The 121,262-nt window shown below is 43.1% G+C and overlaps 6 protein-coding genes across 13 annotated transcripts in view; 1 reads left to right on the top strand and 5 right to left on the bottom strand.

The window, feature by feature from the left end:
- The window catches only part of LOC109868531 (armadillo repeat protein deleted in velo-cardio-facial syndrome), a 17,506-nt gene extending 15,893 nt beyond the window's left edge, over positions 1-1,613 (bottom strand). Inside the window, exons 1-2 of one of the 3 annotated variants that reach the window (XM_020458156.2) lie at positions 1,290-1,613; positions 869-1,010 (exon numbers count right to left, since the gene is read on the bottom strand). In XM_020458156.2, coding sequence (XP_020313745.1) covers positions 869-889 — 21 coding nt within the window. In that variant the 5' untranslated portion in view covers positions 890-1,010; positions 1,290-1,613. The other 2 variants (XR_004205075.1, XM_031803308.1) reach the window with 2 other exon arrangements.
- Positions 1,614-5,680: 4,067 nt separating this feature from the next.
- On the bottom strand, positions 5,681-24,073 carry LOC109868516 (probable palmitoyltransferase ZDHHC8). The gene is made up of 10 exons (XM_020458131.2): positions 23,740-24,073; positions 10,949-11,070; positions 10,315-10,472; positions 9,515-9,687; positions 9,274-9,376; positions 9,060-9,151; positions 8,836-8,968; positions 8,593-8,707; positions 7,736-7,848; positions 5,681-7,318 (listed from the first exon to the last, which is right to left on the bottom strand). Exons 1-10 carry the CDS (start codon positions 23,841-23,843, stop codon positions 6,239-6,241), a joined length of 2,193 nt encoding a protein of 730 aa, XP_020313720.1. The 5' UTR covers positions 23,844-24,073; the 3' UTR covers positions 5,681-6,238.
- A 752-nt stretch (positions 24,074-24,825) lies between these two features.
- ora5 (olfactory receptor class A related 5) lies at positions 24,826-25,869 on the top strand. The gene has a single exon (XM_020457626.2). The coding sequence runs from the start codon at positions 24,826-24,828 to the stop codon at positions 25,846-25,848; it is 1,023 nt and encodes a 340-aa protein (XP_020313215.1). The 3' UTR covers positions 25,849-25,869.
- Positions 25,870-29,045: 3,176 nt separating this feature from the next.
- On the bottom strand, positions 29,046-48,209 carry nup155 (nucleoporin 155). 2 transcript variants are annotated; one of them, XM_020457414.2, is made up of 34 exons: positions 48,077-48,209; positions 47,361-47,518; positions 47,054-47,191; positions 46,709-46,805; positions 46,529-46,599; positions 42,654-42,746; positions 40,165-40,428; positions 39,994-40,067; positions 38,967-39,058; positions 38,740-38,837; positions 38,461-38,628; positions 38,150-38,250; positions 37,775-37,945; positions 37,538-37,648; positions 37,267-37,447; positions 37,039-37,104; positions 36,755-36,899; positions 36,512-36,578; positions 36,314-36,429; positions 36,059-36,165; positions 35,763-35,896; positions 34,240-34,431; positions 33,900-34,038; positions 33,656-33,791; positions 33,375-33,528; positions 33,090-33,194; positions 32,795-32,949; positions 32,484-32,613; positions 32,255-32,368; positions 32,018-32,138; positions 31,275-31,385; positions 30,874-31,010; positions 30,552-30,658; positions 29,046-30,363 (listed from the first exon to the last, which is right to left on the bottom strand). In XM_020457414.2, exons 2-34 carry the CDS (start codon positions 47,500-47,502, stop codon positions 30,225-30,227), a joined length of 4,176 nt encoding a protein of 1,391 aa, XP_020313003.1. In that variant the 5' UTR covers positions 47,503-47,518; positions 48,077-48,209; the 3' UTR covers positions 29,046-30,224. The 2 variants fall into 2 exon arrangements, with proteins under 2 accessions (XP_020313003.1, XP_020313005.1); XM_020457416.2 differs by lacking the exon at positions 37,039-37,104.
- A 1,167-nt stretch (positions 48,210-49,376) lies between these two features.
- Positions 49,377-98,204, bottom strand: LOC109867928 (nipped-B-like protein). 5 transcript variants are annotated; one of them, XM_031802610.1, is made up of 47 exons: positions 97,819-98,204; positions 85,375-85,525; positions 75,054-75,219; positions 74,785-74,885; positions 73,333-73,444; positions 73,038-73,192; positions 72,036-72,170; positions 71,490-71,635; positions 71,211-71,298; positions 70,358-70,882; positions 68,923-70,227; positions 68,390-68,569; positions 68,042-68,233; positions 67,539-67,607; positions 67,361-67,450; positions 67,035-67,135; positions 66,844-66,930; positions 66,510-66,741; positions 66,046-66,197; positions 65,873-65,953; positions 65,146-65,246; positions 64,858-64,990; positions 64,680-64,762; positions 64,122-64,254; positions 63,112-63,255; positions 62,917-63,003; positions 62,597-62,820; positions 62,271-62,373; positions 62,061-62,159; positions 58,044-58,190; positions 57,338-57,472; positions 57,101-57,199; positions 56,930-56,983; positions 56,551-56,659; positions 56,287-56,423; positions 55,917-56,057; positions 55,552-55,800; positions 55,357-55,447; positions 55,023-55,196; positions 54,534-54,724; positions 54,259-54,366; positions 53,934-54,134; positions 53,649-53,795; positions 53,137-53,474; positions 52,797-52,971; positions 52,016-52,210; positions 49,377-50,460 (listed from the first exon to the last, which is right to left on the bottom strand). In XM_031802610.1, the coding sequence occupies exons 2-47, from the start codon at positions 85,436-85,438 to the stop codon at positions 50,098-50,100; spliced, it is 8,142 nt and encodes a 2,713-aa protein (XP_031658470.1). In that variant the 5' UTR covers positions 85,439-85,525; positions 97,819-98,204; the 3' UTR covers positions 49,377-50,097. The 5 variants fall into 5 exon arrangements, with proteins under 5 accessions (XP_031658470.1, XP_031658469.1, XP_031658471.1 ...); XM_031802609.1 differs by having other exon boundaries at positions 71,211-71,301; positions 97,819-98,203; XM_031802611.1 differs by having other exon boundaries at positions 68,390-68,512; positions 71,211-71,301; positions 97,819-98,203.
- A 2,464-nt stretch (positions 98,205-100,668) lies between these two features.
- Positions 100,669-113,338, bottom strand: LOC109868501 (excitatory amino acid transporter 1-like). Its single transcript, XM_020458108.2, has 10 exons — positions 112,990-113,338; positions 111,882-112,034; positions 110,821-110,958; positions 107,325-107,529; positions 107,151-107,193; positions 106,105-106,376; positions 105,184-105,417; positions 104,707-104,901; positions 104,442-104,576; positions 100,669-103,227 (listed from the first exon to the last, which is right to left on the bottom strand). Exons 2-10 carry the CDS (start codon positions 112,018-112,020, stop codon positions 103,023-103,025), a joined length of 1,566 nt encoding a protein of 521 aa, XP_020313697.1. The 5' UTR covers positions 112,021-112,034; positions 112,990-113,338; the 3' UTR covers positions 100,669-103,022.
- Between the last annotated feature and the right edge of the window lie 7,924 nt (positions 113,339-121,262).

Below are 121,262 nucleotides of genomic sequence, written 5' to 3'. Positions count from 1 at the left end.
ACATTAATGTAGCTCAGAGGAGAAGCTGCGACCCTGTTGGAATTACCACTGACAATGCAGTCAATTTGTCTTCATCAGATAGAGGAGAGAGAAATGGGTATCGCTCCAGTACTTGATGTGAAATGACTGTGTGCACAATATTGTGGTAAACACTGAGCAATAACTTGTCACAATTAGACCCCCTCCCAGGGTTCCGAATTAGAGGGGCAAGAAGTTGGCTTGTTTTTGTTTTGTTGTCAAGACGTGGGAGGAAAACATTCTCTGTCCACATTACCCAAACACAGCATTACCCAGTCACAGCAGCCTCAGAGAGCCACTGCAGCTAGGCATTACAGCATGATGACATCAGGATATCCCATCTCATTCACCGCTGTGCCAAGACTAATTTCCATTGAGAATGAGGACACCGCTCATCCCTTGTCTTTGTCTATGCAGGATGCAGGAGCCAGGAAGCCCCCTGGACAACGAGCAGTTCAATACTTGCATGGATATATTTCATGTAATTCTAACTTCCAGTGGCTTGCTGGCGGTGTGCTGGGTGATAAAAGCGTATGCAGCAGAAGCACATTCCCCTGTGGGCGGTTATCACTCAGTCTCCTGCTCATAATGTTACCATGATTGACAGCCTCTCCATATGTCCTGCAGCATACACACTGAACAGAGGTGTGAAGAGCATGTCCCTGAGCACACACAAGTAGACTGAGGGGAGAAAAGAACGCTTTCCCCTTCATACTACGAGAGAAGCCTATAGCTTACCAAATAGAATAGAATACAGAACAGCTGTGGACTGGGCTCCTGTAGGAAAAGCGTCAGCGGGAAAAGAGGGAGGGTAGTGGAGAGAAAACAAATACTAAATCAAAACACTTACCTCTTTCACCTCTGCAGGCATTGCCAAATCCCTTTGATTAGCTTTCCTACCAAACGATGGACAGAATCCTTCCCCAGTGAGAAGAGAGCACCGCGTCTGTTCCCCGCCTCCTGCTGTTTTCTCCCCTGACTTTTCCCTTTCCCTGCGAGCATGGAGGCAGTTCAGACATGAGCAGCCATCCTTCCTCCCGGGCTCTCACTAACGCACGTACGTGCACGCAGGCACATCCACACACACTCTCTCTCTCTCTCTCTCTCTCTCTCTCTCTCACACACGCAGACACGCACACACACACACACACACACACACACACACACACTCTCACATGTTCACACAGTGATCTCAGATTGATTCTGCACTCTCCCCCATGAAAGAGATGCTGAATCAACAACAAAAAACAGGCAGTCTCATCATTACACACCCCTCTCTGTCGTCATACAAACAGCCGTATCCAAGGTTAGTAGCAAGACGTTGGTTAAATCAAAACTAAAAGAAATACTGCTGAACCCTATAAGAAAAGGGGGTGAGTATATCCAGTTAGCGGAAAGCAATCTGCGTGCTTTCTCCCCAGTAGCCTGCTTCTCTCACTCACACACACACACACACACACAGTTCCCTCTGGGCTGGCAAACAGATGCAGGTGGAGCAGGAAAGAAGGCTGCTCCAGCCCAGCCCCGTCACCCATGTGCAGGACAGAGGGAGGGACAGATGGGAAAAGGGGATGGAGGGAGAGAAGGATGGAGGGATGGAGGAGAGGAGAGGAAGGCAAAGGGTGCAGCAGACAAAGAGAGGCTACCCTGCACACGGCGATAACAGCCTCGAGTGAAACTAGATATTTGCATGCAATTCAATTAGACAACATTACATTTTAATATTAAACCCAGTCATCTAAAGAGGCACGTATATCTAATTATTACCCTATAATGATCTGTGAAAACACCCTTGGGTGATGTAAGCTCCTACTCATGCTCTGTGAATTGCAAATCCAAAACAGAAAGCTAGACATAGTGAAAAAAGAGACAAATATTAGACTAAATGGTGATAGTCTAATTAGCACTTGCTCAAATGCATGGACATGCTGTGTATTGCTAGCTGTCCCACTCAATGACTTGAATCTTACAGTAATAGGATGGCTTATGAACGACAGTTTCAAAACCTACAGATGAAAATACAAGGGGGACAGCTAGCAATACACAGCATGTCCATGCATCCCACACAGATACACAGCATGTCCATGCATCCCACACAGAAGCACTGCATGTATGGTACGTACAGTACATTGTACAGTACAGTAGGGGGATCACGCGCTCCGCTCAAATGGACACGCATTCTGTCATGCTCAGCGTTACATTCCTCCACATCCATTCATTCCCACTTTCTCTCTATCACACAGACACATTCCCTTTCATCCGTTCTACCCCCCCCCCCCCCCCACACACACACACACACTGCCCCCCAGCCACCTCTATGAAAGTCTGATGTGACCGAGGCTAATTCATTAGCAGAATTAACACGGAGGACCCGCGGGCTTCACAACCCAGCTAGTTTAATGAGCAGAGCAGTTAACATCTAAGGACAGCTAAAATACACTATTATAAGATGTGCTTGTAACCAATGAGATCCAAGTGAAGTGGTATATTGCTGTTGACACAGCAGCAGCGTAGTCCAACTAAATTGAGTTGGAAATACCAATAAAAGGTCAACAGTGAGCCGTAACATGGGACAGTGATCTATACTCAGTCACTGGTGTTGGTTACCAATCTTTTTTGGTTATTGTACCACCAACTGAAGATTGCTCTGCCCGGAGTACCTCTGAAGTATCCCCTCATGTGTATTTTACCAGTAAACCTATGGTCTCATGAGTCTACTCATGTACCCCATAGTACCCTAGGTTGGGAAACATTGATGTAGGCTATGGCAGGACCAGGCAACTAAAATAAGAAAGGGTCATATATCTGGGACTTGAGAGAACCCATTGGGCACAGACGTCAATTCAATGTCTATTCAGCGTTGGTTCAATGCAATTTCATTTAAAACGACGTGGATACAATGTCGATTCAATCAGTGTGTGCCCAGTGGGAAGGAGGTTTTCCAAGAGTGGAGCCAGTAAGCTTGAGAGCCTCTCCGCTCCGACTACTAATAATACTGTGCCCGACGTGCTGTCTTCCAGTTAGCAGTACCTGCAAATCAGAATAATCCACAGAAAAACAGGAAAAGGAACTTCAGGAAAGGAAATTCCCCCGACGCAGACAGTCCAACAAAGGGCAGAGTGAATGTTGAAGTTCTATAGATAATATATGAGATACAAGTCTCTTTGAATTGTGATAAATAATTAATGTAAACCAGGGCGCCCCAGAGAGCTGAACTACACAAGGTGTTATGATTTATACTGGGCCTTCCTGTCAAGTGTCACCACAGGAAACGCTTAATCATAAACAGCCCAGGGAGGAAATGAAACGCTTCAATGGCACGGGAAATCTGAACCTGGCAATCAACAAGGCACTGATGACCCTGATGGATGGGGCATATCAATTAGGAGGAGAGTGTGTGTGTGTGTGTGTGCGTGCGTGCGTCTGATGTGAGTGTGCATGCATGCGTGCATCTGATATAACTTTATCACCATTGGTGAGCCAAACATAACCACAACATGGTGTAAGATAGCACTATTCTGACACCAGAATCTGCTGCACTTCACATATTCAACGAACCACAAACCCTCCTCTTCACAGCGGCCCTCCTCATTAACATTTTACCCCAGGCTACAGAAACAGTGAGGAGAGAGAGGGAGGGAGAGATGGGGGGTAAGAGAGAGAGAGAGCGCGTGAGAGAGAGCGAGGGGGGGGGGGGTAGAGGGAGTGGGTGAGAGACGGAGAAAGAGAGGGAGAGAGTGGGAGAGAGGGAAACGGAGTATTAAAACTACATCAAAACCAGCATCTCAGAGGTCTGCAACTGGGCCAAAGTTAAAAACACACATGAACAGAACACCAAGATGAATATTTGATCAATGGCCTTTAAAGCGGTCCCATCACTAGACTTCAGACGGTTGGAAGTGTCATGATTCCTACAAGCTGGGTGAAGATCAAAAGAGCTCGTTCAGACTGAATAGACACAGTGGGGTCACGGTTGTAGAGGGCACCGTTTCATAAAGAATTGGGGGGGGGGGGGGGGGGGGTCAATCCAGGAGGAGAGAGAGAAGAAAAGGAAGATGAAAGGATGCACAGAGTCTGAAGAACGGTAGAATTTTACATTTCAAAAATGGATACGTCAAATGAAGGGTGGAAAGACTTCAGTCATTAGTGAGACAATAAGCTATTTGTTATGTGATCTAACCTGAAGAGATGAATGGTCATGAATAGTGCATTGTTTGGGACTCAATACATGTTCTGTGATGTCATAAATGGAATGAGAGAAAAGGCCGGTGCCAACTGCAGAACCATAGAAACTGGAACGTGACAGCAGGGAGGGGCTGCTGTTAACCACGGCTGTTCCTTCTTTTCGTGTTTTCTGAGTACCTAACCTCTGTGTAAACGGTTGTTGATGTTCTCTGTACTTCTCACTACAGCCCTGCAGTTCTGGAATGATGTCTCAATCTCTCTGTGTCTATGGCAACGATCACTGGCAGTCTGAGAAATATCACCGCATCAGAATGCTGGTGCAGCACACAATCTCAGTGGAATTACCTCAATAGCGAAGGCTTCATTTATGTAAGATATCCATCACATACTTCTCTGAAACCCATAGCTGAGCGCAGCGAGCCTCCCATCAAAAAGTAGGCCTAGAGGATTACCTACCCACTCATTTGGGTAGGTTGAATCCCCGAGCTGACAAGGTAACAAAGTCTGTCGTTCTGCCCCTGAACAAGGCAGTTAACCCACTGTTCTCAGGCCGTCATTGAAAACAAGAATTTGTTCTTAACTGACTTGCCTAGTTAAACAAAGGTCTTATTAAATATACTTCTTGAATGGAATTTTCTTTATTCTACTCACAGCACCTCACACAAGTCCACTAGGGGGTACCATTTCCTCATACTATTCTGAACGAAAGCTGACCTGAGCTCAGTTCCTGCACCTTGTGTCAAAGCGGGACCCAGGTGGAGCCAAGCTTCAGTACCTTGTAGGTCAGAAGAGAAATCTTGGATAAAAGTAAGCTAAACCAAGGTTATGGGTTAGGGTTGTGTTTAAGGCTAGAGTTAGAGTTGAACTAGGATGTGGACTGGAAGCTAGTGTTATTAGGATAAGGCGCCCCATACTAGGCTCGGCTTGCTCCTAGCAGAACCCGGCTATGCGAAGGGAACCTCTTTGCCTCACATACTTTTTCGATTGAAAAACGATAAAAGTAGCAACATTACTGTTTGTCCTCTTATCCTTAAAATATTAAGAATGAATCTAAGATAAATCAAGAAATATGTAATTCATTTGGATGTTTTCGACGAGGATGTCTTAGTCGCACAGTTTACCATCTAACTAAGATATTTTGGTATTTCTCAAGTCGTCTCAAAATTGAATGACAACAAACAATCCCGCCCATAGTTCCCACTCTTACTAGGAGTAGTACTGTTGACCAATCACCGATGAAGGGGCGTAAGACTTCGGCTGCCGGACTTCGACTTGCCTTAAGAAAAACATTTGTGCGCGAACAGCCGGGGGAAAAAAACAGCTGAACACCCAAACGAACTAAAACGTTACCAAATGTAATCATCATAAATGCGCAAACTGCTTCGCTTGGGAAGAATGCGACAGGCTTTATGGTTGTGGATGAGCCAAGGGTTAGATTTGAAACGGGATGTGGACATGACAACAGCTTATAACAGAAAAAGGAACAAAACAGTGACTTTTTTTATTTGTCAAAACAACCACAAAATATGACTAAAGCATGATTTCTACAGACTCATCATCACATAACATTCTTTCTCAAAAGCATTATCAAAACACAAACCAACAATAAAAGATCTGTCCTCTGTACACTAGTCTGCTGTTCTAGTTGAGTTCATTGATTCCTCCGACTGCATAAAGAGGCACAACTGTCTGCTAATTGGCCACTGTCCTGAGATCTCTGCATATGCTGTTGGTTATCACTCACTTTATATTCAACACACACCCTTGTCTACCGAGAGGTCCAAGTGCAAATATCTGTACAAAACGATTCCCATGACTGCATGTTGATGTCCTCTCAACTCCCACGCCCTCCCACACACTGACAACCCACACAGACACACTTACACAGTGCTGGGAAGTTGTAGATATACAGGCTAACACTGCAGAGTAGTGTGGTTGGCTGCACACACCCTCCAGGAAGACTCAATAGTTCCTATTTAGGGGCACCCAAGGGTGCTGAGTGCTTTCCCTCCATTGCATTGGTGAGTAAGGGGCGTTATGGGGGGGCATCTGGGGGAGAGGCAGAGGAAAGGGTGCTGGGCAGTGTGGAGGAGGAGGAGGATGAGGGCTGGGCCTGCCTGTTTGGGGGGAAGTAGGCTGGGGAGGGGGAACGACCCTTACTCTGCAGGCTGCTGCTGCTCTGCAGGGGGGAGCTGGAAGTCCTGGGTGCTCGGGTCAGAGAGGACGACGAGGCGCTGGAGAGGGGCGACCTCGTACTCCCGTACCCCAAAATGCCAGTGCTCATCAGGAACTCCCTGGAGCCGTATGCGGGCGGGGTGGGGCCGCGTGACCCTGGGAGGCGCATGCTGTCTGCAGGGAGGCTGCATCTGCTGGGGATGTCGTACAACCCCATGTCTGGGCAGCCGTACAGGGCCTGGGACCTGGCCTGCATCCGCAGCATCCTGTCCCTCTCCTCCATCTCCCGCCGCTCCTGAATGGAAACCATGATGGTCTTGGAGAGGTTGTCATAGCGGACTGGAGAGGCCTCCCGGTGGATCAAGGCTTGCTGGGAGAGGTCCCTGTGCATCAGGGCCTGAGGGGAGAGGTCCCGGGAGGTTAGGGCCTGAGGGGTGAGGTCCCGTAGAGAGGGATCCCTGGGTGAGGTGTCCCTGGGCTGGGGAGATTGCCTGGTGACCCCCATGAACACAGGGCTGTAGGTGTGTGGAGGGGGCCGCTGCAGCACACTGCCTTCATGTCCCAGGGTCATGAAGTGCGGGTGGTAATGAAGTGGGGGTCCCCCTCGCTGGGCCAGGTAGTGGGCGTCACTTGAGTTCACCAGGCTGTCATAGGAGAGGCTGTTGCGGTTGGACAGGGGGTTGTGAGGGGGGAACAAGCCCGGAGATACCTGATGGGAGATCAAACCCTCTGGGTACAAGACCGGCAGCTTGTTGTGGTGGCGATAGGCGTGTTTGAGGGTGAGGGAGCGGGAGTTGAGGGTGAGAGAGTTGAGCTGGAGTGGAGCGGACATGGGACCGGATGGGACGGCTAGCTGCTGGTCCAATGTGCCCAGGATGAGTTCTGATGACAGGTCATGACGTCTACTGCTGCCCCCTTGCTGCTCTGGTGCCACAGCCACCTAGACACAACCACAACACATAACCGACTGTCAGAGAGCTCTCAGAACACAACACAGACACAACAGTCTGTTAGAGGGTCGACAGAACACAGAATCACATAGCCAGTCTGTTAGAAAGCTCTCAAAACACAGCACACAACCATGATCTGTGGAAACGGCTCAAAACACAGCACACAACCATGATCTGTGGAAACGGCTCAAAACACAGCACACAACCATGATCTGTGAAAACGGCTCAAAACACAGTACACAACCATGATCTGTGAAAACGGCTCAAAACACAGTACACAACCATGATCTGTGGAAACGGCTCAAAACACAGCACACAACCATGATCTGTGGAAACGGCTCAAAACACAGCACGATAAATCCACAGTGTATCTGAATGGTGTCAATGCTGTGAATGATATGACTGACCTGATGGACAGGTGAGGGGGGTGGTGCCTTAGATGTGGACTGCGGTAATTGCCTGAGCTGCTGCAGGGTCTGTCCAGGGGAAGGGGTCACTGGTTTGGGATGCAAACCCCTCTCTGGAATCCAAGCACAGATGGAGAAGGAAATCAATATTTAACTAAATGTGAAATATATTACCATAATGTCTATTGGGATTTGTGACTGAACTAATCCAGAGAGAGGCAGTGACGTGTGCAAGTCTGTCCTCAGAATCACCTTAATTAGCCGAAACATTTGCATAAACAGGAATTTGACTTGGTTAAATGGTGCTGCCACAATTAACAGAATATACAGACAGACGATAAACAGGATATACAGACAGACGATAAACAGGATATACAGACAGACGATAAACAGGATATACAGACAGACGATAAACAGGATATACAGACAGACGATAAACAGGATATACAGACAACAGACGTAGAAGCATAGTTTACACAAATCCATACGCGGTAAGTATTCTACGTACACTGTAAACTAAGAACTGCGAACTTCACTACAAACACTAAACTACATTCTAAATCAGGCTGGCTCGAATATTCAGTAGCTCATCACGAGTGAAACTTGGTTGGAAATCCACAAGTAAACAAACAAAGAAAAAACCAACGAAAGACACAAGCAGCAACAAAAACCATGGCTGCCTCTCTGTTGTATAATGTGGCCACCAGGGTGCAGTAGGAGAGCAGTGAGTGACAGCTTGTGGGGTTTCTGGACCGTTTCGAGTTTCTTCATGATCATTTGCTCATGTTCTCTATAATATGAGGTGCATAAATACAGGCACTGTCTCCCTGGTTGTCAGATTACTAATGTGACCCTACCTTCAAGTGTTGCTAGGTGTCTCCTCAGCACGTTGGGGTCTGGTTTGGGGGGCAGAGGTGGTGGGGTGTCCAGACGTCGGATGTCTGGCTCTTCCATACCGTCAGTGGACGGGCGCTGAGAGTGGAAGAGAAGGCACTACTGTTAAACATATCTGATCTGCTGATGAAGTTAGTTAAATACGGAGGCTTTATGTGAATCTGGGATGTTCCCTTCTGAGGGTATTTTGGGGTGGACAGACTTACTTTATTTTGGTTATCATGACACTGGATGCCGTTATCCTCAACCTTGATAATTGGTATCTGTCTGTCAGTCTCTGGTCTCAGGAATGGAGGAATGATGCGAACTGTTGATTTCTTAATGGGCCTCGCTGTATACCTGGTATGGTCCAAGCAAATAGATAAGCTAATGATCTCCAATACGTTATATTAAACATGATGTTTACAAAAAAACGTCAAATGCTTCTTACTTTGGAGAAATGGGACTGCATATGAGATACTCCAAGTTGCCACAGCAACCTTGTGTAAAAGGGTTGACCCCTCCTTGAAACTTCCCAGTGACCTGTGGAAAAGAGGGCAACAATTTCCTCATTAAAGTGAGGACTCGACCTAGGGCGGCCTCATGTATTCCAGAATCCTTTTATCTAGTCGTTTAAAAACATGAGCTACACAGAGGCGTCTGACCTGTTCATTGGTGGTTCGGCCCCTAGACACCAGGTAGAGGTGGAACCCTGTGAGGCCCAGGACAGGAATGAAGAACAGACCTGATACACTCATCACCACCAGGCTAGACACAGCAGTCAAGGAGACTCACGGACTCTCTGTAGGGACCTTTAGAAATGAATGACCATGACCACACTGCACATACTGTATGAACACACACGCACACGCACACAGTACACAGAGTTTGTGCAAGGAAGGATACGTGACAGTACAGTGCAGCTTCCATAGGTCTTCCAGATGGTGTAGGATGTAGAGCAGGCCACCGGAGAGCACGCCCACCATGTGCAGCGTGAGTGACAGGAGAAACAGGAAGAAGTAGCGGTAGTTCCGCCTCCCGATACAGTTGTTCACCCAGGGACAGTGGTGGTCAAAGTCCTGCATGCGGTTATGACACGATGAGACACAGCATTAGATACAACATTCAATCCCTCTGAGAATTATGACAACACACTGTAGTAGCCTACTTTACATGACTCTGTCCCAACATTGTGCATCCCATGCTACAAACAGTATTCTGGAGTGGTCTAGCTAGCCCCATCCACATGGGATTGATCAATCTTGGACAGTGGAGAGACATTATCAAAAGAAGTCAAATATCATCCAAGTGTTGATAGGCACTGAGCTGTCTATATATACCTCAGTTTACACACAGAGATTGTCCCAACCATTTTCAAATCTCATCTCTCTCCCCACTGCGGGGACATTAAGGATCGGGGGAAAGGGATTAACCTGATTAATGTGATCTCTCCCTTCCTCCCCCTCTATCCCTCCATCATCTTCTCCCACCCACCATTACCCTACAGCCACACACACTATTGATCCCTCCTCAGGCCCTTCCTCCTCCCTCCACCATCAACCACTCCCCCCCCCCCCCCCCAAAGCCTGTCTCACATCCACAACTTCCCCCTATCCACCCCTCCCTCCCGCTCTCCGCCAGCCCTGGCTTGTTCTCCCTTTCCCTCTATCTCCCTCACTCCCTCTCTCTCCCTCCATCCCTCCCACCTCTACACAGTGGTCACAGACACTGCAGTGGGAGCATCTTGGAGGTCTGTAGAAGTGGCAGGAGGCACACCACTTCATCCGGACCTGGACACCCTTCACGTCCACGTTCTTGTAGAGCGGGGCGCGGAAGTCATCGTCCTTGTCCTCGTCCTCATTAGCTGAAACCCAAACGCACAGCTCGACATGAACTATAGGTCACCGGCACAACACTGGGCATTGGGTAACACAGGATATTGTTGTTTTTATGTCCATGTTTCCTCTTCAAATTCCTTCTCAGGCAGAAAGTTAACATTACTAACATAAACCTGACCTAGTTTATCAATATATTGTCATGGTAATGAAATGGACTAGTATGTTATAACTAGTAGATAATAATTCAATAGAATTGAACAACTGCCTGCCAACCTCCTGTAATGTTTGTCCTGTTTAGTTATACTATAGTGTACAGTAGTGAATAGACCAGTGCAGGTTTTCTGTTCTACCTGATAATTAACTGCACCCACCTGGTGTCCAAGGTCTAAATCAGTCCCTGGTTAGAAGGGAACAATTAACAAATGCAGTGGAACTGGCTTTGAGGTGCAGAGTTGACTTTGATGGAAATAGTGTATAATATAGTAGTTATAGTGTAACTAACCCATGGGGAGAACACCCGCATCCATAAAGGTTGCCATGGTGAAGTTGGCCAAGACAAAGAAGAAGAGGATGCCACTGCATGGTGGCACGTAGATTGACACAGTCACTGCCAGCCACGGGCACCTGGGACAGAGACAAGAGACCTGAAGCACAGTGGACTCACAATACACACACACACACAGTAGTTTTGCAATACACACACATTACACTCATAGTATAGACGTAGAACATGCACCGTAATATGTCTAGGTTGAATTGGTTGAAAGGGGTATAAATCTCCCTCAGGCTCAAGTGTAGGAATCAATCAAAAGGAATCGTCAAAATGATTTGGTAAATCGGCAGGGAAATGTAACTACACTCGGCGACGCTAAATTCAGATTGATGCCCAACTTCATGGCTTTTTCTGGATATGTCCACAGGGCTTATAGAAACCATCACAACCATCACTGTCATTATGCAAATGTGGTTAAAACTGGAGAAATTGATTTGGTGAGAGGATGCTATGATTATATCTCCACAGTGTGAGATGAAATAAAGGCTCTGTAATCAGGTTTACTGACGGGGACACAGGGGAAGGCACGGTGGATTATAATGATTAAAGGTTGGCATGAGGAGCCTATACAATATCCAATCATTGTTTTTTCTCTGTATAGAATTGAGTCCAAAGCCATGCTGCTGTGGCGATTTTATCTTCACTTGAAAAGTTTTACAGCAGAACGGGTTTCAGCATTGGACCTCTTATATTATCACAACTGGCATCAATGTCATAATGGCATAATGCTCCTACTTCCTGTCGGTATTTGATGTTTAGGGGCAACAACAGCAGAAGTGTGGTTTACCATTGAAGTGCAGACTGTGTATTAGTGACCATGGCCGTAACAGTGACTGTAACAAGACCGTGGTCAGTGTGAAACAGATACTGTGTGGATCCCACCCCCCCCCCCCCCCACAGTTGCAAAGGTGAAGGGTCAGGAGGTGACGAAGGCAGAACATATATGTGTGAACCCCAATAGACTGACCGTGACTGTGAACACCGTGAAATTGACAACATTTTGAGTCAAGAGTCTCCTTTCCCCAACTCCAGCCCAACCTGGCGCAAGCCCCCCAACCCCCACAGAACAGCCCCAGTAAGGATGAGCACATGGGGGAGAGTGGGATAGAGTGGGGGAAGGGTGGTTACCCCCAAAGGAATGCCTGGTAATGCCATGCCAGCTGCAATCTCAATAATCCCAGGATTAGGGACTCTGGATTACAGCCCACTCTGCCAGCCCGCGATGGTGGAATCCTCCCATCAGACGACAAGCACACAGACCCTACAGCCTACAGCACACAGCACAACAGAACCTATTCCATACCTTTAGGATAAAGGAAACCATACATATTCCATTACCTATACAGCTACAACAGACACGCCTGCCTTTACAGACAAACAGCCTTCCTAGGCAAATACAATACAGTTCTGTACAGTTCTGATCTGTCAGAATAATGCTCCTCTTGAAGGATTTACTTAATTGAAACATTAACACTAAATTGTACTACTGAGTAAATCAGATTAATGAGGGGAACAGAACAGTGGTTCCCCCACAGCTGGAGGAGGGGATTTATATCTTAAGTCCTCTCTGAAGCAAAGTTTCACTAAATGTGTTCATGTTTGAGATGTACTTAAATTGTCATAAGAGAGCTAGATTACATGGATAAGTGCATTATACTGCACCCCTGCACTACCCAGAGTTCACACTGTACTCGTCCCAGTATACTGAATACTGTACTCGTCCCAGTATACTGAATACTGTACTCGACCCAGTATACTGAATACTGTACTCGTCCCAGTATACTGAATACTGTACTCGTCCCAGTATACTGAATACTGTACTCGTCCCAGTATACTGAATACTGTACTCGTCCCAGTATACTGAATACTGTACTCGTCCCAGTATACTGAATACTGTACTCGTCCCAGTATACTGAATACTGTACTCGTCCCAGTATACTGTACTTGTCCCAGTACACTGAATACTGTACTTGTCCCAGTACACTGAATACTGTACTAGTCCCGGTACACTGAATACTGTACTTGTCCCGGTACACTGAATACGGTACTAGTCCCGGTACACTGAATACTGTACTTGTCCCAGTACACTGAATACTGTACCTGCACGTCTAGCCACTCTACAGTATAAATAGGGGATGTGGATGAAGTTGGTTGATTCAGGGGTAACTGCCAGCGGGGCAGCACTAAATATGAGGGACCAAGCCCAGTCAGTCTGCATGGTCTGGAGTAGTATTCATGTATATGCACAACACTTTCACCATCCTCCTCTACCAGCAAGGCCAATGGGTGGTGGGGAAAACAAGGAGACAAAAAGGCAATTAGGAATAGGTATACTGTCACTGATTATCTTTTCAAAACTCATTATTTAGATGGTCAAATCCTCTTCCCCCTCACCCATCTGTCAAATAATGGATCTATCACAAGAAAAAAATGTGTTAAAATGAGCACAATATAGAAGATAATGATATTGTGTTCAAAATAAGCAGAAATCAGTCTCATTTGGGCTGAGTGTGGAGCGTAGAGGACACACCAGATAAGGTGGAGCGCTCTAGAAGAGGGTCGATCCGCGACTGCCTGATTTCTTATCAACGGGATTATTTCTGTGGATGCCATTGCATGAGCGGCCTTGCCGTCCGGCCCATCATTGGTTTGTGACCATCTGGAGCACAGCACAGGGAGAGTTCATTATGCTGCAGTGTGGCGGTGCAGGCAGACAAGCCCCTGCCTTGCGCCTAATGAAACAGACAGCAGAGCCGTATTAAATCATCCAGAAGGGTAAGCTGCTGTTGAGGCTGTCCAATCTGCACACTGCCCTGCCTGAGTAAAGCACAGTAGTGGGGCAGGCTAGTCATCACTACCAGTGTCTATCGCATCGGCAGCAAGCAACAAGCACAGAAGAGCATTAGAGAGGCTCACAACTACACTCGCAGGACAAAAAAAAGGGTTCCAAAAGGGTTATTCGGCAGTCCCCATAGGAGAACCCTTTGAAGAACCTTCTGTGGGAAGGCTTCTTCATGGAACCCTAAAGGGTTCTACCTGGAACCCGAAAAAGGGTTCGTCAAAGGGTTCTCCTATGGGGGACAGCCGAAGGGCCATCTTAGGTTCCAGTGTATGGCTCCTAGAAACATCTCATGGATAGAAAATATGAGTGTTAGAAATGCTGAATGAAATGCGATCATAAGCCCTTAGGGAATGTATGACTTGTCTTCAGCTTCAGCAAACACATAACACTGTTATAACAGGGTTCGGAGAGAGTGCTTCCTTGAACTATTAAAACTACGGGCTTGAATATCAGCTATGTATGTCTACTTAAAGGAGACATATGTGTACATATTACATCATTGTATCCAGGGATCGATGCGTATGCGGGCATAAAATTAACCGTTTGTTTGAGGAGGAGTGTTATTCTATAAATATCTGACCAACTATGGGTGTGTATTACATCTGACATCCTCCCCTCTGCACATGGTTGCAAAATTAACTCAGGAAGGAAGCAAAAGGTCAAGAAGGCTTCTCCTTTACAGAATTGTGTAGCATCTCAGCTACATCAAATCTTGACATTAGCGGGAGGAAATAGTTACGAGGAAACACCCTTGAAAGAATCTTTGCTTGTAATGGTTCAATTTCGTAGTGTTTCCAGTGCTGGTGTTTGCATGTCTTTTGTGAATTGTCCACAGTAACAGTACTTAGAGAGAACAACGTAACACAAACACAATCTGAAGGCTGAGATGACCGTTTCCGTTTTAGCTCAGCAACGCGGCTGTTTATCAGGCGAAGGATGACCAAAGGTTCCTACTTTCAGTGGTCCCCCCCCCCCTTGCCAACTTCACAGGAGGGGTTTTTGTCTTGGTATTGAAATGTGTCCTAAATCTTGCAGAGACCAGTTTGTCATTTTGTCTGTGAGTCGTGGACTTTGATACATAACTGCTGGAGCTTTACTCTCCATACTAACAGACTGGGGCTGCATTTGGGCACTTTATTTTGACAAGCACATACTCTAAGTAACAACCTGAGAGACCACGAGGTCTGACTGACATTCACTTTGGACTCCCTGCAGCAGCATATAGCACCAAGGACGAATCAAGGTCCCTTTCCCTCAGAAGGACCCAGGTGGGGTTGCATTTGGTCGAGATAACGACAGAATCTGGCATCTGTCCATCACTGCTTTTAAAGAAACACAGACATCGTCCCTGCTGACAGAGCAGACAGGCAGACAGACACAGACAGACAGTCCTTCTCTGAGTAAAAGGCTGTCTAACAGTGATGTAGGCCTACATATGATGTAACAGCAAAATATTGTCCCTACAGATTCCATTTCTTCTGCTACTGCCAACGTGAAAGGGCAAACAAATGAGCATGTGTGATTGGGCTGGAACGCTCTGTTTCAACATGACCTTATCTTTGAAGAATGGCTGTCCATGGAATAGAAACTTCCGACATAGTCTATTTTATCATCGTGAAACATCTCTCAGTGGGAACGTTTTCGGGAATGTTCTTTATGTCTCTTGTTGGCGATCTTCAGACAAACCTGCAATAACAGCCACTTGTCCTGGAGCAGTAGAGCTCTAGGGGTTTGTTCTACTGAAGTGTGGAAGTTCTCTTTACAAATGCAGATACGAGTCTATTGATCATTGATGGAAACGGACCACTCACTCTCATTATATAATACCAGGGATAGACTGCTGGCTCTGCCTGGCCGCCAACATCATGCTACCCACATACAGCAGCATCCATCATCTGATGGCAAAAACCAACACAGAATCTCAGGGATTATCGGAAGTTGTGAAAAATATATATATATATTTGGGGAAAAATTATTTTGTTACATTATTTAAGCAAAACAAAATACTGTTTGTTTTTGGAATTTTCTAAATATTTATAATATTATTCATTTGCATGTCAGCTCTGTGCCAGGAAATGCCCTTGTCCAGAACAAAGGATCTCAATTTCAAACTCCCCCCAAAAGTGTTTACAACTTTTAAAATGGGCTAAAATGAATATTCACTGGAAAAGGATCTCATGTAGTTTCTTGCAATAGCCCTCTCTGACTTTAAGGAATATATGTTTCTCAAAACTGTGATTCCTAAAAAAAATTGTCCAGAGCATTGGTCAACTCTGTCAGATTTGTTCAAAATCGTAAATAAATGTTAAAAAAATGTGTTGGGTCAGCTATAGGAAGCCCTTCCTCATCTTTTAAAAATACATTGTAGATATCAAATGCTCACAACCATAACCTGTCAACTTCATCTACTTTATAGATTAACTACTAACTACTATCACTTCGCCACTATGACCTATTTATTGCCTTAACTCCCTTATCTTACCTCTCATTTACACTCACTGTATATAGACTTTTTGTTTTCTTTTGTTCTACTGTATTATTGACTATGTTTTGTTTATTCCATGTGTAACTCTGTGTTGTTGTATGTGCCGAATTGCTATGCTTTATCTTGGCCAGGTCGCAGTTGCAAATGAAAATTTGTTCTCAACTAGCTTACCTCATTAAATAAAGGTGTTCTCAACTAGCTTACCTCATTAAATAAAGGTGAAATAAAATCAAATAAATAAAAAATGAACATAGAATATGACTTTTGGTTCAAATATGTTCATTTTAATTAGGTTATAGCAACTGAAGAAAAACAACATTGCTATGTAGTATAGCACTTGAATAAAGAAGAAAAAGAAGCAACTCCGTAAAACATCAACTCAGTCAGATTTTGGTCTAACGTCTGATAGAAGGGTTGGGCCAATTGCAAACTGATGGATTATCACCAATTGACGCATCGATTTACCGCTCCATAACACGGATGTCGGGGGGGTTCTTTTAGTTCTGATCGCAACCAACACTTTTCAAGATGATTTCAGCCTCTTATCATCAGAACATTTTAATCTAGCTATTTGAGCAAAGTAAGGGCGATTTATCTATTTGACAATCATTCAGTACGACTGAAATAAAGTATGTCCTTGTTTAGCACGGCAAATTGACTGTGATGAAATATAGGCCTTCTAATACTACTACTTCTATACTGAACAAACATGTAAACGCAGCATATAACAATTTCAAAGATTTTACAGAGTTACAGTTCATATAAGGAAATCAGTCAATTCAAATAAATAAATGGGGCTTAATCTATGGACTTCACATGACTGGGAATACAGATATGCATCTGTTCATCACAGATACCTTTTTTTTAAAGTAGGGACGTGGGTCAGAAAACCAGTCAGTATCTGGTGTGACCACCATTTTCCTCATGCAGCGCGACACATCTCCTTCTCATAGAGTTGATCAGACTGCTGATTGTGGCCTGTGGAAAATTGTCCCACTTCTCTTCAATGGCTGTGCAAATTTGCTAGATATTGGCGGGAACTGGAACACGCTGTCGTACAAGTCGATCCAAACATGCTCAATGGGTGACATGTCTGGTGAGTATGCAGGCCATGGAAGAACTGGGGCATTTTCAGCTTCCAGGAATTGTGTACAGATCCTTGCGACATGGGGCCGTGGAAGAACTAGGACATTTACAGATTCCAGGAATTGTGTACAGATCCTTGCGACATGGGACCGTGCATTATCATGCTGAAACATGAGGTGATGCCGGTGGATGAATGGCACGAACATTGGCCTCAGGATCTCGTCACGGTACCTCTGTGCATTCAAATTGCCATCGATAAAATGCAATTGTGTTTGTTGTCCATAGCTTATGCCTGCCCATACCATAACCCCACCGCCACCATGGGACACTCTGTTCACAACGTTGACATCAGCAAACCGCTAGCTCACAGAATGCCATACGGTTGTGAGGCCGGTTGGATGTCCTGCCAAATTCTCTAAAACGATGTTGGAGGTGGTATATGACAGATCAATGAAGATTACAATCTCTGGCAACAGCTCTGGTGGACATTCCTGCAGTCAGCATGCCAACTTTATGCTGCCTCAAGTCTTGAGACATGTCTGGCATTGTGTTGTGTGACATTTTTGCACATTTTAGAGTGACCTTTTATTCTCCCCAGCACAAGGTGCACCTTTGTCATGATCATGCTTTTTAATCAGCTTCTAGATATGCCACACCTGTCAAGTGGATGGATTATCTTGGAAAAGGAGAAATGCTCACTAACAGGGATGTAAACAAATTTGTGCACAACATTTGAGAGAAATCAAGTTTTTGTGCCTATGAATAATTTCTGGGATCTTTTATTTCAGCTCATGAAACATGGGGCTAACACTTTACATGTTGCGTTTATATATACATTCTGCCTGTTGGTTGCAATCAAGCCTTTGTGTTTTTGTTGGGGATTGTCAAATGTATCATCCATATTTTAAGTAATGTTTGTATTTACATACTCTGTTTTGAGTATCTGTTGTCACCTTGGGCAGTTGCTTGTCAACTCCTCACTGATTGCTAATCATTGTCCTGAAATATATGCTGAAACTATTGAACATTTTGCTGTGCTAGAAAAAAAAAGCATAATGTTTGCTTTATAAACATTGTTTGTAAAGTTCTTAATCTACAAAAACATGCCAAAATGCTAACGAAATTAGCCCTGTAGCATTATACAGTGTTCTAAAACAAAATAAAATATTTGAATAAGTTAATGTTAGAATGAAACAATCAAGGCCTTTAAACACTTGAGGTACAATACATATAAAAATGAAATGCCTTTTATGGTGTCTGAATGAATTGACATAAATCTAGTTAGGTGCACTTTATGAAAACATGTTTTCATTAGGAGGTTGTTCCTTTACATGGTATGATAGCTGATACTTTGGTTTAAAATATACGTATTTCAAATGTTGTTATTATGAAGAAAAATATATTTGTGACAAATGTTTATTGTCTCATCTTTTAAGAATTCCTGATTTACAATCCCAATTAAAAAACATCCCCAGAATCAGTCAACAACAGCGGGGCCGCCAAGATAATAACGCAATAAACAAGCGTACGTGAAGAGATGCAATTAAACTTCAACAGTAGCAGCTACATCAGCAGCCAAGAGTTGCAGTAAAATGGAATGAGTTCACTTTTTTTTTTACGCATTCACTTATCAGATGATTCATTGTATTGTATTTCCCATAAAGAATTCTAGAATTCCTCATTCCAAACAGCATGTGAATTGGGGGTATGCAGTAGGCATGGCCATGTCAGTTCTTATATTCAGTTGTTATATTCACTGTTGACACTTTCAGATACAATATACATACAACAGTTCAATGACATGAAAATGACTGAAAACTGTGACTCTTCCATGCTAAAGATTCAGATCCTATCCTACAGAGCCATAGAGGATTACACATCTCTCTTAAGCCCAGTGTCCATAAGCTCCTTGTCTTTGAACAGCAGGGAGTAAAAGAATAGGGAGGATGTCAGTATGAAATCACTCTTTCCAGACTCTCTCACAAATCATTGGATAACCCCCAGCCAAGTCAGTGGCTTTAGTCCAAATCAACCCAGTCAGTACAGTATAGTACATTTACAACTCAATCCACTGTGGCCCACTTTCTCTTTCCTCACATCAATGCATAATCACGTCACTTGAGGATATATCGTTCTAAAATATTTCAGTTAATCAGAAGTGCATGAACTCTAGTACACTTATGCCAAGTTCCCACCTGAGAATTACCCCAGTGTTTTACTCAGAAGGCTCAGACTTTTCTGTTTCCATCTCCACAGACCGGCACCGGTATCACACTGGACCATGGCCTCAGGGAACATGCTTTGATTTTAGGGCCAAGGCCAGGCACTTTTCAGCTGCCATTTACATAACAGTAAGTGTGAGCATAAGTTAACATCTTTCTATAGATAACACCTCCTCATCAAGGGACTGTCTTGATGATGCAGAGGTTGTTGATTCTGCCCTTAACAAGTCATCGATAGTTTACTCTGCTCGCCCCGAGTCTCCAGTCAGCCCTTGTTCCACAGACGTGTGAATCAAGAGGCATCGATCAGAAGATCGGGATACTAATCGGAAACTTCTCATCTGCTAGAGGATCCACTTGAAAAATTGCTGGTAAACCAACAGATGTGGAAACTGGGACATATTTGTCTACAGGTGTCAGTATAGAAGTACTGTTCAAATCAAATCAAACTTTATTAGTCACATGCGCCGAACACAACACGTGTAGACCTTACAGTGAAATGCTTACTTAGGAGCCCTTAACCAATAATGCAGTTAAGAAAAATACCTACAAAAAATAAGATATAAATGTAACAAATAATTAAAGAGCAGTAAAATAACAATAGCGAGGCTATATACAGGAGGGTACCGGTACAGAGTCAATGTGCGGGGGCACCGGTTAGTCGAGGTAACTGAGGTAGAGTTATTAAAGTGATAATAACAGAGTAGCAGCAGCGTAAAAAGGGGGGGATGCAAATACTCTGGGAAGCCATTTGATTAGATGTTCAGGAGTCTTATGGCTTGGGGGTAAAAGCTGTTTAGAAGCCTCTTGGACCTAAACTTAGCGCTCCGGTACCACTTTCCATGTGGTAGCAGAGAGAATAGTCTATGACTAGGGTGGCTGGAGTCACTGACAATTTTTAAGGCCTTCCTCTGACACCGCCTGGTATAGAGGTCCTGGACGGAAGGAAGCTTGTCCCCAGTGATGTACTGGGCCATACGCACTACCCTCTGTAGTGCCTTGCTGTCAGAGGCTGAGCAGTTGCCATACCAGGCAGTGATGCAACCTGTCAGGATGCTCTCGATGGTGCAGCTGTAGAACCTTTTGAGGATCTGAGGACCCATGCCAAATCTTTTCAGTCTCCTGAGGGGGAATAGGTTTTGTCGTGCCCTTTTCACGACTGTCTTGGTGTGCTTGGACAATGTTAGTTTGTTGGTGATGTGGACGCCAAGGAACTTGACGCTCTCAACCTATTCCACTACAGCTCAGTCGATGACAATGGGGGCGTGCTCAATCCTCCTTTTCCTGTGGTACACAATCATCTCCTTTGTCTTGATCACGTTGGGGGAGAGGTTGTTGTCCTTGCACGAGTGAACAGGGAGTACAGGAGGGGACTGAGCATGCGCCCCTGAGGGGCCCCCGTGTTGAGGATCAGCATGGCGCATGTGTTGTTACCTACCCTTACCACCTGGGAGCGGCCTGTCAGGAAGTCCAGGATCCAGTTGCACACCATAGTGCCCTCAAAGCTTAGTGATGAGTTTTGAGGGCACTATGGTGTTCAACGTTGAGCTGTAGTCAATGAATAGCATTTTCACATAGGTGTTCCTTTTGTCCAGGTGTGAAAGGGCAGTGTGGAGTGCAATAGAGATTGCCTCATCTGTGGATCTATTGGGGCGGGATGCAAATTGGAGTGGGTCTAAGGTTTCTGGGATAATTGTGTTGATGTGAGCCATGACCAGCCTTTCAAAGCATTTCATGGCTACAGACGTGAGTGCTACAGGTCAGTAGTCATTTAGGCAGGTTACCTTAGTGTTCTTGGGCACAGGGACTATGGTGGTCTGCTTGAAATATGTTGGTTTTACAGACTCAGACAGGGACTGGCAAGTGAAGACACTTCAGCGCATGCTCGGAGTACACATCCTGGTCACACAGTCGTCCGGAACAGCTGATGCTCTCATGCATGTTTCATTGTTACTTGCCTCGAAGCGAGCATAGAAGTTACTTAGCTCGTCTGGTAGGCTCGTGTCACTGGGCAGCTCACGGCTGTGCTTCCCTTTGTAGTGGTATGGTAGTACAGTGGGACTATTCACCCAGGCGCTATTAGCAATCTAGGGGATAATGTTGAAAATGTTGTTGTTGGTATCCCAACAATACGGTAGTGATTCTCACATGACTAAAATGTCGTTTTGAGAACACAAGTACGATTCGGGAACCTGTGTTGCTTTAGCCGACTCAGTCTGATTTCTAACTGACTCCTGACTCTAAGCTCTAAGCATCATTGCCCTCTGGAAGAAGATAAAGGGATTTAGGAACACATGTTCACATACACTCAAGAGGTGTGGTTGTGTTCATTATATTTTGAGTCACAATCAAATATAATATAATGACGTTTCCGGATTAGGACACAGTTATATCAACCACTGAACCACATTAATCATCCGAACATTTGAGTTTAGCCTAACAAGAAAATCAGCCTTAGACATAGGCCTAATAGTTAAATAGCCTCTTAACTCACATAGTCCCCATACCAAATTCATATAGCCTACAGTAGCTTATATTAAGAGGATCAACATGATATTAGGCAATGACATGTAAATACTAATAGAGAGCTTTGGGTACAGTATTGTTGAACTGTTTAATGAATAGTATAGCATATTGATATGTAATTAAAACTACACCAGAATTTCACAAAAGGGACTTTTTTCAACAAAAAATATGTGTCATATTTCACTTCTGTCAGATTGAACGGCAAAAAAACACTGTTCTAAATTCCGAATGTGAAGTTTGCCTTAAAATGTTTATGGGTCGTTCTTTAATTACAGTGGAACTTGGACATGGCATTTTGGACAAAATATACTTAATTTTTCTTTATTTGATTTGGGTACATCTTCCCATTCTAATTCAACTAATATGGAAGCTTAATGATCTTAAAAAGTTTGTACCTTTATGACAATGTTGTGACATCTGTAGGAGTAGTAACACCAATGATGGTAACACCAATGAGACATTTGAGGTAAATTAAGATTTTCTGAAATGGAGGCCACAATGCTCAAATCTATGTTCATCAATCCTGTACTAAAGTGATATGATTAATCATTTTTCTCACAATGATATTTCCCTTCATTTAAATGGACTAACCCCAAGTTGGGGCGGGCAGGTAGCCTAGTAGTAAGAACGTTAGGCCAAATAACCGAAAGGTTGCTAGATTGAATCCCGAGCTGACGAGGTAAAAAATCTGTCGTTCTGCCCCTGAACAAGGCAGTTAACCCACTGTTCCTAGGCCCGTCGTTTGTTCTTAACTGCCTAGTTAAATTAAAAAGTGACACTTTGGATTTTTGACACCGAATGAATTAACGGAATCCTCAAATGTATGACATATTTAAAGGGTGTGATTAGCTAATAATTTACTTTAATATAGACCACTCCATGAAAAAGAGTTTGCCACTGGAGAGAATGCTCAAGGCTCTTGTAGATCTTTGTAATGAGTTATTTTCAAGGTGGTAACCCCAGTGACATAAAACAGAGGCTCACACATTATACCGGTAAAAGAATAGGTATTTTAATAGCCTTCTTTGTTTTGATTCATCTATACAATATATGACATACTTTTGTTCACTTTCTAGCATTCAAATTCCAAAAAAACATGTCACTAGAACTCCACTACTGTGACAAGCCTGCTCCTAAGTACTTTAAACAATGCATCAACATAGAGGGTTGCAGTATGAAGGATTTTAATTATGTTTTATCATTTATAAACAGTTCAATATAAACCAAAACGTGTATTATTTGTGTTTATTTGTCCTTTTCAAGTGTGTTTCATGGTTGCAAAGACAAGGGACTCAAATGCCAAATCAATTAAAAAACGACCCTTATTCTACACAGTGTGTGAGCGACAGGACCTATTTTATCGTAACCTTTCCCTAGAGACAACTTTACCGTTTGGAGCAATTGTGCATGCCCATTGGATCTGATACTTCATAGGCCTATATACAGTATATGCAATTCAAATATGTGGACTTGGCCTAGGCCTACTTTAGATATGGAATATAATAGTTTCGAAAAGGTAGGCTACTTTCGTGTCTGGTGTCAAACTACATTTTCAAAAGGAGGCATATCGTCAACTTACGTAAAGACAAAGAATAAAGTGGTGGACCCGACGAGGAGGACTGCAGCGGTGGACACTGGAATAAACGCGCTGGCTTTAATTCTTTCACTGCCGCTGGTGGGCATTCTGTACTTTCCACAAACATCAGCAGTTTATTCCAGCGAAACGATTACACCGAGATACAATACATGATCCATGATACGACGTATTCCCACTATGTTCTGTCCTGGGTCTCCATGGATCAAATGCAACAAATCCATGGTCAAAAAGTCCAACGAGCTGTGCCCGTCTTGGAAATCCCACCGTACAGACTGGGCCCGACCAACCACCAACTCAGCGAAGCGGCTCTTGATTTGATAGGTGGGGCTATCGCCGGGGAAAGGTAGCTTTGGGACACAACATCGGGAGTCTGTCTATTGGTTGGACTCCGTTTAAAGGAGGACTTACGTGAACTACACTATAGCAGAATAGACTCAAATGTGGTGTATGTTTTCAGTGCTAAATATTATTTTTACAATAAAAAAAAAACGTATTTCATGTCATAGTCATACTCTTGATTACAAATGTTATTTGCTTCAACATGGAAATGGATCTGTCATTAGAAATGGACAATAATGTTGCTCTATAGTGACAGATAAAAGTATATAATGTATAAATGTTGAATATTCTAACGACATAAACATAGGCTATTCAAACTCTGCTCCTTTACAGTGATCCAAGTTCAGTTTGGTTTTTCGCTTCTGTATTGGGATACTACAAGTCTCTGGCAGGGGCGAACTGGCCATCTGTCATTTTGGGCAAATGCCAGAGGGTCTGGTCCATTTTTAGCCCAGTGGGCCTGTCTAACTTGTTTATTTTTAATTATCTGGCTGTTGATGGGGGCCTCAACAATTAAAAATGGTCCGGTGTGTTTGAAATGCCAGGGCCGGTTTCTGGTCCCAGTCTCTGGTGCTGACCAAGAACTGAAGACTAGATATGTATGGCAAATGTGAGGTTAAGTCTCTAAGGATTTGTTGAGGGGTTGGGCCTGGCTGTAGCATGATATTAACATCCCTTATAAATGTTGAGCCAGATAAGGCTCAGACATAGATAGATGCCCCAGGCGTGATGGATGCAACGGAGTGGATCGAAGCCTTCATCCGAGGGCTGATGTGTCTTCTCGGGATCCTGGGGAACAACTGGCTTTGTCTCCGTTCTCTCCCCGGACCCAAGTCCAGTCTCCGCACCAATGAGGTCCTCTTCATCAACCTGGCCGTCTCCAACCTCATCACCAACTACCTGGTGGACCTGCCCGATACCATGGCTGACTTTGTTGGCTACTGGTTCCTGGGGGAAGCCTACTGCTGTGTGGTCCAGTTCTGCTCTGACCTGTCAGAGACCAGCAGTGTCTTCTCCACCTTGTTTATTAGTGTGTTCTGGCACCAGAAGCTGGTGGGCTCTCTGAAACGCGGAGGAGCTCCGATCCAGCTGGATAGCCTCCGTCTCGTAGCCTGTCTCCTGGCTGGCAGCTGGACAGTGGCTGTGGTATTCAGTGTTCCACAATTATTCTTTGTCCGGTTGGAGAGTGGTAATGAGAGCCACGATGACTGTATAGAACTCTTTCCCTCCCAAACTGCAAGGCAGACCTATGAGCCGTTGTATCTGACCTTCGCTAACGCCCTCCCCATCACTGGTATAGCGTTTGCTAGCATCCAGATTGTGATCACTCTGCTAAGGCACCAGGCACGTATCCAGGGCCTGACTTCGGACCCTCACAAGGGGACAGCTAATTCTTTACCTAACAATGGACCTTCAGTTGTACACAGCTCGATCAGTTCCCCCCTCTACCAGGTCGAGATCGGGGACAGCATAGTCAGAGCTCCACCCGATCTGAAGAGGTCCTCTCAGCCTCCAGCTAAGCCCAGCCCAGGCTCAGGTACTCAGGTGAGGGCAGCCAAGAGCGTGGTGGCTGTGGCCACTGTGTTTGTGGTGTGCTGGGTGACCCACCTGCTGCTGATGATGGCCAGCAACATCCACACGTCCTCCTTGGTGTTGGAGCTGGCCAGCTACATCGGATCCTCTTACACCTGCATCATCCCCTACATCTTCCTCTATGGAGTAAAAAAACTGTCTTTCTCCTGCAGAGGGTAGCTAGATATAGTCATACACTCATTTTCTATTTAGTGGTATCAAGTGCTTTGTATAATTGTTGCTCTTTTTAAAATTGTATTTAACTAGGCAAGTTAGTTAAGAACAAATTCTTATTTTCAATGACAGCCTAGGAACAGTGGGTTAACTGCCTTGTTCAGGGGCAGAATGACATATTTTTAACCTTGTCAGCTCAGGGAGTTGATCTTGCAACCTTTCGGTTACTAGTCCAACACTCTAACCACTAGGATACCTGCCGCCCCAGATGTCTTTAGGACATCTGTGTTGCCTGAAAATAAATGAAATTAGATTGGCATATCATCATGATTTCATTAGTGTAGTTATACTAGTGTAGACACAAATTCAGTATATACACCATCACGTCTGGGTGAATATCAGTGAACTCCAACGACTCTCTGACAGATCGAGCTAGTGATGGTGACTGACAATTAGAAGTGTGTTTATGATGGAAATGCTGTCAACCCTGTAGAATGTTAAGTTACATAAAATACACTATAGATATATACTCACACATTACTTTGATGTTAATGATTTGCTATAATATCTTACATAAAGTTTGTGTTAACAAGCATTTCAACTTAAGAGTTTGATTTAAGTGCTTCATGAACTTGGGAAATCAATGCTGCATCTCTGGATTCAAGTCTACTTTAATTGTTTTGTTTCCAGCACATTAAAATCAAAGGCCCATGCCTGAGTAATTGGATAAAAGCATCTCAGCAATTATTGCTAAGTTGCAGAGACAACAACCAGCCCTGGGGCACAATTATCCTCTATTAGGGGTAATTATGCCAACAAAAACAACAGGCACACAACAAAGTATGAACAACCCTCTACAATGGGGTGTCTGTTAATTGTCAACAGTACTATGAGGCTGTGTGCTGTGGGGCCTTCTGAAATTATTCATACCCCTTTGACTTTTTCCAAATTGATCAACCCCCCCCCCCCCCCATCTACACACAATACCCTATCTACACACAATACCCCATTATGACAGAGCAGAATACTTACGTAAATATCACATTTACATAGGTATTCAGACCATTTACTCAGTGCTTTGTTGAAGAACATTTGGCAGCGATTACAGCCTCGAGTCTTCTTGGGTATGACGGTACAAGCTTGGTACACCTGTATTTGGGGAGTTTCTCCCATTCTTCTCTGCAATTCCTCTCAAGCTCTGTCAGGTTGGATGGGGAGTGTTGCTGCACAGCTATTTTCAGTTCTCTCCAGAGATGTTCGATCTGGTTCAAGTCCGGGCTCTGGCTGGGCCACTCAAGGACATTCAGAGACTTGTCTTGAAGCCTCTCCTGTGTTGTCTTGGTTGTGTGCTTAGGCTCGTTGTCCTGTTGGAAGGTAAACCATCTGAGGTCCTGAGCACTCTGGAGCAGGTTTTCATTAAGGATCTCTGTACTTTGCTCCGCTCATCTTTGCCTCGATCCCCACAGCATGATGCTGCCACCAGCATGCGTCTCCGTAGGGATGGTGCTAAGTTTCCCACAGACGTTATGCTTGGTATTCAGGCCAAAGAGCTCAATCTTGGTTTCAGCAGACCAGAGAATCTTGTTTTTCATGGTCTGAGAGTCTTTATGTGCCTTTTGGAAAACTCTAAGCAGGCTGTTATGTGCCTTTTACTGAGGAGTGGCTTCCGTCTAGCCACTCTACCATTAAGGCCTGATTGGTGGAGTGCTGCAGGGATGGTTGTCCTTCTGGAAGGTTCTCCCATCTCCACAGAGGTACTCTGGCACTCTTTCAGAGTAACCATCGGGATCTTGGTCACCTCCCTGACCAAGGCCCTTCTCCCCCGATTGCTCAGTTTGGCCGGGCATCCAGCTCTAGGAAGAGTCTTGGTAGTTACAAACTTCTTCCATTTAAGAATGATGGAGGCCACTGTGTTTTTGGGGACCTTCAATGCTGCAGACATTTTTTGGTACCCTTCCCCAGATCTGTGCCTCGACCCAATCCTGTCTCGGAGCTCTACGGACAATTCCTTCAAATTGGTTTTTGCTCTGACATGGGACCTTATATAGACAGGTGTGTGCCTTTACATATTATGTCCAATCAATTGCGTTTACCACAGGGGGACTCCAATAAAGTTGTAGAAACAGCTCAATGATGATCAATGGAAACAGGATGCTTAATTTCGGGTCTCATAGCAAAGGGTCTGAATGCTTAAGTAAATAAGGTATGTTTAAAAAAAAAAAATTATAACTTAGCAAAAGTCTTAACCTGTTCTCGCTTTGTCATTATAGGGTATTGTGTGTAGATTTGAGGATTCTTATTTATTTAATCCATTTTAGAATAAGGCTGTAACAAAATGTCGAAGGTCAAGGGGTTTGAATACTTTCCGAAGGCACTGTATACACTCAGTGGTCAATTAAGTACACCACTCCCTTAACCAAAACGGTTCACTCCTACCGACAGTGAGTCAAAGCAGGCAGACAGGCATCCAGTTACTGTTCGATTTAACATTAGAAAGGGCAAAACGAGTGACCCAATCAACTTTTAGAATGGTATGATTGGTGCCAGGCGCACTGGTCCAGTATTTCAGGAACGGCTGTCCTCCTGGGCTTTTAACGCATGACAATGTCTAGTGTGTCCTGAGAATGGTGCCACAAACAAAAAACATCCAGTCAGCGGCAGTCCTGTGGGCGAAAACAGCTCGTTGATGAGAGAGGTCGAACGAGAATGGCAAGAATCGTGCAAGCTAACAGGCAAATAACAGTACAAGTGGTGCGCAGAACGGACAACTCGTCGGTCCTTGTCAAGAATGGGCTATTGCAGCAGACGACCACACCGGGTTCCACTCCTATCAACTAAGAACAACAAGCGGTTCCATTGGGCACACGATCACTAACACTGGACAAAACATGACCTGGTTTGACAATTCCCGGTTCCTGTTGCATCATGCTGATGGCAGTCAGGATTTGGCGTAAGCAGCACCATTCCAAGGCCCCATCCGGCCTGGTATCAACACTACAGGCTGGGGCCGGTATTGTAATGTTTCTGGCAGACATTAGGTCCCTTGATACCAATTGAGCGACATGTCCATGCCCTGAATAATTCAGGCTGTTGTGGAGGCGTCTCACCCAGTACTAGATGGATGAACTAGATACACTGTGGACAGTTTATATCACAACAGGACCCATACATGGATATCTGTGAACATTCACTTGTGCAAAGAGTTCAAATCAAAGTGTTTATTTTTTATACTGAACAGGTTGAAAATTGTATCATACATTTTTTTCCAAAACAATCTTAAACAAAGAAACAATGACAAATTGAAATTATTCTATGCATGTAAAATTGGCTTATTTGATAAAATTGTTCACTGCAGGCCTGAGTTCTCAGAGTAAAACTGTTTGAACAGCGCCCTTATACAAGGCATGGATCGAGGATTTCAGTCTCATCCCTGAAATCTCAGTTGAGTACAACACTCATACAGTCAAATAAATGCCATTTAACTAGTCAGCCAAAAGCAGACACACTGATTAAGGTGTTAAGTCATTCAGAAAAATAAGAAATACTAACAAAACATGTAAAAGTAAGGTTAAGTTATTACAAACCTTTGGCAGAGAAGGCATTCTTAGCATAATGTAAGGAGTACCAATATTTTACTCTGTATTACGGAGAGGTTGAGTGGTACAGACAAAGCCAAATACTGTCAGCTTAACAGTCTTCTTGACATCTAAACAGTGGGGGGGGAGATTAATCTGGGTTTAAATGAGTGGAGTGATTAAGACAGCGTCCTCAGCTCGCATCAGAGGCTAATGTCCATGGAACAAATACTTAGGCCTGAATCATGGCAGGCATGTAGAAGGAAAGACACTCATGAATGATATCAGCACGATATCCAGCAATCATGTAAGTGCATTTCTCCTCTACATACATACATTCTATATATTTTACCCACATAAGTACAGTAACTCCATATGTAAATGACAATCCCATCCCTGTAAAGTATTGTCCCCTAATTCTGTGTGTGACAACAGTTCATGTTTGCCTAACATTCATTTGTGAAGCTAATGCAATTCCCTCAGACAGACACCAATAAGTTCACTTCTAGGCTTATGTCACAAAACAAATGCATACTGTACTTATAAAATAAGTTAAAAATAGGATGTAAAAAGTCTGAAGACAGGGGTGTAGTGAGCTGGTCAATAACCCCTTCATGAGAAATGTGGGGGTGTAGTCCTTTGCGACGCAACTGCAGTCTGAGAGACCAAACTGTATTCTCAATATCACTCCACTATCAAAAACCAGCCAGAACAAGAGGTATACAGAAGAGTTGTTATTCAGAACTGTAAACCGGTTTCATTCTGTCTCTTTACTTGCTGATCTTCCTGTGACCCCTGGGAACCTCCTCAGTGAACTTTCTCCAGCTTGGCCTGCAGGGCCTTGAAGTTGCCGATGGTGAGCCGCAGGGTAGAGTTAGGACTCAGGGACTGCAGCTCCACCAGGTAACCACAGATGTTATCCAGACACACATTAGTGAACCGCCGTCTGACAAGATGGGGAAGGAGGAATAGGAGTTAGACGGAGTGTATTAGAGATACATTTTAAACATGTTTACAAACAATAATTGTCATGACTACGTACATATACATACGGGTTGATATGTTTTCAAATGAGAAGCACGGCCTAATGAAGAGAGCAGCGACGGTTAGCACACGTGGTGATTGGTTAGTTACCGGTCATATGTTGGTACTCTGCTGGGGTCCTCTACGTATCCTGACAGCAGCACATGTATACACTCTACCAGGTGGAGAGGTTTCTTCAGACGCTGCCAACACGGATCCTGGGTGACACAGCCACAGTTCGAGACATTCAGTCTTTTAATTAAGGTCGACAGAACCTTATCAAATAATGCTCAAGTTGAACAGGTGTAAAATACCATTTTATAATAACCCTTTATTATGTAGAGTATCTTTATCTATTTGTATCCCAAAACTGTCAGCAATAATTGCCCCTCCGGGATGAATAATGGTCATTGCATTTAATTGAGAGACATACCCGTGTCTTGAAGAGTTGGTCGTAGACCTCCAGCAGACGGGGGAGCTGTACTCCTATCTCCTGCATGGTGAAGGTGACAAAGCCCACGTCCCAATTCAGATGACACACCTCCTGCTCCAAAAACTTCACCAGGAATTCTGGAGACAAGACAGTGGAAAAGGACTGTACATTAAACAATTTGCGCATCTCTGTAGTTCAATGGTAGGAGACAACCTAGGACAGGTGTTGGTGGATAATGAAGCGATTACAGATGAAACGTCCAGACCCTATAGACATAACACCTTAGAGACATACATGTTGACATAATGAACTGCTTATGTAATTACACTCAGTATGGATGTCTTACATAGAGGACAATCAGAGAATTGGCTGAATAAATTAAAGTAGGCATGTGGTTTTACCTAGTGGAAAGTATCTGGGTGTTCCTGCGTAGATTTTCCCCAGAGACACCAGTTTGAGACTCAGAGCTCTCATCCTGTCAGCTGGACTCATGGCCACACTGTCACCCAGCTCTGGAATAAAGGACAAATAACAGAATTCAAGATTTAGGTTGTTTATCTACTTACCCAGAGCCAGATGAACTCATGGATACCATTTGTATGTCCGAGTGCAGTTTGGAGATGATTGAAGCTAGCATAATGTTAGCGTGGCGCAATTCCGTGAAGTCTCCCGATACAGTATCCAGCTCCTCTCAAAAGCAGGGGAATAGACCTAACTACTCCAAAAATGCGTGGTAGGCCATTTATAGTCTTACAAAGCTATACATCGTTATCAATATTTTACCAATATGTTAATTTCTCTGATAATCATAAAAACTAGATTCTATCCACTTCCTTTTGTCACATAGAGATGTATGGAGATCTGTCCCATTATGGCCTCTTGAGCACACGGGCAGCACAATTGAGAGATTATTTGCAATCTCCATACATCTCTATGCGACAAAAGGGAAATAATAAGGAAGTGGATAGAATCTAGTTTTTATGATCATCAGAGAAATTAACATAGTTCTTAATATTTTACCTATGTATAGCTTTGTAAAACTACCCGTAACCAACCACCCAGTTTCAGAGTAGTTAGGTCTATTCCTTAACTACTCAAGAGACAAACACGTTGGATAGCGTCAGGAGCACTTGTCTGTACACACCTTTCTCCATGATCTCCTGCCACAGAGAGTGCACCAGGATGGGGTCAGAGTGACCAGCACAGTGGATGATGGCCAGTTTGCATTCAGACAACCGGAAGTGATCTGCAAACTCCCCATACAACTAGATAGGAGGACAAAGGACAGGGGTATTAAAACATTTACTGTATGGGAGGAAAATGTATTACCAAACAGAACTATTGGAGTGAGGGGCAATGTTAGATATCCATGCACCGTTACCTTGGTGATGTCCATAAGCTCGGAATCCAGTTGTGACATGGCTCCCTGTACAGAGGGATGCTGGGAGTAACGTCTGCTCAGAGTCTCCTGGATCTGGACCTGAATACGCACCACCTGGGAGGCAGGACCAACAATATCAGCTTGAGTTGACAGAGCCCAAATCTAAACCTTATCAAAAAGGGGCCAAAACCAAAAAATTCAGCAAGGAGTTATTTCCCCTCCCCCGTACCTCCATCTTCTCCTCCAGCTCATGCAGGAACTCCCCTTCAGCTCCTTGAGCAGAGATGCAGGAGGAGCTCTTGGCTGACAGGATGGCCCTGGAGATGTATTCCAGCCTCTGCTTCAGGGAGATCTCAGTACTGCACACAGAGAGACACACGTATAATATGTTCGCACTCCTTTTTAACGTTGCTCAGAATCTACATGAATGAGGCCATTTTCACATGTCAGTGGTAGCGCCGGGCTCTATCACTGAGCCACACAGTGTGTGGAAATGGCCCATCAAGACTCGGGGGTGGCGGGGCGCCTGTAAGATCGTACCTGTGCATGTCAGCGAGCCTGGCCAGGACGTGAGCTGCCTTGCCAAAGCTACGGCTCTTCTCATAGTACCGCCACAGCAGGTCCATGTTCCGCACCTTACTCTGGTCCTGCTTGATCATGTGCATCAGGTGTTCCTCCAGGTATGGAGAGTTCACCTGGATAGAGGACAGAGAGAGACAGAGACAATAATAAACCACAATGAAAGATCAGTTTAATGCAATATTCTCATCCACTATAAAGAACAGAACCAGGCATCTCAGGCCGTGACTGTGGGACAATGCCAGAAGGTTCTTACCTCCAGAAGCTTGTCGGTGAGGTCAGCCTGTATCAGCCAGTTGTAGAGGGCTATGTGGAAGAGTTCATCCTGTGACCTCTGGGCCAGACCAATGACCTGCTCAAACTGCCGGGGAGAACGAGAAGATCACGAGACAGTTCATCCATAGCATGAATGAATTGAGGGCCAAATCTTTGGACCTAAACATTTCCAGCCTTATACTAAACAATAATGAAATTATTATTTTCGTAAACAAATTCCTATTATTGTTATTGGGGGTAACAGTCTCCTCCACGCAGCACTTACGTGGGCGGTGGCATCCTCATTACTCAGCATGTTGGGGTCAGAGGTCATAACAGGCGGTCCTGGCTGCTTAGGGACACTGGGAGACTGAGGAGCCGCTTTACTCTGGTTCACCAGCTCCTGCATGGTGTCTGTGATGCACTTATAACATGACAACCTACAGAAGGAGACAAGGGGGTGGTCAGTCTGTCAGCACAAGGGAGAAAATAAAAGGGCCAGGACATCCCTTAGCAGATATCTATTACCACAGTCTCATGATCAACGTGTACAGGTGGTTAAGTTACCTCTCCTGGAAGGCCAGTGCTCCAGCCTGGTCCTCCTCTGGTTCTCCGTTCTTATAGAAGTGAGGTCCCAGCCTCTGAGGATCCTTCTTATCCGCTGCAGTCAGGCACAGCTCAAGCACCCCCTCATAAAAACGCACTGAGAGAGAGAGAAACACACTTAGCGTCCCATCCACACTAAGCATGAAGAGTCAAGGACATTTCAAATAGTATTAGTGTGATGGCCAAGGTGTGTGTGGAGCCTTACCCTGTCTGTACTGGGAGCAGACCAGTGGCAGGTCTGTGTGTTGGCTGATCAGCTGGTAGAGTTGTAGTGACTCTCTAAGTGTTCTCTCCTTATCGATCTTAGTCTGGATCTGTCTGGAGCCCTGCAGCAACTCATTAGCCTGGGAGGGACAGAGGGAGGGGGAGATGTAGTTCTGAGATACATTTGTAAAGGGAAAAAGAGGACTGAGGAGGCAACAGTGGATGCTATCAAACTTTTCCCAGGGACTGCAGATGGGAATTAACCTTGTAGTCAAAATCAGATGGACATCTTCCCTGTCATATAGACAAATAAAAACACAGCACGTGTGTTTGTAGACTACCTTTGAGCAGACGCTGTCGTCGCTGCTGTACAGCAAAGGACAGATGTCTCTAAGGTGGTTGCTGATGGCATCGACAGAGGCGGAGTCTTTGATGTAGACGTTGATGAGGGCTGTGATCAGAGCTCCGGTCAGCTCTCGACCCCGGATCACCACGTCCTTAAAACTCGCCCCCTTCATCTGGTCCTGGAACTCCTATTTCAAGTCACACACGGGTTACAAACAGGAGACAAGGGAGACATCTTTACAAAAGACTTCAGAAATACACCTTCCTCCATATTTATTTGGACAGTGAAGCTAAAATGTAGAAATTTGTCTCTATACTCCAACATTTTGGATTTGAGATCAAATGTTTCATATGCTGTGACAATACAAAAAGTCACCTTTTATTTGAGGGAATGTTCATACATAGCAACAGCTCTGGTGAACATTCCAGCAGTCAGCATGCAAATTGCCCGCTCCCTCAAAACATCTGTGGCATTGTGTTGTGTGACAAAACTGCACATTTTAGTGGCCTTTTATTGTCCCCAGCACAAGGTGCACCCGTGTAATGATCATGCTGTTTAATCAGCTTCTTGATATGCCACACCTGTCAGGTGGATGGATTATCTTGGCAAAGGAGAAATGCTCACATTAACAGGGATGTAAAGAAATTTGTACACAACATTTGAGAGAAATAAGCTTTTTGTTCATATGGAACATTTCTGGGAACTTTTATTTCAGCTCATGAAACATGGGACCAACACTTTGCATGTTGCATTTATATTTTTGTTCAGTATAGTTAAAAGTGTAGTATTTTGTCCCATATTCCTATCATTCCTTAATTGCATCAACCTTGTGACTCCACAAACGTCTTGGATGCGTTTGCAGTTCGTTTTGGTTGCATTTCGGATTATGTTGTGCCCAATACAAATTAACGGTAAATAATGTATTGTCATTTTGGAGTCACTTCTTCCGTAAATAATAATAGATGTTTCTGAACACGTCTACATTAAATGTGGATGCTGCCATGGTTAAGGGTAATCATGACTAATGATACGTGATAAAGTTAGAGGAACAAAGACCATACCCCACCAAAACGCTAACCTCTCGCCATTACCAATAATAGGGGAGGATACCAATTTTGGGGGGAGACTGGATACATAAAGTGCTTACATTTGTAAACGGTTAAACAGATATCTATTAAAATACCCTCTAATGAACGGTGGTGACATGTACTGTCACCTCATTTGAAACATTTGATCTCAAATCAAAAAATGCTGGAGTATAGACACAAATTTACACATTTTAGCTTCACTGTTCAAATAAATACGGAGGGGAGTGTGTGTTGATGATTAACCAATTAGATGAATTAGTCTGACTGACAGCACAATGTAATCCTGCACATTCTGAATATCCAGCGCTGGTTTCCCGGACAGATTAAGCCTAGTCCTGGATTAAAAATCTATCCCAACGGAGAATGGACTAGGCTTAATCTGTGTCCGGGAAACCAGTCCCCAGTGAGGTCATTGGTGCTGGAAGCTTACCATGGGTAGTTCAGAGATGATGAGGCTAAACTGGTGGTCACACAGCAGCTTCCACAGTGCCAGGGTCTGACAGGAGCGATGCACCAGCTGCTGGATACCCTGCAGGGACATCTTCTCATAGGCCTGAGCCTCGGCTGTGGACGGGGAAGAGAGAGAAACCGTAGTCACAAAATACAGAGACCACAAAATATAAGTATAGTGTTTTTTCATTGGTGTTAGGATTCTACTCCAACAATGCGGTCATTCTAGTTGCTCCTGGATTTGGAATGGCAGTTTAACATCCACACATTACTTACTGTGGTACTTCCTCTGGAGTTCCTGCTGGACCTGCTGAGAACTGGCTCCTCCATCAGGCCGCATGAAGCCCAGCAGACGCTGCTGCAGATTAGCTGGAGAGCTGAAACTGCAGATGCGTGGAGTTCAACATGCAAATCAAATACTATTTATTTCACAAGATGACCATAGAAGTGTGGATATATAGTACCTCCCATAAAGCAGCCAGCCCAGGTCTTTGGCCATGGGGAGAGGCAGGGTCCAAGGCTCTGTCTTACCTGGCTGCCCCCAGAGACGAGGGGCTGAACTGGGAGTTCTTATCCAGGAAGTCCTTCAGACCACGGAGCTCCAGAAGAACTGACTCCAGATCAGATGAGCTGGCTGTGCTCTCCAACTGGGGCAGAGAGAGAGAGATTGATCATCCTCAAATTAACTTGCAAAGGAGGACTATAATATGCTGTTAATGCAATACTCACAATACTGACAGCCTGATTTCCTTTACTGATGGTCTTCTCAACAGCAAGACTCCCGTCCCAGATATTACTGTGAATCAATAACATTCACAAGTTAGTGAAGCCACTCAAGTCATGCTATAAGTGAAACATGAGTAATGTCTCTCAGTCCAGTACAAAGTAAAATATATATTTTTTTAAAATGCATTTCTCAGAGTATGGAAGTGAGGCCTGAGTACAGTACGCTATCCAGGTGAAGGGACTGACCCCATTATGCGTGCGAAGTAGACACTGATGCCATTGTGTTTCCCTGAGAAGACCACCTCTGGCCCAGAAGACATGCCAGTGATGGGGGCGGAGGGCATGGGCGTGGCTGGTATATAGGGCGTAGACACACTCTGGGGCATCATACCTGAGAGATTGTTGTCAGGGCACACACACACACACACAAACATTAAACACTTGAATGTTGTTAATATTCAGTGGGTGAATGTGTTGAGTACTGTCGATGGGCAAGGCACTCTGCAAAAAAAAGAAAAAGGGCCGTGTACCTGGAACAGGCGTTGCTAAGAAACTAGGGTTAGGCATTGGACTGCTACCAACCGGCATAGGGGACCCTAAAACAACAGGCAGGCAGGGAGTAAGACAAGTGATGAGCAGTCTAATTGCAATGCACTGTGTAAAACCTATACAGGGGATTTTGACTAGGGCATTATTACCATGCTCCAACGAATGGGAATTTGGCCTAAAGCAGAAATCCTGCCTCAGATGTGCCTCACCTGGTACAGGAGAGCCGAACAGAGCGCCGACGTTGCTAGGAGCAGAATGAGCCGAGGGGAACCTCATCTGAGCCTCTCCTCCATACCTAAAGAAGGCTCTGGTGGCCCACTGAGACACCTCTCTGTCGCAGGCAGCACTGGAACAGGCTACTATCAGAGCAGTGGCACACGCCTGCTCCTCCTGAGGTGAAGAGGGTTAGATCAACACAGAAATAAAGAGTGTGTGTAGCAGTGCTTGCAGTAACAAGACAATGAGTAATGAGATTCATACCCTGTGCAGTTTGAAGAAGCGTTCGACTTCTTCACTCTCTCCACCAGTACCGCTCACCAGTAGGTGGCGCAGCTGGTCCACCGGCCGCAACTTGTGGAAGATATGACTTCCCTGGAAAACCATGAATAACAACCCGTGTATAGACGTTTGTTCACAAAATGACAGACAGGACTGCACAGGTTTCATTGACCGTGTGAATTTACAGTGCCATACTAAGCCATAAAATCTTGACCGTACCTTGGCAGAGAGAAGGACAAATTTCTGTGGAGGGACATTGTGTTGCTGCACCACGACAGGAGAGTCAGTGAGGGGAACCTGATCCTTATTCAGGGGGGTAGAGATTTTAGGTGCCTTCTCCTCCTTGATGGCACAAAGCGCCCAGGAGTGGCCATCTACATTGGACATCATCTGCAATGATATACACAGACAATAGAACTATAATGCTCTGAAGCGAAACAAATACTACATTTAAAAAGGAAACTAAATCATAGCATATGCATTGCAAAGTAAGCCGGGGTTGACTACACATAGTAGTGTGTCTAATTTCAACTCCAAAGCAGATGGGTTTTTACATCTCTAATTAACTATGACCCTCACTCCCTCAGCTCCCACCTGAGCCTCCATCAGGGGTTTCTTAAAGGGGAAGGAGTCGTGGTTGATGCACCACAGGATGTCACTGTCCTCAGTCTCAGACGCTGCCATCAGGAGAACTCCTGTAGGGATTAACACCAGAGACACATGAGTAAACGTGCTTCTACACCTGCATTGCTTGCTGTTTGGGGTTTTAGGCTGGGTTTCTGTACAGCACTTTGAGATATCAGCTGATGTACGAAGGGCTATATAAATAAATTTGATTTGATTTGATTTGAGTAAACCTTTAGGTTTATTACAGGATAGCGTATAGACTGCAGAGTGGCTTTTACCTTTGCTGTGCAGAGCCTTGTGGACCTTGGCAGGCTTCTGCAGGGTGGAGGACGCAGAGAAGCCTGGAGGCAGGCGGACATGGACCAGAGCAAGCAGGCAAGGGCGTACCCCTGGCTGCTTGGCATGTGGTGGGGCAAAGGGAGCGGTGCTGAAGTAGAGACGCACTCCTACAAGCAGAGATAGAGACCTACATAAGGTCTTTGTAGATACTTATTCCGCAATGAAAATAATGTCAGTACGGCCTCTATTTCCTCTCCCATGTCAGTCAGTCTCCTTACCTGCATGAGTGACAGCCAGCAGGTGGCAGTCGGACGACTCCGATCTGTCTATCACAGAGATCTGAATGATGGGTTTAAACACAGAGCGATCTATGGTCCTATAGGGAGCGATTTAAAAGAACAAAGAGATTAATTTTGATTTGTTCTTAAGCAGTGATGAGCGTTGACCATCTGAACCATTCACTAGCACTCTGGATTTAACCAGAGGTGAGAAGTAGCTGACAAACCTGGCAACGTTTCCTGCTGCAGCCACGATGGAACTCTGTGACATGGCCGCCACACGGCTCATACCCTGCCCATCTACACCCAGATCATACACCTGAAACAGACATCATCAGCTTTTAACTCAAGGTCCTAATTCAGCGTTTCCCAAACTAGGGGCCGCAACCCCACGTGGAGTCGTCTGATATGAAAATGGGGTCGTGGGAGAATGTCCAAAATCCAGATTTTTTTTTGCGCATTCAAATGACCTATCGTCATTGGATCTCAAAATCACTGTAACGTGGTTAAACTTAAAAATCTAAATGAAAACTATTAAAATCTTAAACTCAACCAGAGTACCCTTAGATCGTGGGGAAATGCACACAGTCAAGTGCGGCATTTCGAGCGGTCATGTGGACATATGTTGCAGACAAAGCATTGACAGGTCCATCACGGAGGAGTTTTGGTTCCTGACTCAGAAGGGAATACCCTGCAGTCTCTCTCAGAGCGTTAAAACTCATGGTACCCTTTGCCAGCTCATATCTGTGTGAAGCTGGATTAATTGCTCTCGTCTGCATTAAAATCAAATATCGATCCAGGTTGGATGTGACAGCAGAGATGAGGTGCGCACTGTTGACCACGCCCCCTGACTTTCAGCAGCTCCAATGCGACATGAAATCAAGCACACCGATCTCATCAGTGGTGATGATAGGATACATGTCAGTTCAATTAGCAATTGGCTGTTATAGGACCAAATTAAAAGTATGTGTTCGTGAGTTGACAAGACAATTAAAAATACTGTTACAATGTTTTGCAATTGACTGCAATAGTCCCAGATAAAAGAGTCAACACTGGCTGTTAATCACATCATTTTGAGAATTTTCAGATATCAAAATGGGGTCGTAGATTAAATACATTTGGGAACCCCTGTTCTAAATAGTACAACCTTTTGAAATGTCTGACAAAGTTCTTACCCAAAACATCATCCTATTCAACAAATACACATATTGATATTTACTACAGTGCTACCATTCAAATAGTTGGGTTGTGTACCTGTAGAACCCCCTTCTCTGAGCGGGTGAAGAGTGTGTTACGGGAGTTGTCAATGGCAATCTGCACTACCGGGTCTGTGGGGCACCAAGATAGAAAAATAGTCAAATTCAATTCAAGAACTAGAGCACAAGAAAGTTCCAATTCCACAAGGAGCCTCTGAACTATCCTTACCGTCCTCAGAGAAGGAGAACTGGAGCAGAGAGGGGACTAGGAAGGACAGGCTGCTTTTGGAGTGGTTAATCTTCTTACAGCGTTGGCTGAACCAGCCTGCCTCGGCCTGGTAGGCTACCTCATACAGGCAGCCATCTTTCCCTGCCAGGAAGATGCGGCCCAGGTCGGTGGAGGTGATGGCCAGGAGGTAGGTGTTGTCTGTGGGGATGGAGTACAGCGGGTCTGGTAGTAACTGCATCCCTCCAGACATGCTGTCATTCAACCCTGATAAAGAGAGGGAAAGAGAAGTTGAGAGAGTAAATCAATTTCTGAAGTAGTCCATTGTGGGTTAAAGACGTTCCAGTGATTATTATACTTTTCCTGTTGAAAAGCGATATCCCAGGTATAAATACAGTAAACACACAGACACTAAAGGGCAGTGGTGGAAAAAGTACTCAATTGTCATACTTGAGTACAAGTAAAAGATAACTTAGAAATAGAAAATTACTCAAGTAAAAGTCATCCAGTAAAAATACTACTTGAGTAAAAGTATTTGGTTTTAAAGTACAAATAATTTCTAATTCCTTATATTAAGAAAACCAGACGGCACCATTCTCTTTTTTATTTAACCAATAGCCAGTGGCACACTCCAACACAATTTACACACGAAGCATATGTGTTTAGTGAGTCCGCCAGATCAGAGGCAGTAGGGTAGGGCTGGACGATATGGCCAAAATATATCATGGTATTTTTCACATTTTTGATGGTATTTTATGTTTTTTGATTAATAAAAGCTCTAAGTTGGCTTTATGAGTAGAGCGTGACAACACATATATTCTAAATGATTTCAATGGGCCTTTCTCCATTCAGATGGTTTTATTCTGTTCAATTCAACTTAAACCTAAAATTATTTCCTGCATTTCCTGCACTCATTTGAGATCATTTCCACACTGCCACTATATGGGCAAAAATACTAGGCTTTATTTAACCAAATGTCGCAATTGTGATTTAGATCAAACCCCTTGGGTGAACTTTTGGAATCATGAAAATATAATTTTTATTATAATTCTATAGTTAGAATATAAATAATGGTGGGCACTTTGAAGTGTTGTTTGACATGACAACGAATGAAAATGCAATGGACGAGTTACTGTGACATAGGTAGGAACCAAAGTGGTGTTCAGTGTTTCCTAGGGGACCCTATAATCTTTGGCTACATTAAATCTTTATTCATATAGCCAACATATTCATGCTTCACCTATTCCTTTTTGATTTAGAAGATACTGATGGACAAACATGCTGATTTAAGCCTCCACCAGTACTGGTATCAGGCTGTATTAGCTAGCTACGTTTGCTCTGACTCAGTACTTTTGTCAGCTAGTTAGCTAGCCAGCTAACCCGATTTAGCTTAACTTGGTAAGGAAATACTAGCTGTTTGCAGATGTAAGAAACACAAACACATTTAACAAATCAAACATTAAAATACCGTTATAGAAAGTAAAGTAAAAACCCAAACTGGTCCGTGCATAAATACCCGTATATAGTAAAATACAGTGTACCGCCCAGCCCTACAGCAGGGATGACCAGGATGTTCTCTTGTTAAGTGTGTGAATTGGATCATTTTCCTGTCCTGCTAAGCATTCAAAGTGTATTGAGTGCTTTTAGGTGTCAGAGAAAATGTATTGGGTAAAAAGTACCTTATTTTCTTTCAGAATGTAGTAAAAGTTGTCAAAAATATAAATGGTAAAGTAAAGATAACTACAATAGTAAAACATACTTTAAATGACTGCTTAAGTACTTTACACCACTGCTAAAGGGTAAAAATATGTTTTAATAGTGTTCAGGCAACTGCAAAATTCAAGGAGTAGGGCATTCAAGCATTTGGACTGATGGTGACTTTGTGATGTCATCAGCCTCCCCTCTTGCTTGAGGAACAATAGAGAACAAAAAAGGAAAGGAGCACCCTCCACTTGTGCCATGTCATGAGGATACACGGAAGACCTATTGAGATGTGCCATTTGTTAAAGGGATACTTTGGGATTTTGGCAATGAGGCCCCTTTATCTACTTCCCCAGTCAGATGAACACCTGGATACCATTTTTGTCTCTGTCAAGTATGAATGAAGTTAGAGGTAGTTTTGGGAGCCAATGCTAACTAGCATTAGCACAATGATTGGAAGTATATGGGTATCCGCTAGCATGATTAGTTAGCAATTCCACAAGTGCTAGTTAGCAACGACACTAAAACTGCACACAGAGACAACGATGGTGTCCAGGGGTTAATCTGACTTTGGGGGAAGTAGATAAAGGCCTCATTGGCAAAATCCTGAAGTATCCTGTTAAGTAAATCAGGTGTTAAATGAGGTGAAATGGAGACTGAAGTAGGACTTTAATACTAATACCAACAACACAAAGATAAATCTAAACCAAATCAACCAATTTCAAAACTGTATGTCGAATTGATGACACCGGGTTGTGTGCTTCAGGTCTAGGAGGATCATCATTACTCACCTGCCTGAGCTTTAGGGAAGCTGAGCCCCAGGATCACTACATCCACAGGAGTGGCTAGGACCAACAGGAAATGGATGTGTGGCTGGAAAATCCCTGTGGAAAGAATTAAGTAATTTTTTCTCTCCCAATGCAGCCATTTTTTATTTCAATATCAAATGATATTTGGGTAACAATTAAGTACCTTACTCTTAGATTTTTGACCATTTTAAATTGAAAACAAGACACAAAAATAGCTTCTTAGCAAAGAGGAATTTATCAAGCAAGAATTTTTCTAGGACTGTCTGGGAGTGGTCTGAGTGGGGAGGGGAAACATAGCTGTTATTGGCAGAGAGGTTTGGAACACTTTCTTATTGGTCTATTATCGAAATGTACAGCCTGGTGATGTCACCAGGCAGGCAAAAACTCTATTCCTTCAAAACAGGCTGAAATATCAGGCTTCCCCACCCCCCCAAACAGGTCTTACACTAAATGGGCATTATCCTTCTCACAATATTATTCCAGCCTCAGTGTGGGAATAAGTTTATTAGGTACCCCACCCTGTTCACAAAAAAGGCTCGCTCCTACAGGGTCCATGAACCCATCTTGCCTGCTGTCATTGGTACATGCTGGTGGTGGTGGTGTAAGGAATGTTTTCCTGGCACAGGTTCGGTTTCTTGATACCAAATTGGGCAACAAACACATTGTAGAATCCATGCCCCAGAGAATTCAGACTATTCTGGAGGCAAAGGGGGGGGGGGGGGGGGGGGGGTCTGACCCTGTACTAGATAGGTGTACCTAATATCTATGCACAATACAAATCAGGTTTGTAGGTTTGGACACCTACTCATTTCAGGGTTTTCCTGTATTTTTCACTATTTTCTACAGTAGTAGAATAGTAGTGAATACATCAAAATGATTAAATAACACATATGGAATCATGTAGTAACCAAAAAAAAGTGTTAAATAAAAAAATGAGATTCTTCAAAGAAAGTCCCTTTATCTTGATGACAGCTTTGCACACTCTTAGCATTCTCTCAACCAGCTCTCTGGTTACAGCCTCATTCTAAAATTGAATAAATTGTTTTACCCCCCATAATGACAAAGCAAAATTAGGTTTAGAAAACGTTGCACATTTATTACAAATAAAAAAAACGTCAATATCAAATTTACATACGTATTCAGACCCTTTACTCAGTACTTTGTTGAAGAACCTTTGGCAGTGATTACAGCATCGAGGCTTCTTGGGTATGATGCTACAAGCTTGGCAAACCTGCATTTATTTGGGGAGTTTCTCCCATTCTTCTCTGCAGATCCTCTCAAGCTCTGTCTGGTTGGATGGGGAGTGCTGCTGCACAGCTATTTTCAGGTCTCTCCAGAGATGTTCGATCTGGTTCAAGTCCGGGCTCTGGCTGGGCCACTCAAGGACATGCAGAGACTTGTCCCGAAGCCACTCCTGCGTTGTCTTGTCTGTGTGCTGAGGGTCCTTGTCCTTTGTCACAGTCTGAGGTCCTGAGCGCTCTGGAGTGGGTTTTCATCAAGGATCTCTTTTTACTTTGCTCCGTTCATCTTTGCCTTGATCCTGACTAGTCTCAAAGTCTCTGCCACTGAAAAACATCCCCACAGCATGATGCTGCCACCACCATGTTTCACTGTAGGGGTGGTGCCAGATTACCTCCAAACATGACACTTGGCATTCAGGCCAAAGAGTTTAATCTTGGTTTCATCAGACCAGAGAATCTTGTTTCTCATGGTCTGAGAGTCTTTAGTTGTCTTTTGGCAAACTCAAAACAGGTTTTCATGTGCCTTTTACTGAGGAGTGGCTTCCGTCTGGCCACTCTACCATAAAGGCCTGATTGGTGGGGTGCTGCAGAGATGGTTGTCTTTCTGGAAGTTTCTCTATCTCCACAGAGGAACTTTAGACCTCTGTCCGAGTGACATCGGGTTCTTGGTCACCTACTTGACCAAGGCCCTTCTCCCCCGATTGCTCGGTTCGGCCGGGCGGCCAGCTCTAGGAAGAGTCTTGTAGTTCCAAACTTCTTCCATTTAAGAATGATGGAGGCCACTGTGTTCTTGGGGACCCTTCAATGCTGCAGAAATGTCTTGGTACCCTTCCCCAGATCTGTACCTCGACACAGTCCTGTCTTGGATCTTCCAGACAATTCCATCGAACTCATGGCTTGGTTTTTGCTCTGACATGCACTGTCAACTGTGGGACCTTATATAGACAGGTGTGCTTTTCCAAATCATGTCCAATCAAAAGAATTTACCACAGGTGGACTCCAATCAAGTTATAGAAACATCTCAAAGATGATCAATGGAAACAGAATGCACCTGAGCTCAATTTCGAGTCTCATTGCGAAAGGTCTGAATGCTTAAGGTAGTTCTGTTTATTATTTTTAATACATTTGCTAAATTAAAAAAATAAAAAAACAGTTTTTGCTTTGTCATTATGCGGTATTATGTGTAGATTGCAGAGGATGTTTTGTTATTTAATCCATTTTAGAATACGGCTGTAACGTAACAAAATATGAAAAAAGTAATGTGGTCTGAATACTTTCCGAAGGCACTGTATACTAGAGGTCGACCGATTAATCGGAATGGCTGATTTCAAGTTTTCATAATCAGAAATCGGTATTTTTGGCCGCCGATTTTATTTTTACACCTTTATTTAATCTTTATTTAACTAGGCAAGTCAGTTAAGAACACATTCTTATTTTCAATGACGGCCTAGGAACAGTGGGTTAACTGCCTGTTCAGGGGCAGATTGACAGATTTTCACCTCGTCTGCTCGGGTGATCCAATCTTGCAACCTTACAGTTAACTAGTCTAACGCAATAACGACCTGCCTCTCTCTCGTTGCACTCCACAAGGAGACTGCCTGTTACGCGAATGCAGTAAGCCAAGGTAAGTTGCTAGCTAGCATTAAACTTATCTTATAAAAAACAATCATAATCACTAGTTAACTACACATGGTTGATGATATTACTAGATATGATCTAGCGTGCCCTGCGTTGCATATAATCTGACTGAGCATACAAGTATCTGACTGAGCGGTGGTAGGCAGAAGCAGGCGTGTAAACATTTATTCAAACAGCACTTTCGTGCGTTTTGAAGGCAGCTCTTCGTTGTGCGTCAAAGCATTGCGCTGTTTATGACTTCAAGCCTATCAACTCCCGAGATGAGGTTCGTGTAACCGAAGTGAAATGGCTAGCTAGTTAGCACGCGCTAATTGTCGTTGTGTTGCTGGTTCGAGTCCAGGGAGGAGTGAGGAGAGGGACGGAAGCTATACTGTTACACTCGCAATACTAAAGTGCCTATAAGAACATCCAATAGTCAGAAATACAAATGGTATAGAGTGAAATAGTCCTATAATAACTACAACCTAAAACTTCTTACCTGGGAATATTGAAGACTCATGTTAAAAGGAACCACCAGCTTTCATATGTTCTTATGTTCTGAGCAAGGAACTGAAACGTTAGCTTTCTTACATGGCACATATTTTACATGGAACATAATGCACTTTTACTTTCTTGTCCAACACTTTGTTTTTGCATTATTTAAACCAAATTGAACATGTTTCATTATTTACTTGAGGCTAAATTTATTTTATTGATGTATTATATTAAGTTAAAATAAGTGTTCATTCAGTTGTTGTAATTGTCATTATTACAAATAAATACATTTTAAAAAATGGCCGATTAATCGGTATCGGCTTTTATGGTCCTCCAATAATCGGTATCAGCGTTGAAAAATCATAAATCGGTCGACCTCTACTGTATACACATACAAAAATCACATTTTTGACTGCACTGGGCCTTGAATCTAAACACCTACAGAGCTGTTGTAATTTTAAATATAGGAAACACAGCTCAGGTGAAAGTGTGTTGCCATTTTACCTGCTTTAGGTTTGACCAGCCCCACGGACAGGATGGTTTCACTGAGTCCGTCAAAATATGCAACGTCCCCCCTGTGGAACAAAGTGATGACAGTGTCCAATGAAAATGGGTCCATGTTTACTGCTCCTGCAATGTTTTTTTTTAACAAAATAACTTAATTTATGAGTGCTTGGTACTCACCCATCCTCATAATTCCACATGAAGATATCGTTGTCAATGGTGAGCCATGCTCGACAGATTTCAGGAAAAACTCCCATCATACAATTGCACTGCATATCTGTTAGGGGAAGGTTAAGGACTAGGCAGCTTTTCTGAAATGGTGGTTAGTTTTACACAATTCACATAATCCTGCACAGACATTTCTGAGTTATATGGGTGAGACCTGGACAGTTGGACACAGCTCCCTCTGTGTATTCTGATTCAGAGGGGTTGGGTTCAATGCGGAAGACAATTCAGTTGAAGGCATTCAGTTGTACAACTGACTAGGTATCCCCCTTTCCTTCCCCTAGTCTCTGAAAAGGATACGGCTGAATTGCTCCACCAGCTCAGGGGGTAGGGGAACCCTTCGGACTGCACTGAGCTCAGGAAGGTTTGGCACGCTGATCAGCCCAGGTCCCTGAAGAGGGTAGTCCATGTCTGACCCCCCAGACAAAGATGGCATGTCTGCAACACCGAGTGGGGAGTGAACTAAGCCCTGAGATGTGGCTGTAGCCTCCCTACACACAGTAAGCTGGCTACAGCCAAAATATCAGGGCTAAAGTGTCTTGTGAGATGAATTGATAAGACAAACTTGAACAACATATAACCTTGCACGGCCAATTACTTGACTTACTGTGTGAGGGGACATTAAGAAGCTCTGAGAGGTCAGGGAAGCAGCGGTCATCCTGGAGGTGTCTGTCTATGAGCCGGCCAGAGCTCTCCAGCGCTTCCGCAAGGGCAGCAGCAGGACTGCTGGGTCCCAAGGTGGACGGCATGTTTGACACTGTGGGACTGATGAGATTCGCATGAGAAGATGAACATATTTCAGCACCACTGTGACGTCAGTCGTGGTCAAAATCCAACCACAAACAAACCAGACTGTCACCGCAGGTGCAACTTTACGGACAGACATGTCCCCTAACTTGCAAACTATACGACAGATGAAAGGCAGTACGGACATAGACGGTTGATTATATGGCAAACACAGAGAGTAGCCAACTAGCAAGCTCTATTTAGCCTGTCCAACCCCGTCACCACGTTCTGCAATGACTCTGTAGGTAGTTAACGTTGGCGAGCTAACGTTAGCTAGCCAATTAAGTTACACACAACACTTTTGTTTATCAAAATAAGGCTGGTGGAAGTTATAAAAGTACGTGTGAAACTGGATGAGTTAGCTATCTAAACTAGTTATATAGTAGGTTAATAGCACATAATAGCACATCTTGCTAACACTAAAATAGCTAAAAACGCGGGCTAAACCCTGTTTATTCTAAACTGCTAGCTAACGTTCGCTAGGTAACGTTAAGTTAGATTTGTTGAATAACGTTCGCTACTTTTCTTACAGCTTACCGTACAGAAAGCAGTCCGGACGTAATTAATTGTTAACACAAGTTGTGATAAGCAAAATATTCTAGTCTTCGGTGTAAACAAGTGTAGCAGCTAACCCGCCAGCCTCATGACACTTTTGAACAGGGTGAAAGGTTATAGGATGTACTTCCTGTGTAATTTCAAATACGGTTTAGAAGTGAATTTCTACATGCTCTCTACACTAATGGCATTTGCAAAGGTGTTGAACTTTTCATAATATTTCGTTGCCCAGACTAAAACGACTGGCCTTTTCACTTTTTTTTCAGCCGATAGAATCTGTTCTTGCAGCACAACGGACACTGTAATTACAATTTCTGTCCACTAAGAAGCGCCAGCGTATAAACTATAGGTTTGGACATGGTACACACATACCAGTTGAAGTGCTGAACGCATGTGCGAAATATCCAAACGCCTCTCCTTTCGGGCAGAAACAGAGCGCTCTGTTTTTTTGGCGGCAGATAGCATGGCGGGTAAGAGGAGCGTTGGGCCAGTAACCTAAAGGTTGCCAGATCGAATCCCCAAGCTGACAATGTTAAAAGCTGTACTTCTACCCCTGAACAAGGCCGTTAACCCACTGTTCGACGGACGTGGATGTCGATTACTGCAGCACCTCTCTGATTGAGGGGTTAGGTTAAATGTGGAAGATACATTTCAAAGCATTCAGTTGTACAACTAAACTAGGTATCCCCCTTTCTCTAATGAGCTACTCCCATTACTTTTTTAGCCTGAAACAACAAAAAAACAACCTGGCATTCAGCACTTGACAGATTTGTTGGGACAGGCAACAAACTGTTTCTTTACGGCACAAACCCATATTTTTCTGAATATTAATTTTCTTATGCGGATCGTCCATCACTTTCATAGAGTACATGGTTATACTAAATCCAGTTCATTACAAAAACTGTCAGTGGCATACAGAAACAAGATAACAGATGGTTTCACCACTGCTTCTTGCAAGGCCCTATCTGAAACGGAGTTGATGAGCGATGGATTTGAGTTCTCGGGAGTTGCAAACACCTAGGTAATCAAACACCGTGGACTACTAAATTACCACAATAAACCCAAGACAAAATTGACTATATTACAATTCTACTACTAGGGAATCAAAATACTGTAGCCCTTTCAATCATCCTGGACCTTCCACGTATAATATCAAAAACTAAAACAGAAAAGAACCAACAAAAATGACAAACAACAAATGACAAGTTGACAACAGATACTACATGGTGGCGCACCATCACCATGAAAAGAATAAAATAAAGTCAAATGCAAACGAGACAAGTAACAAAGAGAAGTAAAAAAATTTATTGCAGTATTTGCTCCTCCAGAAGTGCTGGGGATGCCTTTTAGTTCTCTTGGGTGACCTAATACATCAAAATCTAAATTTACAAAAAACTCCCCTGCATGTAGGCCACATATACTGCATGCTTCGCTTTCAACCGAATAAATTATATCCAAGAGACTCCATTGTACAGCATGGGTAAACAAAAGGGAATAAAACAAAATAAAAAGGTAAAAGTTTTAAAAGTAGCTTCCCTGGAAACTAAGCTAAATAAATCCATCCGGTGCTAGGTTAAACTCCAAGAACACTTTATTAAGAACATTAACAGACTAATTTTCAACATTCACTTTGTTTATTTTTTTAAACAGAATTTTTGTCAGCGATATAAACATTTTTGTCATTTTTTTTTGTTAAACTATGATACAGTGGGAAAATCAAACAACCGAGTTTGCTGCACAACAGCGAAGGAGCTCCCACACAATGTTTTCCAAACATTTCCTTCTTGTGTTTTTTCTGTTTAACTTAAACATATCCTGGATCCAGATTAAATGTTCATCACAGACCAAAAGTTCACAATACTTGCTCTCTATCTCGTGCTTACATTTCATGTTTTGCGTGTCTGTAGTATTTTTTGTATTTTCTGTATTAGAAAAACGTTGGTTCCTCATAATAGAGTTTGGCTGCAAAGAGTTTATCTGTCTGAGAGTAACCGTAGAGTCGATTAGGAAGTTCCGTCCTTGGCTGAGTACAGTGAACGTAAAGTCTGCACCACTCTGTTCGTCAGCTTGTGTGCACTCGTCAAGGGTATTTTCTTGTAAATAATGTCCGACTCCTTGATAGTGTCCACCCAAGGCACAGTTTTGCGTCCGTCCCGTTTCTTAGCCTCAGCCCAGACTCCAGAGTAGGACCCAGCCATCCAGTGCACCCTGTAGCCCGTGTTGGTCTTCTGGATGACGCGGGCGATCTGTGGCCGGTCCTTGTACTTGGGGCAGCAGAGGGCGATGACGTCCATGGAACCTACCGTCTCGTTCATGTGACCTGATGCCTCCGCAGAGTCGCCGTGCTTCCTGGATCTTCGTGATGACTGGGGAAAGAAACAGCAGTGTTACTACAACACCCAGCTAACTACTGCACCGAGGGCAGTGAGAGCAGATACAGTGCCTTCACAAATTATTCACACTCCTTGACAAGTTGTTGTGTTACAGTCTGAATTTAAAATGTATTAAAAGTTGTTGTCACTGGCCTACACACAATACCGCATAGTGTCAAAGTGAAATTGTGTAATTAGAATTTTTTTTATTCTTTTTTTTACAAATGAATTAAAAATGAAAAGCTGAAATGTCTTCAGTCAGTAAGCATTCAACCCCTTTGTTATGTATAGCCTAAATAAAGTCAGGAGTAAACATTTTCCTACCAAATCACATATTGAATGACTCTCATCTCTGTACCCCACACATACAATTATCTGTAAGGTCCCTCAGTTGAGCAGTGAAATTCAAACACAGATTCAACCAGGGATGTTTTCCAATGCCTCGCAAAGAAGGGTACCTATTGGTAGATGGGTAAAAATGTAAATAAAATAAAAACATTGAATATCCCTTTGACCATGGTGAATCAAGCTTTGGATGGTGTATCAATACACCCAGTCAGGAAGGAAATCGTTCAAGGATTTCCCCATGAGGCCAATGGTGACATTAAAACAGTTACAGAGTTCAATGGCTGTGATAGGAAAAAACTGAGGATGGATCAACAACATTGTAGTTACTCCACAATACTAACCTAATTGACAGAGTGAAAAGAAGGAAGCCTGTACAGAATAAAAATATTCCAAAAGATTAATCCTTTTCGCAACAAGGCACTAAAGTAATACTGCAAAACTTTTGGCCAAGCAATTCACTTTTTGTCCTGAATACAAAGTGTTATGTTTGGGACAAATCCAATACAACACATTACTGAGTGTGTACCACGCTCCATATTTTCAAGCACGGTGGTGGCTGCATCATGTTATGGGTATGCTTGTAATCGTTAAGGACTGGGGAGACTTTCAGGATACTAAAGAAACGGAATGGGTCTAAGCACAGGCAAAATCATAGAGGAAAACCTGGTTCAGTCTGCTTTACACCAGACACTGTCAATAACAAAAAATACAAGGCCAAATCTACACTGGAATTGCTTACCAAGAAGATAGTCTATATTCCTGAGTGGCTGAGTTACAGTTACATCTACTTGAAAATCTATGGCAAGACCTGAAAATGGTTGTCAAGCAATGATCAACAACCAATTTGACAGAGCTTGAATTTTTTAAATAAATATTAATGGGAAAATGTTACACAATCCAGGTGTGGAAAGCTCTTAGAGACTTACCCAGAAAGACTCATAGCTGTAATCGCTTCCAAAAGGTGCTTCTACAAAGTATTGACTCTTATGTAAATTAGATATTTCTGTATTTCATTTTCAACAAACATGTTTCCACTATCTGGGTGAGAAAAAAAACAAAACGTGGAATAAGTCAAGGAGTATGAATACTTTCTGAAGGCACTGTAGGTTTCAGTAGCCAACATGGCAGTCAACAGTCTTCTAAAAAGTTATTAACAGGGACAATAACAGCTGTAAGATGCAATAGGCTGCCTGGGGCTCACCCCTGGGGTTTTCTCGTCTCCGTCGCTCTCGTCGTCGTCCGTCTCTATAGGTGCCTGATGGTGGTTCTTGTGGTCCTGGTGGCTGGACCCTCCCAGCAGTGAAGTGATGGCTTTGTTTCTGGCGTTAGCGCTGGCCGACGCCTCACCTTCCTCATCCTCTTCATCAGGGTCCAAGTGCTCCATCAGTAACTTGAACTGAGAGAGACAAGAATATTAACCAGTCTGCTGCGCTCAGAGACAACACTAGGTCACCTTACTGCAGGGATCATCAACTAGATTCAGCCGTGGGCCAATATTTTCTTGAGCGGATGGTCGGAACATAATTCCATATAATTTGGAGACTGCAAATTGACTGCAAGAAGCCCAAACAGATATCACATTTGACTAAAACAATCATTTCAAACCTTGCTTACATTTTATATGATCACATGTCTATTATGCGTGGGAATACTTGGGAACAGATTTCATAAATTAAAATAACTTGGAGCTGATTTCCTGGTGTTTTTACAGTCTTATGTCCAACAATAAACATGAAAAAAATTGGGAGGGTTTAGAAAACTTTGGGGGCCAAAGTTGCCAGTTGGCAAACCCTGCCTTACTGCCTAATCCTTTTACAAACGACAAAAATAAACTCCATCTTGCTCAATTCCGTTTCAATTGAGGAAATTCAGGAAGTAAACCAATTCCAAACCCAATTTTCCAAAATTCCATTATTTCCTTTATACGACACAAAACAACTAAAGAAACTTTCAGAAAAAAGGAAGAGAGAGTGATCTCTTACATCTAGGTACTGTTTGACGATCCTCCTCTTGATGTCGTAGGTCAGTTCAACGTTGGCCAGGTCAGAGGTTAAAAAGTCCAATGTCTGACGTGGGCTGAAGTGCACGTGACTCTTCCTGTTCACAGCCTTCTCGTACACCTTAGCCGATTCCGTCGGAGAGTACTTCTGGATTTTACTACATGAGCGGATGAAGAGGTTAAGTTTAGGTTATTTCTTCATTAACTGAGAAATTGGCATGGCAACATAAAAAGACAGAATTATTATCAGTATCATACTGTGATCTTCCTAGCTCGGTCTTGTCCAGTGAGACGGTAAGGTGAGATGTTATGTAGTGACGTACCTGTCTGAGAAGCCATAGAGGTTCTTTAGGTGCTGCTTGAGAACCAGCAGCAGAAGGATACCCTGCGAAGCGTTGGCAAAGTCCAACAGGGGGATGGGGTTGTCAGGCAGACGCTGCATCACCTTGTCCAAGTCCTCCATCTCCAGGTCAGAGTCAGAGTCAGACTCCACGTGGGCCTGGGCCCGGTGTTTGGGCTTCTTGGGCCTGTGGACCACCTCATCGTCACTGCTGTTGGAGCGGCTGCTGTGACGCCCCTCTTCCTCAGAGTTATCCTCCTCCGAGTGGTACTTCCTCTCTTTCTGCTTCTTCTCCCGCCGCCTCGGCTCTTTGAGAAGGGACTGCAGAGAGGACAGAGGAGTGAGTCAGTCATTCACAACCAAACAAAAGCTATTGTTGGGGATTATTATAGGGTATAAAACCCACTATAGCTTGTATGTCTTTAAAAGTCACATTATAGGTCGTGTTTTTACAAACCACGTGTGGCTACGTGTGATCTTGTGTGTATGACCTACCTCCTTGAAGGACTGCAGCAGGTTGCTGCCGGACACAGACAGGGTGATGTCTATGTGGTGCATGATGAACAGGGGCTCCTCCTGGCTCTGGTAGGGGAAACAGGCCAGGTTGTCTGCTATGTACAGGAGCATGTTTACCTCCATCTTCTGCAGGGGGGGAAAAGTCACAATAACAACGATTACCTTCACCAAACTCTTACATTTGTCTATCTGTTCATTCTGTCTATGTATACTGCTATAATACTGATTCTTCACAATGTGTATCTAGGGGAAGGAGGGACTCACCGAGCTGTCATCAAACAGGTTGAGCAGTGAGATGAGGAAGGCTCGTCGGTGCTGCCGGTTGGTTCGGACCATAGAGAAGAGGTGGGCGCAGAGGGCCGAGGTGGTCTCGTCCTGCCGGTAGCCACGGATCACCGTACCCTTAGCTGACCAGATAGCTTGCTGTACCTGGTAGGACATCTTCATCCCCGCCACGGCCTTCATCTGGATACACAAACAAACACAATGCGTTATATACATTGATAACATACAGTAGATCAACACACTACCAGCCTGTTGAGAGGCCAGGCCACTCTTTCTACCCTGAGACCGGCCCACAGACACTCACATGGATGAAGCCGGTGTACTTCTTATCAATCTCCACCAGCTGCTGGTCAGCCTTGTTCCTCATGGTGGGCTCTGGGTCCGTTCCCATGGCAATCAGGTAGGGCACACACTGAAAAAGAAGATGGATCAACAGCAGTTACAAAACTGTTGACAACAGTGATGCTTTTCTCCATTATAATCACACATGTATTTTTTACATGGCCAGAGTTTAGGAATGACTTGTCTGAGAAGAGTAGCCCAATGGTATGCTGTATGGGTTTCTGAAGTGTTATGTACCTGCACAGGATGGATGAGGCCCTGGTTGAGCGTCAGGGCGATGACGTTGAGGGCAAAGTGTCGTACGTTGGACTGTGTGTGGAAGAAGGCCTCCAGCACCTGCTTCAGGTACAGCTGCATGATGGAGCTGCTCATGCCTGACGAGATGTCCCCCATCTCCTTCAGGTCCTCCTGCTTCGACAGCTTCTTCCCTGCAGACGCACAAAGGCGAGAACCATTAGGAACCCTGAGCCTGGTTCAGTCGCATGGAAACTAGCCACTAGACATCATGGTGGCATGCACCTAACTAACACACCCAATATCCTGTGCCCCATTCTAACACTTTATTATATTGCTGTGCTTGTGTGTTTTATTTGACCTGTATTGATGTGAATAAATGAACTTTTGCTTGGAACACCAATATGAACATGTATACACTCTATTTTGTAAGTCACTTTGGATAAGGAAATGGAATATATTAGATTGAATAGACGCAAAGGTGAGACTCACACTGTTGGTCGGCCTCCTGCATGCGAGAATCCTCCTCCTGCAGGTATGTCTGCAGGTTCTTCAGCACCTGGATCTTCAGGTTGACGGAGCTCTTCCTGTCCGACAGGATGCCGTTGTACAGAGTCTTCACATCCTGCATGAACATCAGCCCTGGGTACTGGATGAACTGGAAGCCTGGAGAACGGAGAGAGGGGGATGGGGTGTAAGAGAGATGGAAAAAGATATCAGCCCAAGCACCGAGGAACCAGGGGAACAAAAGCCATTGGTGGTGGATGACAGAAGTTTGTTAGAACAACTTGTGGTCTGTGCTAGGGTGAAGTAAGGTTAGCTTTACCTAGACCAATGATGGCCTTGGTCTGAACTTCCTCATCTTCATGTTTGGTGAAGTACAGCAGAAGTTCCATCACTTTGTCCTTTATCACAACCTGAAGGGAAAAAGCAACAGTGACCGACAATGCATCAAGTATTCAGGTCTTTAAAAATCCCCAACAATACAAAAATATATCTCCCTTTTATTTCCTGGCTCTACCTTGCTGGGCCCCTTGAACTCCTCCTGGTCAAAGTCAAAGTGGCGACATAGCGCCCCCACAGTGAACAGCGAGCGCAGCAAGGCCGGTTTGTTAGCAGCCAGAACAGGGTTGTTGCAATCCTCTGAGTGCTGGGTCTTCAGCTTGGTCAGGGCACCATAGTAACGGTTGAAACAAGCCCAAACAAACTTGTAGTTGTGAGTGACCCGGTTCACGACAGCGCCAAGACAGCTCACACAGTGTTGCACAACCTGCGGGGGAAAAAAAAGAACAACTAAAAACCGGTCCTTCACATTTGATTTGGTTTCTTCACGGTTATTTTAGCATTGAACCTGGCTACAAGCTGCAGCCTTTACTAGAGATGTACCGTCATGCCGTATTTGATGGTGAGCTTCATCAGGTCTTCCTCTATGGTGGTGAGGAAGGTCTCAGAGGGGTGCTCCATCAGAGGGATAACCAGCTCCAGGATCTTGGCCACGTTACAGATCACCATGAAGTCACTCTGGGTCTGAAAACAAGATCAAATTCATATTGATACAGTCACAGAGATTTCTAATGTGAGAGAAAGCTTGACCTGTTGGACATGTTGTTGTATAAAACATGTACCGACAATAATAAACCACTAGATGGCCCTAGAGCGCTATGTAAAATCAGGTGGCTAATTTTAGCTTGAACTTTCTTACACCGGTCTCAGTGTTTCAACAAATTGAGGAGAGAAGGTTTGCGTGGGTCCTTACGTTGCACTTGGTGGTGAGGTAAGGCTGCATGGTCATGGCATGTTTGACCATCAGCTGGGCTCGATTCTTACTGAACAGGAAGAGGGTGGTGATGCAAGACACCAGACGATTAGAGTTCACCCCCTTGTTCTCGATATCTGAAACAGAAACACAGATCCTTCCTTCAGTCTCAACTGGACTTTCTATCATAACATAAATCAACAGTACATTGATGTGTCAAGATAAATGGCGATTCGCAATCTAAACTGTGAGTGACCTCCATACCAGCGAGAGACTCTTCGTATTTGAGGATGTGTTCCACTAGATTGTCCACCAGCTGAACGCAGGCCTTTCTGGCTGGTTTATAGGAAGCATCTTCCTCCGTCTTCAGCAGCTAAGTAAGGGGGAGGTTTTGAAGTGAGGCACACAATGTAAATCTTTCGGGAACCTGTTTGTAACAGCTCTCACAAGAGAAAAGTGATATATATGAACAAGTCACAGTAGACCTGGAGTAAACAGCATAACTTCCCCCTGTGCTTAAAACTTTCCACGACCACAAATAAATGGGACAACAATGAATCTGAGCCAATGCGAAAAAAGTTCTGAATGTGACTCGAGGCCAACTACCACCACGTAACACACGACGACAACTGGAAATACTCACGTTTTGAAGTAGCTGCTCAAACCAGTCATAGCCTGTATCTTTGCATGCAGACACCTAGGAAAGATGATGTCATCAGGTCAAGACATGTCGAACAGGCAACCCTCAAATACAGACTGAGATGTACATTGGAAAGTTATTTGACAGTTTGATAGTTTGAGCCCTGGAACTCACCACGTCTGTGATGTTGAGGATCTTACGGGTCATGGCGTCTTTATCGTGATTGGGTGTAGGGGTGAACCAGAGTTTCTGGAAGGTCTCATTCACAAGTTTCTGAAGAAGAAAGTGGAGCAAACTTTGAAATTTGCACACAAATGCGCACACGACGACAGGTAACGTTCTGCAGCCCTGTGAAGTATCCATCTGCAAATGAAACACAGACATTTATTACAGACGCAGACGGATACACACCTTGATGCCCTCCTCGTCGTTGACCCTGCGGATCATCTTGACACACATCTCAGTGATCTTGTTGAAGGTGGGTTGCTCCAGACAGATGTCTCTCAAGATCTTGATCACCCTCTTCCTCACACTGATACCCGTGTCCTAGAAACAAGAGGGGTGCAATGAGGTCCGATGGGAATGCAACATCCACCATATATTTACACACTTTCACTCCAGGGCTATCTCTGCCTTACAAGCGATCATGATATATATTATCGAAAATAAATGAAACATTAAATAAATAATGTCATATCAACAAAACGACAATCTGAGTTACTTTCATTGAGTAGAGGAGAAATGATAGCTGTCAAATGCATTGTGTTTACGTTTGAGAAGCCTGCAGTTCTCCAGCAAAGCCCTGGGTGGCAGTGTGGAGAAAATAATATTACCTTAGGTGAACTTTTACACTTGGAATGAACTCTCAGCTAGAGGTGGGAAGTGTCATCAGCCCAGTTCCATTGCTCACTACTCTGTCTCAGCTGATGCCTTCTCATTCTCCTAGAAAAGGCTCTGAGCCGTGTTATCCTCTTTAACAGCTTGTTTGCGCATTGCTCAAAGAGTTGCACTTCACAGCTGTGTTTAGGGTGTCACGCTGTGACTCTGTATCTGTGCATAAAGATGTGTGATAGTCTGCTTGCTCAGGTGTGTATTAAGGCGCGTGTGTGTTCATTACCAGTATTCTCTCGATCAGCATGTCGTAGTACTGCTCTGTGAGTTGGGGTCTGCTCAGCACAAAGCGTCCCAGCAGCTCCACTGCAGCCTCGCGAACACTGGTAGAGTTGTCCATCAGACGACCATGGACCCCACGCTGCATGTCCAACTGATGAGAGGAGAGGATGAGGACTGAGGAGACACTTATGCACAGACAAACAGGTATATATATATATATATATATATATATATATATATATATATATATATATATATATATATATATATATATATATATATATATATATATATATATATATATAGGTATATAATTCACCCCCCTTGACATTTTTCCTATTTTGTTGCCTTATACCTGGAATTAAAAGTGTTTTTTGGGAGAGTTTGTATCATTTGATTTACACAACATGCCTACGACTTTGATGCAAAATATGTTTTATTGTGAAACAAACAAGAAATATGACACACACAAAAAAAAAACATACATAACTATTCACCCTCCCAAAGTCAATACTTTGTACAGCCACCTTTTGCAGCAATTACAGCTGCAAGTCTCTTGGGGTATGACTCTATAAGCTTGGCACATCTTGCCCATTCTTCAAGGCAAAACTGCTCCAGCTCCTTCAAGTTGGATGGGTTCTGCTGGTGTACAGCAATCTTTAAGTTAAACCACAGATTCTCAATTGGATTTGAGGTCTGGGCTTTGACTAGGCCATTCCAAGACATTTTATAAAAAAATATATATATTTCACCTTTACTTAACCAGGTAGGCTAGTTGAGAACAAGTTCTCATTTACAACTGCGACCTGGCCAAGATAAAGCATAGCAGTGTGAACAGACAACACAGAGTTACACATGGAGTAAACAATTAACAAGTCAATAACATAGTAGAAAAAAAGAAAAAAAAGAGAGTCTATATACATTGTGTGCAAAAGGCATGAGGAGGTAGGTGAATAATTACAATTTAGCAGATTAACACTGGAGTGATAAATGATCAGATGGTCATGTACAGGTAGAGATATTGGTGTGCAAAAGAGCAGAAAAGTAAATAAATATAAACAGTATGGGGATGAGGTAGGTAAATTGGGTGGGCTATTTACCGATAGACTATGTACAGCTGCAGCGATCGGTTAGCTGCTCAGATAGCAGATGTTTGAAGTTGGTGAGGGAAATAAAAGTCTCCAACTTCAGCGATTTTTGCAATTCTTTCCAGTCACAGGCGACAGAGAACTGGAACGAAAGGCGGTCAAATGAGGTGTTGGCTTTAGGGATGATCAGTGAGATACACCTGCTGGAGCGCGTGCTACGGGTGGGTGTTGCCATCGTGACCAGTGAACTGAGATAAGCTTTACCTAGCATGGACTTGTAGATGACCTGGAGCCAGTGGGTCTGGCGACGAATATGTAGCGAGGGCCAGCCGACTAGAGCATACAGGTCGCAGTGGTGGGTGGTATAAGGTGCTTTAGTAACAAAACGGATGGCACTGTGATAAACTGCATCCAGTTTGCTGAGGAGAGTATTGGAAGCTATTTTGTAGATGACGTCGCCGAAGTCGAGGATCGGTAGGATAGTCAGTTTTACTAGGGTAAGTTTGGCGGCGTGAGTGAAGGAGGCTTTGTTGCGGAATAGAAAGCGGACTCTAGATTTGATTTTCGATTGGAGATGTTTGATATGAGTCTGGAAGGAGAGTTTACAGTCTAGCCAGACACCTAGGTACTTATAGATGTCCACATATTCTAGGTCGGAACCATCCAGGGTGGTGATGCTGGTCAGGCGTGCGGGTGCAGGCAGCGAACGGTTGAAAAGCATGCATTTGTTTTTACTAGCGTTTAAGAGCAGTTGGAGGCCACGGAAGGAGTGTTGTATGGCATGAAGCTCGTTTGGAGGTTAGATAGCACAGTGTCCAAGGAAGGGCCGGAAGTATACAGAATGGTGTCGTCTGCGTAGAGGTGGATCAGGGAATCGCCCGCAGCAAGAGCAACATCATTGATATATACAGAGAAAAGAGTCGGCCCGAGAATTTAACCCTGTGGCACCTAAATGTTTCCCCTTAACTTCTTATGGCTGCAGGGGCGGTATTGAGTAGCCTGGATGAAAGGTGCCCAGAGTAAACGGCCTGCTCCTCAGTCCCAGTTGCTAATATATGCATCTTATTATTAGTATTGGATAGAAAACACTCTGACGTTTCTAAAACTGTTTGAATGATGTCTGTGTGTATAACAGAACTCACATGGCAGGCAAAACCTGAGAAGAAATCCAGACATGAAGTGGGAAATCTGAGGTTGGTCGATTTTCAAACCCAGACCCTATTGAATACACAGTGGGATATTGGCTATGTTGCACTTCCTAAGGCTTCCCCTAGATGTCAACCGTCTTTAGAAACTTGAAAGAGGCTTCTACTGTGTTGTGGAGCCGGATGGGAGCTGTTTGAGTCAGTGGTGTGGCAGAGAGCCAGGTCCTGGTCGTGCACATTTCACATGATAGCGACCTGCCATTGCTTCTCTACAGACATAGGAATTCTCCGGTTGGAACGTTATTGAAGATTTATGATAACAACATCCTAAAGATTGACAAGTTTCTTCGACCTGTAATATAACCTTTTGAAGTTGTCGTCCGACGTTTGGCTGTAACTGCACGAGTGTTTGGATTTGTGTACTATACGCGCTAACAAAAGTAGCTACTTGGACATAAATAATGGACATTATCGAACAAATCAAGCATTTATTGTGGAACTAGGATTCCTGCGAGTGCATTCTGATGAAGATCGTCAAAGGTAAGGGATTATTTATAATGTTATTTCTGATTTCTGTTGACTCCAATATGGCGGATAATTTAAAAAAATTCTGAGCGACTTCTCAGATTATTGCATGGTTTGCTTTTTCCGTAAAGTTTTTTGGAAATCTGACACAGCGATTGCATTAAGGAGAGGTATATACAGTGCCTTGCGAAAGTATTCGGCCCCCTAGAACTTTGCGACCTTTTGCCACATTTCAGGCTTCAAACATAAAGATATAAACCTGTATTTTTTTGTGAAGAATCAACAACAAGTGGGACACAATCATGAAGTGGAAGGACATTTATTGGATATTTCAAACTTTTTTAACAAAACAAAAACTGAAAAATTGGGCGTGCAAAATTGCAGATTGCAGCTCTAAGAAGTGTAAACCATTTGAGTGTTGCTTTAACAGAATGCTTAGGGTCATTGTCCTGCTGGAAGGTGAACCTCCATTCCAGTCTCAAATCTCTTAAGACTGGAACACATTTCCCTTAAGAATTTCCCTGTATTTAGCGCCATCCATCATTCCTTAAATTCTGACCAGTTTCCCAGTCCCTGCCAATGAAAAACATCCCCTCAGCATGATGCTGCCACCACCATGCTTCACTGTGACATAGCGTTTTCCTTGATGGCCAAAAAACTCAATTTTAGTCTCATCTGACCAGAGTACCCCTTCTTCCATATGTTTGGGGAGTCTCCCGCGTGCCTTTTGGCAAACACCAAACATGTTTGCTAATTTTTTCTAACCTAACCCTGATCTTTACCTCTCCACAACTTTGTCCCTGACCTGTTTGGAGAGCTTCTTGGTTTTCGTGGTGCCCCTTGCTTAGTGGTGTTGCAGACTCTGGGGCCTTTCAGAACAGGTATATACTGAGATCATGTGACAGGTCATGTGAAACTTAGATTGCACACAGGTGGACTTTATTAAATTAATTATGTGACTTCTGAAGGTAATTGGTTGCACCAGACCTTATTTAGGAGCTTCATAGCAAAGGGGTATGAATACATATGCACGCCCCACTTTTCGTTTTTTAATTTTTTTCAGAATTATTTGAAACAAGTTTTTTTCATTTCACTTCACCAATTTGGACTATTTTGTGTATGTCCATTACATGAAATCCAAATAAAAATCTATTTGGATTACAGGTTGCAATGCAACAAAATAGGGAAAACGCCAAGGGGGATGAATACTTTTGCAAGGCACTGCAGGTAGATCAATTTTCGTGTTGGGTAGAGCAGACTCACCCTGGCTAGAATACTGGGGTCTACAGCCACCACCTCAGACAAACACTTCATGGCTTTAGTTCTGACAGCTATGGCACTCTCCCCCAGCACTCTCAGGATCTGTTTGAGAGGAGAACAGAGATCCATTCTTTACCAACCATACACAAAGTACCAAGTTTACCATATGCTGGTTCACAACACGCAGGAATTAAACAAAATCCACCCTCTTACCTGTGTTAAATAAATATCGAAGCTCTGCGCGAACGGCCTCATAGAGGCCAAATATCTGACAATCAGGCAGGAGTCGTCATAGTCCACAGTGTCAGAGTTCATCCTGTGGGGGAAAAGAGACACAGGCCAACATTGAGGATGAGCCACATTTACACTTGAGTCATTTAGCAGACACTCTTACCCAGAGTGATTTACAGGACAAATTAGGATTAAGTGCCTCAAGTGCTCATCAAGTGCTCATCGACAGGTTTTTCACCTAGTCGGCAAAGGGACGCGACCCAGCAATCTTTCGGTTACTGTGTGGGACAGCGAGGGTTGAGTCCTACCTCAGTGTGCTGAACTGCGAGGGCGCGGTCTTGATGATGTTGCGAAGGTACTTCTTGCGAGCCTCAGCTCTCTGCATGATCTCGCCAGTGCTCTCGATGTCCTTGGCGTGGTGCTGGCCTTCAGAAGAGTCCTCGTCCCCTCGCTGGTTCTGAGACTTCATGGCCTTTTCTGTCTCTGTCAAAGTGTCCCTGAACCACTGAGCTATGTAGAACTTCCTGGCAAACTGAGGAGCAGCAGCGGAAATTAAGAGTTACACCTCCCATCATATATGTAAGTAACGGGCAGTTATTACTACGGTATGTGCATTAAACACACTCACAACTAGAGATGGATCCGTCTCTGCGTTCTCATCCATGTAGGCCAGCAGGGCTTTCTGTAGCTGCTGAGTCTCATCATTGCCTTGGGTCTGGGTTGGAAATACAGCAAGAACATTGAGGATGAGGTTGAGCATTGTCATGGTCAACCTAAAAATGTGTGCGTGTTCAGATTGTTCTGTGTTTGACTGAACGTTTACCTCTTTGAGGATGCGGTCAATGGAGCGCTGGTCCATCTGGCTGGTGACTGCGTCTTTGCGCAGGCGGGCAGCGACCGTGCCCAGGTAGTCAAGCGATGCCACCCTCAGAGCCATCTCCGTCTGCTTATTACTGAACTGGTGCACCTGGAACAGTGGATACGGAGAAGAGTGTGATTCAGGCTGTTCTTTTTTCCCCACAACAGCAAAGAACTCACCAGAGTAAGGACGGGCATTTTAAATAACGTAACTATTTTGGAGGATATCCGGATAGTCGAACTACATGAGTTTTTAAATGTGTTATGTAGCTTCTGCTACAGCAGCGGGCTGGGGAGTGACTGGTGTGTGAGACGGAGAGAGAGACCAGTAAAGTAGCAACGCCATCTCACGCTAGACAAACCTGTAACGGTTGTCATAGCTTATCTATCTGACAGTGTATGTCTAGACTGCATCAAATCAATGTAGAGATGTAGATAGCTAGCTACTTGAGGCTATAATATGCCGCGCTCCCCATCCTAGTCAACAAATAAGAACAACTCCATTCAGATGAAACAACAGCCTACCTGTCGGTTGTAGCCCACGCCTTCTCATTTAGCAAACTTTTTATTCCGTCATTGTTTATAAAATGTTGGAATGCTTAGAGATCTCTCACTTCACTTGCTACACATGGAACCTCTGCTGCTCTGAATGGCCGACAAAAAACAAGCAGCTACACGTGTGAAACGCGTGTTTTTTAAATTTCAAATATCATGGTACTATATATCCTTGTATGGAACAATGTCACATAGACAATTTAACATTTTGACAAAGCCTTTTCATTGTTAAAATAGTCCTATATTATTTTCTTATTTTTAGGATTACTCACAAGTAATCCAATACTAATGTATGTTCGGATATCTGGATAAACGTGCCCATCCCTACACCAGAAGAGTCCTATGTGCTTTTTATCTCTACTGCTTGTCAATAACTGAATGATTTAGCCAAATCTTTGTTTCTATGACGGATGGACTCACCAGTAGACGTCCCAGCAGACTGAGGAGAAGCTCTGAAGCTGGCCACTCTGGTTTGTTCACCGTAGACAGCAGGTCCTGGACAAAGTTCTCAAACAGCGGCCGGTAGTCCTCCTCTCCCTGCTTACTGCCACACCTGAAACACAGACAGAGGGAAGTTTGATCGAAGAGCTTACAGAATCATAACAGATATCTTACGCCATCTTTTTTCCCCCCTTTTTCTCCCCAATTTCATGATATCCAATTGGTAGTTACAGACTTGTCCCATCGCTGCAACTCCCGTACAGACTCGGCAAAGGTCGAGAGCCACGCGTCCCCCGAAACATGACCCCGCCAAGCCGCACTGCTTCTTGACACACTACTCGCTTCACCCGGAAGCCAATCTCACCAATGTGTCGGAGGAAACACTGTACAGCTGGTGGTACAGCTGGTGGCTGTACACTGTACAGCCACTAGCACTGCGATGCAGTGCCTTAGACCGCTGCGCCACTCGGGAGGCCACACCATCTTCTCATAACAGTTAGGATGTATTTTGATTTTGAGAATGAGAGATCAACTTACTTCTTTAGGAAGACAGACAGGAAGTTCTGAGCTGCTCTCATGGCCGTCTCATAAGAGTTAGTGATCAGGACATCTTGATCCACCTGGGAAAATAAAACAAACTAAATACGGAAGTCTTTGGCTGAGAATTCTGTCAAATCATCACTAGCCCAGGTAGTACATGGCATCTCTAACGTACCTTCTTGTTGTACTCATCGTCGTGACTGTCCCTGTTGCTGGGGAGGTGCACCACACACTGGATGAGCTGAAGCACCAGAGCTGTGACCATCTGGATGTACATGGGCTCCCCATCCTTATCACTGCTGTTCAGCCTAGGGACGCACACATAGACAAAGAAACACGGACAATTCATTTCAGCAGATAAACACGCTGAAAAGAACCAGAAAAGCATTTGAAAAATAAGGACTGTTTCTTGAGAACTACGACATGGTCTCTCGTGGCGCATGTTCTCTACAGGTACAGTTACCTGAAGTTCCTGAGGCTGCGTTTGCTGGTGGGTAATCTGGCCAGAGAGGTGAAGATCTCTTCCAAGATGAGCTGCCTGTGCTTCTCATAGCGAGAGAACACCTAAGGGAGATCAGGAGAAAAGGCTCAACATCAGAGTCACACACACACACTCTATACACACACACATTGTAATATTGTAAAGATTATATTGTACATTTGTAATAATAGCGTAATCATGTATTGTATGAGGAATTGTTTTATTTGATGTAATTGTTCTAATCCTGTTTGGACCCCAGGAAGTGTAGCTGCTGCCTTGGCAGCCGCTAATGGGGATCCTAATAAATACAAATAAATGAAAGAGTTACCCTGACATTGCTATACATAATACATACACAATGAAAGGAAATATATTCTAGAACAAATCCAGACTCCATGGGAACCCTGGTTTGAAGCACCACATCAAGAGCAACCCTGGCACTGCTATACAAGGGCTGTATGGATGCACAATAAAGGGAAGTGTATTTATATTGACTCTGTACCGGTACCCCCCTGTATATAGCCCCGCTATTATTTACTGCTGCTCCTAAATTATTTGTTATTCTTATCTCTTACTTTTTGGGGGATTTTCGTAAAACTACATTGTTGGCTAAGGGCTTGTAAGTAAGCATTTCACTGTACTGTCTACCTACACCTGCTGTATTCGGCGCATGTGACAACTCAATGGGAACCCTGTTTTGGATTCTTACCGCGGTTACTAGTTTGATGGCACACAGCTGTAGCTCACTGACACTCTCCACAAAGAATGGAGTGATGCCCATGGAGGAGACCTGAGGTAAGGAGAGAGGGAGAGATGGGTCACAAGGTGAGCAGGGGTCAGAGGGCATGACCCCCAGGGATAGCACTAGGAGCCGAGTCTCACCTGTAGGATGGTGGTGTCCGTCAACAGCTGGATCTCCAGGAGCTCAGAGATGTTGCTGACGATGTCACACACCTTGTTGTAGAGCATGATGATCACCCTCTGCTTGTGTGTGGAGCTTTTAGCTCTCTTAGCCCTGGAGCTCAGATAGCCACCTGGGTGGGAGACGGGAGGAGAGACCATGAGAAAATCACTTAACAGGGAATGTAGAGCAAAAACCCTTTCCACAGTCAGCAGGAATATGCATAACAGTGGCCCCAGTAGTTCAGAGACGGACCACACTGCCTTGAATATACACACTATGCTTATTCTTTACATGAACCGTCTTTCAAACGTTCTGGGTGCTCTGGTCTTGAACAGAGTGTATCAAGACTGTGACTGGACATTTATATGGCCTGTTCTCGCCACATTATGCTATGGCTTTGCTCCAATTGCTTTTGATAGTAAGGTGGGTTTAGGGTGCTGACCTCCATGAGGGTTCACTCTGTAGACAGGGTCATACTGAGGGTAGAGGGTGTTCTGCAGGTGAAACTTGGTGTACTGCAGCACCCTCTCAATCACGTCCTCGATGTACACCGCCTTAGGCATGCGGGACGACGTCATTATGTTGAGGGCCGTCAGACAGGCGTCTGCAGACTTGGTCACGCGCTCCATGATGAGGTCACGCCACAGCCGCTCCTCGTCTTCTGCATCTGCGTCCTGTTGGGACAGAGAGGGAAGACGTTCAGACAAGTGGAACTTGCTTTTTAAGTCAGGAGGAGACAATCTGTGTCCGGGAAACCATATGAGAGGACAACTTACATGGTTCATCAGTGTGGAGAGCTTGGAACCGTCCTGAATGTTCTTCTCCAGGATGTTCAGGACCTTCACCAACTTATCAGATGGAAGCTATGGATGAGACAGATGAGAAAATACATAACAGAATACAGTATCCAATTTAGGATTGACAAAAATACTGACATCTCCCTGCATCCAGTGTTCCCCTTTCTTACCCTGAAGGTGATGCCCATGGCCTTGATCTTAGCAGATTCGCTGCCCAGCTCGCTCAGCTGGTGTTTCCCCAGCAGAAGCTCCTGTGGGATCTCATCATCATCTGTTGACAAGAGTTCTGGAGTTAGAGGAAGCAGTTCTGTCACCGTCATTTGTCATTGAACATTACTACGGCCGAAATCTAATTACATTTGGAAAATAATTCCAACAATCACAAGGTTATCTGTCCCATCCTTGGTAGAAGGTATTAAAAACACTGACTCAAACCGCTGAGGATAAAAAATTAATAAAAAAACACCTGTAAAAGTAGATCATGAATAATGCATACCCATGGCGTTGAAGTCAATGTCCTCCAAGCTCTCCAGAATGTTGTCCACACTGGCTGAGAACCTCTTGAACGTGGAGGAGTCCATCAGTTCTGTTGAGTAAACACAGAGAAAGTGAGTAACCTGCGTTAATGGGACAAAAGTCAAACAAAGACACGGCTGAAGTTAGGACGAAATTACCTTCTGGTGTCAGCTTGGGCTCGTATGACTTCCTCTTCTTCTGTTTCTCCTTCTTCATCTTTCTGGCAACTGGACAGGATAGATGCATGTTCGAAAAATACATTGGACAGCAACACTTACCTAGTGAAATATTACTACAGATCTAAGATCTTAATTTGAACGATATAGTCTAAGCAAAATAATCATGCTGCAACAGGATTTGAATGTTTAGTCCGTAATGTTGCTTGATCGGCGGTTAGGCTATTGGCTGGCCAAAAGTAAGCTGTGTGAAAAGTGCAATACTGTTAATATAACAGTGTGTTCGTGGTGGTTTTCAGTGAATTCGCGTAAACTACAAAGCTCAGCAACAAAAGAGTGATCAAATGATGATCTCATCGTCTGCATTTTTTTACCCTGCATCTAATGCCCAGGTATAGCCTGCTGGTTTAAACTCTTCAGACAGTGGAAAAGATAACCACTGACGCACATGCTGGATGGTCAGTCGAAGACAGTGCCAGACTTACGGTCACTCATGCTGGGTGGTGGGGATTCCTCATCCGATTCCTCTGGGCTGCGTTCTCGGTAGCGCCTGCCAGATCCCTTGCGCCGCTCCTGGGAGCCCCCACTACTCCTCCGGTGCTCTCCTGAGCCTCTCCTCTCCCGCTCATCAGGCGCCCACGTCTTTTCTCGCTCCTTCTTGTGACGCTTCCGTGCAGCTGCAGGGAGACAAAGAAGGAGCAACATGTCGCAGGATGTTGCTTTAATCATCAGGGGTTTGTTATCAACCATTAGCCCGCACTACTGGGATTGGAATGAACACAGTTTTGGATATGGCTGTGGGGGGGGAGACAGCAATGTTGTGTGACACTCACACTCCGTCACAGAGTCGTCGTCTGAGTCGTCGGAGTCGACTTCGGCGTACTTGGGCTTCTCGTTGACGGTGCTGCGCTTGCGTTTGTTCATCTTCACTCTCTCACACAGTGGCATGGTAGACTCTATCTCAGCAATGAGATGAGGAGGCAGTTCTTTCAACACTGATTCATCAAGACCTCCTAAGGAGAGGTCACCCAGTCATCTATTAGCCCTTGTATGAAAGGGCTAAATACACTAACAACGACACATTACGCGCCACAATTAAAACCAGTAGTGTCTTGTATACAAGGATCATTACCAAGGCCTCATGACCAAATCAAATCAACCCCAAAATAAATCAGAATCCCTTCAAGGGGAGTGAAATACAGTACGTGATTCTGTGCTGCTAGTGGATCAATGTGCAAAGTAATTAAAACTCAAAGTTCTCAAATTAAGTAAAAAACGCATGATGTCAAAACCATAGTTAAACCTTAAATTCACCCACACAATAAGCTGACCCAGTCAGTCATGCAGACAGCAGGATGTCTCTTACCTTTCCCAGACTTCTCATGTGAGTGTCTGCTCTTGGAGGACTTGGAGCTGCGTGCGTTCCTGTCCTCCCTTTCCCTGATGATTTTCTGCACCTCGTCGATGCTGAGTTTCTGCAGCACCACAACAGGTTTGGCTCCTGTCTTCATCTCCTCTACCAGTCCCAGTCGCTCCAGCTTGACCCGGGGCTCGCTCCAGCCCTCCATTACAGGCCCCAGACCAGACCCAGGCTTCCTCATCTCAGCTGACAACACATGCCCATCCTTATCCCGCTTCATCTTGGGAATCACAAAGTTCTTAAAGCCTCCAGACTTTACCCCCCCTAGCAGGTAGGCAGGGAACTCCTGTTTGCTTTCAGCAGGCTGCTGTTGCTGCTTGGAGTCCTGTCGGTTCCTGCTGCTGTCCCCACTCCTCTTCTCCTCCCCACTCCTCCTCTCCTCTTTATTAGGGGGTTTGAGGTTGGGGCATGGCCGGTCAGTCCTCTGGCGCCCACTGGGGTCCACCCCCCCTCGGCCCTCCTGCTTAACCCGCGGGCTCTCTGGCCTGGAGCGCTGCTCTGGAGACCGGCGGTCCCGTGGTTCCCCTGCCTCTGTCCTGTGTTTCCTCTCCCTGTCTTTATCCGCCCGCTCCCTGTCTCTGTCCCGTCCATGTTTGGAGTCGTGTTCCCCCCTGCTGGACTTGCTGGGGGTCTCTGGTCTGCGGATACGGGATGGGTCGCTGTCCCGAGACCTCTCTTCCCTGTGACCAGAGTCTGAGCGGCCCTCGTGCCGTTGTCGTGGCGTGTCAGGCGTCCTGCTGTCAGGTCGGGCCTTGCCATTGTCAGGTTTTCCATCGTGTCTGTGTTTGGACGAGTCTCTTCTGTTTTCGTGCTTGTGTTTAGGGGTCTCCGGTCGGCCGTCGGGGCCCAGCTTCTTGGGGGTGTCGGCGCGCTGCTTGATGACCTCTGGCCGGCCGTCTGCAGTCTGTAGTCGCTCTCCATCCGTCTTGGACTTTAGCCGCAGGACTCCGGTAGAGTCGGAGCCTTCCTCTGGACCCAGGCGTTCCTCGGGCCAGCGCCGGGCCTCCACGGCTGGGGTGGGGGTGCCCATGTTCACCTCTGGCTGCCCGTCAGCTCTGCCTGCTTGCTGCAGGTCGATGCTGACCATTAGGGCTGGCCGGCTGGCACCATTACTGGCTGCACTAGCCTCCTGGGGTGCCAACTTGCTGCCAACATTGCCCCCTCCCACACCAGGCTGAGTTGCCCCCGCTGTCCCACCAGCGCCAGGCTCTTGGGGATACGAGTCCTGCTTCCGCTTCTTCAGTGGCTTGTCTACAATGAGGACACCATGGGTAAGGAAATTGACAGACACCCACAACTATCAAGTTCTTGAAAAAAATATTGCCAGTATGTGATAAATCAGTAAGTGTAAAACTAGATGAAGCAAGATGTGCACACTCACCTTTATCCTGAACCTCTTTGGAGCAGCGCTCCCTTTCTATGAGCGTCTCTCGTTCTATCCTCTCGATCTCAGCGAGCGCGTCCATCTCAGCATCGTCGTACACAGCTCCGCTGATCACCCCTATTGCCTGTTTGGTGTTCTGGAGCACAGGGACCTGCTGGTAGCCTGACTGCTCCCCCTGGCCCGGGGCTAACCTGTGGGCAGGGTCCTGCTGCGTCCGGGAGAACTGCAGGCTGTTGTAGGCCAGGTCAGTGTCCTGGTCCTCTACCCCGGATAGGAGCTCTCCGGACTGGTCCAACTCAGAGGACTTCACCCGGGACAGTTTGAGGGTTAGCTTGGTGGAGTCTTTAGAGGGAGAGCTAACAATGTCGTACATGGCAGCTTTTTCCAACTGCTCTTTCTCCTCTTTAGTTAGCTTCTTCTGCTTCTTCTTGTGGTCAGGAGAGTCCAGGAGGAGGTCGGGAGCGGCGTCACGGGGGGGAGCATAAGGTGGAGGGGATTGCAGAATGAGGCCAGGTCGTGACCCTGCCAAAACCAAAAAGGTGAGTTTATTTTTTAACAAGGACTTTTTTCAGCAGTGGTGGCAAAGTCAGCTTGGTGGGGGAGCTCAAACGTTATTTAAAAAAATCTATGGGGGCCCCATAAATTTAAATATATATAGCTCCCTTATCTATTCTACATATTTAGATATCTGGTTTAAGTTTACACTGAAAATGTTTTACCAACTTTTTTGTAATCATTATTTGAAGTGGTGGGCAGCGGCTCCTAAATGAATATAGGGGAAACACTGCTTGGCATAGAATAAGTAGGTTGACTCGTGATTTCCAGCCCACAGCATGATCATGCATAATACCTTTTGGGGTCCCTTCGCTGCCCACAGGGGAAGAAACAGACTGGGGCGATCGGAGCGGGAAGGAGGCATTTCGCATGGAAGGATCACTCTTCTAGGGAAAACACATGTCACATAAGTATCTATATTACAGATCATTAAAGCAGCAATGGTGGATAAAACAAATACATTCAGGCAGTGTACAAGCAATGAGGATCCACGCGAGGAAACTGAATTTCATGTCAAAATAGTCTCTTTGCTAGGTAGAGTTTCATTTTGGTATGAATCGTTTCTTTTGTTTACCTCATTCCCTAGTCTGTGGACTATGTTCATGTAGTCTTCGTTCGAGCCATGTCTGGCATTGTGATTGGCTGAGTTGCTTGAAATTTGCCCGGAGACCGTGTTGTCGTGGATGTTCCGCATGCTAGCAGGAACCACGGGACTGGCAACTGAACAGACACAGACAGACACCCAAATAAATCTCAGATACAATCAATCAATAGTTTAACTGCCTTCCAGCTAAGCCAAAACCCATATTCAACCACTGGTTCACCTGTAAATCTTGTTTAAAAGCTGGAATGAATGCAAATAAAACAAGACATAAAACAACAAAACAAAAGAAAGAAAAGGTGAAATATTATGCCAATGTACAGGAATCTTGCAGCAAGTGTGCATCGCAAACCAACACTGCATCCTGTATTGTTACACACAGAGTTTGCGTCGACAGAGCATGGATATTCGGTGCTGCAAATAATAAGGCACAGACACATGAGCCGATGGGTCACAGCTTGGAGGTGATGGGGCAGGATAGCGGATGTTTGACATGATGTCCCCAGGTGACTCCCGTACCTAAGGTTGGGGTGGAGGGGTTCTGGTGGGGGGAGGCCTGGGGCTGGGTCTGCACCTCTAGGCAGGGCTGCACAGGCCTCTTGGGGCTTCCTGAATAAGAGGGTGCAGCCGGAACGACAGGGGAACCATGCAGCTCTACGACCACAGAACATCAACACAACACACCAGGGTAAACCATGGGTATATATCCATGTTAGTTTGACTCGTTATTGTTATTCATTATGCACTGTGTATCTACTCCCTGTTTCACTATTTCTACTTTAATCTTCAACTCTGCATTGTTGGAAAAGAGCCTGTAAGTAAACATTTCATTGTTGTTTATGAAGCATGTGACAAATACAATTTGGTCTGTTGGTTTAAGGGTGTTGGTTCGACACAGAATCAACATCCTGACATACAGCTCCAGTCAACAGTTTGGACACATCTACACATTCAAGGGTTTATCTTTATTTGGACTATTTCCTACATTGTAGAATAATAGTGAAGACATCAAAACTAGGAAATAACACATATGGAATCATGTAGTGAGCAAAAAAGTGTAAAACAAGTCCCATAGGGCGGCGCACAATTGTCCCAGCGTCGTCCGGGTTAGGGTTTGGCCAGTGTAGGGTGTCATTGTAAATAACAATGACTGCCTTGCCTAGTTAAATTTAAAATTTAAAAAAGCTGGTTGAGAGAATGCCAAGAGTGTGCAAAGCTGTCATCAAGGCAAAGGATGGCTACTTTGAAGAATCTCAAATATAAAATATATTTAGATTTGTTTCCCACTTTTTTGTTCACTACACGATCCCATATGTGTCATTTCATAGTTTTGATGTCTTCACTATTATTCTACAACGTAGAAAATAGCAACAATAAAGAAAAACCCTTGAATGTGTAATTGTCTCCAAACATTTGACTGGTACTGTAACATAAAAGTTAGGTACAGTACGGTTACCTGAAAAACAATTTTGTAGGTTTCATGCATCATTTCCCTATACAAACGCAGAGGTGCAGTCTCACCTTGCTGGATCTGTTGGTGCTGAGAATAGCTGGGGGGGTGAGGGTACTGCTGCATGTAACTTGCAGGGCTTTGGGGGGCGTAAGGGCTAGACACAGGGCTGTTCTGCTGGGGCGTGAACCTAGCGCCAGACCCCATCTGTGGAGATGCAAAGCGACTGTAGAGGCAGAGGATGAGAAGAACATGTCAATTCCAAGGGAACTTGTAACTCTCAAAAGCTGACAGGAGTCTTGAATGAACCATCAGAGCACCCACTGTACCATTACACCAAATTGAATGAGAAATGTATCGTTGTACCTAGAAGGGCTGTGTGAGATAGTGGATTGCTGGTAGTTTGTCGACGCCGGACTCCCATGCATGGAATTCTGGGACATCTTGTACTGCGGCATTATTGGCTGCTGCATTATATCTTTAAGATGAAAAGAAGAAGTGATTAAAGAGGAGTAGAGAAGGCCAGTGCACAGCACCAGTACGGAGGCAACCTCCAGGCCAAAGCAGAGGGGTCCTGTTTATGTCAGTGGGAGATAGAAGACCTCACTCAAAGAACTATTAGGCTACTTCGGGAGCGAGACTGCATGAGATCACTTTCTGATCCTCACTCAGTTATCTGGTGGTTTGACAAAATGCATTTCTTTACAAAACACTAGTATTTAAGAGTTCTGGGGAGTGCAGGAGATTACAGTAACAGAACAGTTTTCACAGAGTGTACGACAAAGTCCAATAAACACATTGCACGATTCACTGTTGAATACAACAGCACAGCTTCAGGCCAGAGGTTTGGGAGACATTTCACTGGAGGACATGCAAATGGTCGGGGTCACTTAGCCAGCAGAGATGACACAGGATACAAGTCTGTGTCATCATCATAACACACTTAGCTTGCCTAATCAAGGTCCTTAACCAAACATTAACACACAAAAAACTGCTTGGGAAAACAGAGCATGACAGGGACAGTGATAAGCTATTTCAATTATCTGGATAATGAATGCAACAGCAGCTAGGGAAGAGGTTAGCAAACTCATTTGCATGTGTACTATGGATAACAAACTGTCTCAGACATGACGAGGTTCCAAGTCTTGCGCTGTATCCCAATCTCAGCACAGCACTACACAGTACCGGGGATCCCTACTGGCACCAGCCTCAACCGTCAGACACCACTTTCCCCCTATAGCACCAGCAACTAGACACCAGTTTGTCACCAGTTTGTCACTGACTGAAATGGCTTCTTGATCTGCCCATAGATCACAGAGCAATTAAATGTTTTATCAACTATACTCAAGGCCATAAGTACCAAATCAAATCTATTTATATAGCCCTTCTTACACCAGCTGATATCTCAAAGTGCTGTACAGAAACCCAGCCTTAAACCCCAAACAGCAAGCAATGCAGGTGTAGAAGCACGGTGGCTAGGAAAAACTCCCTAGAAAGGCCAAAACCTAGGAAGAAACCTGGAGAGGAATCAGGTTATGAGGGGTGGCCAACACATACCACAAGCTCTTTCCAAGCTACAAGTACAGCGCTAACTCTAAAAATCACCCAAGACAACAAAACTTGCCTTGCAATGCCTCAAAACGCTGTTTTGACCCAGAAAACACAATTGACCCAGGAAGTGTTACTCAGGTCAACAAATCAAGGCCATAAGAAGAAGGGACACAGTCAGTGCTGTATTAGGCCATACAATGTGCTCCAGAGCAGCGTCCAAGACACTCTTCTCCGTACCACCCTGAACCCCATGCCAGGCTGACTTACTTTTCTCCCTGAAGATGTTGGGGTTCCTAGAGAGCACTGTCTGCAGCAGCACAGGCACATCACCCTCCGGGTCATCACTGCCCAAGTTGTCCTTCAGCTCTCTGCAATGGGAGGGGAAGGGGGCGGGGCAGAAAGGTTACAGTCAGCACATCAGAATAAATCACACACTTTATACATGAATCAACTATGGCAACTGTGGCTCATAACTTTCTCTGCTCAGCTGTTTTGAAAACTAGCGTAGAAATGTGCAGGGGTGGGGAGGTACTCACATGTGCTCGGTGGAAACCTGGTTGAGGCTGTGAGCCAGCTGGGACACCAGGTTCTCATCCCGGCAGGCCAGCAGACAGTTGACCTCCTCCGCGATCCTCCCATTGTACAGCAGACTCTTAGTGGTGGTGGCAGGGAGAGGGGATGGCAGGGGCAGCTGGTTTAACACTGCAAAGACGAAGAGGAGACTGGTTAGCCTGAGTGAGTGGGAGGTTGGGTGAGCGAGAAGACATCCGCCATAATGAAGAGACACTGAATATCCCTTTGAGCACGGCCAAGTGAATAATCAAGCTGTGGATAGTATATTATACTACCCAGAAAATAAATAAATATCCCATCTTCCTTCCTAACTGAGCTGCCGGGTAGGAAGGAAACTGCCAAGGGATGTCAAGATTTTTTTATTTCACCTTTATTTAACCAGGTAGGCTAGTTGAGAACAAGTCCTCATTTACAACTGCGACCTGGCCAAGATAAAGCAAAGCATTCCAACACAAACAACAACACATAGTTACACATGGAATAAACAAAACATACAGTCAATAATACAATAGAAAAAGTCTATATACAGTGAGTGCAAATGAGGTAAGATAAGGCAAGAAATAAGCCATAGTGGCAAAATAATTACAATAAAGCAATTAACACTGTAGTGATAGATGTCCTGAAGATGAGTGTGCAAGTAGAGATACTGGGGTGCAAAGGGGCAAAATAAATAACAGTATGGGGATGAGGTAGTTGGATGGGCTATTTACAGATGGGCCATGTACAGGTGCAGTGATCTGTGAGCTGCTCTGACAGCAGGTGCTTAAAGTTAGTGAGGGAGATATGAGTCTCCAACTCCAGTGATTTTTGCAGTTCGTTCCAGTCATTGGCAGCAGAGAACTGGAAGGAAAGGCGGCCAAAGAGGAATTGGCTTTGGGGTGACCAGTGAAATATACCTGCTGGACCGCGTGCTACGGGATGAGGCCAATGGTGATAAAACACCTATAGTTCTCTGTTGATGTGGTTTTACGACACCCTTTAACAACACATGCGGTGTATGTGCACTAAAACTAGTTAACTTTGATTTGTGATCATGGTCGTCTATGCTCGCTGTAACCAACAAAGGCTGAGATGGGAAAAATGTGCATGCAGGGTTCAACATTAACGATGGCCAGTGGATCTCATCAGTCACTGGATCGACCTGGCCATGAACTTTTCTGCTCATTTTTTAGTTCAATTTCAACATTTACCTTCTCTGTCACAGTCTACCATTGAAACCCAATGAAGACCACAGGCAGAATACTCAAGCTATTTATATTTGAGCAATATGATTGGCCATTCATTCAAGCACCACCATGCTACTGATGCCTTCACACAGCACACGCAAACTGTCCAGAGCAAAAAGAAACCCACAATAATACATTCGCTGAGCATATTTATTTTACGGAAAGGGATTTACAAAATTAAACACTCTCTGCTTTGGCTGGAACTCGAATTGTTAGGGGGCTGGCCCACATTTTTTTTTTTTTTATACCTTTATTTCACTAGGCAAGAACAAATTATTATTTACAATGACGGCCTACCAGGGAACAGTGGGTTAACTGCCTTGTTCAAGGGGAGAATGCCAGATTTTACCTCGTCAGCTTGGGGATTTGATCTAGCAACCTTTCGGTTACTGGCCCAACGCTCTAACCACTAGGCTACCTGTTGCCCCATGGGAGGAAATGTAGGGAAATTGTTGATTTCAAATGAGGGATTTCGTGGCTAATTGAGGTAAAACAGTAATTCTGCTCAAAGATTATGTATGTATGAACTACATATTGAAACATCCAGCTCAAAGCGGATGTTCAATAATGTCTTAGTCGCCAAAGTACTGGAGAATATCTTTAATAGTTGAATATAGAGAGAAGCATACCAACCTATAGACCAGTGTTTCCCAAAGTTGTTCCTGGGGACCCCAAGGGGTGCACGTTTTGGTTTTTGCCCAAGCCCCTCACAGCTGACTCAAATTATCGAAATTTTGATAATTTGTTGATTTTTTGAATCAGCCTTGTATTGCTAGGGCAAAAAACTAAATGTCCACCCCCAGAGGACCGAGTTTGGGAAACGCTGCTAAAGGCCCTGCATGACCCCAATGCATTAAAAAACTACACCATGTCCGGGCCAGTAGAAATCCTGTTTGGGACAGTACATTTTTGGCCAACTGGCCTGACTAGAAAGAAAATAAGTTAAGATTGGACCCTGGCATGGTTCAACAACATCCCAGCTACTCAACAATATTGGTTTCACTGAATAAGGAAGCCTATATGGAAAAGCTTCCTTCCAAATTACATTTGAAAAGAAAAAATACATTGTACAACCTAAATGCAAAGTTAAGGATAAAATCAATACTTCACATTACTGCATAAAACCATCCACAGTTTTAGGGTGTTTTCACACTTGGTTCCTTAAAATGTTTGTGCTCAGTGCAGTTCACTTAATTTGTTGTGCAGTGTGAACACTCCAAAGGAACTCCGAACCCTCAAAAGAGACCCCGGAGCGAACTGAGACCATCAGGAGAGGTGGTCTGAGTTCGGTTCGCTTGAAATCCACAGTCCGGTTCCATTTCAAGGCAATGTGAACACAAAGCTACCCAGGTTTGCTTGTCATTATTTCCGCACCACACACTAGACTACTGAAACACTGTTTCCCCTGCCATTACCCCTCACATTGGTGCCACAATAGAGAGAAGATAAGCAGGTTCGGAGAGTGATTCGTGATTGTCAAGGAAGCACAGAAGTTTTTAGGTCAAGATTATTTGTTTGCAATATGTGATCTATAGGCTAAGAGAGCTTCATAAGCTGTTTATTCATTGTGGGGTTCGAATAGTGTGAGAAGACAACATATTTGGTAATTATCAAAAAATATCATACAAAATGTATTATAGCTGTAAAAGGGTCCAAAGTCTCAAGTCGTGTCCCAGGTAGAACAGGTCCAATCTCGAGTCATGTCCAAGTCGTGTCCCAGGTAGAACAGGTCGAATCTCGAGTCAAGTCCAAGTCGTGTCCCAGGTAGAACAGGTCGAATCTCGAGTCAAGTCCAAGTCGTGCATTCTAAGAGCGAGTCAAGTCAAGTCACACGTTTTTTCAAATCAAGTAAAATAAAATAAAAATCTATATATGCAACGACTTGTTCAACTAATTCTTTTTCTATTTATTGAGGCTACCAAACATCCATTTTCATAAGTTGGTCTACAACATATTTTGGTTATTTAATAATTACTTTTAACAAATTACAAATGTAATATTCATGAGCAAATAAAAAATGTTAAGCAATTTTGACATAACAAAAGAGCAGTAGGCCTATGCTAGTAATGTTTGATTGATGCCACATTGCTGGTGAGCTTGGAAAGTAAACACTTTCTCCGGCACGTTTGTATACTTTTTAGCCAATAGTTCTGAAAGTAGCGCTCACGAGCCAAAAGGGGTCCCAGGAAATGGCTTACTACATTACATACAGTATGTACAGATACAGTTGAAGTCAGAAGTTTACATACACTTAGGTTGAAGTCATTAAAACTCATTTTTCAACCACTCCACAAATGTCTTGATAACAAACTATAGTTTTGGCAAGTCGTTTAGGACATCTACTTTGTGCATGACAAGTAATTTTTCCAACAATTGTTTACAGACAGATTTTTTCACATATAATTCACTGTGTCATAACTCCAGTGGGTCAGAAGTACATACACTAAGTTGAATGTGCCTTTAAACAGCTTGGAAAATTCCAGAAAAGAATGGCATGGCGTTAGAAGCTTTTGATGGGCTAATTGACATAATTTGATTCAATTGGAGGTGTACCTGTGGATGTATTTCAGGGCCTACTTTCAACCTCAGTGCCTCTCTGCTTGACATCATGGCAAAATCAAAAGAAATCAGCCAAGACCTCAAAATAAATGTTTTTGTAGACCTCTGATTCATCCTTGGGGGCAATTTCCAAACGCCTGAAGGTACCCAGTTCATCTGTACAAACAATAGTACGCAAGTATAAACACCATGGGACCACGCAGCCATCATACCGCTCAGGAAGGAGAGCATTCTGTCTCCTAGAGATGAACATACTTTGGTGCGAAAAGTGCAAATCAATCCCACAACAGCAGGAAAGGACATTGTGAAGATGCTTGAGGAAACAGGTACAAAATATCTAGATCCACAGTAAAACGAGTCCTATATCGACATAACCTGAAAGGCCGCTCAGCAAGGAAGAAGCCACTGCTCCAAAACCGCCATAAAAAAGCCAGACTACAATTTGCAACTGCACATGAAGACGAAGATCGTACTTTTTGGAGAAATGTCCTCTGGTCTGATGAAGCAAAAATACAACTGCTTGGCCATAATGACCATCGTTATGTTAGGTGAAAAAAGGGGGAGGATTGCAAGCCGAAGAACACCATCCCAACCGTGAAGCACGGGGGTGGGAGCATCATGTTGTGGGGGTGCTTTGCTTCAGGGGGGACTGGTGCACTTCACAAAATAGATGGCTTCACGAGAGAAAATTATGTGGATATATTGAAACAACATCTCAAGATATCAGTCAGGAAGTTAAAGCTTGGTCGCAAATGGGTCTTCCAAATGGACAATGGCCCAAAGCATACTTCCAAAGTTGTGGCAAAATGGCTTAAGGACAACAAAGTTAAGGTATTGGAGTGGCCATCACAAAGACCTGACCTCAATCCTATAGAATATTTGTGGGCAGAACTGAAAAAGCGTATGCGAGCAAGGAGGCCTACAAACCTGACTCAGTTGCACCAGCTCTGTCAGGAGGAATGGGCCAAAATTCACCCAACTTATTGTGGGAAACTTGTGGAAGGCCACCCGAAACGTTTGACCCAAGTTGAACAATTTAAAGGCAATGCTACCAAATACTAATTTCCTGTATGTAAACTTGGAATGTGATGAAATAAATAATTCTCTCTACTATTATCCTGACATTTCACATTCTTAAAATAAAGTGATGATCCTAACTGACCTAAAACAGGGAATTCTTACTAGGATTAAATGTCAGGAATTGTGAAAAACAGTTTAAAAGTAGTTGGCTAAGGTATATGTAAACTTCCGACTTCAACTATATCTGCGTCATTGCTCTCTCCCTCTCGCACTCTGCTGTGTGGGCATCTTGCTTGCTGTCACTCAAATACTGAGGGGATGATGCTCATTGGCTGGAACTATAATTGCTAGGGGGCTGGCCCACGTGGGGGAAAATGGCGCAGCACAGCTTTCAGTAAACAGTTGGTTTCAAACTCAAGTGTTTTCCATATACACCGCTCATAGGCTAATCAGCCGATAAGACTCATTTTCAGCCAGCTACTTTTCCACTTCATATCAACTAGGCTACTTTTAACTTAGAAAAGTATATTTCGCTAGTCCGTCAAACCCTCTCCCTCCAGAATGAACGATATGCATCTTCTAGCAATCTATTGATAGGATAGGCGACTGTCAGTCACAAAGTGAGTGAGGACAGGGAGAAAGTGAAACTTTCCTAGGATGTCAGGGCTTGCCATACAGTGACGCTAAAGTGAGTGACTCTGGTCTCGTCAGTCAGTATAGCCTACCGAATTGAATCGGTGAGAGAGCCGTTCATAGGCTATTGGAAGGCCTAGGCTTTTTGGCGAGTATCTGCAGATAACTTATGAAAGCATTCGATGAAGAATCAATACTACAGAAACTATAAGTTGAGGAGAGCCTCATTTTGGTCCAAATATGATAATTAGGGCCCTCGCGGAATCCAGGCATTAAAACGGAATTCAACAATATTTTTTAAATGTATTGACCTTAGTAGGGAATTAACTACAGTGCCTTCAGAAAGTATTCACAGTCCTTTACTTTTTCCCCACATTTTGTTGTGTTACAAAATAGGATTAAAATGGATTGAATTGTAATTTTTGGTCGACGATCTACACAAAATACGAACATTTTATTATTATTTATTTTTAATATGAAAAATATCTTGATTAAATAAGTATTCAACCTCTTGGAGACAATACATGTTAAAAACACCTTTGGCAGCAATTATAGCTGTATGTTTTTTGGGGGTAAGTCTAAGAGCTTTGCACACCTGGATTGTACAATATTTGCCCGTTATTATTTTACTAATTCTTCAGGCTCTGTGAAGTTGGTTGCTGATCGTAGCTATTTTCAAGTCTTGCAATAGATTTTCGAGCTGATTTAAGTCAAAACTTTAACTAGGCCATTCAGGAACATTTCATGTTATCTTGGAAAGCAACTGCAGTGTATATTTGGCCTTGTGTTTTAGGATCTTGTTCTGCTGAAAGGTACATTTTTCTCCCAGTGTCTGTTGGAAAGAAGACTAAAATGATTTTGCCCGTGCTTAGCAGTATTCCATTTCTTATTTTTTATTGTCATTTTTACCCCACTTTTCTAGCCCAAATTCGTGATTACGATCTGGTCTCATCGTTGCAATTCTCCAACGGGCTTGGGAGAGGCGACGGTCGCGTCATGCTCCGAAACGAGACCCGCCAAACCGCGCTTCTTAACACCTGTTCACTTAACCCAGAATCCAACTGCACCAATGTGTCGGAGGAAACACTGTTCAACTGAGGACTGAAGTCAGCCTGCAGGCGCCCGGGCCGCCACAAGGAGTCGCTAGATCACGTAGTGACGCAGCAACACTGCAGTGCCTTAGACTGCTGTGCCACTTGGGAGGCCCTTATTCAGTTTCTTTTAATCCTAAAAAAACTACAAGCATACCTATAATATGATGCAGCCACCACCATACTTGAAAAAATGAAGAGTGGTACTCGATGTGCTGGGTTGGATTTGCCCCAAACATGGCACTTGTATTCAGAACAAAAAGTACATTTCTTTGCCAATTTTTTTGCTGTATTACTTAAAAGGGATACTTTGGCAACGAGGCCCTTTGTCTACTTCCCCAAAGTCAGATGTGTCAGATTATGTCTCTGTGTCAAGTATGAAGGAAGTTAGAGTTAGATTTGCTTACAAGCGTTACCCATATACTCCCAGTCATTGCGCTACTAGCAACGATTATTTTCTACACATGTACCAATCGGTGCCCTTCTTTGCAAGGAACTGAAAAACCTCCTTGGTCGTTGTGCTTGAAATTCATTACTAGATTGAGGTACCTTACAGATAATTGTATGTGTGGGGTACAGAGATGGGGTAGTCATTCAAAAATCATGTTAACCACTATTACTGAACACAAAATGAGTCCATGCAACTTATGTCATTTGTGAAGCACATTTTTACTCCTGAAAGTATTTCTGCTTGCCATAACATAACAGGTTGAATACTTGTTCACTCAATACATTTCAGCTTTTCATTTTTTATTCATCTAAATACCACTTTGACATTATGGGGTATTGTCAAAATTCAGGCTGTAAAACAACAAAATGTGGAAAAAGTAAAGGAGTGTGAACACTTCCTTAAGGCAATGTAAATGTATTGAAAATGTATTAATTTGCCCAAGTTTGTCATAAGACATGAACAGAACGCATCAGTGATTCGTATTTCCTGCAACTTTCTAAAGAGGCAACAAGCATGCCCCTGTCTGTGTCTGGTGTGTACGTCTACCACTTTTTGTAGCCGTTAGCGATGATGCGAATGAAAACAGTCTTCTGGTAAATGGAAAGGCTTTCCCAAAACCTTCTCATTTAAATATGAACTACAAAGTAGCCTTTGCTTACCTGGCAGAAGGATATATTTGTTATTTTAATCAATCCAGTGGGTATTTCCTTTGCAAACTCGGCCACCACGTGCACTACAAAAACACTTCTAAACAACAGCCTCTTGTGCTAGGTGCACACTTGAATTAAAGGGCAACTACACCCAAAAATCAAAAATACTTAAATTTTTTCCAGGCCTCAAACGTTAGCTCCTGACGTGGTGTAAGCATTGTTGTGGACTTAGAAAAACAACAACAGTGGATGTTCTATAAAAAAAGTGTGATATTTAGAGCGAAAACCATAAACCTGGAAAAACTCAATGGAGAAAACAGAATTTCGGAAAGAACAAAATGGAACCAGGCAAAAACTAACCATACCTAAATGTACAATGTTTCAATCATTTAGGTTATGCAAATCAGAAAGATATAATACTTAAGACTGATATAACTTTTATTTTGTATATATTTGACCTTTAATAGATTTTTCAAGATAATGTGGTCTATATAGCTCCTTTTTCAGTTGTAATAAATGACAATTTCAAGAGCAAATATTATTGTGGCAATTCATATCTTGCAGTAAAACTGTAAATAAGACTAATCAAGAAAAGACAGATTAAATGTTTTTAAAAAGGCTTAGTAGTCCTGATCAAATAGACCTAGATGATATCCAAAACAACTAACAATAATACACTGAAAGTTTTTTGTCATTTAAATTGTAAAGTCATGTCTTTCTACACAATAACCCAACAAATTGTTCCAATCTGGGAAGTAAATCATTTCGCTATGTATCCTATTTTGGATGGAATCAAGCCATTAGAATGTACCAGAGGCCACCAAAATAGAGCTACTTTGGCAAAACATTTTGACCCCTGGGGGGGGCAAGACCCCCGCCGCCCTCCGGGCCAGGGGGCACCTGGCAAACTACTTTTTTTATCTGGCTGGCTCTATGTACGTGTCCTTGTGGCTAATTGAGGTAAGACAGTAATTCTGCTCATAGATTATGCACATGTATGAACGAGACATTGGCACATCCAGCCCAAAGCAGGAGATTTAAAAAGTACTTACTAGTCACCAAAATTGCAGAGCATGTCTTTAATATTCTTGATCACCAATAATATGAAAGACAGAAGGATACTATCAACAAACTACTTGTTGATAAGCAACTGCTTGTTAGGGTAACACTTAGGGTAAGGGTAAAAGTTAAGGTTAGGGCTAGGGCTAGTAGATAGTTAGTTAGTTAGTTGAAGTGATTGTCTGTAGAGCATCTACAGATGGAGTATCCAAATAAAGTGTTAGCCATTTATGGCAATCCTCCCTCCCTACAATTTGACATTTGGGCTGTACAGCAAATCAGCAATCTGTTGGCTAGCTCACCAGACCTGTGTGGATTGACAGTTTGCTGGTCCAATCAGAGGGCATTCCACTAGCCAATCTGTTGCAAATTGCTGTTACTACTGTCTCTGGCTGAGTGGCGAGTAATCCACCGAGACTCTTCCTCAAAATGAGTGGCAAAACGTTATACAAAACCTGGCCAAATCATTTCAAGTCATCAGTCTCAAGTCAAAGTCTAATCCCAAGTCTTGAGGCTCAAACGTGACTCCAATCAGACTCGAGTCCAAGTCATGTGACTCTAGTCCACACCTGTTGTGGTGGCGGCATCATATAACAGGGATCAAAAGAAAATGAAGAGAGAACAGCAGAGGCTAAATAATAGAGCAAATCCTTCTGCAGTCTGATAAAGACATTACGTTGACAGAAATCCACTTATTGGCAGGACAAAAACCTAAAAGCGAAATTCAAATCTAGGGACTGTTTGGCAGGTGGATAGGAAATCCTGAGTAATAATTCAAAGAAACGATGCCCTGCCACACTGTACTTGCAAAGACACTTGTTTATTTTGTGCCAACGTTTCAGCCTCGTGGCTCGTCGTCAGAGGTCATATCTGTATTCAAGCTACCTAGCTACTGGACTACTAGCTACAACCTTATGAACTGTCAAACTCAGGCAAATGGCCACGAACAATGTAAACACGTGCCACGCATGCACAGAATGTTTGCCTAGATTTGTAACCCAGAGACATTTACGTCCAGGCTTGGACACTTAACCACTGTGTAATGAATTGCATTGAAAGTTGAGGCACTAAGGCAACAAAATGTGCAAAGGTGGATACTTTCTTGATATGGGCACTATACATCATATTCCACTACCAATGCAATTCTAAAGCAAGGGCTATGGAAAAGTGCCATCAATCATACTCAGTTGTAGGAGTGTCCTAAATACCAAGACTGCAATATTCATGTAGTGAACATTAATGCTTTATTACAACAAGGGGGAAAAAAAGGAGTAATCAAACAAAGCTCAATTCAAAAAATCAGGCTAACTTGGTAAATGAATCATCTAAATACCAATCAATGAGCTTTGCGGCAAGGCAGCACTGACCATAAAGCAAGCAAAATGGTTGTGATGTACTATTGTTTAAAGGATTGTATACATTTTGAAAACAGCGTTGTATACTAAAGATGTATTAGTATAAAAAAAGCTGGCAGCGGGAATAAATGTCAGTAGACTCGGTACATCAAAAATAGCTTGGCCCCACCAGCATCGTTTCACTTGCTTTCCAGGAATCCACCATAGCAGTAAATATGTGAGTGGCAGTGTAATACTTACAGTCTGTAAGGCTAGCGATCCCAGCAAGAGTAGTAATGGGAACATGAGGCATATCCCCATTCATGCTGAAGATGGGGGTGGGGGAGTCGTGTCGATGCACAGGTTTGCTCAATGTCGTCGCTCTCCGACTGTTCCTCACATCTCCCGACCGCTGCAGAACACAGAGGGCTTCATTAGAACAGCCAGCGGCAACGAGAGATGGACAATTCACAATATCACACAACACTCCTCAATGTGCAACACTGCTCAGAAGAGCCGGCGCATATTAAACCAAAGCCTTGGTGAACATAGAATCAGGGGCTTTCATATCAAAAGTCAAAGTGATGGAGGAAGAATTCTCAGGGATGAACTAACGGGGCTATATTAATTAGGCACCATTGTTAAGCTAAGGCTGAGGGGAATGACACAGATGTGAAAGTAGTGCAACAGGATACGGAGGGTTACACTGGTTAGTACAAGGATATAAAACTCACACAACACTCACTGACAACTTTCACTCAGGCAGCAGCTCAAGGTTTTACTTGCATTAGAAATATGACCTAGACATTTTCCATTAACGAAACAGGAGCAATAGAAACATCAATTAATGAAATTGCATGTGAAGTAAAATAGGCTACTTGTTGTGCAGATGGAGAAATAGGCTGCTTGTTGTGCGCATGGTGAAATAGGCTACATGGGGAAATTGGTCAATGGCTGCTAGAGCAAACACACTAGTAGAACACATTTAGCAGACATGCATCAGTGGGGAGAAGGAATTGAAGAAAACCGAGTACAGTACTGGTGGTGCCCTTACTCTGACAAGTTCCAGGGGTGTCATCAAAAACAGCCCATACAAAATAGTCAGATCCTTTCCTACTGATAATGCAGTGGCTTTGAAGCACGCAGAGAGTGTTTTTGAGTAGGGCTGAGTGAACCCCAGTGCATTTAAAAAGTGTGTGCACTTCTTGCATTTGGACGGAACACCTCATTATCATTCACTACTATTATCCTTGGCCACCGACAAGACAGCCACTGTCAGAGAAGGCAACAAGAGGAGTAATTATATCCCTATAGCATGATCAACACCAGACTGACAGTAGAGACCAGGAACGGCAACACATAGCAATAGGCCTAGATGACTTGACATGGCACAGGTCTATTATCAGTGGTTACTGGGGTAGTACCTTGATAATCCTAGGAAGAGGTGTGAACTCATGCATGCGTAAATGAAAACAGCTACCCCTTTCCGGACCCAAATGCTCATGATCACTCTGAAGCTGTGCTGGTTGGGTAGGAAGGTAGACGAGCAAGCGGCATATAGGATTATCTGGTTTAGGGAAGGAAGGCAATTTCTCTGGCGCTGCAGGATCTTCTTGAAAACACTTGACTTCATATGTAGCGCCCTATAAAATGTGTCCTACCGCGGAGAAGTTATGATATCTGCCACAGAGGAGAAAACCATGCACACGCTTCAAAAAACCTATTCTACTTATTGTTTTATCTATAAAAATGTCTTGCACAACTAGAAAAAACATTCGTTTTTATTACTTTACGATCAAACCATGTAAGGACCGTTTCATTTCAAACAAGCGCACTTCCGTCCTCGTTCACCGGCTCTCTTCGATTACCTTTGACCTTTTTCAAAATGAGGTGAGAGAGGTCCGAGAGAGGACACAGGAGATGAGCAAATCCAATTGAGGAAAGGCCCCTGTCTGTGAGTGCACGTTTGTCTACGACTTTCTATAGCCGTTAGCAATGACTTTAATGTATTGACAAGTCTTCTGGTAGATGGAAAGGCTTTCCAAAAAACCTTCTCAATCACGAGTGCTACAGAAACATCGCTTACTAAACAACCGTCTCAGGTTGGTGTGCAGTTGAATTAAAGGGCAACTCCACCCAAAAACAAAATTTCTTCAATTGTTGTGGTCTTCTGATGTGATTTAAGCATTATTGTGCACTAAGAACATCCTTTTATTTTTTAAGTGTGATTTTGAGAGCGGAAACTGAAACCTGGAAAAATAAAACAGAATCAGGCAAAAAAAAAAACAGATATGCTCCCTAACTGTGAATTTGCAGCTAGCTACTGGGCAATTCCATGGTAATTGAATTCCATTTAAATTGTATGCCAAACAAAAACCATTGATTTCAAAGTTTAACAAAATCATACAACTCTCTGCACAAGGACTACTTTTAACAAATTACACTGAACATTTGACAAAAACACATTTACTGGAAGAACTTAGCAGATGAAAAGTTTGGTAACAGAATTCCTTAAAATCTCCCTCAGATTATGTGCCCATGTTTTCCAAAAATGTGTAAAATATCTGCTCTGAATTAAACTCTGAAGTAAGATTCAACGATGTCTGCATAAAGAATGGGGTGTAATAACATGACACAATGGCTTTCAAAAAATCTCCGTTGGTTATTGAACGAGAGTAAGTGAACTGGATTTACACATGGTAACGGAATTGCGGTAACAGAATGTCATGTGTCCCTGATCTGCACTACAAAGAAATCTTGGTCACCCGAAAGTAGTCTGTTCTTTCGACCAATTGTTAGTGCATTTTTCCATATAAAATCAACTATATGCACTGAGCTTGTTTGATACTTTAAACACACCGTTTGATTAAATAATTAAGACACACAAATGACTTGAGCCAGCGAGTGCCTTAGACTGGGCCTTGGGGTGGTTGTTTCCCTTGCTCTGCATGGTTAACGCTGCTTCGATGTGGTGGCTGTTGTCGTTGTGTTGCTGGTTCGAGCCAAGGGAGGAGCGAGGAGAGGGACGGAAGCTATACTGTTACACTGGCAATACTAAAGTGCCTACAAGAACATCCAATAGTCAAAGGTTAATGAAATACAAATGGCATAGAGGGAAATATTCCTATAATAACTACAACCTAAAACTTCTTACCTGGGAATATTAAAGACTCATGTTAAAAGGAACCACCAGCTTTCATATGTTCTCATGTTCTGAGCAAGGAACTGAAACGTTAGCTTTCTTACGTAGCACATATTGCACTTTTACGTTCTTCTCCAACACTTTGTTTTTGCATTATTTAAACCAAATTGAACATGTTTCATTATCTACTTGAGGCTAAATTGATTTTATTGATGTATTATATTAAGTTAAAATAACTGTTAATTCAGTATTGTTGTAATTGTCATTATTACAAATACATTTAAAAATAAAAATAAAAATCGGCCAATTAATCGCTTTTTTGGTCCTCCAATAATCGGTATTGGCGTTGAAAAATCATAATCAGTCGACCTCTAATTGGAACAGTGTAAATAATGCTAAATAAATGACGTGTACCAGAGAGTCTGTTCTAACGGGGATTTTTTTTAATGCAATTATTACTGCAAAGACTAAAAACAGTTGCATATGCATCCGTGAATGCAATTGCTGACATGTTGCAGTTCATTTGTTGTTTTGGCTAATTATTCGAGAATCCATTAGTAAACTAAAATATTAGATTGCATTTCAAAACATGAATGACTTGTAATGCTGTGTGATGACATGAACGAATGAATGATTGTACGACGCCCTCTTAGGCGATACAGCTCGATGGTGGTTATACAAGGCTACTATACTAAGACTACTAATGATAATGACATTACTTATTATTATAATAACAATGATCGTAATTACAATTGTAATAATAACAATAAGAAGGAGGTCAAGAAAAGGAGGGTGTAGGAGCGAGAGCTGCGTGCGTATTGTGTGTAACAAACAGGTGCTATTAGGTTACAATCGGGGCATAAAATAAATGTTTTGGTCCACCAGCCCGCTAAAATTACACCAAGAAAACGCAAACAAAGAAAATTGATGAGCATGCTTTGTAATGTTTATAAAACAATAAATGTATTACTAGTAAGAAGTAACGTGTGTATATTGATACTATTTTTTTTTTTGACCCTAGACTTTTAACTAAAATATCACAGAGAAATGTTCAGGGAGGTTATCGTGGTAGCACAAGTCATGTTTGTGCCTGTGAGATTTGAGTCTGACTATTACAAGCTTTGTCTTCTCTTCCCTAGCAGTTGATCTCAAACTGAGAGAAACAACCTAGATTGTGAACAATGGAAATAGCCAAGAAATACAAGGACAAAGTCTCACTTCAGTAGACTTTCCTTTCAAGTAAATTAGACCAACTTTTATGCCTGTGCGCAGCGCTTCCGAAAATGAATATTTCACTTAGTTCTTCACGTGCTTTATAGATCGGCAGGTAAGGGTGCTCTCGAGCGGCTAGATGTTCTTTACCATTCAGCCATCAGATTTGCCACAAATGCTCCTTATAGGACACAACACTGCACTCTATACTCCTCCGTAAACTGGTCATCTCTGTATACCAGGCACAAAACCCACTGGTTGATGCTCATTTATAAAACCCTCTTAGGCCTCACTCCTCCCTATCTGAAATATCTACTGCAGCCCTCATCCTCCACACACCCGCGACTGAAATGAGCTGCAAAAAACACTCAAACCGGACAGTTTTATCGCAATCTCTTCATTCAAAGACTCAATCATGGACACTCTTCGTGACAGTTATGGCTGCTTCGCGTGATATATTGTTGCCTCTGCCTTTTTGCCCTTTGTGCTCTTTGTGCTGTTGTCTGTGCCCAATAATGTTTGAACATTGTGTTGTGCTGCTACCATGTTGTTGTCATGTTGTGTTGCTACCATGCTGTGTTGTCATGTGTTGCTGCCATGCTATGTTGTTGTCTTTAGGTCTCTCTTTATGTATTGTTGTGGTGTCTCTCTTGTCGTGATGCGTGTTTTGTCCTATATTTTTATTTTATTTTTTATCCCAGCCCCCAGCATTGCAGAGCGAGGTGGAATAGGCTATATAGGATTTGTAGTTCTTTGATTTTGTGCAATTCATTTACCAGCTATGAAACTAAGCAACGGAAATATTTTGAAAACAGCTACAGCAGCATTTATTTTACTATAAATGTGATCACACTTGACTATTTCTATCCACAAATGTGAGTGAAATGCTCCCACTGTGGAGCCCTGACCACCGGCCAACGTGGCTGGTGAAATAGACATCTTACTCAACAATGCCAAAATCTACCTGCATTTGGCAGGTGTTAATTATTAGGCCCTGATTACAATATGATAATCTTTCTGACTGTTTGGAACAGTGTAAACAGCACTAAATAAATTAAAAGCAGCCTATACCAGAGATATAAATCCTAGCAAAGAGTTGATTTTTTTAACTTGTGAAATAGCTTTTGCGTGTTGCAGTGGCGTGAGGCTTGGAGCTCACGGAATCAGTAGGCTATTAAACAAACTCAAACACGCAACAGAAGCAGGATGTGTCTTATTTCTGTAGATATATATATATATATATATGATTTATAAAGCCAGGCACATTTAACAGATAAGCTATTGATTATAGACCTAATTAAGTTGGGGTTTCCTCTCTCCTCAATTTTCATAGGCATTTAAAACGCCTTACTCCACTGCTGCCTCCGCCACATTGTTCTCAACACCATTATGCTGGTTAACTTTGCTATTATGCACATAGCAACATGGTCTTGGAAAAGGCGGCCATTCAACAGCGCACCAAAGATTGTTTCAGAACCGCAGACAGCAACCGCTATCCAATGCGGGGAAAACCGCATTTGTTATAAAATATATATTCTTTATTAGTGTTGCACCATTGTTCTTAAATAATACAACCATATACATTTTCAGTAGCATATGTCAGAGCGATGGACTGTTCCATCACCGTGGCCTCAGCAATGGATTAGTCCACTGAGACAGGCATGAATCAGACGGCTGTCTAGTGCGCCGTGAAATATATATATATATTTATGATTGCTCGACTAAAGAAATCTCAGTCGACCAACAGCCTATCGACCAAACAATCAACCAGTCAACTAAATGGGGTCAGCCCTAACAAACGCATAAATATGAATGTCATTCTCTTCATGGTGATGTATCCTAAATAGGTACACAAAAAGGTATAAATATGCAATATCCTCCTTTGCATATTTGGGTATTATTCTACACAAGAATAATTATTCTAATAATTATGCTATTATTCTAATGAGCTCTGCACCCAAACAAGACCAAATTTGGTTGGTCCTGACCGTACCAAATCTGAACCAATCATAGAGCTCTATGTTTCACAAGTTTGGACATCCATGTTCAGCACAGTAGAGCTCAGTAGAGTACAGTACAGCACAGAACAGTAGAGCTCAGTAGAGTACAGCACAGAACAGTAGAGCTCAGTAGAGTACAGCACAGAACAGTAGAGTTCAGTACAATACAGTAAAGTATAGTTCAGTACTGTAGAGTACAATTCAGTAGATTATAGCATACTCAACTCTAGTGTGCTCTACTGTGTACCATACTGAACTCCTGTGTTGTACTGAACTATACTCTACTTTTCTTTACTGTACTATACTGTCCAAACTTGTGAACCCAACTGTGGTTTGTGACTACTATTATTTTCTATTGTAGCCAACTCAATTGCAAAAATTCCATTACCACATTTTCTGAAATTCCGTTACTGATTTGGTAACAGATTTTTTTTGCTTTAATCACTAAATAATTCAAACAAAATTGATATCAATAAAAACTAGAGGATCGACCGATTAAATCTGCATGGACGATTATTTAGGGCCTATTTCAAGCTTTCATAACAATCGGTAATCTGCATTTTTGAATGCCGATTATGGCCGATTACATTGCAATCCACGTGTTACGCGAGTGCAGCAAGGAGCCAAGCTAAGTTGCTAGCTAGAATTAAACTTATTTTATAAAACAACAATCAATCTTAACATAATCACTAGTTACCTACACATGTTTTATGATATTACTAGTTTAACCTGTGTTGCATATAATCAATGCGGTGCCTGTTAATTTATCATCGAATTACAGCCTATTTCGCCAAATGGGCAATGATTTAACAAAGAGAGAAATAGTCTATAATTCCTATAATAACTATAACCTAACATTTCTTAACTGGGAATATTGAAGACTCATGTTAAAAAGAACCACCAGCTTTCATATGTTCTCATGTTCTGAGCAAGGAACTTTTTTTTTTATTTTTTTACATGGCACATCTTGCACTTTTACTTTTTTCTCCAACACTGTGTTTTTGCATTATTGCAACATGTTTCATTATTTATTTGAGACTAAATTGATTTATTTTATGTAGTATATTAAGTTAAAATAAAAGTGTTAATTCAGTATTGTTGTAATTGTCATTATTACACACACACACAAACGAACTGCCGATTAATCGGCATTGGCTTTTTTTGGTCCTCCAATAATCGGTATCGACATTGAAAAATCATAAATCTGTCGACCTCTAGTAAAAACACTAACTAATTGATAGGTCTACCTTTACTTGTTACTTCTGTGAACTTTTATTATCCTCCCTCCTCATAAGGGAGAGACATTTTTTAAATATCTTTAAGATATGTGGGTTTTTGGTAACGGGATTTCAAGGCACATGGCAATGTTCCTTAAACTTACAGAAGGCAGAAAAATGTATCTAAATGTATCCAAATATAAGTGCTGATATTAGTTGGCAGAGATCTTTACTTCAACATGTATGTTTTGATGCATTTCTAATACCGTTTAAGACTTTCTGATAGATGTTTTCTAAAAACCCTTTTCCACCCCAAAAAATTATAGACTCTGGTCATTTGACACCCAATTTGATGTGCTCCTATGAACTTCACATGTTGGTGCTCATGGGGAATTTCCTACTACTATAGTTGTTACTATTATTTTAATGTGTATTTCTTCAACTAGTCTATACAAAACTTTTACACCTACTTTAATACAACTACATTTGCTGTGAATACAGCAGACCTGTAGCCTGTATGTGTAGACTAAAATATGTTGGTAAATGAAAAGCCAACGCTGTAAACAAATTTCAGTCTTATGGGATAGTCACAACATTTTCCACAGATAATGGGTCATTTAGCTTGCTCGTGTACTTGGTAGATGAATTCGATAACATTGAAAAAGTAGCTACACTCAAGTTAAGATAGACACTGTGTCCGTGCATTAAGTGCTAGCTAGTAGCAAGCAACATACTACGTTTCCATTAGCAAGAAAGTCCTCTTCCCGGCAGCATTTTAGACGGGTGATCTTTGCATGCACTACTAAGTAAACATGGTGCATAAATAATGAGGTTGCTAATTTAGCTATGGTGTGCACACAAGCTTTTTTAGGTAACTACCTAGCATTAGCTGCAGAACTAACTATTTAATATATTATAATAACATATATAATACATTCCATTTAGCAGACATTTCTACCCAAAGCGACTTACTATTACGCGTGCATACATGTTATGTATGGTGGTCCCGGGAATCAAACCCACTACCCAGGCCTTACAAGCGCTATGCTCTACCTACTGAGCTACATGCCTAGCATTGGCCAAATTAGCCATCTAGCTAGCAAAGTTGAATGGTGCCGAATTGTATTTCTGCTTTATCCCAGTGATGCTTAACCATCTAGCCAGTTAGCTAGCTAGTTACCACCTTGACAGAATCCGACTTCTGTTAATTTCTTCTCTCTAGTCGGAATGGTGCTATGCCGAAATGTGGACAGCCAGAGCGGTATATGGCTTGGAAAACCAACCTCAATCCAAGGAAGGAAAATGTCACTGTACTCCTAATTATGCTAAAATGATGAATCGAGAAGATTGGAATAATGCTAGTTTTTTAATTAAACTGCTGTTTTTGGCAGCATGCTAGGCTAGCTAACGCTATAGTAGCCCATTCGATTCCGTGAAAATGAAACGTCTAGCATTGGTATGAGTAGCTACTGGAAGTGTTGTCAAATCCAATGGGCTGCTTTAGCATTAGCTAGCATGCTGACAAAAATGGCAGTTTAATTAAAAACAAGCAGAATTTCAGTCTTCTCAGTGTATCGTTTTGAATAATGGTATAATTAGGAGTACAGCGCCCTCTCACATCCCTGGATTTTAGGTACATTGTCCGAGCCATATTTCGCACCGTCTCCACGGTGTTCTGATCACAGCTGCCTACCATTCAGACTAGAGGTCTACCGATTAATCTGAATGGCCGATTAATTAGGGCCGATTTCAAGTTTTCGTAACAATCGGAAATAGGTATTTTTGGGCGCCGATTTTGCCGATTTTTTTGTATACCTTTATTTAACTAGCCAAGTCAGTTAAGAACATATTCTTATTTTCAATGACGGCCTAGGAACAGTGGGTTAACTGCCTTGTTCAGGGGCAGAACTAAATATTTTCACATTGTCATCTCGGGGGATCCAATCTTGCAACCGTACAGTTAACTAGACCAACGCTCTAACCACCTGCCTCTCATTGCACTCCACGAGGAGCCTGCCTGTTACACGAATGCAGTAGAAGCCAAGGTAAGTTGCTAGCTAGCATTGAACTTATCTTATAAAAAACTATCAATCATAATCACTGGTTATAACTACACATGGTTGATGATATTACTAGTTTATCTAGCGTGTCCTGCGTTGCATATAATCGATGCAACGCTGGGGGATGATTTAACAGAAGCACATTTGCGAAAAAAGCACAATCGTTGGACGACTGTACCTAACCATAAACACCAATGCCAATCTTAAAATCAATACACAGAAGTATATATTTTTAAACCTGCATATTTAGCTAAAAGAAATCCAGTTTATCAGGCAATATTAACCAGGTGAAATTGTGTCATTTCTCTTGCGTTCATTGCACGCAGAGTCAAGGGTATATGCCACAGTTTGGGCAGCCTGGCTCTTTGCGAACTAATTTGCCAGAATTTTACATAATTATGACATAACATTGAAGGTTGTGCAATGTAGCAAGAATATTTAGACTTAGGGATGCCACCCGTTAGATAAAATACCGAACGGTTCCGTATTTCACTGAAATAAACGTTTTAGTTATATTATAGTTTCCGAATTCGACCATATTAATGACCAAGGGCTCATATTTCTGTGTGTTATTATGTTATAATTAAGTCTATGATTTGATAGAGCAGTCTGACTGAGCGATGGTAGGTAGCAGCAGGCTCGTAAGCTTCGTAAGCACAGCGCTGTTTATGACTTCAAGCCTATCAGCCTAATGGCTGGTGTAACCGATGTGAAATGGCTAGCTAGTTAGCTGGGTGTCTGCTAATAGTGTTTCAAACGTCACTCGCTCTGAGACTTGGAGTAGTTATTCCCCTTGCTCCGCAAGGGCCACCGCTTTTGTGGAGCGATGGGTAACGCTGCTTTGAGTGTGGCTGTTGTCGATGTGTTCCTGGTTCGAGCCCAGGTAGGGGCGAGGAGAGGGATGGAAGCTATACTGTTGCACTGGCAATACTATAGTGCCTATAAGAACATCTAATAGTCAAAGGTTAATGAAATACAAATGGTATAGAGAGAAATAGTCCTATAAATACTATATTAACTACAACCTAAAACCTCTTACCTTGGAATATTGAAGTCTCATGTTAAAAGGAACCACCAACTTTCATATGTTCTCATGTTCTGAGCAAGGAACTCAAACGTTAGCTTTTTTACATGGCACATATTGCACTTTTACTTCTCCAACACTTTGTTTTTGCATTATTTATTATTTCAACCAAATTGAACATGTTTCATTATTTATGAGGCTAAATTTATTTTTACCGATGTATTATATTAAGTTAAAAGAAGTGTTTATTCAGTATTGTTGTAATTGTCATTATTACAAATAAAATTACATTTTTTTAATTAAAAAAATATATATATTTATTCGTCCGATTAATCGATATCGGCTTTTTTAGGTCCTCCAATAATCGGTATCGGCATTGACAAATCATAATAGGCCGACCTCTAATTCAGACCTTACAGGGAAGATCTAATTACAGTGACCGTACGGTCTGAATCTTTAGACTAGTTACAACCTAACCTAGTCAGTTACCTCATTCACCAGCACCAATTTACAGAGCAGTGCAAAAAAGTTAAAACTAGTTAATGAGAGCTGACTTGCTAATGTTGCTGGCTTAGTCAGTTGAGAGGGCCTTCTAAGCATAATTTTCTAGTCAGGAGGCTAAACATAGTCAGCAACAGAGACTTGCTCCTTGAGTAATGTTAGCTGGATGTGTACATAGTTAGTTAGCTCACCTATAGTTGAACTATGATCACCTAGATTGAAGGATAACCGTGTGACAAGCTGGATGCATGATTACAGACATGATTATTCTCTCTGCAGCTCTGGCTGACAACATAGCCGCACATCTGTCTCTCTCTCTGGCAACACAGTAATCGGTCAGATACAGTAGGCTGCTAATTGCTCACCCAACACCAATTAGGGTCCAATGTATTTAATCAACTTTCTTTTCATCAGCTACGCAATAGTCTAACATAGCCCTGATTTACTCATGTTTGTGTTTTACAATAACCCAGTTTTTCACATCCCTTTTCCTGATGATCTAGCAAGCTTTCCAAGCAAGGTAGCTATATTCATTTGCTTTATCAAGTTACATTAATATCTACAACATTGGATAGATTGCTAATTTCCCTGTAAACAAATGAATCTAAGTTGGTTGAAGTTGCCAATCCTATGCAAAGGGAATAGCTATAGGTATGTTTAACATGTTATCAACTAGACAAGGGGTGGTCTCATCACAAATTGTTATGTTAAATCTCTGTGGTGTATCTGATGATTCCATTTGATAGATTGTAGCTAGCTAGAAAACTTGGTGGATAATACATATGCAGCTATTACTTTATAAGCGACTAGGTCAATTATGCTTAATGTGTACAATTTGGTAGCCTCAAAACGGTGAATAGCAAGCTTGCACAGTTATTAGGCAAACGTTTAAACCAGTTTAGTTGACATTGCAAAAAAATATACTAGCCACTAGCTAGTGTGTAGCATTGGATAGCAAGAGCCTATTTCTCAGAACATCTGACTCCAGCATAAAACGTCAGAAAACATTACCCTGCTGAGAAAACACTGAAGTTGCACTTGTTAGTTTTGTCTAAATAGCTAACAAGTAACGTTAACTAGCTAGGTAACACTACGCACATACTGTAGCAGCTAGTTAGCTATATTATTCTAACCTTTGATAGCTAACAAAAGTTAGCTATGGCTAGCTAGTCAACGTTAGCTACCGAGACTGCAACCGAATCCATGTTTGCCTTGACTCGCCCACACATAATCATTCCTTTGCAACCGTATGACCATCCCTTTTGGTTTGTTATCATGATTGCGCGTGCGGATTAGGATTTTATTTTCAGTTTCAATGGCCTACATCGGCCTATTAGCTTGCTAACTGGACCTCGGACTCGCCTGAGGAAGCGTAACCCCGACCCGACGCCTATATGAGCGGATACAAGGCAACATAAATGTTAAAAACACATATCGGTGCATTCCACAACGTCTATCCAGTTTCACTGAATATAAACAACACCCGTGTAGCCGATCGGAATTGTTTTGTTATGGTACTCCTAAATCTATATTGTACAATCATATTTACCTCTGGATGTGTTGATAAAAAGAAATGGTTGCAAGGGGGTTGGATCCGTGTCTCTAGCTCCCTCTCCGTTCTATCGCTCGAACAGCTCCTCCGAGTAATAATATAACAACAATAATCCGGTTCGGGAGGGTTCGTTCTTCCTTCTCACTGCAAACATCTATGCTTGGAGAGGGGCAAACATTCCCATAACCAGTCCTTGCACCGGTTTATCCCCAACACCGGCAGAAGATGAGTTTAAATTCCAAAGGGTTTCGGAAAACAATCAAATGTGAAAAACAGAAATACTATTGACGCGGTGATAAAAGGGATCCACTCAGACTCTCCTCCTTCTCTTGCAGAACAAAATGCCGACCGGAAGAACTGCTGCAGGAATAACTCCCTCCACCGGCGCCAAACCAACTAGCAGGAGCAACCATAGCCAGCAACCCAGTTACTTCCGCCGCTTTCTGCATTACTACTATACACCGATACCATCCATTCCACACAGCTGCTGTAAATATTTTGGAGGACGAGGTCATCCTTGAGTATGTCACCAGCTAAACCAATGTAAGCAGTTAATAAAATAAGATAACTAGCATAATGATAATTCAAATACATACATAGTAGTTGTGTATGAATTGCATTATTTGATGTAAAACTTTTTTTTAAGATATTTGGAATTTGGGCTGACATGAAAACCTATCAGTGCTTGGCTCAACAACCATCAACACACACACACACACACACACACACACGAGCGCACACACACAGAACAGTTACTTTAAGTTGGTTCTCTAAAAAATAGAAGCATTATGACCACCATGGTAGCAGAGAATTCCAGATATGTTGGTGTTGTGTCCTGCTGCATGCACCCACAAGCACCCACTTTCACACTTACTTTTGATTGACAGGTAGGTAGTTCAAGTAAGATTCTACCTATGACAAATAATGAACAATAAGAAAGTTAATTTAATAAGCATAACATTGATGGAAATAGGGAAAATGGCAAAGGAGTCAACAGACATGAATCTATCAAGGTATTAACATGCCCAAACAACAAGAGCAGTTGATCTCTTGTGGAAGAAAGCGAAAGTGTGCGAACTGACGTAATTGATTGAACAGGTCTGATTTCAGAAAATCAATAAACAAATAAATACTTGTACTTTCTGTCTTACCTTTATTTGATTTCTTCCTCACGCTTGGCATCCCATTAACATGGATGGGCCAGCTGTGTATTCAGTTAGCTAGAGACCTGGCAAAAATGTCTCCCAGTTAAGATCGTTGTTAGCTAACTTCAGCTAACGCTTTAGCTAGCAAGCAAGCAGAGAACGGATTTGATTTATTTAACGTTTAACAAATGGACACTGAGAGCAAGTAACAAAGTTCATTCATAATTTACCGGCAAAACTATTTTGCGACCAGATACAAATAGCTAACTAGTTTAAAACGGTTTCGGCGCTAGCTAGCCTGGCCAGTAGCTGTTGTCCTCGGGATATAATTCTATTTAGGAAAGGATGTTGTTGAAAAAGTCGCGCTCGTCTGACATAATTCTCGTTGCCAACCAACGTTTCAGCAACAGCATCTCTGAGGCTTTTCCTCTCTGGTTTCAACTATATAAGGCTACCATATACAAACACAAGTTGAAATGTGGTAAATATGGATATTTCATGTAAGTACGAATGGTTTTATCTGGTTTTACCTTCTGCAGGTGCTTTGTCAGCCAGAGCATCGGCCAGAGTTGGGTCAACATTTGAATGAAATGCTAGCTATGATGCAGTCTACATACCGGTAGATATTTAACTATAGTATGTAGATGGCCTGCCCTGCTCCTTTATTTATGTGTATCTACACCTTTGACAAGAAAACACCCATGTTGAATTTGATCTCATATTTCTTGACATTACTATCACCGATCCATACCCATTATTGACTTGAAATAGCCTACAGTAGTACCATTATGTTGTTTCCGTAAAGGTTCATAATAGGAATGAAAAACCCAGGGGTGCTTGTGGTGTCCCCCAAAGTTATCGCCACAGATGAAAGGGAGAAGTTTGCATTAAGTGCTGCTCAAATCTCACCACAAGATGGCAGCAAACGTCCACAAACGATTCAGCCGGCTTTCCCAAGAACAGTTTCATTAAATTGTTTTATTTAACCTTTAATTAACTAGGCAAGTTAGTTCAGAACAAATTCTTATTTACAATGATGGCCTACCTCATAGGCCTATGGGGTAGGCCTATTGTGTGCCGCCCTATGGAACTCCCAATCACCACCAGTTGTGATACAGCTTGGAATCAAACCAGGGTCTGTAGTGACACCTCTAGCACTGAGATGCAGTGCCTTAGACCCCTGCGCCACTCGGGAGAATAAAGAGGGGGCTATCTCCTTTCTCTTTCAAACTCCATTTTATTTAGCCAGAAAAGTCACATTGATATAAATAATCTACTTTTTTTTCTTACTTCCATCAAAAATATGATTTGATCTTTTTACATACCTATCTACGCCACTAGATTATTCAGTGTATGATCATCATTACATTACTAGTACATTACTATTACATAACAGTATATTACTTTAGCCTATTAAAGCCACAGTCTGTACGTGTCCGGTCATTTCAACTAATGAAATATACCCCTTGATTGAAAAGACCACGACATGTAGTTCGTACCATAGTACAACTGTCTTTATGACCTCATCATAACCCATTCAAATCAAGACCTAGGCCTATTACTCCATTAGTATGGTTGTATTGTCATATTGTGTGCCGTGTAAGATGATATCCACAGTTATCATTTATATAACAAATGTTATGTAACTGTTTATTACTGTATGTGTGTCATTGAATAGACAATCACCCAAATCAAACCCTGATTCCTTTCAAACATTTATTCAAAATTGTATTCACCAAAGACAGATCTGACAGTCTATTTCCCTTTTCACCACAAATGATGCATTTACAGAAAGTGAACAACAATATCAGAAACCACAAAGGGAAAAAAAGAAAATCACAGTTTCTATTTGAGTTAGTTCACACATGCTGTTATTTATCACACACTGTGTTCCTTGATTTAACTTTCCAAGGCTTTGGAGTGGCATTTCAGCCCTGAAAAAATGAATGTCTTTCAACATTTAGATGAAAGAAAACACATTCAAGTAAACAAGTATCAAGTTAACTGTATTCTATAGTTCATTTACACAATAGTGTCATACAATCTCTCTACAGGCAAAAAAATCTTATACACCTGCTATTTTAACAGAATTATATACTAAATAGTGAAGGATATTTCAAATACTAATTTGTCTTAGGGCCGGCAACAAAATAGTGAATATACTGTATAGTGATAACAATGGGATTGTTGGATACATCTCATATACATTTTAACAATATTGTCAGCATCACAGCACCAACTTCCCAAATTGTTTCAATCCTAATCAAGTAAAAAGAAAATTGGAGTTGTCATATTGACAGCATGAAGAAAGGGAAAAGAATAAATAACAATCCTCAAGTGCTGTGCATTTTTAAAATTTAAATTACTCTTTATTGAACCCACGATAAGAAGTTGTTTATATTTCCACAGAAGCCATTTACACTACATGGCCAAAAGTATGCGGACATGTGCTCGTCGAACATCTCAGTCCAAAATCATGGGCATTAATATAGTGTTGGTGCCCCCTTTGCTGCTACGGGGAGGCTTTCCACTAGATGTTGGAATATTGATACGGGGACTTGCTTCCATTCAGCCACGAGGTCGGGCACTGATGTTGGGCGATTCGGCCTGGCTCGCAGTCAGCGTTCCAATTCATCCCATAGGTCAGGGAGGTCAGGGCTCTGTGCAAGCCAGTCAAGTTCCTCCACACTGATCTCGACAAACCATTTCTGTTTGGACTTCGCTTAGTGCACGGGGAGCATTTTCATGCTGAAACAGGAAAGGGCCTTCCCTAAACTGTTGCCACAAAGTTGGAAGCACAGAATCGTCAAGAATGTCATTGTATGCTGTAGCGTTAAGATTTACCTTCACTGGAACTAGGGGGCCTAGCCCGAACCATGAAAAACAGCCCCAGACCATTATTCCTCCACCATCAAACTTAATAGTTGGCACTATGCATTCATGCAGGTAGCGTTCTCCAGGCAGGTAGCATTCTCCAAACCCAGATTCATCTGTCGGACTGCCAGATGGTGAAGCGTGATTCATCACTCCAGAGAACGCGGTTTCCACTGCTCCAGAGGCCAATGGCAGCGAGCTTTACACCACTCCAGCCAATGCTTGGCATTGCGCATGGTGAGCTGAGGCTTGTGTGCGGCTGCTCGGCCATGGAAACTCATTTCATGAAGCTCCTGACGAACAGTTGTTGTGCTGACGAACAATTCACGTGATGACGTTACTTCCAGAGGCCATTTGGAACTTGGTAGTGAGTGTTGCAACCGAGGACAGACGATTTTTACGTGCTACGCGCTTCAGCACTTGCCGGTCCCATTCTGTGAGCTTGTGTGGCCTAGCACTTCACAATAACAGCATTTACAGTTGACTGGGGCAGCTCTAGCAGGACAGAAATTTGAAAAAAAACTGACTTGCTGGAAAAGTGGCATCCTATGATGGTGACACACTGAAAGTCATTGAAAGTCACGAAGCTCTTCAGTAAGGCCATTCTACTGCCAATTTTTGTCTATGGAAATTGCAAGGGTGTGTGCTCGATTTTATACACCTGTCAGCAACGGGTGTGGCTAAAATATCCAAATTTGAAGGGGCGACCACATACTTTTGGCCATGTAGTGTATATTAGGGCCTAATGTCATTAGTATCAAATGAAATGTGTTCTCTGTTGCATTTTGTGAAGGATATCGCTTGTCCAGTCATTCAAACATATGTTGTCTTTCGATCTTTTTACAAAATACCTTTCTGACACCAACGCCCTCATCAACTTCCTCCTTACTTATACCATTATACCACGTACTTATTCTAGGCCAAGATGACTTAACTCAACACAAAAATAGCCAGAAAAACCACAAAAACAGGAAGCCTATCTATCTTGTAGAGCGGCAGCAGATGTAAGCAATTTGATTGGGCCACTTCAGGGAGATAATTATTTGTTTGTTTTGTAAAAGGAACTTTATGAATGACAAAACAACAAAGGAAAGGAAATATGGCACAGTGGCAATAACTGGAACAATATGACAAAGAATAAAAACTAAACCAAAACGTGTATATGTGTGTGTGAGCATTGAGCTACATCTTGGTTTCAGTGCCCGGACGTTTGGCGTTCTCGTAGTCGTTTTCCTGAGAGATGAGCTGGTATGGTTTCTTCCTCTCCTCCAGTACAGCGTTCCCCATCTCCACATCCTTGGCCTGCAGCTCGTGTCGAGATAGGAACTCCACAATGCCTGCCCCAATGGAATCGCCCAAGACGTTTGTCGTGGTACGCAGCCGATCACTGCAACCCAGAAATAAGAGAAGAAGAAAAAGGTTAACCAGGGGGAGGGAGTCATATACAGTGGGAGGAGAGGTAGAGAGGGTTCCGGGACATTCATTCATTTAGAAAATAAAACACTATGTCCACTGGGACGTTTGGTCATGTTAAATGGAACAGTCAACAACTCAAAACATTCACCTATTTTCTGCTTTTGTTGTAAGATAAACTAAACTCTTTAGAATTCTCAGCAAAATAATGTAGATGGGAAATAGGCCACAGCGCTATCAACAGGGATATTTACCATCTACTGTGAAAGAGTAATCAGAGCACTCTCTATAGGCTATCTTATATTCTAATCACTGTGAGAAACATCCATGTTTTCAGTAAATGAAGCTTTGACTCTGTCTGCACGTTCCGTCCATCCTAGTTTAAGGAGAGTGGGGTTTTTTCTCACTACCCAATTAGCTGTGTAATTTCTGTGAAGGGGATTCTAATTGAAATTATTAATTTGGGCAACCTAATTATGTTTCTATGTTAAAACTCATTGCAAAAAAATATGTAATTCAAAAAAAAAAGTGGACCAAGACCCTAGGGATAGTAGTTAAAGGGATAGTTCACCCAAATTACAATATTACATATTGGTTTCCTTACCCTGTAAGCAGTATATGGACAAGGTATGACAGGATTCCATGCTTTGGTTTAGTTTCTCTGGCACTGTTTCCAAATGCTAACGTTTTAGCATTTGTGGCACAAATCCCATTCAAGTCATTGGACCGATATTAGCATTTTTCACACAGCATGTTCAAATAATCTATAAGTGACTTTGTTGAGCGTCACAATCAATTTTAGATATTTTTGGAATTTTTAAATGCTAATATCGATCCCGACTTGAATAGGATTTGTGCCACAAATGCTAAAATATTAGTATTTGTAAACATTGACTGGGAAGCTAAATCAAAACATTGATTGCTGTCATACCTTGTCCATAAACTGCTTACAGGGTAAGGAAATCAATATGTAATTTAGTAATTTTGGTGAACTAGTGTCAAAGGGTTGTAGTTGATAAAAAAGTTTGTCCTTTAAAATGAAAGATAAATGATTTTCGTTTCAGTTCAGGTCATTAGACAAATTGTATTTCACAAAAACTTGGATTTGCACCATAGTAGCCTAATCAGTAAGAAAATATAGTTAATTTATTCTGATTTCTCAATCAGAAAATGGGAAAAATTACTCACAGGAACCAATCAACCGCAATGATGAGGGTGATGTCATCAGTGGGAAGTCCAACAGAGGTCAGCACAATCACCATGGTGACCAGTCCAGCCTGTGGGATCCCAGCAGCTCCAATACTTGCTGCAGTGGCTGTGATGCTGTTTGATAACAGAAAATGACACGTTGATAAATCTTGATAAATCATGTAATTTAGTTGTAAACATATCAACACCCTTTGATTCTGTAAACATAAACCTTAGCTTATAAACCTTGGATACTCATTCGCACCTGATTGTGATGATCTGACCTATGTTCATCTCCATGTTGTTAACCTGGGCTATGAAGATGGCTGCCAGAGCCTCGTATAGTGCTGTTCCATCCATGTTGATGGTGGCGCCCACCGGTAACACAAACCGTGTGATGCGCTTATCCACCTTGTTGTTCTCCTCCAGACACTTGAAGGTGATGGGCAGAGTTGCTGAGCTGAGATAAAGATGGAGAGAAACAGGTAGTGTTTGAGTTTGAAGAGTTTGTTGTTGTTTCTATTAAATCTATTATCCGTATTTGCCATATAAACAAACGTAAGTAATCCCACCAATGGGGATGATGATGATGCCTCATAGGTTTTTATGAACCACACAATCTGAGCAGGAACCTCTACCTGGCCCTACTACTTTGATATGAGTCGGCCAAGCGAGGCATGGCTACAGTGTCGGTAGTCAGAGTAAACCAGGGAGAATAGCAGCAGTGTTCGGGGGAACCTACCTGGAGGAGGTTCCCAGGGCTGTGATGAGGGCCTCCACCAGCCCCATGATAAAGATGAAGGGGTTCAGCCGTGTGATGGCGAAGTACAGGCCTGGGAGAATGATGAAAGCGTGGATGGAAAGGCCTATGATCACCGTGATGGTGTACATGGCCAGCTGACCACCCATCTCAGTGATGTCATCCATCTCCACGATTTTCCCTGATATGAGGAACAGGATACCGATTGGGGCATACCTGTAGAGCAGAGGGAGGAGAAGGGGTTATGCCAGGGAAGGATAAGGTCACAGTTCAAATGGCCCTACATTCTCAGAATCTTACTTATTGTTCTGTGTAATAGGCCTGAATAGGAAAACAATTAGTGAAACCATCAGTGCCTTCTGAGACTGCAAGCACAGGCTATGAAATTGCCTTTATTCATAAACAACTTGATTTATATCTGTCAGATATCTGACTGGGAATATTTTTGATTTAATTGGCACAGCGAACATGTCACTGGTTTTGATTGCAAAGCCTTGTTATTCAGCTGTGCAACCACTTAGCATCAGGAAGTTATGTCCTGAGGTGGTTCTGTGTTGGCCAATTATTACGTGGTTCTCATGCAATTATCTCAGTAGACCTAAATACCTATATCAGATCTCACCTGTATAGAGTTACCAGAGAATTCACAGCAATGCCTCAAGCAAGAGGCTAAATGAAGCCATTTGATTGAATTGAGAGGGAGAGATAAACATAGTACCGCCCCAACTCTGCAGGGACTCCATAGACTTAGCTTTCCAAAGCTAAGATTTCTCTGTAACAGATGCATGGGGTTCACATACACACTCACCTAATGAAGATGGGGATTATTGGACCATCATCATAACACACACACACACATCATCTTTATAAACACCCACACACAAACACACACCAAATACTCACCACATGATAATGGCGACCAGCCTCATGATGGCCTCATTGAGGCTGTCGAAGAACTCCCTGAGGGGCTGGCCCTGCTCCTTCATGTTGCCGATGATGAGGCCGAAGCACATGGAGAAGACCACCAGCCCCAGGGCGTTGACCCCGTTCACCGTGCCCGGGATGGGGATCACCTCCTCCCTGGTGATCTGCTCGGTCAGGTTGGTCAGGTTGAAGACAGAGTCGTTCACTGTCATCGTCACATGGACGATTCGCTTCCCGTATTTGGTTTTGAACTGGAGGGAAAGAGCCAGTTGTCGTAAGTGATGGGTTAACATTGTCTTGTTAAAGTGATGATAGCATGTCATCTCCTTTGGTGAAAATTATACTGAAATATTGTCTTTTGTAATGTTTACTTTATAATAGTTCAGCCATCTATTCAGTAGAGCTCATAAAAAGCCAAGCTGATAGATAAGGTATCGAGGGATTGTAGTCAGACGTGTGCCATTTCGAAAGACTAGAGAGCAAAAGTCTAAAGGCGCATGCTCCGCTCATCTCAACCTCATGAATTAAACAATAGGCCTCTGTATGGCTGGAGTAGTATTCTGTAAGGTCCAGCTGGCTCACTAACGGCCCTGTCTGGACCACAAAGCGTTTAGCCCCCCGTAGACATTGTCTTCCATTACTTATATGGTCCTGCCCCAGCAGCCTCTATATCTCAGTTTCCAGACCATCCTGCCCCCACCATGCTACTATTGGAAGTTGGTCCTTTCTTCTCTTCCGCTGGTGAATTGTTTTTATTTACACATGGCAGCAGAAGTCAGATTTTGTCATTTGTTCCGAGTCGTCAGAATTTTCCTTCCAGTGTAAGTCAAAAGTCCCCTCCCCCAGTCCTGGGTTTCTATGCCTCTTAGGGTGGTGATTTATCGCTGCTCAGAAATGCCCAAACCAGCAAGTTTCCTGTCAATACAAGCATTTCCTTTGGCAGAATTTGTCAGACCATTTTCCCTATCTGCTTATTGAATGTGAAAATCTGTTTCATTTAGTAACAAAGTCATTAGATGCTTTACCTGCTGTGTGCAGGCCTGGATCATGTTTGGTGGAAACATGTTCCTGAAATTAAAGAGCACGATCATCACAACCAATGAACACTCCAATATTAAGGCAGGAGTACAATGGCAAAATACAGTGCATCTTTCCTCCACTAAACCCCTGACCCTCTTCCTACAGTAGCAGGCAGCTACCTGATGAGATCCAGGAAGGCGTCGGCAGGGCTGATGTCCTCTATCTTCGACTGCTTCATGAACTCATCCTTAGATCCTTTCCCAGGGTGGATGATGAGCACCACGATGATGCCTATGATGACAGCGATAATGGTGGTGGTCATGTAATACACCACAGCTCGCATGCCCATCTTTCCTGAAGCCTTACTGTCCAGCGCTGCCATGCCTAGATGGGAGAGACAGCGGAGATGTTGTTTAGAAGAACAGCATTATCCCTTGGTGCAATAGTTCAAACATTTCTTCATAGCAGTGGCATGACAACACTTGAAATAGCAATTGCTTGTAGCCATGTTAGCCATGCGTTCTGGCTAGCTCCTGAAGCTATGCTGATGTGTTGGATGTTGTCTTCACTAACAATTTCAACCTCTCCCTGACTGAGTCTGTATTACCTACATGTTTCAAGCAGACCACGATAGTCCCTGTGCCCAAGAAAGCGAAGGTAACCTGCCTAAATAACTACCGTCCCGCAGCCCTCACGTCGGTAGCCATGAAGTGCTTTGAATGGCTGGTCGTGGCTCACATCAACACCATCATCCTGGGAACACTAGACCCACTCCAATTCGCATACCGCCCCAACAGATCCACAGATGACGCAATCTCGATCGCACTCCACACTGCCCTTTCCCACCTGGACAAAAGGAACACCTATGTGAGAATGCTGTTCATTGACTACAACTCAGCGTTCAACACCATAGTGCCCACAAAGCTCATCACTAAGCTAAGGACCCTGGGACTAAACACCTCCCTCTGCAGCTGGATCCTGGACTTCCTGACGGGCCTCCCCCAGGTGGTAAGGGTAGGCAACAACACATCAGACATGCTGATGCTCAACATGGGGGCCGCTTAGGGGTGCGTGCTTAGTCCCCTCCTGTACTCCCTGTTCACCCACGACTGCGTGACCAAGCACGACTCCAACAACATCGTGAAATTAGCTGATGACACAACGGTGCTTGGCCTGATCACCAACAATAATGAGACAGGCTATAGGGAGGTCAGAGACCTGGCAGTGTGGTGCTAGGACAAAAACCTCCTCCTCAATGTGAGTAAGACAAAGGAGATGGTTGTGGACTACAGGAAAAGGTGGGCCGAACACGCACCCATTCAAATCGACGGGGCTGAAGTGGAGCCGTTCGAGAGTTTCAAATTCCTTGGACTCCACATCACCAACAAATTATCATGGTCCAAACACACCAAGAAAGTCGTGAAGAAGGCATGACAACGCCTTTTCCCCCTCAGGAGACTGAAAAGATTTGGCATGGGTCCCCAGATCAAAAAGGTCTACAGCTGCACCTTCGAGAGCATCCTGACCGGTTGGATCACTGCCTGGTATGGCAACTGCTCGGCATCCGACCGTAATGCGCTACAGAGGGTAGTGCGTACAGCCCAGTACATCACTGGGGCCAAGCTAACTGCCAACCAAGACCTATATACTAGGCGGTGTCAGAGGAAGGCCACAAAAAAATTCAGCCATAAGAACAATTCATCAAATGGCCACCCGGACTATTTGCATTAACCCCCCCCGAGCTGCTACTCACTGTTTATTATATATGCATAGTCACTTTACCCCTACATACATGTACAAATGACCTCGACTAACCTGTACCCCCACACATTGACTCTGTACCGGTACCCCCTATTTATAGCCTCATTATTGTTATTTTATTGTCTTCTTTTTTTCATTTTTTCACTTTAGTTTATTTAGTCAATCTTTTCTTAACTCTATTTTCTTAAAACTGCATAGTTGGTTAAGGGCTTGTAAGCATAAGGCCTACACCTGTTGTATACGGCGCATGTGACAATTAAATGTGATTTGATATTTATCATCTCATGATAAATATATAAGCTGACCTGCTGGAGGATGTAGCCTAATAGAAAGAGTAAATGGGTGTGCAAATTAACGGGCTGCCTGACAGTCATCTGACAGAAGTCCTAGTGCGATTGCAAACCAGGCTAGTAGCAAAACATACAGGCAGGTGAAATAATGATGTTCTGCATCTGAAAATAGATCATGGTTATGGTTAGCTTCTGCCTACTGACATCTCTCTCTCACAATCTTACAAAAAGGTCAAGGGGGAGAGAGACAGACAACGAGCCATTATAGAGACCTCAACCTCACAAAGTGTTGCAATAAAGTTAGCTTTGGATTTTCCAAGGTGTCAGGGGCCGTTGTGGTGTGTTTTCCCCATTCAGTGGGATGGAGTAAGTATTTTGTTTGTGTAAGCGAGATGTATGTGCTCTTTTAATCCTGTTGGGGGCACTGCACTCTTTCACACTCTTTCAGCTTCCACTCTCCTTCTTCACGCCTCGCTCTCCCACAATCACCTGTTCCACTATGCTGCTCTCTCTGTCTGTCTCTCTCTCTCTCCATCCTGTCTCTCAGTTCCGGGAAACTTGTCCACTTGCCATGCGCCCATAACAACCTTGCCATGGAAACTGCAAACAAGCCTGTGTGACCACTTTCACAGGACTAAAGGAATGACTCACGTGGCTTATTTTCAAGGGTTACTACAAAGAGGGAGGATGAAACAAAACTGTACCCCACACATACTTCTCCTTTTCTGCCTTTCTCTCCAGAGTTCTACTTTTCCAAGGCAAAAAATATATAATGTTTTTAGGGTGTTTCAAGTGAGATCAAATCTAAATATACTTAATAAACATTCACAACTTCTTTCAAGTGAGTGTTAACACAAATTAGGTTAATTTAAAAAGAGGTTGGTTGAAAAAGAAAATGAAGTACAGTACAGATAAGCTCAGTCTTTGAGAAAGGACTAGAGCTTGCTGCTCCAGGTCTAGTTTCAAGATCATGCTGCACATCATACCAAGCTGGGTGCATCATGTGGATCCCAACCTTGTGGAGGACTCCAGATAATAGATGGCATAGTTACATGTCCACTTGTGTACCTGGGCAATGTGCCTCTTTTCTGAGCCGTGACCTCTTACCCCACCACCCTCCAAACCACTTACGGTATTGTGGTGCTGGGTGGGCATGGAATTCCACTAAACAATACAGCTACGAAGGAAGAGGCGGAGGGGCACTTTGCGTGCTTTTATCCGTGTGAAGCGAAGCAGGAGGTAGAAGTGCAGGGGGGGTACCCATCCCAAAGCCAGCCTCTCAGACCCACAGGCAGTGGGCTTCCGACTGAAAGCTACCTCATCCTTCCGTCTCTCCTCCCTCATTTTAATAGCAAAGAATCACAATGAAGTGACTGTCTCCGTGCCAGAAAACTAGAGGACCAAAGGGAATCTGGAGAAAAATGGTGGCAAGAAATTTCACATGGATCAAGCATAAGTTACAGTACCTGAAAAGTTGTGCCTCGAGCTCCATTGGCATTCCCCCTTTGGGCATCCACACCTGTCTTTCAAACACTACTAAGTCTACCCCTCCTCTTTATCATATGTCTTTATTATATCTAAATTTGCTTCTGGCGGAGGGCATCAGTATAGTGACTTGGTGTACCTGTGATGAGACTGGATACCAGCAGGGGAAGCACCAGCATCTGCAGCATCCTCATCAGCAGCTCTCCAGGGAAAGAGAAGTACTTCACCTCTCGGTAGGTCATTTTATAGGGACGCAGTGCAAAGCCAAGGATTATACCTGGAGAATCAGAAGGGCTGATCAGTGTGCTGGATACATGAACATGCAACTGCATATAAAGCAAATGATAATGAGAAGATCTGTCTCTCAGTCACATCTAGAATGAGGTTTGTAGGTGAGTCCTCCCTATGGGATTGGGATTACAATAAGAGAGTGTGTTTCAAAGTGTGTGGGTGTGTTTGCGTGAGTATGTTGGCCCATACGCCCCTACGTATTTATTTGGACAGTGAAGCTAAAACTTTTCATTTGGCACGATACTCCAGCATTTGTACATTCATCTTGATGCTACCATGATTACGGATAATCATGAATGAACCGTGAATAATGATGAGTGAGAAAGTTATAGATGCACAAAGATCATGTGTCCAAAACAGGGAATGTTTTTTGAGGGGGTTTGAGCTTTGTTCCTTTAACTTTCTCACTCATCATAATTCACTATTCATTAATGATTATCCATAATCGTGGTAGTATTCACATTGATGTAGAAGTGTTCAGAAACATCTTATATTCATATTTAAAATAAAAATGACTCCAGAGTGACACAATACATTATTCATCGTTCAGTTCCTATCGGGCAAAAAAATATAATCCGAAACACAAACAAAACAAACTGCAAATGCATCTAACAAGTGTGTAGAGCTGCAATCTTGATGTAGTCATTACGTGCTAGGAGTATGTGACAAAATAATAAACCTTTGACTACTTTAATACACTGGAAGTGCATTTTTCCAAATACTTAAATAAAACAAACAAAAGGTGACATTCAGTGCGGTCGCCTCATAGGAAACATTTGATCTCAAATCCAAAATGGTGGTGTATAGAGCCAAATTTACACATTTTAGCTTCACTCTCTAAATAAATACGGAGGGGAGTGTGTGTGAGTGGACTGGGGTGTGGTATTGGAGGTGTGTGTGTTCACTCACCTACAACGACGGCCGCTACAGTAAAGAGCACAAAGGCGTTCTTCTTGAAGAAGGCCTGGACGTCTTCCTTAGAGATGTCCTCCACTTTCCTCTTGGCCTTCATGGTCCTTATGTGGATGCCCTCCCGGATCCGCTGCATCCTAGTGTGGGAATCTGAAGCCGGGGGGGGGGGGGGGGGGGGGGGGGGGGGGGGGCTTAATTACTTTTGGTCATGACTGCAGACAGGACTAGGAGTGTCTCAAACACCTTTTAGACAGCCAGACAACCTGAACCAATGGGTCTGACCAGCCCTTACTCTGGTGATAGCTACTGTAGAAGAGATGAAATGACACAGAACAAGACACATGCAGTTGAAGTGACACATTGACATTGCAATGCGGTTGACAAGATTAGAGAAAGAAGAATAGCTTATTCTAGCAAATCAAATTTAGCAAATCTGGACCATGTGGTGTGTCGTCAAAATAACAAATGTTTTCATGATAAAATAGTCACACAATCTTGAGAAGAAAGCAAGTATTTTATTCTTAGACAAAAGCTAGCATTTCTTCCCCATGATGAATCCCTCCATGACAAGCATCAAAGCCCCTGAACACAGGAAGCATGGAACGCTGCAGGTGCAGATCTGCATCACTAATACACCCTGGCAACTCATCAGTCTATCCTGGAGAATATTTATTCATAAAAACACCTGATTAGGAAAAACGTATGCGCACCTGAATAATGGAATAACAAAAACAATCAACTGTGCTTTCTTTAAAGAGATGCACTGCATACTCAACTAAAAACACCCTACACAACACAACTATGTATCCTTTCATTGGAAAGGCATACTTTTTTCAATCAATTGTTTGATTGAAAATGCCAGTTGGTAACACTTTTTTGCACAAATTTTGCTACAAAGATTTTGTTTGCACTTTAATGAATTTAGAAGACGTGGACATGAAAATCTAAACAAAAGGATGATACTTTTCATGCATGGCCACATCAACAGTATGGACCCTTGGCATACAGCTAAAACATCACAAGGGCCACACAGACCTGGTCATTCCATTGGACAACAACACCAACAACTATCTCCTCATCAAAAGTGGCAAAACAAAACACTGACCTTTCACCCGTGTAGATGTTCCTTTATTAGACAAACTCCTCTTCCTGATGAGTTATCCTCAGCCTGAGGACAGGTCAGGCAGGCAGAGAGCAACAGTGGTAGAGGCAGGCAGTGGGTCCAGAAGCAGAGAAGGGTGGAGAGATAGAGACTGGGAGATGGAGTGAGATAGACAGGCACATAGATAATGGGAGGTGTACATATGTTCTCTGAAGACAACTGAGGCAATCCCTCATGCTCCCATTCTCTGAAGAGGGAGGAGACTTTCAAGCTCAGAAAGAGAGAGGGAAAGATAGAGAGAGGTAAAGGCAGCGGGAGGAGATGGTAGCCCTTCCTATCTCTTTACAATTTGGGGGATGTTATGTCCCTCATTCATTCCAATAAAAGAGTGCCCTGAGAAAGCATAAATTAGTAAGAATATACAGTAGGATATGCTGTATGCAACATGGAACCCAATAGGGTTCTACCTGGAACCAAAAAGATTTCTGGAACCAAAAAAAGTTATCCTATGAGGACAGCCAAATGACCCTTTCGGAATCCTTTTTTTCTCCTCTCCTCCCGCTCCCCTTCTCCTCCAAGCTCTCTTTTCCTTTCCCATCTTCCCTCCTCCCCATCCTCTCGTCTATCCTCTTCCCCTCTTTGTCGGCCTATTCAACCCTTACTGGAGTGCTTCAGAAACAGATAAAGCCTGTGGACCCGTAAGCAAGATCTGCTCGAGGTGTTTAGGGCTCTCTCCCTCTGCTTCAGTGTAACCTCTCCCACAGTCCTGACAAATAGGAGCTTTCATCACCAGCAGCAGTGGTTGCTGGCCAGGACTGGACAGTCAGTGCCTAGGGCCATAGGATCAGCGCAACTAGAGGCGAAAAAACTAAAGATCGCGTTACTCCATACACAGAGATGCAAACAAAGCTCTCCCTCGCCCTCTATTTGGACCATAACTCTATCCTCCTGAATTACAAGCTTACAAGCAAAAACTCTAAACAGGAAGTACCAGTGACGCACTCAGTCCGATGAAGTGGACCCAAAGCTACAGGACTGTTTTGCTAGCATATCATGGATGGCATTGCAGTATTTACCACATCAGTCACTGGCTTCACTAATTTACTGCAGGGGATCAAATCAGGTCACAGAGTGTTTCTTGGTAGCTTTAAACAAATATACCTCGAAACAAAAGTATACACCTCACACACATGGTAATGGCCTTAAACATTTTTTTAAAAATAAGACACCTGTACCATGTCACACATAGAGTTGAACTGTATGAACATTTGAGTTTGCATTCCAATATAAGACTTTATATACATCCCAGAAGACTGAAATATAACAAAACCGTTTGACATAAATAGACTTTTCATGTTTATTAATGAAGAAATTATGAAAAATATGAATAACAATCCACCCATGAGGCCACTAGAAGACGCTTTGATCATTAGACTGCAAGAAAGGGCTACTAAGTGCATCTACGTGACCATACGTACATATCACAACCAGAAGCCATGAATTACCGGCAACAGCCACACTGAGCTAAAGGCTAGAGCTGACGATTTCAAGGAGCAGATCACTAACCTGGACGCTTATAAGAAATCCACCTATGCCCTCCAAAGAACCATCAGATAGGCAAAGTGTCAATACAGGACTAAGATCGAATCCTACTACACCAGCACTGACACTCGTCAGATATGACAGGGCTTGTAAAATATCACAGATTACAAAGGGAAACCCAGCCACAACCTCCACAGTGACATGAACCTACCAGACGAGCTAAATACCTTCTATGCTCAGTTTGAGGCAAGGAACACTGGCAAGGAGCGTGAGAGCACCAGTTGTTCCTGATGACTGTGTGATCACACTCTCCGTAGACGATGTGAGTAAGACCTTTAAACTGGTTAACATTCACAAGGCCGCAGGGACAGACGGATTACCAGGACATGTACACAGAGCATGTGTTGACGAGGTGGTAAGTGTCTTCACTGATATTTTCAACCTCTCCCTGACCCAGTCTGTAATACCTACATGTTTTAAGCAGACCACCATAGTCCCAAAAACGCCAAGGTAACCACTCTAAATGACTATTGCCCTGTAGCACTCACATCTGTAGCCATGAAATGCTTTGAAAGGCTGGTCAGGCTCACATCAACACCATCATCCCAGACACCCTGGACCAGCTCCAATTCACATACCACCCCAAAAGATCCACAGATGACGCAATCTCTATTGTACTCCACACTGCCCTTTCCCACTTGGACAAAAGGAACACCTACATGAGAATGCTGTTAATTGACTACAGCTCAGCGTTCAACACCATAGTGCAGTCAAAGCTCATCACTAAGTTAAGGTCCCTGGGACTGAATACCTCCCTCTGCAACTGGATCCTGGACTTCCTTACGACCAACCCAGGTGGTGAGGAAGGATAGGCAACAACACAGCCGCTGATTCTCAAAACGGGGGCCCCTCAGGGGTGAGTGTTTAGCCCCTTTCTGTACTCCCTGTTCAACCTTCCTGTACTCCCTGTTTTATCAGTTTCTTTATGAAAATATTTTACGAACTCCATTACAGTAGCTCAAGCAGTACACAAGTAGACTACAAATGCATGCTGGGCCGAGCATGCATAAAGAAACTGATAAAACATACAGGTGCAAAATCAAGGTGACTTACAAAGATAAGGACCCAGATCAAGAGAGGGAGTGCGGTGATGTAGGGTCCAGAATTAAAGAATCATTGTGGAATCTGAAATTACACATATCGCGAAATCATGATATTGTACTTATTACGTGCTAATAGAAAGGAAGGAGATGGGTAGCTAGTGAAGTGTGTCATAGTAGCAAAGTATTTCTAAACAAAAAATCTGATCTTAAAAGTTTATTTGATTTTCGTTCTATTATCTATATAATAGGCTATCATAGATTTTGGCTCATTAGGTCTGACACCTTACCACTTTCAAGGAGATTTTCCATTTTGATAGGGTTATTTTGCCTAAAAACTTTAGGCCTACCTATATAAAAATAAAAATACAACTCTGTATTCCTGCCAGCATGGCAAGAGTGGCCCGTAGGGTGTTAAGCATCCCCAGTGGCTCTGCAAGTGCAGAGAGGATATTCTCTCCGCTGCTGGCCTGCTCTCCAGGCACCATGCATGACCCAGACTCTGACCAAACGGCTGTTTCTAAAAATGAATTCAAAGGCACTGAGCCTAATAAGACATTTTTCGTAAGGCACAGGTAAGACACAGGCTATGTGCGCAATTTATAGATTATAATGATTTAATACAATTAAATGTTGAAATGCTTAGCACTATAATGTTCCTTTCAGCCTAGTGTGTCGCACTAGCAAATGCTTCACAATTTATATCTTTGTAGGCTATAGCCTTAAAATAATTGAAATAATAGGCTAATAATGTAGCCTAAATAATTCATTTTCTTTCCTTCTTAGGCTACCAGTCTGGCTCCTGACCTATTTTGAGTGTTTAAATGCTGCTTAATGCGACATGTAACATGATGAGCGCTTCTTACATTCTCCTTTTCATGTTTATTCAAATGTTTTTCTTTCAAATCATATGGTTTGGTTTCAATACTTCAAAACCACATGGATGGTTGTTGGTTAAATGGTCATTTTAATGAATGGAGCGAATTTTGAGTTTTTTCCATGTGAGCGAGGAGCGTTTTTTTAGCGGAGAGGTTGGAAAGAACTTTGTGTCACCTCCTGACCATAGAAAGCTTTTATTTTCTATGGTAGAGTAGGTCAGGGCGTAATTGGGGGGTTGTTCTAGTTTATATTTTCTATGTGGGGTTCTAGGTTTATTTTCTGTGTTGGTGATTTGTATGATTCCCAATTAGAGGCAGCTGGTAATCGTTGTCTCTAATTGGGGATCATACTTAAGTAGCATTTTTCCACCTGTGGGTTATGGGGTATTGTTTGAATGTATGTGTTTTGAGTTATTGCACGTGGAAATCGCTGTAGTCACGGTTCGTTGTTAGTTTATTGTTTATTTGTTTTTGTCTTTGCTTAGTTTCACTTTCTTCATTAAATAATGTGGAACTCAACAGCCGCTGCGCCTTGGTCCGACATTTATTCTAACGAACGTGGCACTTGGAGCGCAGGAGCGGTGTGCAAGCACTGCTCCGTGATCCGACCGCTTAACTCCGCTCACATATTCTGGTGGCCGTGCACGACTCCAACACCATCATTAAGTTTGCCGACAACACAACAGTGATCACTGACGACGATGAGACAGCCTATTGGGAGGAGGACAGTGACTGCCAGGACAACAACCTCTTCCTTAACATCAGTAAGACCAAGAAGCTAATCGTGCAGCTCAGAAAACGGAGGGCAGAACACGCCCCCATTCACATCGACGGGGCTGTAGTGGAGCGGGTAGAGAGCTTTAAGTTCCTCGGTGTACACATCACTAAGGATCTATCTTGGTCCAAACACACCAACACAGTCGTGAAGAGGACACAACAATGAAAATATTTGGCATGGGCCCTCAAATCCTCAAAGTTCTACAGCTACACCACCAAGAGCATCTTGACTGGCTGCATCAATGCTTGGTATGTTAACTGCTTGGCATCCGACCACAAGGCGCTACAGAGGATAGTAAATGCCACCCAGTACATCACTGTAGCCAAGCTCCCAGCCATCCAGGACCTCTATACCAGGCGGTGTCAGAGGAAGGCCCAAAAAATGGTCAAAGACTTCTGCCACCCAAGCCACAGACTGTTCGTTCTGCTACTGCATGGCAAGCGGTACCAATTCACTGAGTCTGGAACCAACAGGACCCTGAACAGCTTCTAACCCCAAGGCATATGACTTCTAAACAAAATGCTAAAAAGCCAATCAAATGGCGACCCGGACTTCCTGCATTGACCCTTTTTTGCATTAACTCACTAACTTCTTTACACATACGCTGCTGCTACTTTTTAAAATGATATATCCTGTTGCCCAGTCACTTTATCCCTATCTATGCTTTATGTACATAGCTACCTCAATTACCTTGTACCCCTGCACATCGACTCGGTACTGATACTCACTGTATATAGCCATGTTGTTTCCGAATCCCTATACATAGCCATTATTTTTTACTTGTTATTTCTATTAATTATTCACTGTATTTATTCCTTGTGTCACTATTTAAAAAAAAAATATTGTATTTTACTCTGCATTGTTGGAAAAGGACCCGGAGTAAGCATTTCACTGTTAGTCTACACCCGTTATTATTATAGTTCAAAGTCAATCCACAGTGTAACTGACAGACAAAGTCAATTATAGTTAGTTGGAAAAAGTGTAACTTGTGCAGTAGTGGGTGACCTCACTGTATGGAAAATGTATTCCCCAGTGACATGGAGTATAATTAGTGAAGAATACCCCTGAAATCAGGCCACATATCTACACACAAATAAAACTGTCAGATTAATGAATGAATAGGAATATACTCCAATGGGGATTTATGTTTTAAGGGATCCAAAAATTATACTGACACGGAACTTTCTTGAAAATGTATGAAATTATAATTGACGTTTCATGACTTTGAGCCCTGCACAGTGAAAGTATGAGATTCAATGCCTGTAGCCAATCCTGTAAACTTGGCCGAACTAGCAAAGTTTTTGAGGGGCAAATTTAAGGGGGGCCAACCCCATTCTGTGCATATTAATAGCCCAGCCCCACATCACCACCACCAATTACTAGTGAATTTGCAAGGGAACCTTGTTCTCATCGTTTATTCTTCATAGTTCCAGTCCAGACAAACTCAAGTCCCGGTCTAAATGTCTTTGCGTTGTTAAAATTCAAAGTGGGGCTGCCAATAGCGGAAGAGTGGCAATGGCTCCATTAGTTTGCCAGTCACACACGATGCCTTGGCAGAAGAATCCAGACTGGGCAGACCAGCACTGTCCAGGAGAGCAAGACAGTCGCTACAGCTTATCGTCTTTGTGACGCTCAATGTCCATGTTAGAAGATCTAACAGCCTTAAAAGCTATACCTCTCCAAAGCAAACAGCCAACTCCTGCTGGGCCCAATATGTGACTGCAAGGCCATGCACACCACACAGCTGACCAATTTTCTTTGTAGTAATAGGTTGTTATCTAAAAATCCATAGTAGCCATTTGTCATGTCTTAAAATCGGGTCCTCTGCGTGGATTTTTCCACCATACTCCATACATCTCCCCATCCCACTGCGGACGGATTTACATCATGGCACCGGCTAATGAAATCCGAAATGACTCACACAGAGCTAATACGCAGGAGGCGTGAAGAAAGGTTTCAATACCATCACCCCACAAACCCCAGAATGAATGGCCAACGACCCAGAGCTGGGACGGTGCTGTGCTGTCATTCACTCTCACATGCAAGGAGCTCTCGCCTGTACAAGCCCTTCCGGAGCAGCGAACACATCACTAACATATCCTGTTGTTGACCTGTCAAAAGCCCAGACAGTCAAGCAGGGAGTTTTGCCACCGCCTGTGCAAGTTCAGGTCCTTCTTGTGGCCAGAATGAACTACTTCTATTGGAAGTATTTGAAAGTATTTTCAAATAATTTCTAGAAATAACCTGCTATTTTAAATTATTTTCAAATACTTTTATTAAATACTATTTTGAAATACCTGGGTTAAAGTATCTCTACCTGCACATGACCATCTGATCATTTATCACTCCCGTGTTAATCTGCTAAAATGTAATTATTCGCCTACCTCCTCATGCCTTTTGCACACAATGTATATAGACTCTTTTCCCCTTTTTTTCTACTGTGTTATTGACTTTTTTATTTCTTACTCCATGTGTAACTCTGTGTTGTTGTTTGTTCACACTGCTATGCTTTATCTTGGCCAGGTCGCAGTTGTAAATGAGAACTTGTTCTCAACTAGCCTACCTGGTTAAATAAAGGTGAAAACAAAAATAAAATAAAAATGAGTGGGAGTGTATTTCAGTCAGTGTATTTCAGTCAGTGTATTTCAGTCAGTGTATTTCAGTCAGTGTATTTCAGTATTTTCAAATACATGCCAATACGTTCCAAATGTATTTCCAAATCAATTCCAATATTCAACTACTTGTCTTAACATTTTTAAATAAAGGTTACTTTGAAATGTGCATGAAAGTAATTTAGATACTTGAAATAGTATTTGAACCAAGGTCTGCTGTCTTAACACCCTCCAACTTGAACACAAAGTCCATTAAAAGATACAAGCAGAATCCCATAGACTGATAGTTGTCTATGACCTGGTTTACTTTCAGTGATGTGAATGAGTCTGGCCTTATTCTCAGCACGTAACAAGTCCTCTGTTGGCCCCACCTGTGGTCCAGGGGCCTGGCCTCTGAGGTCTCATGCAGTCAGATTAAGAGGACATTGTGTAGATCTATGTGCCTTAATACCAACAACAATATAATTACTATTATAACTCTAAGGACTTCTGGCACTCTCTTGGGTGTGAGCGATTTGGAATGCACAGATAACATATCTGTTAATGATCAAATAAAATAAATGTTCAAATCAATTCAAATTGTATTAGTTACATGCGCCGAATACAACTGGTGTAGTCCTTACAGTGAAATGCTTACTTACGAGCCCCTAACCAACAATGCAGTTTTTAAAAATACAGACAAGAATAAGAAATACAAGTAACAAGTAATTAAAGAGCAGCAGTAAAATAACAATAGCGAGATTATATACAGGGGTGTACCGGTATAGGGTCAATGTGGAGACTATATACAGGGGTGTACCGGTATAGGGTCAATGTGCGGGGGCACCGGTTAGTTGAGGTAATATGTACATGCAGGTAGAGTTATTAAAGTGACTATGCATAGATGATAACAACAGAGAGTAGCAGCGGTGTAAAAGAGGGGGAGAGGGGGGGGGGGGGGGGGGGGGGGTTGGCAATGAAAATAGTCTGGGTAGGCATTTGATTAGGTGTTCAGGAGTCTTATGGCTTGGGGGTAGGAGCTATTTAGAAGCCTCTTGGATCTAGACTTGGCTCTGTCCTCTTTTTCCTGTAGTCCACAATCATCTCCTTTGTCTTGATTTAATGATATGATTATGACTGTGTAATAGCAATTGTCTTTCAATGTACCAAGACTAACTGTCTTCTGTTATTAGGAGAGCCTGCTAAAGGAATAGTGAGCAAGTATGAACTTGTTATTGATACACTAGTGTATGGCCTAAAAAAGATAGGTGATTTTTTGCATGGAGGCCATGATTATGCAGCAAGACAACGGTGTCACCATGTGGTGAGAAGGGGAACTTACACAACTACATAAAAGGTATAAGATCCTGTGCACAACTGGGTAAAG

The sequence above is a fragment of the Oncorhynchus kisutch genome, linkage group LG23 (assembly GCF_002021735.2).
Source record: "Oncorhynchus kisutch isolate 150728-3 linkage group LG23, Okis_V2, whole genome shotgun sequence".
NCBI lineage: Eukaryota > Metazoa > Chordata > Actinopteri > Salmoniformes > Salmonidae > Oncorhynchus > Oncorhynchus kisutch.
This window is presented reverse-complemented; position numbering and strand designations above follow the sequence as displayed.

Excerpts from the sequence above, each read along its gene's own strand:
- LOC109868516 (XM_020458131.2), bottom strand. The coding sequence starts at position 23,843 with ATGCCCACCAGCGGCAGTGAAAGAATTAAAGCCAGCGCGTTTATTCCA. Across the intron at positions 10,473-10,948 it reads TGCGGGTGTTCTCCCCATGG|CTAATGAGGACGAGGACAAG; the intron begins GTTAGTTACACT and ends TTTGGGTTTCAG. Across the intron at positions 8,969-9,059 it reads TGCAGTCCCATTTCTCCAAA|GTATACAGCGAGGCCCATTA; the intron begins GTAAGAAGCATT and ends GGACCATACCAG.
- ora5 (XM_020457626.2), top strand. The coding sequence starts at position 24,826 with ATGGATGCAACGGAGTGGATCGAAGCCTTCATCCGAGGGCTGATGTGT.
- nup155 (XM_020457414.2), bottom strand. The coding sequence starts at position 47,502 with ATGCCGTCCACCTTGGGACCCAGCAGTCCTGCTGCTGCCCTTGCGGAA. Across the intron at positions 36,579-36,754 it reads TACTTCGCACGCATAATGGG|TAATATCTGGGACGGGAGTC; the intron begins GTCAGTCCCTTC and ends ATTGATTCACAG. Across the intron at positions 31,386-32,017 it reads GCAGGAGATCATGGAGAAAG|AGCTGGGTGACAGTGTGGCC; the intron begins GTGTGTACAGAC and ends CCTTTATTCCAG.
- LOC109867928 (XM_031802609.1), bottom strand. The coding sequence starts at position 85,438 with ATGAATGGGGATATGCCTCATGTTCCCATTACTACTCTTGCTGGGATC. Across the intron at positions 54,725-55,022 it reads GCAGGAGGCCGACCAACAGT|GGAAGAAGCTGTCGAAGCAG; the intron begins GTGAGTCTCACC and ends GTGCGTCTGCAG. Across the intron at positions 50,461-52,015 it reads GAGACGAGAAAACCCCAGGG|TCATCACGAAGATCCAGGAA; the intron begins GTGAGCCCCAGG and ends TTCTTTCCCCAG.
- LOC109868501 (XM_020458108.2), bottom strand. The coding sequence starts at position 112,020 with ATGCAGCGGATCCGGGAGGGCATCCACATAAGGACCATGAAGGCCAAG. Across the intron at positions 107,194-107,324 it reads GCCTTCCTGGATCTCATCAG|GAACATGTTTCCACCAAACA; the intron begins GTAGCTGCCTGC and ends CTTTAATTTCAG. Across the intron at positions 105,418-106,104 it reads CTGGTCGCCATTATCATGTG|GTATGCCCCAATCGGTATCC; the intron begins GTGAGTATTTGG and ends TCTGCTCTACAG.